Below are 139471 nucleotides of genomic sequence, written 5' to 3' on the forward strand. Positions count from 1 at the left end.
ACTTGTAGTAAAGTTGAAATTGTACAGAAATAAAGATAAACCGCGTATTCCAGAGAATCGCGAACGTTCCGACAGGTTGAACCCGGTCGACGCTCGATTGTCTTCAAACGATACCTGAAATCCGTCTTTCCCTCACGGCCCGCCGTTTCTCAAGGTGTCGGCGGTTGCCAAGAAAGAATTTCTTAACTCGGCGCGGGTTCCGCGAGCATTTCACCGCGAGCTGGCCCGGCCCAAGTTTCATTTCCCTAAAAGTACCCGCAGCAATCGCCGAGTTCCGGCCGAGCCGGGCTACGCGGCGCGGCGGTTCTCCTCGGAATCTGAAATTAAAGAATCCACGATATTCGCGGGGCTGGTGCGCTTCAAACGAACCGGCTAGGTTGAGACTACAGTCTCGATTAGAATACCGGATACATCGAAAGCGCGGGTCGGCTCTCCATAAATACGAAAGAAAGCTGCTCCCGCCTCGTTTGAAGGGGAAAAGCGTAGAGGAACGGGGAGAGAAATGCGAGCAACATCGGGCAACTCTTGATCCTGGTCCATTTCGCGCGCGTTAGCGACCGTTGCGCCGCATCACCGCGTTAATTACGCTGGAAATGCAGGCGAACTTTTGTTATAATTAGCAAAGGACGGAACGCGACGCACGGTGTGACGGAACCGTCAAACATTGGGTATTTGACAGAAAAATAATTTGCTTCTGTACTGTTACATTACTTGTCTACGTCTGCTATGTTATTGCAAAACGAATATGTATTTGCAAGGTAAAAGCATATTTCGCCTACAGTTTAGTAAATTTTGTTTAAGATTTTCGAAATTCACGTAAAATTTTTAGTTTTAGATTTTTGTTCGCAGAAAGATGTTATCGTTTTAGTTTACGTTAGAACAGTTTTAAATAGCGACTCTATTAATGCAAGGTATACATAGTGATATTTTTTGTATCTTTCTGTCAAATCATCATTTTTTTTTACCATTCTCGCATTTCTTTAAATTAAGAATATTGTTCGTACTTGTCTGAGAATGTAAACTTACCTCATGATTCCGAGCAGATTGAAGATTACAAAATTCGAAATTTCATATCCGTCCGCATGCAATCTTGAAATTTTGACGTGTTTTTGCACAAGGGTACCCCTAAAGACGTCTTATACATTGATAAAACGTAGGAATTTTGGAGGTGAAAACTTCTGTGTATACAACTGTGATCTTCCGTTCTATATTTACATTTCTTCTAAGCCAAAATGTTACAAAATGGCGCAGTTATTCGCTAGCTTCGAAACTCCTTGTCGTAAAACATTCATTGTTGTCGGACTCGATTACAAACAACTGAAACACTCCAAGACAATTTTTGTAGATTTATAAATAGAAATATGTTATCGAAAATATAGCGATGCAATCGAGTCCACCAACAACAGGTGTTATTATAGACTATAGACAAAAATCTAAAGAATATTTTCGGTAACGAAAGTTTCGAGACTTTCAAATAAAGCTCACCGAATTATACGAAAAATATAGTTTCAAAATTTTGATGCATGTTCGTTCTACGATAATAGTAGAAGCAGAAAAGTAGTACAACACTACAGAAACATCTATATTTCCCTGAAACACCAAGTGTTTGACGATTTCGTCAAACTGTCCGACGCCTCGCGCGAAGTCTGGGCACGCGACCAGCTTGATCGCGCGCCGTTTCCTCGACGGAACGCTTCGCGCGCATTGAGTTTCATCGATTGCATCGAGGAACGGATGAAATCCGTATCCCAGGAAGTTCCATCGCGCCGGACTCCGGTGAACCGGTTGCAAAACGATAATAGCCGGTGTTATAGTACTTTAAAAAGCATAGTCCATTATCGTGCAGGGTGAGCCAAGTAGCGTAACGCTTAAAAGCTCGAAGGAAAGTGTGTCAGAGGGAGAGAGAAAGAGGACGCGAGAGGGCGAGGTTTGAACGAGAAAGATCGACTTCTGCGCCATGCACGCGTGTATAATATACAAGAGGGAAAAAACACACGAACGAAATGATATCCTCGGCGGAGAGTAACGTTTCCCGCGGTAAACCGGCAGATTTTAACGCCAATTATTTTCTTGCCAACGTATTCTCTCTCGCGACGGTCCCGCTGACCAATTCGGATAGTCGTACCGTGCGTTGCAGCGAACTTTGCACTCGAGTAGTCATAGGGGCGGATACAGTCGTTCCGAGAAATCCAATTGCGAGTTTGGTAACGGCTCCCCCCACTCTTCACCGCGCGACCCGATTAATGTGCGTGAACGCCTCAGCGAATCATACACCAGAACCGAATATTCGCGTGGGAAAGGCGTGTGCCTTTGAATCTGACCACTCAGACGAGAGTGCCAGGTTCCCTGCAACGGACGGTACATCGCAGATTGCGCGCGAACGATCGAGATCCCTGATTCCGCGATAAGAGGCTTTTCTTCTCGGTTTGATCACGAGACGCCGAAACAATGGCAGGGCGCGACCGATCGATGAGTTAATTGAACACTGCTCGACGCCTCTCCTCGCGGAAGAATTCATATTCGAGCCGCGCGACGATACAATAAAAACGTTCGATTATCACCGCGAAGAGTGTTTATCATTCGGCGCGCGAATTCCGCGGAGAGGACACAAATCTCGCTCGGCCACGCATAATTTTCGCGGAGGACTTCCGCGTTGGTATGCGGAATATATCGGCAAACAGAAAAAGGATCGGCCTGTAATCCGACGCCGCGACCCGCCGCGCGTGAAAATACTGAATATTTCGCGAGGCCGCTCGCTTCCGCGGGCGACAGTGCCGTTCCCCTTGCGCCGAGTGAACTTCTTTTTTCCCAGAACTCGGAAGCGTAAATTCACGTCATTCCAAGCTCGTGCGAACCCAATGCGCCCTTAACTCCGCGCGTAACGCGAGACGACTGGAAACAGGATCCTACTGTTCACGAAATACGAAATCGATATGAAACTTACCTGATCCTGAAAGTTGCGGAGCTAAAATTTGTACAGGTATTATTACTGGAAAAAGAGCGATCGAATCGGAAGATCAGCTCACTGAGAGATAAATTCGATTACGGTGGAATCAATTTTGACTGCCGAATTGAGGATATCTCAAGCGATGTTATATTTGACACAAAGGCAATGCTACTGGTTAGTTAAGACTAAACGACGATAATTAACTGTGCGAGAAGAAAGTTTGACACACCTCAAGATGTACTTCTACGGTTAAAGGTTAACTATTTGTATCGCTTTGTGTAACGTTTTCTGAACGAATAAATAAATGGAAAAAGGATCGAGCGAATTAATACGCGAGCAAAGGGAACGAACGAAAATCAGTCAAGCTCCGATCGATTGGTCTACTTTGTTCATTACTATTCCGGTCTGCTGCGAAGCCACGGTAGTGCGAACGACTCCTCGGGACGTGCTCCTTCCACTGTATTTTCGTTCCAGTTTTCCGGAGCAGCGTGCGCGCACACCGCCAGAAAGTAACGACGGAAGAATGAAGTGCAAAGGTCGGGGAAAACGAGCCACCCCTCGCGAAGGGCGCCTGGGATTCTTCGACGTACTGCGAGATATCTGCGGGACGCGCTTTCCACGGAACGCTTTCCGTTTGCTGATGCATTTACTCCAGTTGAACGCGATTCACGGTTCGCGATGAATGCGAGGGAACGCGATTATCCCTTGAGGAAAGTAGCGTGCGACCAGACTCGTCGTGTTCCAGAAAGGGAATAAGAGCTAAGTACCGGTGAATTATCATCGAAATTAGGGACTGATAAATCGATGTAAAGCCGTGGAAAATGTAAACCTCCCGATATGGATCGAAACGATGAACTCCGACGATTGTCTTGGATCATCCGAGGGTTAACCTATCGTTCCCCGCGACATCCCCGAGTTTCTCCGTGTTCCGTGGCCGGATCGAATAAAAGCGAGCCCGTGGTAACCGAAGCGGGAAATCTCGCGAAAACTATTATCCGAGCTGAAATATTCAAGAAATGCAGCGCACCCGGCGCGAGGCGAGCCGGCGAAGCACGCAGGGAGGACGTGCCCTTCGATCGAACAACGAACGGTCCAGCGGAACGACCCTGTAGGCAGTAAGCTATCGTAATTTACGACGAAACCCTGAAGGAACCGTCTTCCGCCGGCTGCAGTGTAATCGGATCACGTCGCAGCACGCTTCTAAAATTCAGGACCTTCGAAATGTCTTTCTCCTGTCTCCTTCCAATTACCGTCCCGGGAGATTTTCAGTTTTTTCGGTCGGTCCTCTTTGCATTCCGCGCGGCTCCGAACTGTCTCCCGAGCCCCGTTTCGACGGTAGCAGCCGCGCAGCTGCACAATTTCGCCGCGATCGGGTCCGCGAGACCTTCGAGATCCATAATTGCAAGATCAGCGATCAGGAGGACGCTTCTAGGGATGAGCAACAGTTTCCTTCCTCGAACGCGTCGGGATAAAATAAACGAGGAACCGATGCTTGAATAAATAACGACACGGGAAACGGGTGAGTAATAATGTATCATAAGGAATGTGAACGATTCCGCGATGCTTATGGTTCCAACAATGTGGCGTGAAACGGAGAATCGATCGTCGGTGCTCGAAGAAGTATCTACATGTATTCAACGTATCGAAAACGCTTTCTCGATTGAACTGCTGACAGTCGTAGTTCGAAGCTTAACGCTGAAACTACCAGACGGGTCAACATGATCGATTCCTGGGATCTTCTTTATGTAATTATTGAAAAGGTAAGAGATGTTGCTCGGAGAAATGATTAACAGTAAAACTACCGAGTAATTAGAGTGACCTATTTTCAATTCTTTATAAAAATTAGGATACGTATCATGAGATTCAAATGGCCTATCTTGTATCTGTAACAAAATTAGTTTAAAATCTGTCACAAAAACGCCTTCATAATTGAAATACTTACAAAATAAAAATTCTGAAGCGGGTCAATTTGACTCGTCTGGCAGTGTTAGTGATGAAGAAACGCAAACTGAATTATAAATCAATTCAAGTCTCGATAGAAGCACTCCTGGAGTTTTTATAGAGGAACATGAAAAAGTCAATTTAACTACTCGCTGGGTTTAGTGTTAAATGATTAAGTCCTTTTGCGCAGTTAAAACCCCGATGAGTGGGTAGACAAGGTTCCACGGAAGGAGAACGCACAGTTATCCGCTGGATTTTTCAGAAAAATTGAAATTACACGACAGGACGAGCATTCGGGTGAAAGAAAAATTCAGACCCGTTTCGAAAAAAAGAGAAAGTCTCGAAGCTTGCGTGCCAGCTATCCCCTTTCTCTCGCAGCCGCGTTGTGCTGCCGTTCCCGCCATTGTTCGCCGTGTCCCCTTTATTTTATTTATCGCCAACCCTCCCGATAACGTTCTCGTTAATCTCGCGAAATAATAAAGCTCGGCGACGGAGAGGGAGAAAGAGCGAGATATTCCGCGCGAGGCGAGCCGTCAATTAAATTTGCTTGTCGGAAACTTCTAAACGGAATAACGAAACTCGGACTGGGACCCGACTTATCCCGGGATCCGTTTCGAAGGAAGCAGAAGAAGGAGGAGGAGAAAGATGCGAATCGCAAAGTCAACGAAGAAACTAAAGTAAAATACGAGTCGAAGACCTCTCGGCTCGAGTTTACCGATGCTCTTTGCATCGGGGACGCCAAGAGCTATACCATTTTCGCGTGTACGCGTCGCGCTAGCTCGCGCAAGCCCCAACTCGCTTCATCGAAATTGATTCCCCGCAAAAGGTACACCCCGCGGCAAAATGAAAGGGCAACCCCGGATTTTTCGTATTTCCCGGAGCCGTTGATAGGTACCCACAAAGGTATCGCGCATAGACCTGTATAGAGCGGTCCTTTGTTAGCGATACGAAGAAAGGACCGTAATATTTAGTCCGGTGAAAAGTTTCGAGGGACGACATTAATTCCGGAGAAATGAAGATAACGATAGGTTAGAATGAACTCCATAATTCAATAATACGACGTAAAATGTAAAATATCGCGTATCCATTGTGTATCAAATGGCACTAGTTAAACAAGACTCATCCGTAATCACAATTTCCAAGCAAACATAGATGTCACGAGTGAGATATCGCATATTATTATAGACCGGAGTTTGTCTGGCTGAATGATAGCGCAAGGGATTAACACGTTCACCGCCACGGTCACTGATGACTAAAGTTCCTAAATTGCTTGAAATAATTACCAGAAAGAGAAACTAGTGTCAAATCGATTTAGTTACACGACGAACTAAACAATAGTGCAACTTAACAGTCACGATAGGGAACCATTAATAATGAATTCTAATATCGTTTGCCTTATGGAAGAGTAAGTTGTGAATATTCTCGTGGAAATTGACGCGTTAATAAAACAACAGAAACTTTAGAAACGATCCAACATATCTGTTTCAGTGGGAAATTCGTGTGTCTTATCATTTTGTCGCGGGGTGTAGGTAGCTTCGAATGTCCGAGGAACGAGAGGAAGGTCGGTCGGCCGCTCGCGTTTCCTTGCAAATTTCTGTGAATCCCGAGGAGGCGGAATGAGGAAATGAGGACGGTAAAGGGATACGAATGAAATGGATCGGGGCGCTCGTTATTCGTAGCCAATCGCCGTGATCTACCGAGGATGTCGCCTTTGCCGGGGAAACGCTCGGAATAGCGTTAAGAACAGGGCTCCACCCTCACCCCGACCCTTCAAAGGGGAAGCACATTCTTTGCGCGTGGCGCGTTCGGTAAAAGCGTTAAGAAATAGAGGATCGCGGCGATGAAACGCGAAACTCAAACGCGCCGCAACGAAGTCTGAACGGCGGAGGGCGCGGGGCTGAGAGAACACCCTACCAGCGAGTGTCCTCCGATGAGATTTTAATTCAACTTCGGTCGTTAATCGTGGCACGCTGGAAACGGAATTAATTAAAGCTGCTTAACGGCCCCAGCCCCATGGCAATTATTGGATTTACAACGCTATCGCTGGCGCGGGGTTTAAGCTGACGCGCCGATGAATCGCGCGCGCCGCTTTTCCAAGCAGCCTCCGAACCTTCTGATAACGCGAGCTTTCGTGTCGGTCGACCTTCATGCAGATTTCCCTTCGACACCTTTTCTTCTCTGTTATACGTGATATTAATTATTATTTTACATAACAGGTAAATGGCATTAGACATAATTGTATTACGAATGATTTTATATCACAATACCAGCGTTTCAATATTATCTAGTTACGTTGTTAAGTATTTTTACTCCGCGTTGATCTTTTTATCGCAATTGATCACGAGCGATTCGGAAGCTCCGATCTTCGGTAAACGTTATGTCAACTAAGATGCACTGGGAGAAAGAGAAATTTGAAGGAGTGCCGGTTTTTCTAGGAAATTCGATGATACACGAAATAATTTATGTAGATGCGCGATAAGCCAGCTCCGTATCCCCGTTGAGCCCTGCGATTGGTAAAGGCAGAGCAGAGTCGGATTAACGTAGAGGAGATTTTGAAACAAGTCAGCCGGGAAAATCGGGTCGATTGCACTGCGCGAGGGGAACGCGAGCCAGACTGCGGATGATTATGCTAATACGGGACGGTTTGGCGACTAATTCGAAGGAACTAAAATGAAACGGAAAATGATCGGTTCGACAGAGGATTTTATTAAGTATCGAATAAAATACGAGTTCCGTCGAGCCCGCAGTCGCCCGGCAAAGCGGCTCGGTGCGGCAGGCCAAAGTGCTGTCGCGCAGAGCACGGTAGTTCGGGACGATAATCAACAGCCCCGCGTTTCCGTAATCGGGCTGAAAAAACGCGCGGAAATTATCAAAGGATTCGTTAGCGGACGCTCGGAAATTCCGTAAAAATCGTTCGATCATTCCGGCTCTCGAGAACAGTCGAGGATTTTTCAGCGGCACGTAATTTACGGTTACAAAGGTTTGCGAAGCGCAAACATCGCGCTGGGACGCGAGGTCCAGCGTTCATTATCGCGTCGCCATTAACTCGTGGACACGTGCACCTAGGTAACACCGGCCGACCGGCGCCGGTTCGTTGACCAGTGGCCTCCGAAAACGAGAATCGAACGTTCCTGCGAGACCCGGGGTTAAATACCGCGATTCCCGGAGCGTCCGTGTGCACGCCATGGCTCCATCGTCGCATCTATTGGCTCCGATAGTTTTGCTGTCGCTGATCAGCGTTGGCCAAAGTATCCTGCTGTACGCGCCAAGATCGCTGGTTCAGGTAAGAAGTTCGCGAGACCCGAGTTCCTCTCCTTCGTCGATCGTCCTCCTTCGATCTCCTCGGCGTCCGTCCAAGATAAACGACGATTCGGGACAAACCGAGTTGTAACCTCGGCCCTTATCTCCGTAGACAGCCCGCGAAACTTATTAAGCCCGTTCGCTGGATAACGAGCACTCCTTTGCCGGTCCCCCTCTAATTAGATTGCGCCTCTGTTTGCATTGAATTCATAATGTTCTCCGCCTAAGACGGCCGAACACGGCCAAAGTTGGCGACGAAGGCGATGCAGGAGACGACAGGGATGGGAGATAGAAGCCTGGCCGCTCGTCGATCCATGGCTGTAACGGCAGACCGTGGTACCCGGTGATTTCTTCTTAATAAGGGGTTTTCAGGGAACGTTTGAATAAGCAATCTCGAGAACGAAGGTTAAAGAGGTATTCGCAGCTAGCTCCACGGAACCCGAGCCGGGAACGGCTGCTTTTAAATAAACCAGCCGAAACTCCGTCGAGTAGGCACCCGGGCTAGATGAAAGATTACCTTTTAGCAGTCCCCGGGAAGCGGTTACTCAGTACTTGACAAGACACTATCGGTTACTAAGTATTCGACGAGATGGCCCCGCCTCTCGGCCCCGCCCACGTCCTCCTTTTCATCCTTTTAATTGGATTCTTTCGTGTCGCGGCTCACCCTCGACGCGGCCGTTCCGGCAACCGGCGATCTATCTGGTCGCCGCGCGTCTGCTTTAATCGCAGCTCGCTCTCGCACTGTTTCGACGAACTCGTAGAAAGAAAGATGTCTTCTTATTTTCCGCGGGACGAAATCCGATCTCTTCGAAAACGTAGTCAAGACCAAGTTTTTTTCGTCGTCACTATTTCGTCTCGGATCCAAATAAATATCTCCGGAAGGGCGTGACATTTCCATGGAAAGTACACTTGAAACGCGCTGTAGGGTCTCCGCGGAAAAATCGGAGAAACATTCACCTACTTCGAGAACCGAGCGCAGTTTCTATCACGCAAACACACCGATCCCTTCCACAGCCAAGTTTAACGATCTTGACTTAGTGTACAGTACGGTAGTTTCTGCTTAACATTCTTTCGAGGTACGATTATAGTTTCCTTCTTATTTTCTATCGCGTTCCTATGGAAGGTCTCTCGTTTCCGATGCAGTCACGAAACGTTCGAACCGAACGGAGACAGTTGGCGTCTCTCGGGACGCCTGTCTCTCTCGATAATATTCGCTGCTTGTTCCCGAGGCCGTCCGTTAAGAGAGAATTGATTCGTAGGAGATCACGGCGAAATGAAAAGTCCATGGTTAAAACGCAAGATATTCGCCGGCTGCGCTTTTAAATACTTCCCTCTCGGACGGGAAGCGGGAAGTTCAGGGCTTAGGTATATCGACGAAGCCGCGGCTCTTCGTAAAACTCTGGCTGTACATATCCTCGCGTCAAACTTTCGCAACGACTTCGGTTCCAACGTCGAAGCCAGCCAGCCAACGAACCGACCAACCATCCAACAGACCACCAGCCAGCCTCGTTCCCCGACAAATTCTTTCGCGCAGCTTGAAAACTTGTTTTGCGAAAACGGATCGTTTCCTTCTGATCCGCGTCTGCTCGTTCCATTTTCCAGTTCACGATAGGCGTCTCGGTTCCGGTATCCATGAACAAAAGGGGCGGCGTGGTGTTCTCCACCGCATTCCAACTAAATTATAAACTTCCAACGAACTTGTCGGAGCTCGAGCCTACAATAATACCGGCCCGCCAGATGAGGGACTTGCGTCTCCAGGACACTTACGAGACCATCGAAAATATGTTCGACCGGTGAGTTTCCGTCGTCCAACGGCCAGTCTTCCTTCCGCTGTTGAATCAGTCGAATTTTCGGCCTCGGCTGCCGGCGAACAATGGCCGATTTGCGAGCAGGAACGGGAAGAATAAGCGGCCGCGTCGAAAATTGCCCGATGAAGCGCGGTAAACACAGCCAGAAACGAACGAATAAACTCGCAATTAACTCGGGAACGGAATTGGTCGTGACCAGGACCGGTAACGCTTAATGAAACCCCATTTTCTAGCTGAGAATCATCCGCGACCGGCTCTCGCCGCATTCGCGTTCAGCGTCGACAGACCGTACAATGAGTCGCTGATTACGCGAAACAAACGGCAGACGAGGCTTTATCGCGCACCCGTAGCTCGCGACTCGCACTCGAAAACACGTTTTACGAATCGATGGTGGGGGGCTGATGCTTTCCGATACTAGCAAGCCTATACGGGGTGTTCGAAGTAGTGCAACAAATATTTTAAGGGTCGATTTTATGAATCGGACTAAAATGGTGTCGAGGTGATCCAGTGTCTGTGCTCTTCTTTTAAACGAGAGGCGACGCTCTAAACATCTGTACTCGCGTCGAACCATTTTCTACAGATCGTCATAGATCAAAGACATCATTTGCAGGTAATACCTTGAAAACGAATCGGAAATCGTTGTTCCGCGACCCTTGAGTCTCGTCTGATTTCGTAAGACTAAATCACCCTTTAAAATATCCAGCTCGCGCGATCAAACACGCGATACACACACCGGAAATTGCGCGGGATACGTAACAAGAATCCGTGATCTCTTTGAAAAGCGTCTCGTTAGCAGGCAGCGTTTCCGAATCTTCCCGAATTCTTAAAACGCGAAAGAGCAATGCCGTATCCTCCACTCGCAAAGCGGAAACAATTCTTGGGTCCCGTGAGCGCTGAGCGCTATGGGGCATTTACCTTCCAAATGCATCGAAACGTCCCTTTTCATATATACCCCATAAAATAAAGTATACACATAATTAAATGAACATTTCGTCCAGAATGTGTCACAATTTGTTTTCATACTTGTTAACACTAGAACTACCAAGCAGTCAAGTTGACTTTTCAAAATTGTTCTATAGAAACCCCAAGAGTGCATCTACCGCGATTTCCATCACTCCAAACTTTTGCATATTGCTAAAACAATTTCTTTCGAAATTTCTTAGAATAGGATCTATTGTTTTTTCAATAATTACAAAAGAAGAATTTAGAAGGTCATTTTGACCGATCTGGTAGTTCTAGTGTTCATTAGTAACGCGGCTATAAAGAAGGCAACCTCGAAAAGATGAAAAACTAAAATGATCAATTGCAACCTTAGTGGTTGTACAATTGAAATAATCTCAAGTAGGATCAAGTGTACTTGCTATTATCTGCAACTGTAATTGGTGCAGCGACTTTTATTTATACCAAATAGAATTTCCAATAATTGCCATTATTGTGGATAGTAGAAGTCAATCTTTATTCTATATTAACCCTTAACGGAGTAATTCCGCCATATAAGCGGCATGGCACTTTTACTTACTAGCTCCAATAAAAAAAATCATTTTATTAGTTTTATCACTGTTATTGTAATATTTACAATTAACAAGTATCGTGTTATATCAGTTCTGTGAATTTGCTTCTGCTTGTTATGTATATCACAGTACTTTTCTGCAATAAATAAACTTGAAATACTTCTAGTCCGTCAATGGTTAAAGAATAGGCTTATCTCTTTCCAGTGATACCGAAAACAACACAGAATTCTACTAAGTCGTAAAATGGAAGATTCCATAGCGAAGCGAAGATTGCGTAACGCAAGCAGTGTCACATAAAATTCCTGCAGCTACTACAATTATGAACAGTATCACTCGATTTTTCTTCCATATTAAAGAATAAGCTCCGCTCCTCCGAATGGTACCAAAAACGACACGAAATTCTCCTAAACCAGCCTCATACCCACGATTTCGTCTGGAAAATGTTTTTCACCGCGTTCGGGAGGCAAACGCCCCATAGTGCGGCGCTCGGCCGAATCGCTACGAGATGCCCCAAAATGCAATTGCTCCGCGAGCCAACAAAAGGCGCTCTCCGGGCCGAGATTGAGCGAGCATCACGAACCCGGAGATCAAAGAGCGAGGCGCGGACGAGAACTCGAACGTAAATTAATTGGGGCGTAAGGAAATTACTCCGAGCGTCGCGGGCGCCGGGGATACGGGAAGACGCAAAGTGTAGGTAACAAGGGAACGAGTGCTCCGTGAAAGTTGGGAAAGTGTCAGGGCTGATTCGGGACAGGCGACACGGACGGGCGAAAAATGGATCGTTAGCCGGGTTCGGCGGCGACAAGCGAGCCGCGTACCGAGTTTCGCGGTGATTTTTCCACGGCACCGGAGCGCGAGGTCGGACGATGAATTTCTTAACGAGAGCGGGGCGACTTAGCACCTTTAACGACTCTCTTTCAACGGTTTTTTTCGAAAACCGGTATCCTTTCAAGCCGCAACGCGAACAGTTTACCGATATGCTCGTCTAATGAAATTTGGCTCTATTTTAATACAGTTGTAACACACTAATGGATTATGCAAAGCTTAGCGTATAAAAGACGTTATAATTTCGCTATATATTATAGTATCTAGTGGCAAATGAAAGCCAGTCAAAGCGCGAGTGGTTAACACGTTGCCGCACGATTTTAAGGCGCAGAATATGCGAAATGAGAACAATACAATATTAAATTATCTAATTGAATTGCGTTGTTACTCTTGCAGGTTTGTTCCGCTGAATGTCACCGCATTAGCGTTATTTACGATATAGGAATGTTTTCAAATGACCATCGTTCACTTGAGGAAATAATTGAATTTGGGGGGTCACCGGTGATCCCCATGGTATTCAGCGCGTTAATGTATTGTACAAGCAAAGCTCCTCCTCGAAAGGGGACTTGCGTATAATTAACGAATGACATCCGCGACGTCAAAGCTACGATAACGGTGTATCAGTGCAGCGTAACTGAAGTTATACCCTTGCGTTCGAGATACGAATGAACGGGAAAGAGGGAAGCGTCCTAGTGGGAAATGAAAATTGAAAGGTTCGGTGTGCGCAGGCATGGCTGGCGGGACGGCAAGAACTGTCTTTTAAGGACCATTTGCGAGCTCGCGGAGACACCGTTTGGCAGGACACGAGGGCAGGACGTTCTCGAGGAGGTGATCCACTTAATTTTAACGTAAGTTCGTTGCGAGAAATCGCGGTGCCAGTACAACGTGGTGGGCCGGGTCGGGCCGCGGCGGGACGCGCGCGCGCGCGCACGCTCTTTCCGAAACGAAATTCATTTCTCGAGGAGCTCCCGGTTAATGAATTCCGTTGGAAGTCCTTAATGGCTGTCCTGCTCCCCCGCGATAAAGTGGGACACCGTTGTCGTGCCGCCCGTCGAGGCGCGAGCACCGACTAGACTCGGGGAATTTAGTAAATCGACGCAGCGCGCGGCGCCAGCGCGGGAAGAGCCCCGTCCGAGAGCACGCCCGAGAGGAGAGGACCGGAGATCGTCGTTAGGGACACCTGCGTGGGCGTCCAGCTCGCGCGAACGTAACAACGTTATTTTCCGCGCACGGTTAATTTGTTCCCGTGACTCCCGTTCCGGGAGCTGGCTACCGATACGCTTCGATTCGTCGCTTTTACTTCACGTGAAATGTTTCGGACCTGATTAAAGCGTAATGCTCCCGCTGTCGCTTAGCCGTGTTCCATGGCGAGCGGCGTTCCGCTGGGTGAAATTTGTAGGAAAAGATAAATCAAATTTCGCCTCGCTCTGGCGCGTTTGTCGCGTTGCCTCGACCCGATTCGATCAATTCCTCGTTTTTTCTGCGCCTGTTTCGTTTGTTTGACTTCGAGTTAATGGTGCATTCGTTTAAGAATATTATTGAACGGTTATAACTAATTTACGGGTTTCTATGTCGAAAATTCGGTCGAAAAGTGCCACGCGATTGCGATTCTTTAGATTGAATTTAGAAACTGAATGACAACTTTCAAGCTGGTAATGACAGAAATGAATATAAATAATTAGAAGGGAAATAGGTAAATAAATTTGGTTTGATTCTACGAACCGATAGGCTGACACTTTTAAGCATTGTCACGGTTAGACAAGACTTCAAATATATAAAGGAATTAACAAACATGGGCAGGATTAAATTTTCATATAAAAGACTACTGACATTTTAAGATTAAAGTATTCTTGTCAATTGAATTTCCTATCCTCGTAACGTAGAGGTACATCTCCGGTGCATCGCGCAAGTACATACTTCAACACTATTTCTACCAGTGTCAAGAGACACCTTTTGAAATTTTAACTTTAAATTATTTTCCATGTTTAATCGCATATTCTGAATTCACCTTCCGACGTTTGCTGATTCTAAAACTAACTATACGAAATGTCCAAAATTCAATCGAGGAAAAATGATGAAACTGAAAGAACAACTATGCGCTAAGTTCAATATTCAAAATCTTTTGACACGTTCGGTAGAAATAGTGTTAACGCGAGGAGCGAACAACGCGGCAGAGACGTCAGTTCGCTTCTAGGGGTTAGAGCATCAAGAATTAGACGCGACGGGAACGAAGAATCTAATTAGGGGACGATCGGTGGGAACCGGTTGCAGACGCGGAGCCTTTCGTCGGACGATCGGGACCCTGGCGATGAGAAAATCCGAGCACGTATTTGCTATGCGAAACGCGGCCGCGTGTACTCGAAAGGAAATTGCAACCGAGCCAGCGCAGCGGCGGCGGTGGCGGCGTTCTAATTGCGATGAAGTTAGGCGCTTGCATTAAGCGTCTAATGGAAGGTGTTTCGCGTAGGTTTTCGCTTTGCCGTGTCCCGTACTGTGTACACGCGTCACCGTGGAATTTCTACCGACGTAATCACGGCGAAACATCCGCGGAACAATCGGCGTCTGGCTTATATCCACCGAACGTCAATAGTACCGCTAACATTCACTGTTCGCAGTTCGCGGCTTGTCGATTCTTTTCCGCATGACCTCTCGCTCGAGTCTCGACGTTCGACGGGCGATTAACGATTGATCCGAAATCGTTTGGATTGCTCCTTTAATTGAGTCAATTTGTTTAGAACCTGGCACCAGTTTCAATCGAAATTAGCTTAACGATCGCTATCAAAGCGAACAATCTAATATTCTCGCTCATGGGAAACGATTAACGTTCCGCATCCGTTGAACAGATAGTCCGAGGGACCTCCCTCTGGAATCACCGTTACCCATTTCCTTTATCTATAGTTTGCTGACGAATTATTCGAAACGATTCGATCCGATTCAACGCCGCACCGCTCACAGGGTCACCGATAACGCACTCCCGATTTAATGAACCGTTCGCGGGAACGTGCTCAGACAGAAACTGATCTCGCTTTCTTTTTCTCAATTAGACCCACCGAGGACTTGCCAGGGACAGCTAATTCCACTCACCGCAGCGTCGACGAATTGTATCGGGAAGCGGAACGATTGGGAGGATCTGGCGGTGACTGCGTCCTGGCCTATCCAGATTGCATCGAGTCACCTTTGGAATCATTCACGAAGATCGCATTCCCTTAGGGGATCCGGGATTTAAACGTCTGCCCTCCCGATCACGGGTCGACTTCTCTCCTCGGGGGAAAGGTGGAGACGGGTGTCGTTTATTTGTCCGACGCCTGCGAAATCTACTTGAATCGCGCCATTCAATTTCCACGCGAACCTGTACCGCGACAATTCGAAATAAAACAGCGTCCCCCTGAAAACCTCGTTAATTATTCAACACCCCTGATCGCGGCGAGCGATAATCGCGATGAAATGTTTATACGCGTTCAAAGTTTCTCGCGCTTTCGGACAGAGTTCTCAAACAGCGGCAGTGATCGGAACGGTGCTACAATCGGCACAACCGAAGAACGGTCGATAACATTTCGCTCGATATCCAATTCGATTGATCCATAAGAGTCGCTGGCTTTTGTGATTCCTTTCTGATACGGCGTGACCATAAGTCCCGTTCGATTCTAACCAGGTAAACGAGCCACAGCGTCCACAAAAGCGCAGCGAGACACGGGAGAAGTCCTAAGTAAATTTCGTTGTCGGGGCGCGCCGTAAAATGGCCGGAAATGCGACATAAGCTGGCCGTTCTTTTTTCCGGGCAGCCAGCCTCGCGCACTCCTCCCTCGCTCTCTCGATGAACACGTTCTCCCCGTTCACGCGGCCGTTTGTCACGATTTTCAATCGGGTTTGCCGTCTCCGCTTCTCTCGCTTCCGCTTCGATCCGTTCCTCTTTCTCTCCCGCCGCTACCCGGACTCTTGGATATATAATATGCATGTCGCTTCGCGATCGAGAATCCTCGAAACTTCGGTGCGCGTTTCGGCCGAGACTTTCACGGCTAACAAGACGCGACAACTTCTGGAATTCCGTGATCCTACCTGAACAAGTCTGCCGCGTTGCCGATGAAAAATCTTCGATTCTACTCTGCTTAGCTGTTTGCCGATCCTCGGCCCGCGGGACGCTTTAAATGGGATTCTTTTTAAGAGAAGCGAAAACCGACGTCGTAACTTCTATCCCCGTAATCGTCCACTTTGCGAGCGCGTGCATCTTCCGACTTCTGCTCCACCCGACTCTGTTTGTACGCGCGATTCACTCCCTTTGTCACTGCGACAGCGAAGGCCGGCAAGTTTCTAGCCGCGATCCTCGCGTTCTCCCGGCAGTTGGCCCCTGCGCCGTTACTTATTTCGAAGTTCCCGCGTTCTCGGTCGCCGGGGATAGTTGGTCGGTCGCTCGACAACTTGCGTTCCCTTGACTACGCGACTGCCTTTGACGAACGTTCGTTGTTGGGCCTTAAAGTTAAATGTTCACGGAGGTGTACATGGGGAAAGCCAGGCGAAAATTGCAATGAATTTTAGTGTATATAGGAAATAAAGCGAAAAAGAAGATATAACATTTATAACAAAGAAATGTAACGTAAGGAAATAGTTGGTACGACAGTAATTTTAAAAGCTTCCGCTTTACTTTCGTTTTTCGTCATCGAAGCAAACCCGAAGCACGATCAGGCGACGACTTAGTTTTCAACAAATTACTTACGTAGTAATTTCTAGATTCTATATGTACAGAAGGCAGCGAACTTGTAAACCTTGTTAGTTCAGTGTAGATCAATTCGGAGCCGAATCTTTCTTGATCTTAGCTCCGTTCTAGCTAAGCTTCAGTTGTAGCCGCAGCTTAAACCAGAGTCTCTTACAGTCCATGTAACTAACACTGTGAAATTGAATAAACAACTCAGAACCAGCAGCTCTAATATTTTTCAACCTCCCAAGTTGACCGAACAACTACGATCAGTTAAATCGCGAATAGAACACGGTTCCCAACGCTCGTGACGCGGAAAGGTCGACGCTCGACCGATAAAAACGTTGCGTTCTTTCCTCGTTAGCGCCGCGGACCGGTGACCGTTGGTCGCGGAAACCGCAGCTTGCTTTGTAAATTCGAAAGATCAACCTGCAAGGCGAACAGCTCGAAACGGTGTTGCCGGTTGAAGCCGTTCGCGGTGGAAAATTAGCTCGTTTAGCTCCCTACAGTCGGCCGCAGAGGCCTCGGCGTGTAGCTATGCCACGAGTTGACGGATGGCACGTTAATTTCGCCGAGGAACTGCAAGTTTTGGCAGCCGAGTTGCTCGACAGACACCAAGCCCCGAGTTTCCCGGTAGCTGCGGAACCCTTTGTACCCCGAGGAACGAGCGTACCTCTGGTATCTTGATTTCGACCGAGTCGTCTTTCAGCTGAAAAGGTAAGCAGCGCGGCGCTTGCGGTCCTCCTCTCGCGTGACCATAAATGATCAACATCGAACGGACATGTTTGTACAGATGAACGTGGAACGGACAATGATTCTGTTGCTTTGCTTCCAAATGGCCTGGATTCGGGGTAGCAGCAGCGAGCAACCCCGTGAGAAGAGACAACTGTATCCTCCGCCACTTGTTTACCCGTTAGGCGGCACGTTCAAGGTATTTATTCGCGTTTCGCTGGAAATCAGCGATCGGCCTCGTTATTCCAAGCCAATATCACTCACCACTCCTACGGTCAAAGCAATTTTCTTAGGAAAACAGAAGCCGAGAAGCCACGATTTTTCGAATCGATCGCTCGCTTGGAACGTTCCACGAGAATTTTGAGCGTTGTATACGATATTACTTGTCCTTTCATAACGACAAATGTTATTTGAGATCGGTGCCAGCGTAAAATATGCGAGTTCCCTTGTGCTTTCGATTCACTTTTATATTAAGATACGTTTGAAACGCAACGAAGATCGCGTTAGCACTTTCCTGGCCACGATTAGCTGATTAACAGCGAATGGGTTCTTCTTGCACCTCGTAAATCCAATGAAACTCGATTGATACGGGCGACGCGATGGTCTAAGTGTAAAGGACTAATTAATTCGATGTTTTCGAAAATCTCTTGTGAAAACGCTCCTTTCGCCGCTCCGTTCTCACGAGAAAACCCAGTCGAATGAACTGATTAAAAGGCAGCGGTGCAATTTATCCGACCCATTCGCCATTGGCGCAGCGTTCGCCCTTCATTTTTCCTGGAGGAGGTGCAGGCATAAGCCCGAGTACTCCTCGAGTCGCTATTCGACCACGTTCGCCGTTCGAAGTGGATTCGAAGGGAAAAAACCGGGTAAAAACATGGAAGGAACCGTCGGGAGAACGAGCTTCTCTCTCCGTGGTCGGAGTCTGTTTCCCCTTCCGCAATTAACATCTCGAATGTCGGGATCGTCGGGGAGGAATTAATTAGGCGACCGTTAGAACGCGTTACCTAGGGCGGCTCGATCCGCCGGAGTGGACAGAAGGGGATCGGTACCCGGAAACGGAACGCAAACTGAACCGAACTCTCGAGTTCGACGTCGCGACGCGACGACTTAGAACAGGAACGTGTTCTACCTCTGCCAGCGTCTCCGCCTTCCTCCTCCGAGGAAGTAGCGGAAACTTTAAACAGGGAGAAATGTCTTGGTTTCCCATTCTCCGACCGATCCACGGCCGATAATTAACTGGAGTCTTATCTACAGACCCGTCTGAATTTGCTAATTAAATCGAGTAGTTCTTTCTGTAGTTTTCACCCCGGAAAAATGTACCCTGGCGCGGGATTTCTCAATTTTTCTCCGTTTCTCCGGCAACACGAACATCGCGGAATATCACGGTCGATGGGTAATTGAAGCTAACGCGACGAAAAGTTCGCTGAACGAGGAAAGAATGTTTCACGATCGGTTTTGACTGTGTTTAATCCTTCGTCTTATAATATCTTTCTCAACTATGATCGATATAATTACTTTATAATTAATAATTGATTGAAACAGTAAATTCTAGCTGTATTCTATACGTACGTTTACTTCGAAGTATAATAATTTATAACGGAAGAATACTATTCAATTTGAATTCGAAAGAATCGAGTAATATTTATGTTTGTTCGATTCTCTTTGAAATCCTTACCACGAGTCTTACGCGATGTTATAGAAGGAATTGAGTAAAATATATAACGCGAATGTAACGCGAGGAGCTAGATAATAATAAGAATCGCGATGCCGAGTCGTTAATAATTCATTCACATACCGCTCGCCAAAGCTCGAAATTCTCTTGTCAGCAGTGAACGCGTTAATTCGCAAACATTTGCTCACGTTTGACACCTACCGACGAGTTCTCAGTTCCTCCGGCCCCCGCGTCTAAAATCCCCGGATACGGAAACATGATCGAAACAAAAACCGAAGCAAACATGACGGGAATGAAATCGATTCGAGATATTTTCTCGTGAAAATAACCGAATCGTTGTGAAGCATCCCACGGAGAGGCGGGAAAGAAACGGGGATAGCGAGATCGAAGCGAGAATTCGACGCGTCCAGGTCAATGCGCAGGCACGAGGCGAGCGGCACCGAGTCGCGGCAATTTGTCGGGATGCAAAGGGGTAGAAAATCGAGGGAACCTGTCTGATCGGCGTCTTTCGCCACGAACGAGACGTTTGATTGCCGGATTTCGGGCGAGCAAATATTTCGACACCTCGCGTTAAGGGTAAGAGAGGGGGGGGGGGGGGGGGGGGAGGCCAGGGCGAAATAAAATTCGCCGTTTCTGGGTCAGTGTGTATCTAAACAGACGGAATCTGCACTGCGTCAAAAAGGCGCGACATCAAAGCGCGACGGGAAAGAAGGAACACCGAGGACAGAAGCGGGAGGGTTGAGAGAGCCGCGAAGAAGCGCAACGACTTTCAATTACTTGCATGTCTTCGCGCAAACGAGCACGCGTGCAGCGACTCGAGCCGTGCTCTCGCCCCGAGGAACAATGAAGAGTTCGAGCGCGTTGATTTCACTCGATGCACGTTCGTCGAAGCCGTTTCGAGTCCCCAGTAAACGACGCGACAGATACTCGCGTGAAAATTCCAATTCCAATGGGATTCAATATTAACCCTAATCGGACCACGATGTAACTTTGAATCACATTTGAACTTGTTACTTAAGTTTTTTGATTATTTCATATCGCATCTCCAAAAGTTTCTTTGGGCTTTTAAAATGTAGACCCTATAAACAAACACAATAACATTTTAATCATTCCTTTTATTCTCATAAGTGACTGAGAGTCGTGGTCTGATTCGTTATAAAAACACGTGGCAGGATTCGGGTTAAAGCTTCCAAGACAAATTTCGAATCGCTTCGAATAGAACACGATAGTCTCAAATTCTTGAGCATTTCGAAAGTCTGCTCATGAAATCGAATCCGTGATTCAACCTCTTTTGCCACGCGAGCCAATTCGAAACGATTCGAAGTCTGAGTAAGCTACCGAAAAGTCGACAGCGGAGCGCGCGAGAATTTAAACCGCTGCCCAGCCGAGAGTAAGAATCTCGCGCGAAATCGGACCGCGGAAATTCGCGGGCGAACGAACGAGCGAACGGGAGGCAAATGAAGAGACCGGCAGAAGGAACGACCACGGCGGAAAGGAGGGCGGGAGGGAAAGGGAACAGCGGGAAGAAAGAAAGTTCACCGACGCCGTAATATCTTGGAAACGAATGGGGGTTAAGCGGTATTTCAAAAGTTGAAATACGAGGACTGCGTTCGCCGAGGCCGGCTAAATTTCCGAGGAACGGCAAAAAAGGGCCGCGGCCCGGCTGTAATTTTCCGTTCCCTCCTTTGCTCTCTGCCTTTGTCGGGCTTTATTTCATTTCTCTCCCTTGTGTTTCCTATCGGCCGCTCGAAACGTGAGCTTCTTCACGTTTCGCATGGTTCGTATATCCGTTCCCTGCTCCAGCCGAATCGAGCCGAGCCGAGCCGGACCGGGACGAGGTGTCAAGATTCCTCGAGGTTCCCTTTGAATTCTTTCGCGTAAATAGAATGAACCGTACGGTTGGAAGACGGCGCGTCGCTTTCGACGAGGCACTCGAATTCGAGCACGCTGGAACGTTTGATAAACGGGAAGCCGTTCGAAATGGAGAAACGAGAACCTTGTTCGTTGCTTGTTCGTCGCGGAGTCTCTTAATCCGAAGAATCTCGCAACCGATATCACCCTAATCAGACACGCGGCGTGGCTGATCGCACGCCGACCAATACTACTTAAATTTGTTGCACGAGTCGCTCGTTGACCGAGTCGGTTAACTCCACTTTCTGGAATTTGTAAGATTTCATCGTTGACGAGCTCGGTTAGCTCTCGAGATCTCATATTTAACACTAGATTCACGAACGTTTATTCTAAACTTTATTCTATTGTTCCTAGAAAACTACGTGTTCGTTTATATAAATCGCGAAAATTTTAACTTCAAAACTAGAACATTCCAATGCGTGTTTGCATAATGAATAAAAATCGACTTGAACTGTCACTGAATAATGTTTACACGTTAAGTGCCACAGTCACCGATAACTGACGCTTCTGAATTACTTGAAAACAATCGTAATATGTAAGATGATCGATTTATTAAAATGTTTAATGACGTAACTAAGTTGATAATAGTTCAATGCAAAGATTGTAACGCCAAACAGTGAATAATTGAGTATTGCAATGCGTATTCGCATAATTGCACGAATGAAAGTCAATTTAAACTATTACTGAATAATGTTTAAAACATTCAATATCCGTCAAATTGACGGGTTTCGTACATCTAGTGTTAGAATAAATTTCCTTATTATTCAATGTTCCACGAAACAACAAGAATTCGTTAATAATACAATACATTCTCTAATATTTACTCGATTATTCATTTGAAGAGAAGTATCACAAATTAATGTAAATCACTGCGTCACTTTTCTCGACTGTTCGTCTAGTGGAGTGATTTGGCTAATGAATGGCTCGTGTTTCACTTTGCTCGTAGTCGTCCCGATTTCCCATTCAAACGAGCGCGTTTCGTCTGTCCCCTCTCCCGAAAAAGCGAGACAAGAAGCTCGAAGATCCTAGACGATCCTAGAGGATTCTAGCCGTTTCGGGATCGTATCTACATCTGTGTTTATCCCGGTACATTTATTCCTCTCGGTCCCCGGGGACGCGCGAAATATCATGCAGATTCCAGAATAAGCACGATTTCTTTTCCCCGACGAGCATGGCCATTTTTGCTGTTCCTTTGATTCCGTTTCCCCAGACTTTTCATTTCATTACATCCGGCGCATTTATCCTCCTTCAGCGACGGTTCAAAGGCGATGCGAATCCGCGGGGAAAAAGGGAGGACTCCTCCTCTTCCCTCTAGCCAGCTCCTTTCGCGACTGTACTTCCCGCTCCACCTCGGCTACTGCCTGCTCGCTGGTTCGACCCCTTCCGCTCGGCGAATTCTTTACACTTGCAAAAGTTCCGCTTAACAATCCCGCGAAGTTCGCGGGCAAGAGAAGTTTTCCTTCTACGCGGATATCCTCTCTGTCTGGCAATTACTTCCCCCACGCCGAAGAAGAAGAACCGCCGCGTCGTCGCCGTGATCCCTTTAATATCAGCGCGCCCTTAATCAATCGTACGAACCCGATTCGCCGTGCTTCAGGCATGCTACACAGTATAAGGACCTATGCACGCGAGAGACACGATCCCGCTGCGATTGTTTTGGTAACAGAGAAACAAAGTTTTTCTATCTCATAAAAAGAGGATAATAGAACGTTACGTCTTTGTTCTAAAATCGCACAGCGGGATGGCTGTATCGCGTCGGTCGTGTGCATAGACACTAATCGCTTAGTTCGATGTACTATTCTTCAGTTGTTTACAATTAGAAGCAGTCAGTCTCGTAGACAAAAGGCTAACGACTCGTTACGGGGAAAAAGAAAGAAACAACGTCGCGGTCCTGTCTCGTATTCGCTTATCTTGTTGCTAACGGTATGTTTATAAGAAAACTGCGACATCATTCGCCATCGTGCAAACTTTTACGAGGACGAATAATCGACGACCGATTCCGAAGAAGAATTGGAACGTTCCGCGTTATTCGAACCGTTAAACAATCACCGAACGCAGCGGTACGCGTTGCTCGAGCGCAAACCCTTCGATCGCGAAGCAGAAGCGCGTGTTTCAACGGTTCGTTTTCATGGCTCTGCGATCGAGTGTCTCAGCTCCGTTATAAACGTACCCCAACGGGTCTCAGACGGAGCAGTAGCGTATCTTCGATTCTTCGTATCTCGTATTCCCGAGCTCGCTTTCGTCGACGGGGCAGTAGAGATGCGGGTCGTTATTGCGTTCGTTCGCGGCATTCTTTTTCATTCATTTTCGCTCTTCTTCGGTATTTTCCGCTCTTTTTCGCTCGGCTTCTTTTGACGCTGCCCGTTGCCCGCGCCCATCCGAGCTCCGGCCAAAGACACCGAGGAAAAACAGGCGAGCGTCATCGTCAAACTTCTCGACGATCCGGTTTCTCCGGGCCAAAGAAAGCCGGATTACGGGACCGGCTTTTATTCTCCGGCTGTTTTACACGCTTACGTACTTTCGGTGATGAATTTTTTCGCCCGGACTCCCTTTCAACCGATGAATGGGCTCCGTCGCGGACAAATTGCTCCATCGCGTATGAAAATGAACGGGCTGAAAGTGGCTGGAACTAGAGCCCGGCTCGTTTGTTTCTTCCGTTCCCATCGATCCTCCTCTGGTTCGCGTCGATCCTCGTCTTTCTCCCTCGATCCTTCTACCTTCGACTCTTTGGAACCAAAGTCACCCTCGTTCGCCGTGGAACAGAAGAGAGAAGGAGAAATTCGGGATCGCGAGATCCACCGAGATCCGTCGTTTCGTAACTGACACGATCGCCCCATATCTTTCTGTCAAGATGCTCATAGGCGTCGCCGTTCCGATACAAATCCCCGGCAGAACGTTGGTCTACGGCCAGAACGTGCAGTTCCAATTCTCCCTGCCAGACAACGCGACCTTCTTCACCAATTTCTTCGAGAACTCGTCGCGTCGACGCAGAAACGTCAACCGGAACGAGAGGACAGCTGTCTACGACATCCTCGAGCGCGAACTAGACAGGTGAGAACTTTCTTCGAGCTGCCGCGGTTCGAACGACAAGTTTCGAAGCGGCGGGAGATCCGTCACGAACAGTATTAAGCGTATTAGCTGTGTTATCCGACCTAACGCTACGTAATAATCACTTAAACGGGCTAACGCTGTGTTTACGGATACTTATCGCGTAGTTTGTTCGGTTGTTTCTGGAAAAATCGATGCTCTTCGTTCGGATCTTGGAAATTAGAGATTCAAAAATAAGCATTTATAATAGTTGTATCGATGAAACCCGATGCGAACGTTTGATTGATCTATTGAAGGGTTCTCGTAAACCTGAGGTCGAATCGAACGATAAGCGTACTGAATAGGCCGCTGTCACGTTCGTAAATTATTTTCAGAAGAAACATTGACGGAAGGAGTTGCCTTAAGAAGAATATTTGCGAGGCAGCCGCGACGCCGGTGAAAGACGACGGACTGCTCGGAGAACTGCTGCATTTGCTGCTCAGGCAAGATCAATTGATAATTCTCGTGGACCGAATAATTAACGACAACATCGGTTCTCCTCGACTGATCACGCGTTCAATTTACAGTCCTGACGAGGGGGGCGTTTCGAGCATGGACCGAGAGTACTTGGACGCGGCGGCAGCCGGGAGAAGATGCGAGAACTGTTCGACGATCTATCCCACGTGTCCCGATGGTCTAGGAATTTTAGATCGAATCTCCACCGTTTATTAATTAAGATATACCTCGGTCCGGTTCTAGATTCTACGCCCTCGTTCTACATTTTATTGCGTTTTTCCTTCATTTTCTCCCCCGACCCATTTGCTCCCTTTATCCCGGCTCACGTCAGTCTTGCTTTGCGCGGGAATAAATCTTTTTCCATCTTACGTTTCGCGTTGTTACGACCCGCGTCAAGTCCCGTCTGAACGGGGAAACTATCCCGACGTTTCCCTCCGTTTATTCTAACTCGGCACATGATTTATCGGGACCCGTTTGATTTCTATTAGGAATATCTTCCGGGATGAAGGGAAATTGGGGATGGTAGGGCTTGGACGGCCGAGCAGCGAGAAGGATGCCGAGGATATACGCGGATATACATGGAACGCGTGATCGTGATTTAACAATTCCGCTTTCCAACGTGATCCACGGAAGACCTCGAATAAGAAACAAAAGCAAGACTCTTCATCAAACTCTCCAGATATAAACTATGTCTATTAGGAATGATTTCTCGACGTTCCGCTAGTATTGCAACTGGTAACGTCGGGAATCTCCGAACTCGCAGATACGTGTATCGGATGATGCCAGCTTTAGTCCCAGCGACACGACGGGAAATCGTTCCTAATGGACACGACTCGCACCCGGAAACTTCTAAGAAGGCTCGTAGCGTCCCTGGTTACGGAAGCCTCGAACAAATGAAAAAAGTACACTCGTTAAATGTCGGTTTTACAGTTGCTCCCGCCAGGGGCTCAGCCCGAGCCGGTTTAACGGTTCGACAAAGTCGCTCTAATCGAAGGTAACTAACTGCAAAGGCTCCAATTGCCGTGTGACAGTCCGGCCAGTCTCCCGCGAATTATTCCGTCGATTTTCCGCCGGCAATTCCGCGGGAACCGTCTCGTCGCGCTAGAACCGTAACTAAACGTATTAGCGAAGTTTAATGAACTAGCTTGTTCGATAAGTACGATCGTAACCGACTACCAGCCGGCCCTTTTGGAATCAGAGCCAGTGCCAGCGGGGATCATGTCTTTTCAGCTGTCGATGGTCAAACCTCGTTACGAGTTCTTCCTTGCACGGTAATCTTGTAACATTCGCCGGACGCGCGGGTCAGTGGCATCACGTTCCGCGGATCGATAGACAAATCACTTCCAGAATTCTGTACCGACTCGTCCGATACTTTGGACGCTGTAACGTCGATCGTAAAACAGCTCGAAGACGAACGCAGGGAACGGGAAGAGGAAAGGGAGAGAAAGGAAGAGAGAGAGAGAGAGAGAGAAAGAGAGAGGGAGAGAGATCGCTTCACGTTGCTGGCAGTTTAGTAGTTTACGGAGAGAGTCTCGGTATTCGAGCGAGAGGCACCGGCACGTTCCATATTTCAGACAAAGGAGCATCTGATGCTTTGGACCAGGGAAATTCAGCGTGTCTCGCGTTTTCGACAGATACTCCAGCTCTACGTCCCGGACAAATTGTAGTCGTTTAGCCAAATTCAGTTTCTCGCGACGACGGCAGAGAGGATAAGCGAGTATGCATTAATAAGTGTGGAAGGAACGGGCGACGGCGAGATACGCGGTAGGGTAACAGGCGAGCGAAAGACTAGGTTAAACTTAAAGCATAGATTAAGAAAACACGTATACACCGGCGTGCGTGGAGGTAAAGTTGCGCGAGACGTTTCCGAAAACTCCTCGCCTCCTCGTACTATTCGATCGTGCTGGAATATCGCAAACGTCTCGCGCAGAAATATATAAAACAGTGATACACGTGTAGATAGAACCGCCGAATTTACGAGTTTGCGGATAACCAAGGCTATTAACTATCTCCACAACGAACAAGCCGACTCGATTAAGCAACTCTTTGCTCTAGAAAGTTCTTCATTAGAAATATTCATGAAGAAATATGTGTAAATTGTGGAATCAAGCTATTTCATTTCAATATTTCACGTATTTCATTATATAAAGCTTAATAGTACACATAAGACTTTATAATGTTGATATATTATAAGGATTTAATTGATCGATATTGATTTATTTCGTCAAAAAATCTCGCCTCCATACAAACACTCATCACCAACTGCTCTCCCACCTTCCTTTCTTTCTTTTTGCCTCGTTCGTCCAAAAACGTCGCAGCATCGCAGAGCAGCCCCCCTCCTCGAATACACAACAACACGCACACATCTTTATAATACGCACGTTGCACATTTTCGTATAATATCGAATCAAGTGCAAAGTGTTGCAGTCCAACTGTACGTAACATTTATACGAAGAGAATTATAATCTGTCGGAGGACCGATAAAATATTATTGTCGTCACTGCGGATTAGTGTTCCACGGTTAATCGAATCGAGAAGATTCGGTGGGAAAGGAGTTCCAGCCTCGATCCATGCTAATTGATACGACCAAGCAAGCGAAATAGAGGAGGAGCCAGAAACAGCCGAAACGGAGGGAAAAAGTGACGATAGTGGGGCTGAGAGATACACCGTTATCGATATCCCAGGGCGACGAAGCTCGAACCGATTCAATCTCGCCGGGCGAAGACATTTCGAGGCTGGCGGTAGCAGTTCGCGCGATCTGTACGCCGCGTGGGTAGCGTCGCGAGAGGACATCTTGGCGCAGGGCCCGTCGTTCGTTGATTATGCGTCTGTTGTTTGGGAGCATCCTCTGCCTCGGCCTCGTTGCCGCGGCTGAATTCGTGGCCGCGGGCAGAGCCACCCGATCCCTGGCATTCCGAAAGGGCAGCACCTTTTTCGTGAGTATCCGAAAGAACAGTTTCTTCCAAGCGTGTTTAATCCAGCCAATAATCGAGTCGCGCGTACGGTAAGCACGTGGAATGCTCACGATCTTCGTCGCAACCCGATTGCGTTCGTGCTACGTACGTTTACAGCGAAACTGTGATGATGGAAGCTACGGGAGCTGTGCGTTGATCCGAGCGACGCGATAAAGTATCTAATGCATTTACAGTAAAGCTGTGACAGTCGAACGGTTTCGATCGTTCGAACCTTTAACAAGACAAATAATTGATACGATCAGCGATTCCGAAGCAGAATTCAAAATGGATCGTGCAGCCTGTACCTGTAATCAATTACTGAACAAAGCTCCGTGCGTCGCGCCGACACGCTTCAATTATAAAACAAACCACGTACTTCGATCGTTTTGCTCTCATCGTCCCTCTGATCGAGCAGCGCTGCTGTAAACGTGCTCTTAGCGCGCGAATTCTTTCTCCACCCGTGAATTTCCTGCGCCAACGATCCACGTATCGTCGCTCTCGTACTCGAATCGTTTTCAAAATCTGCCCCGCGATTTCGTGACTTCATGTACCCTGTTCGGTTGGCCGTTAAAGAAGAGTAGGCCGCAGATTCTCGTTTCCTCCTTCAGTGTCACTCGTGTCTCCCCGAAACCCTTGTCTCGTACGGCTCGAGGAACCGTGATCAGTCGACGGAAGAAATTTCCGGTCGATCCGCGACGAAATTAGCTCGCAACGGGTTTGACATCCGAGCGAGCGGCGTATACCTTCGTTTATGGGGCGCGACACGCGACGCGCGACCGGCTGCGGCATGCATGCTGGAAATTTATGCACCGTACCACACGGGCTAGGCGGCAGACTAATGCAAACCGATCGTTGCCCCGTATTTTCGCTTTAAAAGGCGATCCTCTCTCTGGGGCGAACGCGTTCCGGCCCACTCCGTAACGCAACTCGCCCCGCTGTAACTCCTCGATCGAGGGCCTGACGTATCGGCGCTCTCGCGCGCGTCGCTTCCCAAGTTCTCCGTCTAAATATTACACGCGACGATACGAAGCGACTCGTAAATTTGTAAATTCCGCTTGGTTTCTCTTCGGGTTTCGTCTCCGGCGAAACGTCTGTGACCCGCCGCGGATACACCGTGTACCACGGAGAATCCACCGTTTCGGAAGCGGTCAAACATTGACATTGACCGATTCTTTCGGAGCCGCGCCGCTGACGTTTCCATTCCGCTCCATTGTGCTGATCAAACAATTTCCGCGGAACAAACTGGGACGGACTGAACCGCGTCGCTGAAAGATTCAGGCGAATAAAGTTGCTCCTGCGGCGACCGTGGCGGCGAGGCCGACGGGAAATTTCTGGAGCGAACAGGGCTACGGAGTTTGACGTTCGTAATTGTTTACGATTTTCGGGCGACGGGATGCGCCAGATGGGTCCGTTGCGACGCGAGGCGACACTGAGCGCAACACCTTCATCGGTAGGCCGCATTTCCGCCCTTTCCCTGCTCGGCCCCGGAACCGAAGAATTACGCGACTACCGATGATCCAGTGCACTTACTGGCGAGTACGCGATCGAGCATCGACGATACGACCGCCGCCTGCATCTGCACTACACACGTACACGCGCACACGTGTCCCCGCCTAATGCACGAGACTGCGGCTGAATTTCAGATCACCTGCGAATCGATACGACCTGCACACTGTGCCGCCACGAAATCTTATTTTATTCGGTGTTACGAGAGACACATTTAGATCCCTTTTTACCAACCACTTTTTCATCTTATTCGACGTGACCCAAATAATTGACCAGCTATCTCGGCTACCAGAAACTTCGGAGCTGATCGGTGTCGTGGATTCGACTGTGTGTCGGTTGGCTGCGGTAGAACCTCGATAACCGAGTCATCTGTGATCTGTATCGTTCGGAGTCTTATCCGCTGACTCGATTATTCGAATTCTTCGATAGCATCTCAAAGTATATGTACCGAAATATGCTTTAGATATCAAATAGAATATAATATATCATAGTTTCTTAGGAATTCACATGTCTCGAAAAGGATTCGCTTAAAACTGAAAATTACGGTAGAAACTCGACTCGACTGACAATCACTGTGGCTTTCCGACTGCGACTCTAATAACTGAACGACTGACCTCTTTATCGACGCCAGTAATCCCGTTTATACCATAAACTAGGCGTGTCTCTGAAATCTTAAAGAGTATAGTACATTCTACAGGATGCTACGTATACGATCGAATTTCGCGTGCTTCGAAGAGTTTCTTCTCGAGCCTACATTTCGACTCCTTGTCACCCAATTAAATCGCGCAATCGAAGTTCTATCGTATTGCCTGTGACAGAGGCAGATCCCGACAGTGGGGAGAATGGACGTAGGTCAAACAGAACGATGTGTCGCGCGAAAGGAAACATTCAAGTAGGAGGAGAGAAGGTAAACAATCGGGACGACAACCAGCATCGGGCGAAACTGTGTCGCGTGCACTTTCTATCGAGATATCCCGGCGCGGACAGTTGCCGATGCGGTAACGAGGTTTGCAAAGTGGTCGGGATGCAGCGAATTTTCCCTAAAATCGACCGGTCGTCCGGACAAAGGATCGGCTCGCCCTCTCAGACCCGAAATCTCCCAATTACCTTCTTGATTATTCCGCGCACGAGCGTGAAGGATTATTCAATTTGGCCGCGTATAACTGGGAAAGAGGTTTTGCGTCGACCTCGCATAGTCGCGCGACTGCGAATCCCCCTGGAAGCGCGCGCGCTACCGAAAAATGGGGGAAACGGGAACGTTCGAGGCCAAGAAAAATATGTTAAACGAGCTCGACGCTTGAAATATACACGACACGCGAGAACGTACGTGGAGTCGGCCCGGAATCCTAGCGGCAGGTTTAAAAATTGTCCGGAACCTCGAACCGAAGTGTATCGCGGCGAAACATCTTCGCGATTCATCATCGTTCTTCATTCGACAGCTCCGAATGCATTCATACATTCGCCGTTCGAGATTCCAGGGTTCGCGGAGATCTCGGCTCGATATATTTATTATCCCTCGGCTGCTGAATTGGGAATTCGTCGCGAGATTTTTCCGTAAGATCGATGCTCTTTCGATGACAGATTAACCCGTCGCGGAGGAGGATTTCGTGTAGTGTTAAACTGTGTTCCGCGGATAATTAAATTAAGCACGGAACTTTAAACTATCATAAATTGAGAAAACTGCGTACGGATTCTTCATTATTCGAATAATTAAATTCTTTGCCCGCGACTTTAGATTCCAGATATGTAAACCCGGCGTGGCAGGTAATACGGTACTCGTTCTCGAAGAGTTAGGAGGCGGGTTTGAAGATAAAGAGCAGGCAAATCTCGGGAATCTGCGGGGATCTTTCAGCTACTCGTCCAGCAGCGCGTCCACCGCATTGCTCAAAGAATCACGGGACTCCGGCTCGCATACGAGTCACGGAGAAGGAGCTCAAAGGCTGCGGCCTTATTTTCATTCCTATTTCGGCGAAGACGGGGGAGTCGGAGACGGGACGCTCGTCTGATAAACGACTTGCCAGATCCAGGTGACACCATCCCCGGCCCGCGTCCTTCTGCGCCGCTTAGAGCGATATCTACACGGTATATACAGTTTAACAGGCAATTCTGAACCCGCGATTTACCTTGCCCTGTCTCTGTTCTCTTGATTCTCTTCCTTGGCGACGCCCGAAAGTACTCGCCGTCGAAATTATATTAATTTATCGTCCGTTCTTCGCGGACCCGCTTTCGAAATTGAAATTCCCGACTAAATGAATTTCCTAGAATCGTCTGTCCAAAGACAATTCGCAGCTTTGTCAGCGCTAAATAACAACCTACGAAGTATCCCGTGCTTTCTTCTTCGGATCTAGTAAGAAATAAGTAGGAGGAAGATCTTATCACAGGAAGTCGAACAGAAAGAATCGCAACCTCGTCCGACGATCAATTCATTGGAACAAGGAACCGAGGTCCGCTCAGCGCTTCCTGCTGCGAGGAATTACTCTCTCGGGCGTTTCTCGACTAAATCAATTATCCGATCCCCCGGCGATCGAACTCGCTCGCACGACAATCTGCGCGCGACCAGTAGTGTGCGGGTAGTCACGAGTTTCCCGTCAAAGACGACGAACCTCGTATCAACTGTCGCGCAGTTCCCGTCAATCGTCGAGCGGCCTTTATCCCGGAACAGTTGGCGGAGCAGCTATCGATGAGAAATTCTCCCTTTCAGTTCAGGATAAATTTCAAGATCACTATGTTTCCGAATTCGACTATCTTCGCGCAGGCGGCCGGCTTTAAGGTGGTGTGGGAGCTTCCCGCGGGCACCGCCCGGCCCGGCAGGTCCGTCTCCGACGTACACGAAGCGGCGGAGCTCGCTTACGAAAGGTAATAAATAGTTTAACGCCGACCAGTCGAATCGTCTAAGACGTATCATCTTGCTCATTATGATTTCAATTGAATTACATCTCGTAATGCCCATCGGTGGGTCAATGTACTCCCGATATCGTCAGCTTTTCTGCATATCTAACATATCATTGAAAAGGTAGAAATGCATAATCCAGTCATAATTTTTCTACACTATTCTCAAATTTGAAAACATCCTCGACTAAACGGGATCGCAGATATATTAGAAAAAGTGAGACAAACGAATCGAAGATAAGCGATCGACTTAGAGATTTCCTAGGAGAAGGATCTATATCTTTTCAATAATCGCGAAAGAAGGAATACAAACGGGGTCATTCTGACCCGTCTAGTAGACTCAGTGTTAATATGGCCCGTGAATAATGCAGAGACAGGTTAGCCATCCGTGGCAGTCAGCGCGGCGGCGCGGCCTCGCAAAAAGATCTGGATTTCTGGCCAGGCCGACCGGCGGACAGTTTCCGGCCTCGTCTACGAATCGGCCAATGGCGCAGCGACGACCGCTTCCGCAGTCGACCCTCCCTCCACCCTTCTTTCCGGTTTCCCTGCCTGTTTTTCGCTTCCTCGCGCGGTCCGGCGTTCGTTCCGCTTGGCCAGGTGCGCATCCCGAACAGATTAGGTTCTCTTGGTCCGGGCGAGCGGGACCGTGCCGTGGCGACGTCAATGAATTCTCCGCGTCGTTGGCTCGCGGCGCTTTATCTTGAATAAAATATTACCCCGGCGACTCGCGTGACGGTGTTTCCAGTTCGAACCTTTTCCCATTCCAGCCACGGATTCGACGGAAGGTCCTGTCTGCTGAAGAACGTCTGCCAGGCGATGAGTTACGCTGGCCAGAGGAACGGAGTGTTCGCGAAGATATTAAAACTGCTGCTCGGGTAAGTAGCAAAAGCACCGTACAGCCGTTGCGAGATACAGCGGGCTCGTAAAATCGGTCTAGCGTCGAAGTGAACGTGTCTCGGGCTAGAAGACAAGACTCGAAACTGCGACCGACGCGTTTGATACGGTACGTTCAGAAGTGTCAATCGGTGCCGATGCTGTGGAGCTTAGGTTCTGCCTTGCAGGTTTAATTTACGAGCTCCCTATATCTCAACGACGGCTGTACGTTAATTCGCGAGGAAGACTCTCGCCGATGGCCTCTCTCATTCGCAGATCATACGCAAATATGGACGACTCGTCGAGGGATGAGGAAGCGGAGCCAATTCATTGCGACTACCACGTCAGAAATTGTCCCCTCCAGCTAATCGGAATCGATAGCTTTATCGAGCAGTGAACCGTGGAAGCTTAACGACTCGGAAAGAAGACCGAACACCGGAGGAATTATACGGAGAAATCGAAATAACGTGACCCTAATTGAATCCCCGATTCGCGACGGTCCTCCCGTAAAACTATGCGGGTCTATTTTTCACGGTTGAAACTCTTCGAAGGGGAGAGTCGTTGCTGAAAACACTGTAGGCCAGAGGACAAGGGATAGACCCGTGGTTCCCAATGTTGTATGTACGTCCCACACGAGGGCGATTCAAGAATGATTTGTTAACAGCGAATTTCTTTTAATACCACTATATATTATTATTACTGGTGTAACAATTCCTTAGTGATTTCTTCCTCAGTACTTCAACTATCCCTTCATTCTCTTATTCCTCTGTTTCGTGGAAGTTTGTTTCATCATTTATTGTAAATAATAGAAAATTCGAATCCTATTCTATGTCAACGTATGCTTTAAGGAATGATCTTTGATAACAGAGGAATAATATGTACTTTGCATTCAAACAAATTGAACAATATTTATGCTTAAATTCTATTTGAAATCTTCACCTCCAGTCTGACACGATATTGTAAAGCAAGGGGTTAAACCATGTTGATAGCTTTTTGGCTTACTCCACGCGACTAGCACTTCATTTTTGAAATAATAAAAATATGTCACAGACGGAGTGGGTGGCATGAGGATTTTAGATATGTTTAAGTAGGGCATCGCCAAAAAATCATTGGGAACCAGTGGAATTGAGGGCGAAGTAAGCGTTGCTCGAGCACGTGACCGTTATCCAGATTTTCCAGCGACGGCGACGACACCCCGGTCACATTCCACGACAGAACGGTTATAATTGCATCCACGGGGGCCACGCGTTAACGAAAAGCATTAATTTAGAATGTTCCGCGGTTTTCTTGCCAGACACCGCGCAGGTGGGGATGGCCGAGCGTTCACGCGCAACTCCCATATGCAATTAACAGACGCTCGTTCCACCGCTATGGGCTGCGAAATGAGGAAATAAGTGTCGCCCGGTGAAAAAGAGCCTCGCCCCGGTTCTTCCCGCGTCCCGCCGCCTCTTGCTCTTTCCGTTCCATCTCTATCCCGGTCCGATTTTTCCCAGAAAAGGCAACATTCCGGCCGCGAAGACAGTATGAATTAATATAAGCGCGCATTTAAAAGTACAATGAGCGGACCCGCGGCGCGCGTTACGTTTGTCCGGCACAGTTCCGCCGCGCGCGCGAACCTTCATTTATTTTTCAGTTTCATTCGCGACCCTTATTCCGTGTCACCGCGACTCTTCGAGGAGAGACAGTTTTTTACCCCTTGAGTCCGTAGGACTCGTATACGCGTCCAGCGAAATTCATCGACGTGAATGACAAGTTCATGCGTTTTGCCGTCACGGTTTAGCCGTGATTGTTAGACTGCGGATCCTTAAGCAAATTCAACTTCTTGAGAATGTAATTAGAGCAGTGGAATTACTATAGAAAACTGTTTTTCTTAATAAATGTTACCGAAAGCAATATGTTGTAGACGTTTCCCATATCCTTTAGCGTTCTGTGGAAGATCGCGCTTTCAAGCTTCCCGTAAATGCATGAAGATCGGTGGCCTAGTGATCGTTAATGTTTGCGTTTTATACACTCGATCGATAATAATGGAGAATTCCGGCTGAGAATTCAGCGTCCAACACGGTTGATCACGATTAAACTGTCGAGAACGGACGACGATCGAAGACCGGATGCGTCTCGAATTCAATTGGAACCGGACCAACGCTCAATAAAGAACATTTTCCGCTAGACAGTGTTGTTACTTAGATTCAGTCGTTCCCCCTATCGTCTGGACTTCACCCAGACCACGTGAACTCTATGATTAATTAACGATCACGACGGATACGGTTCGACGTCGACTAATCGAAGCGGCCACGCCGGGCGAAACCGGGACAAAAGGTATAGCCGGCGGCCAGTTTTTCCGTCGCGAAGTTAAATAATTTACAACACAGCCGATCCTTTGTTCTGTAAATTGTTAAAGCGGCCCGCGGAGACGGGACGAGCGAGGCACATGCAAATATACAATACGATCTTGGCTAATCACCAAAGTGGGCGTCCACCTCGACGCTGTCCTGCCGTCGCGGCGGCTCGGACGATTCTGCGGCATTCGGAATCATTTCTACAGAAAAGTTCGCCGATTTCGGGACATTAGGGCTCGTTTCCAAGAAGGAGGCCGCGCCCATGCAAATCATTGGGTACAACCTTTCGATTCCGCTTGCCAGAACGCTTAAACTCCCCGACAATCCTGTTAATTCGTCGAAGGAATCGAGTTCCAACTCGAGTAAATTCGACATTCGTTTCGCCGGCAGCCTTTATAGTAACGGTATTATAACCAATCTAACGAAATCGTTGTTTCCGAGATACTTGTAAAATTAGAAAAAACTTTCTTCTGCGGCAATAAATCATTTTGGAAAGACAGTGGTCAGATACTTAGATACTTAGATACATAATTAACTGTGCTGTAGAATATTTTCTTCAATCAGCCTACATTCTATTATAAATCAACTCTCTCACTCTAAATTTCTATTACCTCGATATACTCTTTTGTACTTATGTGAGAAAGGGATCTTTTCCTGTTAATTGCAAACGAATGAATAAATTTGAGGAAAATTCAAATGTAGCAAAGAAACGTTCGGCTTGACTACACGTGCCATGATTTCCAACGAGTGTGCGTATATTAGGCAGAGTTTCCTTACGCGGAACACTGGTAACAAAGAGGTTAACCCGAGAAAAATAAACCTTGGAGAACGCGTGTCACTGATAAAGCAAACTTTCGTGGCCGAAGCAGCAACACGTCGTAACATCGACTGTTTTGTTTACCTAAAAAATTGTCGGGGCATCGTCTGGGCGTCGATTAGAGCCGCGTAACTACGCTACTGGCTCGTTCCCGTTACCTCAGCTCCCGAAACTACTCCTCGTTCATCGCACGTGACCGGTGCGTTAGTGTGAAACGCATTCTAGCGGTGTTCGAATCACTCTTGATTCACGATCCTCTGTTGTTTCGATTCCATCACGCATCGATCAAGAGTTCCGGCTCGAATAGTTTCTTCTGCGAAGCGTTCCCGATACTATAGGCACCGTTGGAGTCAACGTATGCACGTAGGAAGTCCGTCGACCGCAACGAAGGGATGATAAACGTCCGACGACTGTCCCTCATTCTCGTGTGTTTCGATTTCTTGATGATCTTCGCAAACGAGACATCGATAGACGCATCCAGGACGCTATCCAGGCGAAAGAGGTACTTGATCTTCCCGGAAGGCAGCAACGTTCAGGTAAAAGCTAGATTTCCTCTATGAAAAGCTGCTCGATCTTCTCGAAATACGGTAGAACCTCGATTAACCGAATTACTGTTTCGGAAATGCCCCATTCCCGATTTCTTCTTTAAACAATTATTAAAAATGATAACGGAAGCTTCTGTGAGGAATTACTAGAGAAATTGATTTAACGACAGGCAAACCGAATTGTGAATCAATTCAAACAATTTGAGTTTCTATAGGAGAATGTAAAAAAGTCAATTTGACTGCTCGATAGTTCTAGAGTTGAATTGGAGCTTGATGATTCGATTTCATAGATCGTGCCTTGAACTATATACCTGTACAATCGAAGTTTATGCCTTTGAAAAATTTCATTTCCAGTGTCCATTTATCTAGGCTGTTAGTCAGCCAACAAAATCGGGTAATCAAAGTTCCACTGTATTTAGTTTGTCCGTTTCATGGTTAATTCGGCGATCCGGCGCGACGACGTTCCATCGTTCGCTCGCCGACAGCTCGGAACGGAATCGACTGTACACTTCATTCGAGGCGATTGATCGAAGAGAAATGTATCGAATGTTTTCTGTCCGTACCAGCTGGTGTTTTGCCTGACGGTCGGAACGTACGCCAGAGAGAACGACGTGGTGATGGGCATGACGGCCGCTTTGGCCTGGGAGCTGCCGAGCAAAGTCGACAACAAAATATCGGAATTGCTTCATCGCAAGAGCAGGAGCACGGTGTACCCGAAAATAGAAGCCCTGCTGCAGTCGTAAGTGAATCAGTTCCCCGCAAACGCTGCTGCAATCTTACCGTGTCACTTCCGGAAACAATCCCGTATGCTTTCCCCGGCACGTGACGGTGGTCGAGTTTCGATTATATTTCCTTTCCGCTTGTTACACATTTTACAGTTGGATCCTTCTAACAATCGTATAGCTTCTACTTCGACGCGTCTCGGATATCGTTGACTCGAGCTACTTGAAATCAACGAATCGCTACATTGCTATACCTACCGGACGAATTAAAATCATCCAATCTCAATCTCTTTGTTTTACAATTATTCAAAAGGTAACAGATACTTTTCCGAGAAGTTATCAAAAAAACTGACTACTGCTAGGCAAGCTGAATAATACCTAAATCGATTGAAACCTCGATGAACGCATTCTTGGAGTCTCTATAAAGAAAATTGGTAAAGGTCGGATCGACCGTGGTTCCAGCGTTAAACGGGCAGAGCTGAACTTGAAACGGACCGTATCGCCGGCGACCTTTCTCCTGTGTTTTCCTTATTCGTGGCGCAAATTACCCAGGAAATAGAGTGTCAAACCGCAAAGAAGACGCAAGAATTTCAATTTCTTCTCCTCCATTGTTCCGTTACCGGCGCTTTTTGTTTTCACCCCCCGGCCGGCCGCGAAAGCTCGCTTTCATTCGGTTCCGAGGCGTGGTGTAACATGCAAATGGGCTCCCTCCGCCCCTCCCTTGCCGGCACATGCAAATGCAGGGCAGGCACAGGAATTTTCATGCGAAACGTGCGAGAATAACGAAACGGGAAGACGCCGGGTTCGATTCCGCTGCATTATACCGGGTGGTGCGGCAGGAAGCGTTACACGAACACGACGCCAATGGGATACGATGGATAATTGGAGGTAAAGTACGCCGAAAGTCTGGCTCCCGGTATCGACTCGAGGAACCTTTACCATTTTTCGACAGAATACTCGTACTTCTCCCGCGTCACCTTGTACAACGTTTCCGTTCTTTTCGAGGAATTTTCCCCACGAACCGAACCGTATTAGATGTTACATCTCCGAAAGTGCGGAATATTGAATAACCACGCGGCTATTCGATCGAGTCGCTTGACACATCGCGACGAAAGTCACAGAAGCAATTTGTCATGTGAAGATCGCATTGATTTCTTTCGCGAGACACTTACATTCTGCGAATCTCTCTAGAAACCAGGTCCCTTCGAACCGCTGATACTTCGCGTATCAACTATTCCAAAGTTTAACCATTCAAACTTTCAACCATCCAGTTTTCAAAACTATCTTTCAAATATACCGATCAGATTCGCGTCAATATCTTAGTCGCCTTAAATCTTAACCGTTTGAGTCCGGCGCGCAGCTTTCGCGCTCTCGGGACTTCATGTCGAAAAAAGTCAGCGCATTTGAACGATACGGACAACTGACGGGCGCACTCACAATCTGGCGAAACGCGCACAACTTTTCAGACGCATGTACGTCGCATCGCTACTTCTTTTGTATATAAGTAATCCAAGTCATACATTTTGTATTTCGTTGTTACCTATTATAAATTTATATATATAATAGTATTAACATAGATTAAGACAAGCGCTGTCACGCTGCTTGAATCTTTTCGCATCTCATTCAGAAAGCGCTATTGCGCTGTTCAGCTATTTTCCACCGTGTTTCTTAAAAAACTTCTGGTACTCAAACGGTCAAATCAATCTAATCGTACGCAACTCCGGATCGCAACGAACCCGGATAGCGGTGTCTAAGGTGAACGAAGCGACCGGTCGTGGTCGTTTTGTGGAAAGAGAGGAGAAATTCCGGTGACGAAGGGATCACTCGATTCAACAGAGTGTGGCTGGTTAACGACACTTCGGACAGAGTCGGATTTTTCCGGACATAATCGTCCGCGCAGGAATTTAATTAACAATCCTGGCGCTGCTGGAAAGCCTCGATTGGCATTCTTCGGTACGCTGCTCGCCCCCGGGAACCCCGACACCGACGGAGACACTCTTCGCGCTCTATTTTCACGGAAGACTCGACCACCGCAGAAAGCCGGCGCGGCGCGCAGCGATTTCCAGCGATCTCCAGCGACGCGCACCGCCGCGCCGCGTCGCCGCCCGGGGACCACCAACGAGTCCCTCCGCCTCGCTGGCTTCTTACCGAAAGTTTCCGGGCCGGAAGCAGCCAGCGAACAACAATGTGTTATACGCATCATCCGAGCGGCGTGGTTAAAGTTAAACGCGATTGCGCTCGGGAATGCCGCTCGAGTCGCCGGTAATTGTTTCGGCCGCAGGAAGCTCGCTTAAGCCGCGCCCCGTCATCAAAGTTTACGGGCCGGGGAACCATTTTAAATTAAACTTTATCGACAGCACCGGCCTGGACGGCAGAGCTTGCGTGATGAGGGCGCTATGCGAGACGGCCCAAAGGGACCCATCGCTCCTCGGCAAAGGGACTCTGGTGCAGGAGCTGCTGCACGCGATTTTCACGTGAGTAGATCGATCGACACTTCGATCGGGGGAACGGGGGGTTTGAATCTTGCCGCGCGAATGTCGCAACAGGAGCACTTGTTTTGTGGAAAATGTCTTTTTCTTTGCCTATGCATACGAGCGACGCGATTGATAAAACGACAATGTATTGTGATAAGAATGACAAATATATGTATTTTCTCTGTTTTTAATTGTGTATATTGTATAAGGTGAAATTTGTTCTATATGTGGTACATGTTCGTAAAATCAGCATGGTTCGTGTGCATTGGTCTTTATGTGTTGTTTTAGGATCGTGTCGCATTCACCTTCAACTGTGGATAAGTGTAATCATAGAAATTATGTCAAATCTCGAGTATATCGACTGGCATATCGTTTTCACAAAGAACGTTCTTGTCTCGAACGCCTTCGGTCTCCGGTGTACACTCGTCGCGACGAGCCGGATGATATGGAATGCCTTAACCGTTTCAAACAACTATGCAATTACGGGGCGGCGATCAATCGAGGGAATGAATCAACCGAAACAATTAAATTATTACCGTCTGCCCCGTGTAACCAACTGACTGTCCTCCGGTTAACCGATTCCGTTGTCCCGGTTGAATCATTCAAGTCGCCGTCGTGCCGAACGATCGCACGTTGTTCCAATGAATTGTTAAACGGCTGGAAGTGCTCCGTCGCGGTATTTTCGGGGTGAAAGATATCCACCGCCTTTCCGAACGGTGGGAAATCGGTCGGGCTTTAGATCCGGGAATCCTTGAACTTGGAAACCGAGTCGTACCGTTTAGATTCCGAGTATACAGACTTGTCACTATTTCGTCCTGAACATTTCTTACTACAATCCTTTCACTTCTCCTTTTATAAAGACTAGATTTTTATTTATTTCAGATTCCTTTCGTTTCCTTTAAAAGTTTATATATCGCGGCGGCACCTTTATCTGCCTTAACACGTTCGCTACCAGCGTCACATATTTGTAACTGCCGTAATCTTGTATTTTACATAATGAAAATTAAATTAACCTTATAGATAGTGTTATTAGAAATTGTAAACTACGACATTGTATTTAGGAACTCAATGACTTGTTTTAGTTTCTCTTTTCTAATATTTTGTTTAGCTTTATTAGATTGAAGAAAATATTGTAATTGATGAGACTGTTAGCGAAATAAGCGCTGGCAGCGAACGTATTAAGAGCCTTTATCGCTCAGTCTATTATCTATTTGTTTACATACCTGTCTGTAAACATCCTACACTCGACCCCGTGTCTAAAGGCCACCATACGGCGATGCAGGCATTGATTTGAGCCTTCTTCACTTGTTGTTTTGTGCAATACGTATCATGAAATTTTGGAAGACTCAAACCCATCACTTGTAGCGATCGCCGCAGGTTTCAACGTGTATGAAAACCCTAAGGCACGGATCTGCCAGAAAGCCTTATTAATGAGTTCACTGGTAGAAATCCCTTACGAAACGTTCTCTTCTTCTGTCCTAATCTACTCTAACCTTTTCCTTGTTCCATAATTTTACAAGCCGCTTCAATATTATTACACGATTCGTTTCAAAATCTATTTCCTTTAACACTAGATGTACGGAACCGGTCAATCTGACGGAAATTGAATACTTCAAACAGTACTTCGTAACAATCTAAGTCCATTTTGATTGACGCAACTATGCGAATTCATATTATAATTCTTTGCTCTTGACACACTAATTTCCATCATCTATATAGACGAACAATCTTCTAGGAACAATAGAATAAAGTATAAAATGAACGTCCGTAAATCTAGTGTTAACCCTTTCCACTCGAAAGTTTTTCACTGGAAATATTTAACATTTTCCAACAAGATATAGACGACACTGTTTGAAAATAATTTAAGCAGCAAAGCTATTTCGGTTAAATGTTTCACATAGTAGTACAAAGTTTAATTTAAAATACTAAACATTCTACTTCGTTCTGTTGCATCAAATCAAGCGGTGACAGAGTCACCTCTCGAGCGCAAAGTTTAATCTTTCACCTGATCGGTGAACAAAAGAATGCTGTGTCGTTTGATGATCGGAAACGATTGAGAACCGTTTTCGACGGACAGAGGCGAACCGGTTGTTCGATCTATGTATCCTAAATCCCACTATCTCGTCGCAGGCTGCCCAAGGACGGCGGAAGATTCGAGCGAGAGGAAGACCAGGCGTACGAAGACGCGTACAGGGTCACCGAAAATTGCGAGCGACTATATCCCGGCTGCCGGCACTCCATTTACGAGCTGGAGTTCTGAGGCCCCGCCGAAGGAAGCTCGTGGAGGTTGCTGGAATTCGAGGCATTCGTATGCGTGTGCAACGTCGACCGCGTTTCGGGCAGGACGTGCCACTCGCCCGGGAAAACGGTAGCTCAAGTTTTCCTGGCCGCTCGCCCGAACTTCGGTAATTTTTCAAGTCGGCCGCCCGTCGTGCCGCGACCCCGCGTAACCCCCCTTCGTTGCCAAGTTGCGTGGATCACCGGCGGATACATTCGTTACGACGAATACGCAAAGGATGCGGAATGTATGTTCCCGGCGTGTCTAGCGGATGAAAAATGCAACGTTGATCTTCGTTTCCATGCGAACCGCGTCGAAAGCGGCATCTCCGATTTTTTGTCTTCCGTGGAAGCTAAGGAAAGAGCTCGGTGTTTATGCGAGTTATTATTCCTCCGCACTCGGAACCTTTTCACTGGAAATGTTCAACGTTCTCGGACGAGTCATGGACGATGTTCGTTACAACTAACTTAATCATTCGCACGTGATTCGAGGAACGAAGCGATTTTATTTCGATATTTCACGTAGCACTTATGCGTTACGCGAAGTTTAAAATTATGTATTGGACTTTATGATTGTAGAATATCAAATCGGGTGGTGACTAAAAATAAACTTCGAGTGTGAAGGGTTGAGAATAATGGATCCTATGCGAGTAGACGCATCCCTATATACGAGTCTGGACGATTTCGAACATCTTCACGCGAATATAATATGACGACCGGAAGAGAGGGGCAGAGAAACGAGGAATAAAACAGTTCGATCGATCTTCGACTCATGCGTAATCATCTCGTATATTATTCGAGTCGACGTATTTTCTGGTCGTTTTTGAGCCGAGCCTCGACCGACGCACGTATAATTTCGCGCTCGACGTTTTCGATCTCCGGATTTCGAATTACAGCTCCCGATGGGGAATTTCAAAGATTTCGCGTCCAAGCTTTCGCACCGAATTGATTTCACCGGACGCCGGCGACGGTGACGCTGGCGGCGTGTAATTCATTTTGCATTAACAAAACGGCCAACCGAGTGCCCAGGATTTATAGTTCATTTGGACGGAGTGCAGCGGCAGCGGCGCGGCTACGGTCGAGTGCGGCCGCTCTGAGCCCTTTTGTAAACAGGAACGGGGGTAAAAATGTCTGCGTCGTTATTTAAATGTCCAATATTTAAACGGCGAGTGTGTCGCGCTAAACATTCAAGCAACGTTTTATTAATACATTAACGTACGGTCCGGTAAAGCCGAGTTGGCAGAAAGTTTGAGCGGACCGTTAAAAATCCGTCGGTTTTTTTCGTTAACTGAACCGAGTAATTGAATAACTCTAAATTGTACGTATCAACACTGGAACGGGCCAAGCGCGCGGCCGAAACGACTGCTTTCTAATTTCTGCGCTGACCGTCGGTTTGTTTTAACGTTAATGCCTCGACGCTTTTTTGCCGGCGATATTATTTCCTACGATAACATGGAAACAATAAAGTGATAATGCGCGGGAAATGATTCGGCATTCTCGAATGCATCTCGTAGATTTGATTAACACTAGAATCGTCGAACGGCCCGACGTGAAATTGAAGTTCAAATTGAAAGTTTGAATGTCTAAAAATTTGACATTTTTATCTTGCGATTACCGGAATTAGTAAGACGATTTATTTAGAAATGAAATAATCTTAATACACAGATACCTGTATCGACACTGCATTAAAAAGAAACGCACCCATCTAATTTTGATAAGAAATTATACAAGAGTAGATAGTAAATAAGCCAGCTCTAGCGTTAAACGTGAAAAACACGGGGAACATGTTTTTTGTTGGATGACGAGGGTATAACCTACGGTCCGCGCTGTAATTCCACGTTGTAACGACAACGAAAAATCTTTCCGGTCCAACGAAGGAGGATGATAGGAGGGCAGGAATTTATCACCGCCGCTAAAAAATCCGTCGTTCCGTTTTTACAACGGAGAACGTTCCAATTATATTTTCGCCCGGCCGGGCGGCGCGGCGGTCCACGAGGTTCGTCGTAAAATTTCACGAGTCCCGGGAATAGAATCGATGACGCCATCATTCTAATTACTTGGCTCGCGACGAGGACGATGATTCGTGATCACGGGGACGCGCGTGCATCGTACTTCTTCCCCTTTCTTCTCTGTTCTTCTTGTTTTTCGTATTTCCTTTTTCTTTTTTCGAACGGGCGGACATCGAACAGCGGAAACCATGATCCCGTGTTCAGCGAAATTAATAGCGTTTCAAGCCGTGTTGTTTTATTGAAGCCTCGGAGCAAGCTTTTAAGTGAAGTTACAGGTTCCTCGAATTTATGAAAGTTCCGACGAGCCGCGGTTTTTTGCGAAATTAGATCTGCGAACGATGCGTCCGATAAAGATTAATCTCTCGTCGAGTGTATCTTCCCCCGCCACTGTAACTCTCTTCGCGCTGCGTGATAAATGTCGATGGTCCCCGGAAAAACTGCGGAACGAGCGTTGTCACGCGACGGCCCCCGAGAAGGAGAATGAGATTACAGCCGGAAGATTCCGCACGAGGCGCGAACAGAAACGCGTGCAATTCGCGCTTACTCGTTTAACGACTAATTTAAGGTTGAGTTTAACGATCGAGCCGTAAAACTCGCCGCTAAACGCCGAGAAACACTCTAACCGACGTTACCCGTCGTTATATCATCCACCGGCTCGAGTCACTTTACTCGCTTAGCGTCTGGTTCCGCGTGAACTGTTTCAATAAATCCTGTCCGGTTGACTGAAGCAATTCAGTGGCACCGAACGGGATGCCGGCCGCGCGTTCGTCGCTCCTCTTTACGGCGATCGAATTCGTTTGCCTGTTTTGGGTCGTGGGATCCGCGAACGACGTCAACGGAACGGTTTGCCGGTCAAGGAGAGAGTTCGAGGCGAAATACCTGGTGTTCCCCGAAGGAAGCAACGTTCAAGTGAGTGAAACTTTCGAACGCGAATGTCGCCGGGTTCCCTGAAACGCGGACCACCGTAACTGCATCGTAAAAAAACTTGTTCATTACATTAAGTCACGAGGAAAGCATGCGCTCCGGCTCGAGCACGAGCACGAGCCGCTCCCTGGGACGTTTCACGGCACGGAAGTTCGTGAAACTTGCGCTGTAAACGATGGCTTAATAATTTCTAATAGCCCGGCCTGGCCTAAAGCAGCCGGCTCGGGCTCCTGTCCGTCATTGAATACGCTCGCATGCAAAATGTAAGCGTTAAAAGGAGCTCGCGCCGCGCGCCACGATCGACCCCGGTAATTTGGCGGTGATAATTATTTAATGCCTCGGAACGCCGAAGCGCGTGCACACGGTGCCAAATACCCGTGTATCGCAATTAACCGGGGCTCGCGCGACGGAAAATTGAAAACATCCCCGTCGTAAAGCAAATTCGTTAACGAATCATTAGGCTGCGCGGAGATACCTCCTGGTTCTGTCAATTAATTCTCCGTTCGGGCGAATGCATCTTGCAATGGAATCCTTCCCTCGAAATCATTGATAATTGCACGGATATTTCGAACGTTCGAACGTATTTCTATTCTACGAGTAAATGTTTGATTTCCGTGGAAAAGCTTAGCAATATTTTGCACTCGTGGGACGATGTAGGAGAATTATAAAGTTGTATGTGTAATGTTAAACTTTGTAACGTGCATTAATACGTGAAATATTAAAATAAAGCTTTTCAATGATCGTTTTTCCCGGTATTTGACGAATGGTTCAGCTAGTGTATTGCCTGACGCTGACCACATACGCGGAACCCACGGGATTCTCCACCGTCGGGATCACAGCTGGCCAGGCATGGGAGTTGCCCAGCGAGAGCACGCTATCGCAGGAGCCTCCGGACGTGTATCATCGTCGAAGCAGAAGGGAACTCTATCGCAAAATGGAGTCTCTGCTGGGAACGTGAGTAACCGATCAATCCGTGCCAGTAGTGGAGCGGGGATTGAAGCGATTGCGACGTTAACGCCCTAACTCGTCGATTAAAAATCAGGAACCTTCCTTTTTCCATCAATTTCTGTATACCGTATTTTCCTTATACACTACAGAATATTAACAATTCTTGCGAAGAGAATAACTTGAATAATCCCTCGACCGAAAGGAAATACGCGCGTAAAAATATTCAGTGTCTCAGACTCAGCTTAACTCATTTGAGCACGTTAAAATGAACCTTTCATCAGGGAGCTTCGAAAAAAACGAAACATTCGCAAACTTCCTCCCTTCTCTCATCTCCAGCGGAATCTCCTCGCGTTCCCTTGACAAGCTCGTCGATCGGAAAACGCGAGTGTTTCAGTCGCGTTCGGCCGAGTTAGGAGTTTATTGTCTCGCCGGGGAAGAAAGTCGCGGTCGTCGAGCACACTTCGAAGAGGGCTACCGTCATTGTTCCCCCAGCCAAGAATCTCTTGATTTTCGGCGGCGGACGCGTCTAAGGGACGGGCAAGGGGGTAAAGGCAGAACAAACCAGACAATTCGGAATCTTTGGGCTGTGTGTCGATCGAGCCGGCTCCTCAACTAGGCCACTCGTCCGATTCACGCCACGGGTAATCGTCGAAAACGAGAATGTGAAGTCCCGCCAGGGTTAAATGGCGGGCTCTCGAAGCCGATCCGGCCCTCCTCGAGTGCCGAGGGTGTAGAAACGTTGACCTCGCCAAACGGAAGGCGGAAGGAAGCTGAACCCGAAACGGACGCCGATAGCGAACGTTTCCCTAGTCTTTCGAACCGCCCTCTCTCTCTCTCTCTCTCTCTCTCTCTCTCTCTCTCTCTCTCTCTCCCCCCCCCCCCCCCCACACTCTCTTCCTCACCACTGTTCGTCGACTGAGAAACGCTGACGAACTAAACAAAGCCGAGTCTAGCTTTCACGGACGTTTGTCCGCGCCGCGCGCGGCGCGCCCAGCTCCGACCCGGGCACGGCTCCGCGGCGTTGAAAGAGCCGCAGCTTTTCACGGATTGGACGCAATTGTGCGGTCCGAATCAAGTTAACGATAAAGCGGCTCTCCTTTCGGCTGTTCCCGACGCTGCTCGGAAATTCAGCGCGAAGATCCCGGTTCCCTACGACTTCTACGGCGATGATCAGTGTTTCGGAACATGCGCTGTTCTTTGGTTACCGCGTCTTCGTGAATAGTGAGCAGCAAATTGTTCAGCTTCGAGTAAAACAGCTAGTTGTCCTAGCTACCGATCAGCCAATGGTTAAACGTTTCTGGAGAAGAATCTGTTAACATTTTCAGCTTCTGAAATCCATCTCATCGATTGTATCTTGTAACTAGCAACCACGTTGACGACCGAACAAATTAAAAAGAGAAACTGTGGATTAGATTGTTCAATTAGCCTACGATAGACGGCCGACTAAACTCGCCATTGGTTCAAAACCGTACACTCTCGCCGGGCTATTTATCTTCCACATAACCTTAGAGCTAAACGAGCTCCGAGGTTAATTCCTCTATTATTCTAAGATTACTCCGAGATTAATAGGAAACAGTGCCCCGAGTCATTCCGAAGCAGTAAAAGAGAAGCGGTACATTAGACAGCGCGAGAAGCGCACGCCGTGCAGTTGGAGGGTATCGTCGAAGAACGGGGACTACTGTCGATGCCCGTAGGGCTGCATTACTCGAATGCATTACTCGAAAGGAGGCATTATCGATCGATTAAAACAGCCATTCTGGGCGGGCGTACGGGACGGGCGTGCCAGCACGCCGCATACTGCTTGCATAAATATCATCGATTACCCCGATATCGGAGTAACCATTTGTCAAATTGTACCATTGAAATTTGCGCGGGCCCGGCCGCGGCCGCCGATAAACGCCAGTCAAGGCTCACTTTTATATTCACGCGAGCGCTCGCCCGTATTTACTTTCAACGCCGTTTGAAATTAATGTTAATGCGCTTCCCGCGCTTTCTCTCGTTAAAACTGCACTCGTTGCGATCTGCCCCTGAATTATTACCTTTTTCCCTGATATTTCATCGTCTGCCGCGCTCCGTTCGGGGTTTGTTCGCGCGAGGATCGATGTATTTATGGCGCGGAAAAGATTCCCCGGCTCGACGGCTGGTGGATCAAAATCACGAGGTTACGGGCTAGTGCCGAGGGAAAGGGTTCGTTGAAACGCAGTCGCGATGAGCGGACCGTGGGCTGATGTTTCGCGACGATACCGCGCGGTACGTAGTTATTTCTCCGTGTTAATAGCCTCCCATTGTTCCGTCGACGGCTTCTTAACTAAATGCGGCAGCACACTTGCAAGCTACTCCAAGTTTTGACCAGAGATCCGCGAGTCGACGCGTGCAACCAGCAACATCGACTGTTCCAATTTTAATGCTAGACTTTGTGGCCTGTGGTGAGACGAGATATGCTGCCGAGAGTATTTCCGAGGACACTAGATCGGGATCAAGGGAATTTTCGTGGATATCGCGCTAGTATAAAGTACGAGCGTCGGCAGAATGGTTTGCGAAATGGTTTACCGCTACGATAAAAATAATCTGTCGTAATAACAACTTGAAATTAAAATGTTAATCCTGTACACTCGGGAAGTGGCTCTCACTCTCCACTTGATATACCAACATTATAGAGCTGTATCTACAATATTAACCATTCGAGAAATACCGAGATGAAATAGCTTTGTTTCCTCATTTACATATGTTCTCTCGTTAGCTAGATTCTAGTAAATATTTCCAACGAAAAAGTTTGAAGCGCGGAGAGTTAATGTTTCCTCGTCCCTACTACGCTATGTGCTAAAACCGCCTCACTTAACGCTTTGTCTGCTAATAAGGTAACCCGAGTGTTAATCGGAGTATCATCGTGCCTGTTTCTTCGCTAAACACCTCATTTGTAGGATTACTTTTCATCTAGCTCTTTTATATTCAGCGCTGCCAGATACTGGCTGTTTGTGTGGTAGAACTTGGCGAGCGGACTGAATAACGGACAGGTGTCTCTTTCGGGGAAGCTAAGGAAAGGTTATCGACCGCGAGCAGGAGTAAGTAGAATAGGCGCGGGTGATCAGACGGAGAGGCAACAATGGGTTAAACCGTGTAACGCGCGAAAAGGAAGGAAAAACCAGGAAGCAAAAGGACTGCGAGGAGGTAAACGGCGAAGACGGAATCCATTGGCTGAGGAGCCGGCTAGACGAAGGCAGGGGCAAAGTAGAAAAGGAGGCGCGTAGACAAACAAAAGCGGCCAGAGTTTCGGCGGAGAAGAATCGACAGAGAGGAAGATGGAAAAAAACTGCGCACGGTCGGCAGCCGTATTACAATTAGCATATTAATTCCACTGTTATCAACTCTCTGCAGATGAGGATTTTTTAACTTATTCAAAACCTTCAGCGGGGGGAGCGGAATTACACATATATAACGAACTCCTAAATTATTTGAGAAGGGAGTACTATGTACTATTCCAAATATGAAAATTTGATGTTGCAAAAACGACATTGTAATGGAGTGTCTAGCTAAGAACACCTTGTAACACAGGCGTGTCACACAAAGCGTGTGTATAACGATCATAAATGTCTATTGACTAATAGTGAGAAACTAGTTTACTTTACTAGTTAATAGTACAAATGAAAGGTATGTAAAAATTAAAATCTGTATTGTTTTCAAACTAGGAATCCATAAAGAGCAGCCTATAGTCAAAAGACGTGATCGCAAAGAATGAACAGGAACGATGAAAGTAATGATTTCGAGTCTTGGTTCTTAAATATTGTCTCCGAGAAAAACCTCAGTCTTGAATGGGTTAAAGGGCTACCACCGCCTACTTCCGGAAATCTTTTTCTCAGAGAGGTGACAGAGGAAGCGTAGGTGTTGTCTGTAAACCAGTACTCATCTTAGTCCGCTCTTAACAGGATCTCAAGATTGCGTCGCGGATTTCCTGGTCCGCGATGAAACACGGCAACTGCATTATTCCGATGCTAATAGCAAAGCATGGTACTCTATAATTGCCAGTGTTTGCTTCGGGGGTGAGCGCCGGGGGTTGGGCGGGGTTAGCTGGAAAGGGCGGAGAGGATCCCTGTAAACCTTCACCGGTTTACACCGAAGCGCTCCGTACCCACCGGTATCAACGCTCGACGGTATTATCGCGAACTTAATGAATAGACCGCCGCCTCACGGACAGCCTGACGAAGATAACGAGCACGATAGTGATAAACGATCGCAGTCGGTCTCGCCAGGAACACCGGCGCACTGTGACGCGTCGATTTCCCTGAAATCGCGGAGAACTGGGACCCTGATAAATATCGGATAATTAGAAAAGTTTCTGTGGTTCTCCGCGATGAAAATTAAACGGGTACAGGAACTTTTATAAAACGAGAACATTTTATTCGGTAAAATAATCTGCGTCGGGATCTACCAACATTTTTTCGGGGAGAATCAAATTTCAATATTTCGTTTTTATCGAAGTTTGTCTTCCTCGAAACCTGTCAAAGACTGCGCTTTCGTTGGATACCCAATATTTGAAATATTTTCTTCCAGCTGGAAAGAACGAAAGTACTATAGAAAGTTTCTAGGAAACTAACAGGAGCAGAAATGGAGATTAAATATGTACTATTTAGAAATATCTGATCGTTCGTTTGCTTTTCTAGTTAAAGCGAACGGTTAACGCGTGTACGCGAAGAATCTCGTAAGACCCTGACGTCTAGAAAGGATGAAGTAATTTTTAATAGTCCCCCGTAACACTCGTATTCCTCTCACGATCGTATTCTTCTGCGAAGACGGGGCAAAGACGGCAGAGCCTGCGTGCTGAAAGCAATCTGCAAGGCTTCCGAGAGAAATCGGAAGGGGACGGACAAAGGAACCTTCCTCGAGGAGATTATGCGTGTCGTGTTCTCGTAAGTATCTTACAATCGCCCGAATTACTCTTTCCCGTTTGAGAAGTAATCCAAATGTAAGAGGATCGAACAATAAGCAACCGAGACCTCTCGCAAACGTCGCGTCTCTCGATCGGAGTAAGTTCATTCGCGTACGAGCCCACCGATTGCCATTCGAAATTACTTATTGAAATTCCCGATCAAGCCAGCAATGACGGCCAGGATGATCCGTCGGAGGTGAATTGAAGAGAAAACGATGCCGCGAAGACGTTGATTAATCAAACGCGCGCGGGAGAGGGTGAGGCGATCGAACTCGAACAGACGTTGAATGTCTAAACGATTATTAGCGAAGAGATTGATCGGGACCGTCGCGGAAGATCGAAAATTGAATCGGAGACCGGTGATTAATCGAACATCGATTAACGAAGGGAAAAGTGATTTCGCCGGGAAAAAAACGGCGACGTCGCGTCGCTCGAAATAGAGACGTTCCAGCGCGAAAAACATCTGCCCGCGTCTCTGGCAAGTGTCTAAGGAACCGGGGTGAACGCGAGAAAGACGCTTGGAAAAAGCAAGAAGGAAGGATCGTCGACGGATACAGCTGTCATCAAAGTGTCGTCTCGGTCGCGTAACTCCAAGTCATTTCCAAGACACTCCGTCGGCTGGCGGCATTTCGCGTTACACTTTCCCGATAACGCGTTGAATTTATTCATGACATCCGGCGTGACGCTTAACGTCGTCCCCCGGCTCCGGCACGTCCCCGAGAAGTTCGCAGACTGCGTCCGAGCGGCTCGCGGAATTTCCTTCGACAACTTGCCCCCGGCCCCGACCGGTCCGCTTTTAATAACCGTTCCGAAAGTTTCGGATGCGCGAAGAACCGTGACGCGCGAGCGAACTGCCGCGCTGGGCGGCGGATACGGGGGGATGTCTCATTGTTCGAACAGCGAGCAAGTTCGAACACGGGTCGCCCTTCGATAATTAATAACGCCGGTGAAACGCGAGCAACGCGATCGGCCTGCTGAATATTTTTGGTACCTTTTCGCACGGAACGAAAAACTTCGCGGGGACGGGGCGCAAGGATTTACGGGAAATTCAGTTGCGTTTCTCTGTCGTCGCGTTTCAACTGGAGAACTTTCTTCGCGGCGAACTTGGCTGATGCGGTATCTCCGTCTGCGATTAAATCTCTTCTTTCTGATTTACTTTGCGACGCGTCCACCGTTTGAACGCGTTCACTGGAATGGTTCGGTGATTGATGACTGGTCATTCCGAGTTGCTTAGAAGCGATTACAATGAGAAGTTGCAGGTCGAATGGAAATATTTAGTAATTCAAGGATATTTACTGTTTCTAACGCTATTTGTCTTCGCCGCGAAAGAATAGGTAATGTCGAATGAATCGGTGAACATTCTCGCGACAGTTATCGCGTTGATCACCTGCCATTTTTCAAATGTTTCAGACTGCCCGGCGAGTTCGAGGACGCGGACACCGTGACCGGGTACGAGAGAGCTTACTACCGTCAAGAGAATTGCGACGCGGCGGAAGACAGGTGTCCGGACGTCTTCTGAACCGACGGAATCGTTCTTCTTAATTCTCCGAGTGTGCGAGAAGATTCCATGGAAGCGTCCGAGTTCGGTTCAGTCGCGGGAAACGCGTTGAGTTCGACTAGCGACGGCACTTTGTCCACTCGCAGCTTTCATAACACTTTGCACTCTAAGCTTTTTTTCGCTCGTATTACCAACACCTCGAAGTAACTTCGATAGAAACATATTCGCATATAAATGAACGCTACGCGCTCGAAAAGGAAAATCATTTTGTAATTTATAACGACAAATTTTAAATGGCTTCGGTCCGGAGCCTTCGGTAGCAAAGGATTAACAGACGCGAACGAACGAGAATCCCCAAAATGTAACATAATTGAAAAATGTTCAGTCGATTGTCGAACGAACAATTGAACTCGCGCACGGTAACTGTATAGTCAGTGTTTTTTCTGTAAACAACCATTACGATAAGCGATCAAATATTTTTGGACATTGGCGTACAACAGACACGTCGCTTTGCGGAATGTATAAAACGGGAATACGACTGTTATTAATATGGAACGGTTGTAATAAACCACTTTGCCGCGTTACAGCCGAGACAGCGTTTGTCTCCGCGAACGGTATTTCACGATTACGGGGTTTTCACGTTTAACGCGTATATAGCGGCTGTAATTTTTAGAACCGTCGGGGAAATGGAAAGACAATGGCAATGGTGTTACAAAATTAATAAAGTTCCATGCAAAACACTCTGGAAGAGAGCGGCACGTCGGCCACATTGAATATTTTAATGGCCGCTGCTCGCTGCTGTGCAAACGGAACATTTCCGCGAATAATGGCCCGTGACGCAAAGGGCGCGCACGCTAAGGGGTTGACTGCCGCGGTGGTCACCGGTGACCGCCACTTACAAATCAAAGTGACCCGTTTCTGATGTCTTCTCTCACACTTATTAAAAAGGTAACAGGATGATTCTCGGAGAAATTACTAACTACCGTAACAATGATATTTACTAAAAGCCATTTTGACCGATTTATTTCTAGTGTTGAAAAAAGTCAATGTAACTTCTCGGTAGTTGAGACTTTAGCAGAATAAGAAACTAAATAACAATATAACGTACAAATTACGATACCAAATAAATAACAATTGTTTCTATCCATCTTTCCTACAACAAACCGAATGAGGTAATAAAACGCTCATGATTCTCGTGGCGAATGGGTTAAGCGACATCGCCAGGTCGCGAGGTACACGGCACGGTAATTTGGAATCGGCGCAGCCGTCTATATTTGGTAAGCGTCATCAATGGACTCATTAGGCTTACAATAATATCGTGTAGCTGCTGGAATAATACGCAGCCACGTCCTCGAAAGCGCATCCTTCCGGGGATTGGGAGCCGGCGCATGTATGTCGGTTGCTCGAACATGCATCTCACCTTCGACCCGTGAGCTTCGTGTTTGCGCGTGCACATGCTGTGATGCAATTCCCCCTTTGAGAATGTCAGCTGGCGCTCGCGTTTCCATTGCACATCATTAACGCAGCTCTCGGGCTCGATTCCCGGATCGCGGTCCGAAATGCCGTCTTGCCGGGCACAGCTGCGCACCGGCAGCGGCGCGGCCTCGTCGCGCGAAATTCCTTTGATTTATACGATTCGACGGCATTCGATTCGATTCGATTCGATTCGATTCGATTCGATTCAATTCGATTCAATTCGATCCCACTTGACGACAAACGGTTCCCGCATTCCTCCGTTGATCGTGGAGCCAGCAGAAAATTAGAAAATCCCTCTGGCTGCGCTCCGTTCCCGCGCCGCGCCGCATCGACCCGAGCGAACCGTTTCGCGTCTGATTAATGACGGCACTTTATCCACTCGCCGTTTCATTAACAACAACCGCGCGTCTACTCGCTGACTGACATCGGAATGAACGCAAATTTGCTAACCGAAAATTGGAGATACACTTCCAGCGGGCACGGCGAACGCTCGCGTAACGGGGCGAGAGGGAAGACCGCGCGACCCGCAATCGAGTTACTGTATTCGAGCGACGGAAAGGCACGCTGCAATGGTGAAAAAGATCGGTCTAGCTTCCTATTCTCTCTTTTTTATGGAAAAAGGTCGCGGCACGATACTATAACCGGCGCGCATCAAACTTTCGCCCGGGATTATCGTCGTTCCGCGGAACGACCCGTTTGGCCGGGACATCAAGGATTCATTTATTCGGGAAAGTATTGGCCGGGCCGCAATTTCGGGAATTCCCCCGTCCACGTTTAAAATGCAGCGACCCGTTTAATTAAGGGCCATCGGCCAGGTTTGGACAAGCGAAATCAGTTCGTCCCGGACGTTGGATAAATCACTCTCCGCTCCTACGGAGAGAGCGAGAGGAAATATCCGTGGATGTACTCGCTTGTAAGGGGGAAAGAAAAAGGGATGGGACGGGACGGGGGTGGAACGGCGAGACTAGGCAGGCCCACGGTGAAATTACCCCACAGATGGAAGCCACGGAAATGGTCAGGATTCCTGGAGATTGGATAACGCGGAGACATCGCCCCGCGTCGAATATATTTCGAGAGATTTGCGAAATTTAGGGACACTCCCATCCCGCGCGGCACCACCGCTACGATGCGGTTCGTGAATGGAAATCGGTTCTCATCCGGGAATCTCTGCGAGCCGCCCAAAATTCCAGCGAGGAATCGTTCTTCGCCGAATGACGCGAAAGGTCGCGGTATGCGTCCGAGGCTGTTAGTCCCGCGCCGTGATTCGACGTTCGATCGTTGTTGAATCATTTGTCTAGCTAAGGAGATCCCGAGAGAAAAATTCCTTACGGTGAAAGAGTTAATTGGATATCGATACTCGATCGACAACAATATCCCCTCGTCTATTCGTTTTCTACTACAGGTACTACCCGTGGTAAAAACTTCGAAACCAGAGATACGAAAGTTAGTTGCGTTAAGGCCTCATACACGATGAAACATGCGGCGACGTAGACATTGCAACAAGCGATGAATTTGAGCCGTTTTTAATCCTCCTTTGAGTGCAAAATGTGCTATGAACTTTATAAGACTCAAACCCATCGCTTGTAACGATGCCTGCATCGCTGCAAATGTCAACGTGTAACTTGTAAATCTTGTGTCTTTACGTCTGAGTCCAAAGGTTCTGTCATCGAAAATTAAGATACTCCACGAACTATGCTATCCATCTCAAAATAACGATGAATGTCGTCTAACTAGCTTCCTTTTCTTTCAGTTCGAGTTCGTTATACTCTAGAGCAGAGTTCCGCGATCGTCAAGCGTGCAAAGAATCAACGCGAGCCAAGAATAGCCTGTGCAAAGTCGACTCGTCTTTCTAACTGCACATCGAATAACGTCGTTCAAAACAATCTCGGGAGCGTTAGCGCGTGATCGGCAAAGTGAACCGGGTCTTCGCAACCGCGTGACGGAGCCCGATAACTCGATGATCAAACACCGCCGGTTCAGTGACGGCGCTTCACGTGACCGGGCCGGCGCGCAGCAGTTCGCGAACGAAACGTCAGCTGGCGTGGCTCGGTCACTCGTAACCGCGAAAGATGTTCTCGGCTTTCCTGAAAAACTTTTCCGCCCGGCACCTCCCAGGAGAGGTCTGAGGTCTTCCGCTCTGCAAAACGGCTGATTTCAGCCGGTAATTCCGAGAAATGAGAGCCCCGTGGCTCGTCCTGGTTCTCGCCGAGATCCTGTTCCTGGAGCTGGCCCCCGGGGACCCAGTGTATCACCGTAATGACACCGTCTTAAGCGGTCCCGGTCAAAGGTTGCCGGAGACCCTTTCCAGACGCAGGCGGGCTTTGACTTTTCCGAAGGGCAGCGCTTTCGTGGTAAGTGTACACACGATTTCGGAGACCAAGCGAATGCCGGACGATCGGTCATAGGGCGTTTCGCATTTGTGACGGTCAGCGTTTTGTATTTTGCGTGACTATTAAATTACTTTCACGCGTGTTTCTGTCTAAAATCATAACGCATGGTGTAAGGTATAGGAATTTGACGTGACTTTTCTCTTAAATTCTATTTGCATTTTGTAAAAACGATTTGATGCGATTAATAAAACGCAACTACGAAGATTGCCACAAAACCGAACGCCGATCGCGGACATGTTAATCTTTTATCGAAATCGAAAGGCCCGCGGCGATTCTCGGTTGTTCGATGACTCGACAGTGCACTCGTGTGTCTGGGGAGGATAAGAAGTGCAACGATGTCGTTTCGTGGGATGTATCCGCAGCTGTCGTATCAAAATGGGAGAACAGTGAATTGTAACCCGGTGATTCTGCTTCATTCAGATTACGGTGTCGACGCTGCAGTCGGTTCTGTACCCAATGCCAGCAAGCTGGTATCTCGATTTCGAGTTCGATACTATCTGGCCCATTCCGACGCAGGAGAACACGAAAAAAAAGTATTTATTCAAGAGACCGTGGATCATCAAGAGGAGACATCGCCGTGAATTGTACGCTAATTTTGAAACTGCATTGAATAGGTACTCGTGACGTTTTTCATTGAATTCGATGTGCTTTCGGTGAGATGATGCTATAAACGATCTGGTTTTAGCCAAAATTTGCCAGGACGGGAGTGCGTTCTGAGAACTATCTGCGAGGCGAAGACGCTGTTGAGTCCGCCGGGTGTTTCGTTCGTCGAGGACGTCATTCGATTGATTCTAAGGTAAGTCCAACTATTTTCGACTTGGAAAATCGCAGCATGTTCCTTCTTAAGAAAAAAGATTGTCTTCGCTTTTCAGTAACATTGAGGATACGAGGAAAATTGATCACTACGACATTGCGTACAGGACCAGCGCACACTGCGAGGAAGCTTACGCTTGTCCTTTTTCCTTCCTGCAACTGTTATTATTTAATTTGTACTCAGACACTACAATTAGCTGACAATAAACCATTGGACCATGGAAGGCTCGCAGATTTGATATCCAACACTGTTCGACCGAAAGTTAACCTTCGCAATATTTGCTTTCAATCTACCTATCAATTCTTTTTCGATCACCAACCATAACTTTGTATTTAACCAAACTATATTGCAACGCAAATAACGACGCGAAAATGTTTTTTTTTTCTTTTGTGTATACTATACCTATCGTACTTTATTTTCACACTATTTTTCGATTGATACCATTTTCCTTGATTAAATTACAGTATAAAACGTTTAACAAATCAAAATGTACTGAACGCTCGGTGAACTGATAAGCAAATAATGATTTCCAATTCGGGACTTCTTACCCGCCGGACTTTTAACCCCATCCAACCCCAACTGCATTCGTTGCAGCGACCTTCTTGATCGAATTGATCTTCACAAGTTCGAATTTCTGCCTCGAATATTTTTTCGAGAAACGGGTTTCGATAAAAGGTAGAGAACATCCACGAGCAAACCGAGCAACTGGCTATCCCCGAAAATTCTATCGGTCCACCGAATCGCGGACAACAAACCCCGAGCTACCGTTAAAGTACACCTCGAAGATACTCGGATGCTGATAGACTGAGGGAACGGAGTAGTTGGTCTGGTTATCTTGGCTCTCATAAATCCCCGCCTTGTCATCGACGAAGTTCGACGGCCCCGGGGAAAATCCCTGCTGCTCGAAGCCCTCAAGGCGTAAACGTCGCAACAACCCCGGGAGACTGGCGAAACGGATAAGCGGTTAATATACATTCGGAACATACAGCCTAACCCTGCCAGCCTAAACTGGTTAAGCGGTCGCGACGAGACCAGACGAGACGAGACCAGACGAGACGAGACGAGACGGGACGAGACGCGTCGCAACGTCGCGACGTCGCGACGCATCTGTCGCTCTTCGGCTGCCTGTTACGCGCTGTTGCATCGCGAGGTAATCGACACGCATGGCTGCGATTATCACAGCCGCTTATCGTTTCGATCCTGCTCTGTCAAAGCTTTGATCTGACTCCTCAGCTGCCAGCATTTGTACCTAACTACCAGAGACGTTCAAATTTATACAATTATTGTTTATCCGTTTATCTCTATAATTGATTAATAGCTCCTCATTGAAAGGGAAAAGGAAGAATATAGCAGTGAATGAATGAAATGAAATGAAATTTGAATCTCAAAGGAGACTCGTAGAAATTAAAGGCTGGCTAAATTTGCGAGTGACTTTTATTACGCTAAAGGGATGCAAGAGAATCGTACGAAATTATTTCTAAACTACACTAAACCAGGTACATACGCAACCACGTATGAAGACGTCGAACACGGTTTAACTGTTTCGTTTGAATGGAAATAACAGGAAACGCAGCTAGGATCACGTCCGCAGGCTAGCAAGGACTTATCCGACTTGCCTAAGTTCTCCGAGAATCTCCTCAGCTATCGCCCGCGTTCAAAGTATTCACGGAAGTTCGGAGGGATCGCGATCATTGGTCCGATCCCGACTAGATTATGTAAACAATGCCGGAAAAAGCTAATCATTTCACGTTATGGGAACGGACCTACTGCGTGGCAGGCAGCGGAGTCCTAATTTTCGGAAAGTTCCCGTCAGCGGGAACTCGGACGAACGGAGTTTCTCAGGCTATCGAAGTTTTCCAAATAGTTGTCAACATAATTGCGCTCCCTCCGCGGAAGTTCAGCCGACGTTATTATCGTGGATCCACGTACATGGATTGTCTTTCGTCGGCAGCCGAGGACCCATGAAGTTTACAGTCTAAAAGCCTACAGTCACGAAGCTTATCGATTCCCTGGAATTCAACGTGGCAGGTCGCATGGGTACCTTCTCAACGTATCGTCATCGTCGGACGCTAATTTCTCTCGAGTCCAACCCTCCAGACCGTCCCATCCTGCCCCGCAGTGTCCCAGCTCGCCCACGCCTTTAAACTCTTTCATTGTTTTCCACGGAAAGTTCGGAAACGAGTCTCGACGGGCTGCTCCGAACGACACGACCCAATTTTCCAAAGCGCACGGCTCGAGGTGTTCGTATCGACAGATCCACGATACGAAGAACGAAGCCCCTCTTAACTTTTTCGATACAAATTACGAAGTCGGAGCAGCGCCTCGGGTCGGCGAGCGACCGTTCAGGCCAGGCAATCTCCAATCAACCGGTTCTCAATCGGAACGTTCAATATTGTCACGTTATACAGTGTACGGTAATTAACCGGCGCTTGATCTCGTCATTAGTATCGCTCTGTAGAATGAACACGTTGAATGCCGTGGGAATCACCGAGGACAGGCGTCCGATTTTTCTATGGCGCTGTGTGGATCACTGGTGATTGCCAATTGAATCGAATTACTGCAGTTCGTTCGTTTAAATGGATATTCCTCGCGTCAAACAGTATTTTCAATATTACAAATGATGTAACGTAAAGAGGTGATACTCGGCAGGAAAGATGTGTAAAGAACGATGATGCAACTCGGTCGAATGAAATATTACTTCGCGAAAGCACGGCGTCTTGGCCGAGACGTACGAAAATCGTTCAGCATTCAAGCAAACGAGTCGGTCACCGATCGAATTCCTTCCACCAACGATTATCATTTTTCTGCTTACGGGCTGCAGGTGATTCAGCTATTTTCTCGCGAGCAATTCGTTCCCATGGTCGAGGGAAGCTTGCGGAAACGGTGTTCCGCGACGCGAACAATAGCGATGGAGGTGATTAGCGTTCCTGCGCGATAGTTGGCTCGACCATCAACCTGCTGCTAATTGTTCGTCAAATAAAGCGGAGGAACGTGGGAAGCGTTAATGAACTCGACAATGGCCCGTCCCGGAACGGCCTGGCCCGGTCCGGCCCGACTCGGACCAAGCTGAAACTGCAATAATAACGGTCGTTCGACACAGGGTCCGACTGTCATTCGTCGAGAGACCTCGCGCAGGAGCAAACCACATCGGTGAGTAAACTGATTTCCATACGATCCACTGGATTACAAGGGTCTCCGCGCGTCCGCGTCGCTCGAGTAGGTACATATACTGCAAGAAATTACACGAGGTTGTGAAGGGAATTGTTAGGGATGTACGATCAACAACGCGAATCTCTTACTGCATTCGCACAATTTGCTCGGATGAGACGACGTCTTATCCGCTCTAGCGCCGGAGATAAGAGTATTCTTCGACCAGCTTCTTACGAGGGTTGATACTTTGTAAGACCTTATAAGAGGTAGTGTAATCAGCAACATACAGTTCTTACTACATCGCTAGAACAGTATCCTCTGCTCGGATAAGGCAAGGTCTCATCTGTTCGACCGTTACAAGAACGTCTGCCTCGTTTTTTTCAAAGGATCGATCCTTCGCGTATCAAGTCCCCTTAGCGTTGAAGAACACTACACTTTTCCGCACTCTGAAGGTGCTGCGCGGGAACCTATCGTATAAATACAACTCGTCAGGGTTTCTTAAAATCCGTGAATCTGGCTCTCGGACGGCGGTCGACGTTCCACAGCAGCAGAGTTTGAACGCTCGTTAAAATTCCCGGAAGTCGGACGATAGACACCGCGAACGCTAGGCATGGCAATCTATCGGACCCGATCGACGAAGTATTTTCATCGCGAACGCAATCAGCCGGCATCGTTATCAATTTCGCGCTGTTCCCTCCGCGTAAATTGAATCGGACGAATGAGCGACGCGACGGAACGGTCGCAATATCATATTTCTTCGGGCGGCCCTTAACGATCGGGCATCGCGACGAAAAGAGAGAAAAGAAAGAAACGGGGGCCAGGGAAGCCAGCTGATGGTCGCGCGGTAATACGGTTTCTCTGATAAGTGTGATCACGTCGCCGCCATCGTTCGTGCCGAAAGGTGGTGGCAATGGCGGCTGCGGCAACAGCAGCGGCGGCGGCGGCGGCGGTGGCAGCTGCAACGGGAGCAGCCCGCTCTAAGTCCGCCGTGTTTTTCAGTATCGGCGTCACCTATCGATCATTTCCTACGCCCACTCTTCCACGGCGGACTAACAATTTCCTGTTTCCTAAAGAGTTTACCGAGCCGAGTTACAGAATACTTCCACCAGGGGAATCGATCTTCTTGTTCGCCGTGGTTACCTCCATTCCGTTTCTCGAGATGCTTGCGTCGGAGATTTCTTTCATATCTTGAGACAATGAAATTCTTCGCCCTTCCTCCTTCGAGAGGTTCTTCTCCGAAGTCAGTAGTCTTGAACATTTATCGAGAAGTTCGTAAATGCTCCTTGATTATATTACAATTATCTGGAACGACGGGAGCGCGCTCGATCGCTAGCAGCGCTAAAGTGATTCATTCTGCCAAAACTATTCATAACGATAACATGAGTCTGGCGGTCGGACGTGGTCGTATTTATATTCTTACAAATATTGTGATTTGTTATAGCTATTTATCTATAATTTCTTCAGATTTCTTGGAGTGGTGTATCATTCGACGCACCGATAACGTAGAAAAATGTCGGTTATCTTCTCTAACTGTGTTCCCCATTCCGAGAAATATGAAAAATAGAGCATTAATAGTCATAATAAGACGGTAATTTTATGGAGATATAAAAGTGGTACTCTGATAATTTAAATAAAAAGTCAACATTTGTAATGTCCTCGAATTGTTTAAAAATCGATTTTGTAGTTTAAAATTCTGAAAAAATTCCCAGAAATGTACATCCACATCTAGAGAAACTATGATTTTTTTATCGAACATTTTTATCGTAATTTCTTATCGAACAGAATACAAAATGTCAAGCACAAACCGCGTATAGCTTTCCACCCTTAACTACCTTAATAACGGGGGTAGTAACTTAAAACTTGGCGTAAAGGGGTTTCTTCGATGGATCTGTCGAGTGGTATGTGCGAAGATCGATTTGGTTTGGGAGCACGTTTACCCCTCCTTACTCGGCTATGCCCTTTCGCCGCAGTTCCGAGGCTCGGCGCGTGAACGTCAACTTCCGGCGCGAAGCTGGGTTATCGGAGACGTGACTCCGCTGCGAACACACGCTGCCCGTATCGATCGGCCGTTTCACCCGGACGAGACCATATTTCAAGGGCCGAAACAATTTCGGGAATCGTCGCGGCGATCCGTCAAAAAACGCGGGGAAGAGAAACGAGCGGTGCGAAATGTCGCGCGGCCGACGCAATAAACGCACCCCTCGCCGTCCGCTCGGAGAGGAGATAATTTCGCGGTCGACAGGGGCGTTTTGTCATCCGGTCAACGGAACTATGCTAGAATTCTAAGTATTAAATCTCTCGCCTAATCGTTGCATCGATATAATTAATGTAACATCAACCCTTAGAGCGCCAACGTCACTGTGAGCGAAACTAAAAATTTGTCCAAAAAGTGCCAGCGTCATTGTCAGTGACTCTTTAAAATTTTTAATAGTGATACATACAACAGAAAATATGGACAATTCTATTGATAGTTCCATCTATGGCTATCAAAAAAAAGGGTAGCTGAAAGCGATGCTGACACTTTTTCGACAAATTTTCAGCATCGCTCACAGCGACGTTTGCACTCTAAAGGTTAAGCACCGCGATTCGCATACCCGTGATTCCATCTTCCAGCGAGTATCGTATCATGGCGATATCCTGATCCGCGCGAGAGTAAGGGTCGATGGTAATTTGCATCAATAAAATATAATCGGAGCTTCGGTTAGAATACGGCGAGAAACCGCGAGAATCCGTCCCCGTTACGCGGCGGCGGGAAACGGCATGTTAATGTATCGTCAATATTTGTACATTTTAACCCGCCGACCGTGAAATATTTTTCGGCGAATCACGTTTCCGGTGTTCCCGGGCGGTAAAGTTACATCGCGAGCGAACGAACGAACGAACGAACGAACGAACGAACAAACGAACGAACGAACGAACGAACGAACGAGGGTAGAAAGCAGTTGAGAAATTTCAATCGTTTGTGTTGACTCGTCTAATAGATTCCGAGGAGATTCCCTGGGAGAACGGGAGCGTTGTTCTGATTCGATCAGACTGGAATTTCATTCGATTTGACGTTTGCCACGCTCCTCCTCGTCCAAATTTAAATCACAGCACATGCGATTGGATTCCATTGTTTAAGTTATCGAACTCAGCCGATATTACTGTTCCGTTAGTTCCGTTTCTCTCCTCCTCCTCGGCCCTCTTCCGTTTTGCTACAGAAAATCCCGCGCGACAACGTTCGTTTGTCTTTTTACATAATTCCCATATGAATTTGCATAATTCCGCAATCTAAGTCCGCCGCCTTGCCTCTTTGTAATCCTTTTATCGCGCGTCCACCATTTTCCCTACCCTCGTCTTTGCTGTTGCTGTATCTTTGTTTGGACTAACAACTAGCTGTGTCTTTTTCTTCTCTCGGTACTAATTATATTCCAAATCTATTCTCTTTCGTTCGTTGCCCCCTCTCCTTTACCCCTACAATTTCCACCGCTAACGGCAGATTTCCGTCTTAACCATCCGATCGCCCAACGCACCGGCCGCAAAGGGAAAACAGCACAAAACCCTCGAACGCGTAAATTGCGTGCGATCATGATTTCCACGTTCTACTGCGCATCGTTCTCGCTATCCCAATAGCGCGTTCGGTAAACAAATGGGTATCTGCTGCGCAACGACAATGGGATCAATGGAATAAAATACCGGTAGCGCGCAATGGAAGCCGTAACGTTCGTTCCTTTCAATTTCCTAAAAATATATCAACCGCGGTCGTCGTCCATTTTTACGCGCAAAACGATCGCGGCAGGAACAAAACCGACGGGACATCCGTGCGGGACACGAGGAGAAAGTCGCCGAAATTCGCCAATAAAGGTAATCGGATTCTGACGACGCCTCCTGTCACGGTGCTCGACTTGAACCCTGAGCGATTCAAACGATCCTTCCGCGCGAAGTAATCACGGAGCCGTTCGAACGTCGGAAAAATCGACACTCGGCCGACAGAACGGGAGACGTCGACGCGAGTTCCCCGAAGGAATTCGACAATATCCCTTTCGCCGCGACAAAGCTGGAATTCCTTGAGCCATCGGATCGCAGACGGAAAGGGGGACGCCGCTGCGAGGAAGGGAAACGCGGTGCAAGGATAATCAAAGAAGAAAAACGACACCGGAGTTTGGTGCGGAACGGGGAACAGTGGGAAATACAATTTATTATTAACGAACGAACGCGACGGCGGTAAAGTTGACGCGATCCGCCTAAGGATAAGAGAAGGGAAGCGGTAACGAGGTCCCTGACGAAGGAAATTGCGCGACTTCTTATTCACTGTCGGTGTTCGACGCGAGGCAACGCGACGTTTAGCCTGACGGCCGATATAAAGCATTTTCCAACTGAGTTTTACGGTTACGGTCGCGACAAGGGAATCAAACGGCGAGATTTTCACGGGAACGTTGTAAAGCTTCAGCGGGGAACTTTGTTCGTTAAATTCGACGGGTTCAATTATAAGATACAGCCAGTGGAGACGCTCCAGTTGGGACTTCTTTAAGACGCAAATCTTTCGTGCTATCCGGGCTTCTCCTTATTCTTCGGTGTCAAGCGCGGAAGGTAGAGATCGGGCGGGGAGGCGCGGGGGAGTTGAGCTTCTGGTCGGCAAGAAAGAAAGTTCCTCATCAAAATGCGCACTTAAAGGATTAAAAAGGGGAGAAATGAAACCGAAAGAATACCAAACGAAGACGGAAGAGCGCGCGGGGCGGCGATGGGAAATGAAGGGGAGGATTGGACGCGAAAGAATGGCGGCGAAACGAGTGTCGGGCAGCGACAGACGTTAGGCAAGGAGACCGAGAGGACGAATCGACGCGCAATTACACTGGAACGCGCAATTTCCCTATTCGCGCGCTAGACGGGCGTGAAGGCGGCCGAAGAAAAAGCCGATATCGTCGACCGACAAGTTGTCGGCTGATCCGAAGACGGATCGGGACGATTCCGGTGACGAATTAGCGGCGATTCTTGGCAACTCGCGCGTACGTGGCTTGGTTCATCGATGTCGCCCCGAGAAATCGCAGGTCGTTCGCGAACTATGCAATCTAGCGACGCAATTGCGCGGCAGTTTCCGTTCTCATTCGCGGCGCGAATATATCGCGTCGATTTTGAACCTTCCGCTACAGTAAACGGCGGGCTCGCGATGTTTTTAATGCGCGTCGCGCGCTGGAAAATTCTGGATGGGCGTATCGTATCGAGTGTTAAGCTGGTGCCAGTGATTCGCTCGACGGTTTTACGGTTTACGTTACGGTAGCCGTTCGCGACTGTATTCCACGGAATTCTTTCCCTTCCGCGCATCTGGTGGATTGTTTATCCCTTACAGTCGACGATAAAAGTCGCAGTGTTTTAAGACCGGATGCGGAAAACAATTGTAGGATTTTATTCCAGAGGAAATAGAAAGCGATGCCGCGGTAAAAGGGTTAACGGACTCGCGGATCACGTTGTTTTAACAAGTAATAGAGTTTACTAATAAAAAGTCGAATGAAAAAGTATATTAACGGTTCTCGTTATCACGTTGTCGCGTAACAAACGCTTGCACGGTCACGTACGTACGTATATACTTGCACTAATCACCTTAATTTCATGGTCCCGTCGTTCGTTCACTCTTTCACACCTCTTCAGCTACTCTAGTTTTACCACAAGTACGATCAACCATATTTATATCGTAGCCAACATGATTACGTGCCGCGAAGGACAGTTTCGAATCTCCGAGATCGCTACGAAGACTCATTGGAACGACTCCCACGATCGAGGTGTCTATCATTGTAAACAAAGTCCTCGACAACGCAACCTTTCTTTCAGCGAAACGGTCGAACAATTTCCCAGCGAATTATAGCGAGATTTACTCGCGGAAAGTCAAGTAATCCTTTTACAACTCGCGGCCGCATCGACACGGAACGAAGTTTCCGTCGTTCGCCTCGCGGCGAGACAAATAAAACAATTCCAGCCGACTTCGCGAGACGTCCCGTTGACTTTCGAGAAAATTGCTCGTTCCCCCGCTCATAGCGTCGCTTCGGGTCGGGATTAATGAGATGTCCGTTCGGGGGAAAGGCCACTTTCCGGTTGGACGCGGGCGGGAACGCGCGCGTTCATTTTGTTGTATCTCGGCGGGGGCCGGTTCATTTGATTCTCGTTAAACGATGACGGCCGGAATAACTTGGCCGCGACTTCTAATTGCTCGATTATTCGTCCCACGGTAATTAGAATGTCGCGGAGACGAGGAGACGTCGCGTCCGCCGAGATTCGTCCGCAGTCGGCACGTCGTCTCGCGTCTCGCGTCGTCCCGAGGCCGCGCGGAACAAAGCGTTTCCGTTATTTATGTAACGGGCAAGAGTTTGTGAAACGCAAACGGATCTCCGATTGATTTGACGGCGACGCTCCCTTGTCTCTCGACTTGTTTGCCCGGGCGGACTTGTTCTTTTCCTAGCTTTTGAATGTTAATAATGTTCCGCTGGGACGGGGATGGGCCGCGCACGCAGTTGCGCGCCCCGTGCCTGTGTATCTGGGTCACCTCCTTCGAGGAGCCTTTTGAATCTCCCTCGAAGGGACGCTAACTTTTCACCTTTTCTTTCCAGAACAACCATGAATCGGTGCGCAGGTTGCCTCCTCTTTTTAATATCGTGCATCCTTGCAAGCGATCGCCGAGCCAGCTCGGATGAGAAATTCCTGTCGCGGAAGAGGCGTTACGTTGTTTTTCCAGAAGGCTCGACGTTCTCCGTAAGTAAAACGAATCCGGCGTGACAACGTGACGTCACGTCTCGTCGCGTTGCGAAGCGATTCGTTCGTACTTCCTTCTTTATCTGTTTTTATTCTTCTGTTTTCGCTGTTGTTGTTGTTTGAACGCGATACTCGATCGCGTATCAGTTTATCGGATCTTTAATATTTCACGCGCGAAACGCGATTCAATATGAAACGTTGAATCGGACATGAATTGTTTCGATCTAACATTCATGAGTTTCCGTTCTATATGATACTTCGCGCGATGTACAAATTGTAAATTATTACCGTTGGATACACAGACCCGCGATTCACCGGGCGTGGCGGAATCGTTAAGCGGCCGCGATTTCGGAATAAGTCGATACACGTCCGCGTGTAGACAGGAAAATAATTTACGGAGTGAATTATTTTCCCGTCGTGCACCGCGATGAAACCGTCTCATGCTAATAAGGTAATCGACTCGGCGGACAGGACGCGGTTAAAATACAAGCGGCCGCTCGTTATTCGCAGATCGCACTTTGCATGACCATGCACACTTTGACGCCGGACGACATTTTTACGGAAGGCGTAAACTGGGGTATCTCGTACGATTTACCGAACGAGAGCAAGCCGATCCTCGAGCCGTTTCTTCAGCTCAGGAACGATCGAATCAAACCTGCTAATAAGTACGACGGTTACGGAACCAACGACAAAAACGCTGTCGCCTATCCTGGATGGAACAGCTTCCAGAAGTACTCGAGTTTCAAGCCTGGCAAACGAAAATATTATAAACCGGATTACTATTATCTGCAGAGGAGGCATCGCAGGGACCTTTACAGTAAACTAGAAACCATCATGAACGCGTAAGTACTCTTATAAATATATTCGTCTAATATATTACGCGATTGCTGAAAAAGTCACTCGAGATTCTTAATACTAGAATTATCAAAAGATCACTGTTTTGTACCTTGTTACAGAAATTATATGTAAACCTTCATCGAAATTTCAATTCGCTCGTATTTTAATTTAAACGAATATCTAAGAAAGAAAGTTTCGAAATTCATTACGACTCATCCGATCATTCCAGTAGAAATATTAATCGAAGAAATATTAAGAGCGAAAAGACTAGTTCCTCCTCCTTAAAACAATCTTCGTCGAATCGTGAATTCCTCGTTAAAAAATACCGAAAATGCCCGTATACCGATCCAACAAGATAAAAATGTTAACGCGTAAGATCCTCTATTAAAGCTGAATTAAAGCGTGCCTCTCCCCATCAAAGATCTCGAGCGGCAAACGGGGAAAGTGGTGAAGTTGAATAACACCGAAACACGTGGAATCGCATGACAAGGCGTAACAAGTTAAGAGATAGCGTGCGGAGTTCGTTTCCCGGCGAACATTTTCGAGCGGAGAGTCCATTTACGTTCAGCCCGGCGAGTCCATTAACCCGTATTTCAAAATCGTAGCGACGAATAAATTCTCGCGAAGTGCGGCCGGAACGAGAGGCGCGCGCCGTATAATAAAATGTAACGGGCGGCTTTAGTAGTCGCAATCGTGATCGAACGATCGCAGCCGTCTACGTTTATGGAGAGGCGTCGAACCTCCTCAGTTTTTCCGCGTCATCCGCGATGATGTATTTCGGTCGCGTCCCACTAAAACGTCGTTGTCGTTGGATCGTCGCGATGATGGTATCCAAGTCGACGGCCACCCGAGTACTTAGGACACCTCTCAAGGCGGAAAGGAAATATCGACTCTCCCGTGGATGCAACACGCCTACACAGCCTGTCCCGGCATGAGTGATGCGACCCGATATAACGTAATTCCACGAAGAGAACGGAAGAAAAAAGAAAAATAGAGCGAGGAAAAAATAAGAAAGGTCTTTCATTCGAGGCGTCGTATTCTTGAAAAATGAGACTGAAAATTCATCCGACGCTATCGCGCGTCGTATCCGATCATTTGACGTTCCTACTTTTTGCTACACATCATTCCTACTACTGCGCGCGTCAAAATTGGAAGGATTATCGGTGAAAATACGAAGCAACCAACGGAACAGTTTCATTTATTCTATTTCCTCGAGCACCCGGTGTATACTCCGTTCCAAGAACTCGGCTCGCATAGTTTATTTCGCTCAAAAATGTTTCTCGTGTCATTTACATGCATCCAATTTTATTTCGGACAATAGCAAGTGGCCGACGAAAAATAATCAAGCCCCTCGACGGTGGATATAAATCTGATTATGGATGAGGCACGCTTGTTCTCTCTCTCTCTCTCTCCCCCGCTCTATTGCGCGTGTTACAGAAGCAGATAGAGAGAGAGGGAAGAGGAACCATTTCCCCCATGGTTGCTACCCCCAGAAACAGATAAATGGTCTGCCAGGCTCGTTCAGAAACAACCCCATCCCCCCGGCAGGGTTACGTCGGTGCTACGGCAACGTTCCGCGCTGGTTGAGGCGCCACCTTCTGATTCATGCCGCCCTTAAGCAGCTCCAACACCGCCGTGAACCACCCCTTGGCAAACCACCGTAACGCTATACGCCGCTACCAACGTCTAGAATCAATTTCTGGCCGGCGCTGGGTGCCGTGCCATTTGTTCCAGTGCCCTCCGCGTGTTTATGTATTCACGGAAACCATATCTTCGTTAAGGAAGCCGGCATTGCATTGAAAAATAATAATAATAATAATAATAATGATACTAATAATAATAACGACGTCTTGTCTTAATCGCGCTCAAGCGCTCCATAAACTGTATGAGAAAAATCACGGCGGTGATATTTGCGGTTTAACCACTTGCCACAGAATTTCTAAACCTGCTCATTAGATATATCTTACTGTTAACAATTTGCAAGAATACAAAGAAGATTTCTTATCGTTGAAAGTATACATTTAGTTCAAAAATAAAATGTTCATTCCGACACGTCTGCGGTACCACTGATTTCTATTAATCTGATCCAGAACACTTTACCACTCGTCGTTATATGGCAAAAGGTTAAAGCTCTGTTATCTTCAATAATTAACCAGAATAAAAGAAAACTCTATGTCCGTTGTAAGTCTGCTACAAAGATTAAAGGTTTCGCAAAAGGAGAGAACGAAACCGCATTCGTTGTGAAGATTAAATATTCGCAAGGGAAACATAATATTTAATTTCGACCCGAAAGAAAGAAGCGATGCTTGTTAACTTCGGTTTCGAAACTTGGCCGCGAGTCCCTGGACGCGCTGCGTTGCAAGGCAAGAAGTTAAACAGCATCATCGTTGAATCGAATCTCGAACGTTCGGTTGAATATTTATTCTTATCGCAACTCTAAATTGATTTACTGTGATTCACGGGACAGCGGATGAAGTGGAGGCCAGTTTGCGATAGAAGTAGATTCCGGTATGCGAGGAGATTGGCCGCGCGAGCTTAGCGTAGCATTAATTCCATCCAGTTTCTTCGGACCCACTCCCGCGAATCTCCGTTCTCCCTTTCGAAGAGTCTCCCTGAATTAATGGCAGACATTTGCCCGGATTGGCGATCGTAGAACGCGACCTTATTGCATGGGATCGTGCGTTTCAATCTATCTACTTCTTCAGCGTCCCTTCCACGGGAGGTAAATATTATGTATTTCAATAAAGGTTGACGCTAATGTCGGGCAATATCTCACGGGGAGAACGCGGCCTGGTTCCTCCAGCGGGTTCGCGTCCGGATTCCAGCGTCAGCCCGTGAAACGAGCAACGAGATTTCTGACTAAGGCTCGCGGTCAACTTCTAGATCAACATTTATGTTTATATTTATTTCTCTAATAGGAAAATATAACGGTTTGCCCACGAAATCCCGGCTGCGCTGGTAAATAGCATTTCGAGATATTACTTCTAGAGATGGCGCACCATGAAACATTATGAAGTATAAACAATAAGCAATCTGAAAGCTAGAATTACCGATTGATATGTAATCCTTATCAAAATTGTATAAAACTAGATTATCCTCAGTTTCCTTTTGAATATTCATTATAGTATTCAAGTAAAAGTTTGTATTCTTTGAGTCAATTCGAATGTTTAATGCTTTCAGGATATCGGTCATTGTGAAACGTGAAAACTGCGAGAATACAGCGGTTCTAGTGAGAAATTTGATTGAACGAAATATGTCTATAATATAGGAGCTGTCGCAACCGAACGTGGAAATCGTTGCCGAGCGTAAAGGGTTGAAAATGACAGGCTCGCTACCGACGCATCGGATCACGGAAAATCCGTCCGTTGTTCGTAGCCAGTGCTTCAACGTCGATCCTGTGACGCGCGCCGTTTCGACGTTCGACGGACAAGACTTTAAAGAATCGATCGCGGTCTGGCGGGCTTCTGTGCCGGCCACTCAAATCAAGGGTGAAATTATTGGAGAGGCGGAACGAATTTTTGAAACGTTCCCTCAAAGAAGACTTTAATCTTCCTGGAAGAAAGGTCGGCCAGATAAGAATACATCGTACCGCCCCTTTCACGTCTAACGAGACGCCTGTTCGACGGCAAAAGGATACATTAATACGCTTTCCCGGGTTATTTCGCGTGAAACTTGTTCCGTGTCGCTGCGCCGACGAGACGTATAACACTCGCAACACGTATTATTGTTATTAACTTATTACTCAGTAGAGCCCTGTAGAAATGTGCAAAGAAAAATGAAAAGGAGCTGCGCGAAAGAAAGGAAACGCGTTGCGAGTCAGTAGCGGTATCGAATAACGTATAAGTTAGATAAAACACAACGAACACCGAAACGCGCGGTCGGATTCGCCAAATATATCCACGGATGAATGAATATTATTCACGGTGTTGAACATTCGATTGAAACGATTGAATAATTCATTCACGGAATCCGAAGAGGTCATTTTAATTTCGATATGCGTGAAGCGACGGTGCAGCGTTCGACCGTCGAATGCTTTGTCGACGAACAAAATATCAAATTTTATTCTTCTCTCCTCCATTATTGGAAAAACCAAAATTGGAGAGCGCAAGTAGAACAACAAATGTTTGTCGCGAGCAAAGGAAATTGGACAACGGACGAGACGAATCTTTTCCGGCGACCGGGCAAATAACAATCGAACAACAATTCTCCTTCCGCTTAATCGCGTCCCTCTGATATCCAATTTTCCGAGAGAACCGTTCTCCTAATTCCGTGCGTTCTTTCAGGATGAACTTCGACGGAAGAACATGCGTGCTTCGAGCGCTCTGCGAGGCCTCCCAGCGACTGATGCCGAAAGGGAACACTCTCGTGGAGGAGATGATGAGGATATCGTTCTCGTAAGATTCGAAAGAAACGAAATAAAAGAGAGAAAGTCGCGACGAAGGGTCCCTGGCACTCGTCCCTGCCCTTCCAGTTGGATTTCAGGCTTTGGTCGAGAACCAATAGGATCCAAGGGTAATCTCATTTTTACGGGGAAAATAACCGGCCGGGACGGCGGGGGCGAATTTTATTAACCTATTTGAGACCAATTACACATCAGGCTTTGTGACGCGGTATCTGGATAGGAGGACCAATCGCGCATCATGTGTCGAATTATCGTGAATTCCATTGTCGACTAGTACTGAGAAACTAGCGGTAGAGACAAGATCGTTTTCAAATTAAAATCTAGATCTTTGATTTCAAGCTACCCCAAACTTCTCGTATTCCAAACATATTCTCTTCCCTAAATTTTCAATATCAACACTGAACCTACCAGAAAGTCAAAATGACCCATTCCTAACTTCTTCTTTTCGTAATGATTAAAAAGATAACAGATATTTCTCTGATAAATTATTAAAGAAATTGCTTCAGCACGCAAACTGAATTATAAATTAATTAAAGTCTCGATGCACCGTTGAAGGTGCCGTAGAGGAATTTCAAAAAGTCAGTACAACTACTCGGTAGGTTTAGTGTTAACCAAACAAAGATTTGGCTATTGAGGAGTGTCTTTTAAGAAACCCTAGTCTCGAGTAGGTTAAGCAGGCAAGGGTAAAAAGATAATAGACTCTGCTATCCGTTCGTATCTCGATCGGCGGAGCAGACCAACGATAATTGTCGGGGAACAGTGGAATGTTGGTTGTTCTTGGAAGCCCTTCGCCGCGACTAACTGCGAGCATCGTCGACAGTGAATCGGCGACACACGAAACGTTTCGGTGCCCATTCCCATTGGTCCTAACAGGTTCCCTTTGAAGCGGCTGTTCTCATCCGAGCCGGAGGAGCACCGTACGTACGGCTCGGCTCATAAAGCGGGCCACGAGGGCCAAGATTGCGCCAGCATGTTCGCCGGATGCAGTTTCTCCCTCATCGACATGGCCCTCGGGAAATACGACGCGGCACGGACACGGGATCTACGATTTCCGTCCGGATACGCCACAGTCAACGACATGGTGCGCTCTTCCGGGGAGTGGACGAGATACAACATGAAGTAAAGTCATCTTGGACGACGCATCTGATGGCGCGAAAGCTTGTCCGCTCTTCGCTCTGACTTAGTTCAAGTCCAGGCGTGAATGTTGAACGATGTTCCTTGATTTTCTAAAGGAACGTTTTGCTCACAGAATATGTCGCTCGATTCTACAAACAAATACCGAAGTAATATTGAATGCCTCTACAACGATTGACTCTCGATCAGCAGATTCCCTATTACTTGTACTCCGGGAGCTGTCCAAGTTTCAGTTAACCGATCCTGTCACTATGAACAGCTCTAGCAATGACCGACACAGACAGCAGGGTATAGAGATAGAATAGATGTACTTATAGCAACTAATTCTTTCGCGAACGAATTCGTCCAGAGTGCAGGCCAAACGAGAATCTGCTTGGTTGTAGCAAACGCATCATGCTTGGAAGATGACTCGAGGGGACGTATATATCAAGAAATCTAGTCGATCGACTATCGAGGAACGTTTCGACGGTTGATTTCGACTCGTCGAATGAGACCTCGACGAACGAAGCGTTTCTCGGCTCGCGAAAATGAAGATTTCGAGAGTACCGAACGAACTATGCAATTCTCGGGGCGAGGATCGCACGAGAACAAAAACGTATCGCGTTGTTGCAACCCGAAAGTGTTATTCAACCCCTGCCGCTCTCGAGAACGCGAATACGGCCGCACACTGCTTCGTTTTCGGTAATTGGATGAGCTTGCTTATCGGAGATGGCAGAACATGAAATAAACGGACCCGGGGAACTGGATAAAAGCTACCGGAGATAGGAGCTGGCGACAGTTTTTTTTCCGTGAAACTATCAGCGGTACGAATGCTGGTCCCGTCGGTCGCGCACTTTCAAAATTCAGCGTTCCTGTGAATAACGGAATACATACGTATGTAAATAAATAAATATCGTCACGCTGAACGGCAGTATGTCCGCGTAAATAGATCGAGGAGTGTATCGCGGCGGACGTCACCTTAAATCAGGAAAACTGTTTTGCCCGGGCAGCTGTAGACGTTCACGGGTAAATCTATTTTACCCGTGACAGGTGCTGTTCCAATCTACAAGCCTGTGAATAGATATATGATAGTATATCTAGCTTAGGTAGAAAGCGAGGAAGGGTGGCGAGAATGGTTGTTATTAGCAACGGATCAACGTGAATGTATTAAACTGTTCCAAAAGTTTCTTTCGCTCGTTAATACACGATTGGTGCAGAATGTTTCATGCCTTCTGTCCTGTTATTGAATACATATATACATATATACATCATCTATTGACTTCCTCCATCTTCCTGGAACCTCAAAACACAGTCTTCCCAACATTTCTGCTAGACTAAACATTGCTGGACAGACTACGAAAGAATCTTACAGAACAACGCAATGCGACTCGAGTCAAATTTGTTGAATAATCGCAGATTGCTCGTTTTTAATCCGCCTGTATAGAGTCTCTAACGCGTCAACGTCCTCGATATCCGTTACCGCGTCGTCACGGGGCGTCACTGTCGACGATAAGGGATGAAAAATCGTTGTATGCCCCTCAGACAGCTAGGTGTTGGCCAGGTCGCGAGCGCATCGAGACTATTTCAACGGACAGCGAGACGAACGAACGAACGGTTCGAGCTCGTTGCCGTAGAAATTGATTTTGGATTTATTCGGTGACGTCACCGCGCCGAGGGTCCCTCGAGGACGAATGATACTTCTGCCGCGTGACGGATGATACACGCTGGATACACAGACCGAGGAGAGGGAATCCGATACGTCTACGTACTACCGTCCAGCTTCCGTTTCCACATGACGTTCGCAACTCCATTATTTTCGCGAAGCGAGAGAGGGTGGCCAGGCCTTGTCGATTAAAAAACGACGTCGTCGTTTCATCGCGAAAAACGGTTCGTCCGATACGGCCCTCAGCTTCCGCCAACAATGTTTCCTTCTACCCCTCCGGTCGCAATCCTGGATAAGAGAATACCTTGCCAGCGTGTCCCCATCCTGGCCATCACTAGGTGATCTCTCGACGAATGTTCGAGTTTTCGAACACGATGAAAGACGATTTCGCCTTATTCTCGTTTAAACAGACATCAACACCATTAGTGAAATTCATTACGAATAACACAAATAAATTTCTTAATATCGTGTAATTCGTAAAATACCATTGCTGAAATAAGATACTCCACGCATAGTAGGGTATTCGTCCGATCAGGCCAGTCAAAAGTCCGTTTTGAAAATTTTACCTAAACCGAAAAACTTTTCCTGTTTGAGATAGCTGAATATGTGAGGAAGAATGTCCTACAACTTTTTTATGTTTAAAACACTCGAAGAGTATTGAGCTGTAGTTAGGTATTTTTCGACTTGGCTTGTTACTTTTCAAATTTCTCGGAACACTTTACATATATTTTGGAAAAGTACGAATTTTTCTTCAGCATCAAAGTTTTCAAGTAAGTATACGCTTTATCTTTAATGGTTCATTACCCTTTTACCATGAATCTTTATGTAAATATCGACATTCTAACATAACATTCTAATATTCTAATATCCGCCTACGCCCGCCTTTTTATTCTAGAGCGGTTTGTTTACCGTGGCGCGCCGCAAATCTGGCGACGAGCGTCACGTGAGGACGTATTTTGAAGTCATTATGTTCAATACTTCGAAACAAATTATTTCTTATAAATTCATATCACAATTCATATCAATTTCTTTAATTCTGCTCACTAGTATAGAAAATTTTCACGAAATCGATAATAGTCACGTGCGTAATCACAGGGCACTAACGCCAGATTTATACGGAATAAACGTACTGAAGTAAATGAATGTACACGTGTGGCTGTTAATGACGACGATTTGCGGAGGCTTGTTCCGCAGTAAACACAAATATGACGTAGTCCACTGTAACAGAATCAAGTACAGGGATCCTGGTAAATGGACGAGAGGAAGAAAAAATGAATGGCGAGTAAAATCGGGTAAGATAGAGAATAGGTCGACTCGTCTTGTCCTGCGAGCAGGTTAAAGCGGAACGCACGGAATCGAGGAAATGGCGTCACATCGTAGCCGGGCGGAATTTATGCGTCGCATCGGCGTTGTCGGTAAGTTGCATGGCACTCATGGCTGGTCAACGATCTAGAATAAGGACGTCGAGTGTAACACGGGCGTTGTAGTAGCGTCATACGTGATCGGGCACATCGCGCCTGACCGCAGTGGAGCAAGCGTCTATAAGCGGCTAGCGAAGCAGGACGAGTCGAACATGTTATACCAGCATCAGTATGTAATAAATTCGACAGCGGGGGTGGCTCGGTCCTCGGCCATTTACGAAACAGCTCGCGAAACTGCGAACAATTCGTTGAGTGGAATAAGACGTCGCAAATGTGACGTTAAGCCTGATGTCAGGCTTGATATCCTGTCAAGATCGGATCTCAGCGAATTCCATAGCTTACCAATGTATATACTTCCTATATAAATGTAAACGATCGAGTCCGAACAGAGAAATCAATGTTACACCAAATCTCATCTGTCTTCTTATTATCCCTGCTCATCGCGATTTAAAGTTACACATATCTTTTGTCTGGAGAACTCGCGCTTCTGGAGTAGTTGAAATTAAAATCTACAATGGAAGACATTCAGGGTGACTAAGATCGATTAATTTTCTCCGTCGACTGACATTACCCATCCCGTCACGCGAGACGGAGCATACGGCGAGCCGAAGATCGCGAAACGATCGACTCTAATAAACGAGCGCTCTAGCCTGTCCAGAACGATGACGCGATTATTGAAAAGCGGCAAACGAGTAGAGGCTCGCGTTTAGGCGTTATCCTTCTCCCCAGGCGAATAAAATTCAGTAAGAGCGAAGAAATATCGATTCCACGACGGCGACACCGCCCCAGTTCGCGGGCCAAGCCGGGCGTGGTGTAGGCCGCTTATAACAACCCTCTTTTCCACGACACTACCGATTCCGTACGGTTAACCACAATTCCCTCGGGTGAAAGAAGCAAGAGCTACTTCTCTGCCCCCTCACCTTTCCGGCCGCGCTTTTCAGCGGTACCGGTGTATCAGCTGGGCCAGTTTCTGTGCAGGAGACGCTCTTCAATGCGTATTCTCGGAATTATGGGATTACTCGTCGCTGCCGAGCCACACAGGATCCGGCAAATCTATCGTTCGCGCGACCCACATATTTAGCCGCGTCCGATCCGATATGTTCGTATCGATCTGACCCGCGATCCCTTCGAGAAGTGTCCTCACCCCGGCTCTCCCCGGTAATTGGCGATTCTCCCGAATGATAAATCGTGGTTACAAGTTCTCATTCAACTCGCTTTGAAACGTTGCCCTGGGGAAGCGACACCGGCGCTTGATCGATGTCCGGAATCAACTTACGCGACGACAAGCTCCCGAGAGGCTAACTCTCCTGGCTAAGAAGAACTGGGCTAGATCAACGGATCATATTGCGAATCCGTGGTGAGCTGTTCTCCGTGACAGCGAAACGTTTCGTTGATGAAACTCCGCGAGTAAGTGTAGCCCTCGCGCCGCGTATGTGGAGATTACCCTCAAGCTGAAAAAGTCGCAACGGTAGAACTCGAACTGCATCCTTTCAGGAGACATAGTACTTGAACCTCTGTATCAGGATTACGTGAACGTTAGAAACCGCCGGAACGAAATTCGATATCAATGTTCATTACGTTTCATTCTGTCATATTCTGTTTCGCTTGTTTTCTTCGTTACGTGGCTCGAAAACTGAGCTGTTGTCGAATAGCTGTTGACACGAGTATCCCAAATGGAAAACTCCCCTCGCCCCTGTGACTGTTTAGTTTGTGGATGGTCGGCACAGACGAGGACCATGAAAGGTTCTCCTTGTTGCGCGTAATTCCCCGAAAAACCGTGCAGCCGCTGGAAGCGCGCAAAAATCTAATGATCGACGTCGGCCGGGCCGCGGAACGTTTAGCTAAATGGAGTGCGGCGGGACGGCCGAGTGCGACGAGAAACGCGGTTACAACGAAAAATAACCGCCCCACCCCTCGCTCGTGAAATTATGGAACTCGGTTGGCAAGCTGTTTTAATATAAAGAATAGTTCCGTTCGTTTTTCTCGCCACTGATGGGGAAACTTTCCAGCGGTTTTTCATAGGATACTGACTCGAACGAGGCACCGTTAAAAAAGTTGCGGGCATAACTGTTTGCTTCGACGAAAGTTCGAAATGGAAAGTTCAGCCCACATGAAAGTGGTCACTGCATTGGGCTTAGCCGCGCGTGGTGGTCATCTACCCATCGACAGTCTTCGTCGCGATACCACTTACAGTTTGTACACACTCGAGTCAAACTCCGGGCATCCTGCGACGATGTCTCTGCACTCCATGACACGAGTTACACCGCTGCTCGATCCACCGCGAGTATCTGCACGCGCGTCGATGGTACAGGGATATCGCATCGCAAATAATAAGCTCGGAAGCTATCGAGTCCAGGTAAATTTTGGAACGTTCGACTGGTCAACGGGTGTCCTTCGCAGCTGTGGTCCATGCGGTTTGTAATTTTGATATTAAAATACTCTCCAAAGTCGCGAGTTTTCGAAACCCCTGTGCGTTTTATCAATTTGCTGCTTCTGTTATGAAATGATGATTCGGTGAGGATTGGAACTGTTCATTTTTTCAACGAACTTTTTTCACCCTACCAACACGCAACTGCTTGTAAATTAACCAATCCGCGCCCATCCTCTGCAGGAGGTCTATCCTCGGAGCAATCATCCGTTCGACGTATCAGTTCGTAAAATTTCGAACAACATCTCTCGTTGCTATACATTTTGTAAATAAATTCGATTAAAGCGCAAGTGGTTTCCTGTTGAAAGAGGCTCGGACGATTGAAGCTTCCGACGAGCCAGGTCGAGAGTCGCGTAAAGTTGGTTGTTCGGCACGCAATAGCGAACAATCCTGACAATTAGGGGAAATTATTAATCGTTCGTAAAAATGTTAACGATCATTACACAGATTCACTGACGCGCGTGTATTGCCAGTTGCGCTCGCTAATATTCGGATCAGCCCGGTTACGAGCGACAGACAACGTGACCGTCATACCGGAACGGAGGAACCGCTCGGGACATTGAAACGCGGGTAACGATCGCGTTGCGCGTACCGACAGAATGCAAACAGAACCGGTTACAACACCAGGCCAGCTTGTTCCCAGTGTTTCAGCGGCGCCGTTCCGAAATTTCGTTTAATCAGGGTATCGAGCTGGTGGGTCTGGTCGTTGACCAAAATGTTTCCGTTTTGGTAGCGGTGCGCACCTGTCGTCCAGCGCATGTTCGATATTCTATAAGTAAATCCTGGTCCTTTAGCGAGCTTCTCCCGATGATAATGAGATCAAATACGGTATTAATGCTCGCAAACCAAAGTTCTGTAGTATTTTCGGTTGAAGCGAAAGTTGAAAAGGATATGATAAGTCAGAGTGAGCATAGATAGATGCCTGGGAAACTTTATGCGCGAAAGAATATTTAACCTTTCCTTCTTCGTAGAGTCATTAATCTGCTGCGCTCAACAATTATTTCGCTAGGAATATTTAACATCTTCAAATGAGATGTGTACGACATTCTTTCTAATGAACTTAACACGATACGTCGATTAAAGAGCAGAGCTATTTTCTTTCAATATTTCACATATCGATGCTATATACGAAGCTTAATATTAAATGTAAAACTTAATAATTTTGCCATGACAAATCAAGTGGCGTGTAAGAGACACCATCAAGTGCAACGGGTTAATAAGATAATCCCTAGAGTTCCGACTGCAGCAATAAAAACAATCGTAATCCCACGGGAACCGATCTCTCTAAGCTGAAAGACGTTCGAACGATCGATATAAAAATTGTCGAATCTCCCCGGGGGTGACTGTAATTGAACCGATGAGGAACAAATAGATGTCCCGATTCGGGCCAAGGGCTAACATTAGTGGAGCGCAGCGGCTGTTTGATTATCAGCTCGCGCGGGGAACAATGGCCGCCGGGATAGAGGAAGTTCAATCGCTTCTGACTGCTCCGCAAAGTGGCGTCGATAATCGATACTTTGCCAGGATTTAAAAGGATTCGCGCGAAAGTATTTACGACTAATCGGCTGAAACTCGGATCCGAAACAAAGGGTTCGGCGAAGCTTCGAGCTAGCTCGGTCTTTGTGCATGTCCTCAGGTATCATCTACAGCGAGGCTGGGCCACCCGCGAAAATCCGTGGACGGTCCGACTCGCGGAGGCGATACGCGTCCCGCAGAATTAAGTTAATAGAAAAGAAGCAATTTGTCCGGAAAGTACTGCGGCAACGGCGGTGACCGAATCGATACGGCGCGGCGGGGCGGCTCGTCGCAACGGCCGAGCGAGCGTGTACGAAAAGACGAATTCAAGGCGAGTTAAAAACGGATTCGACGGCTTTGCCGTCGCTCGAACCGTGAATGAATAATCAAACCGGCTTGGATGATAACGTGCCAACCCTTTTGTCCTCGGCCGAGACAGATTATTAAACCCTTAAGCGACCGAAGCGATGGATACCGGGCGCACGTTCGGCCGCCGCGCCTCGTCTGCTGGGATTGTTTGCAGAAAACAACGAGGGAAGCCAGGAACGGCCGAGTAAATTGTTTATCGGATAACCGACTTCTCTTCTCCGCCGGTTTACCCGGGAAATTCGTTTCAAAGGCGAATTTTGTGCCGCTGATCCTTTCAATTCCGAGAAAAAAAAGAGGTGAGTTAACCCTTTGCAATCGAGAGACGACCCTCGGTCGGCAATTAATTTGATACAGCAAAATTACAAAGTTATATATATTGAATATTAAGCTTTGTGTAATACAATGGGCGAAATATTGGAATAAAATAGCTTTGTTTCTTAATTGAAATACGGTTTCTCATTACTTAGTTCCAAAGAATATTATCTTGTCTAATCGGAAAATATTGAATGTCTCTATTGAAAAACTTTCGAATGTTCTATTGAACTATATCTATTGAAAATGGTTAACTTATTTCGAACGACTACAGTTTCGATCCTTGACTCTTTGCGACTGTCATAATACCAAATTAGCGATATGATGAAACGCTACCCTTTCCTCTGAATCGTTCGCGCGGTCTTCATATTCGCCGCTCTTTCACGTGCGCTTTTTAATTGCCACTTTCTCGCGAGATTCTCGTTCTCGTCATATTAGGCCCGAACAATTCCATTTCGTCTCATTTGGACGATAAGCAGGGTAAAAACGGAGAAGCATGGACGCCGGTAGTTTAATCACTCACAAAACGAAGGGGGGCTAGAGACGGCGGAACGCGTTTCGACGCGCCTAAGAAAAAACACACTGTTCGATGTTCTGTTACGTAGTCGCGAGATGTTTAAGATGGAATTTCGGTTCTTATCGGGGAAACCTCGCCTGAATCGGGAGAGTCGTTCCAATACGAAAACCATATACTGATGGAGATTTACTATTGCATATGTTGACGAATCCTAGGAACAGAGGAAGACTTCTGCTTTGAGCCTAGAGCGAACAAGAAACTATAAATTCTCCAAGGAAAGGAAAATTTCATGTCGTCGTATCTAGATAATGAAAATAGCGAACATCGAAATGAAAACGGAATAAGAATTCGCCTCCGAACTCTCTGTCAACTACGTTCATTGCGGACAACCGCTTCGTGCCAAGTTCCTAACCGAATTTGTCGTGTCCATTTGTCGAAGGCATTCCCCGTAATTCCCGGGACATAATTTAATTGTTAAGTTACCGTTCGCTGTATCCGCGTTACAACCGTTCGCCTTGTCCGTTGTCTTCCAGCCGTGGGATCGCGACGGCAGACAAAAGGATCGTATCCGTTTCCGCGGATCTTAACCCGCGACATCCTCACAGGGATATGCGTTCCGTGTGTACGCTGGTACGCCTTACGAGTACCACGTAATTCCGTTGTTTGCCACTCAACCGAAACTCATCCCTTTATTTAATCGAAAACGCCGGAAACGCTTTCAACGACGACGTAAACGATAGAAAGCGCGTATAAGCAACGCTTGATCGTGGTAATTAGTAATAACGACCGCGTGTTACTTGCGCTCATAATTTCTTGCAGCTCGCCGCATCTGTACGAAGCATCTCGACAGCCAGGAAACGGTCGATTTGCGTGGAGAAAACTAACGGCTACTACGAATTTACTTCGTGTACACCTTCATTTTCGATCGAGGATAAACAGTCGTTGAGAACAACTGAATAGGACGATGGTGAACGTATCATTTCATTTACCGTACTAAAATTCCTCTGAAAAAGAAGCTTTGTATTTATTCGTTAAGGAACATCCCATTTCCAATTACGCCTCGATTACTGCAATACCCTGCATACACCACCACCAAAGAAACTACTTTCGCAACCAGAAAGCAATGCCAGAAGAACTCAAATACGCTCGAGCAGCCATTCAATTTATCTACTCACCGCATGGAAACAATCGGGCAGAAGAAGGATCGTTGCTCCGTTCGAGAGGGGTGGAATAATACTGTGCGGCGTTACGCTGGAAAACTTTAATCGAAACGCCCGTCCCCCGCCCCCTGACCCCCAGCCGCACACGATACGGGATTTAACGTAGTCGTGGGGTGGTTAATCTTCGAGAATTTTGACCGGGACGGTCGGCGACGCCGACGAAAAGGTCCCCGTTCAAATTGGATGGGCGGGGCTGAAGGTCCTAGATACCAACCATCAGCCGCCATCTGCGAACCGTTGGTCGAACAATCCTGGAAACTGCAACCCGTGCACAGCGGAAAGCCTGCAATCGTTCCGCGTTCCAACATCCTGAAACGAAATTCTGCGGATTCTCGTTTCTCCCCTGCGGGATTCCAGCGTGTATTCTTTCTCCGTGTCTCCGGTGTGTGTCACCCTTACTCCACCCCCGCGTCCCGTGCCGTCGACTCTTCCGTTAACGCCCATAACCACGCTGCTCAAGCAACGAGCTAAAAAACAGAAAAAAAAAGATTCATTCAGTCCGTTCGATCAAATCCGGCCCCGGGATCCGAGGATAGTAGCGAAACGTCTCGCATCGATCGACTGATGAATCTTCGCTAATTGTCGCGCTAATTATCGCGCTAATGTAGTCTACAACGACCGCGGAACAGGAGTTTAACACGTTAACTGCCACGAGAATAGTGTTTTATATATCGCGTACGCCTTTGTAGCAAAGATAAATGGTATTGGAAATAATTATTAACGATTCGGTACCATGGTTCTTACGTTACACTGTTATCCAGCTACCCAAGTTACCAAATATTTTTATTCGACATCGATTTTCGTAGCTGTTTCCAAGCAATTCGGATGCTCCGGCCATAACTACTATGACAGTGAACGTATTAATCCGTGTGCAGGTGAGTCGAAGGTGGCTAGGTCGCGGAGAGAGTTCCGCAGACGGTAAATTCATCCCGGCGCTAATCAATGATGTATTTCCAGCAGTGTGTGCGGCTCTCCGCGAGCAACTTCGTCCTAGATATCTAAGCCCCGCGGCTACCGGCGAAACAGAGGGTTTCACGCTATTATTCGACCGGCGGGGGTTAGCGGCGAGACGAGCTCGCAAAGTGCCCGAGAATAATTACAAGTTTCGCCATTGAATCCGGAATGCGCTAAACAACGTGGAAACAGCCGCATTGCGATTCGATGATTAATGCAATTCCAGCCTAATGCATATTGAGCTGTACATGGCCGCACGTTTGAACTGTTTTAAATGACCCGCGGCTGATGAACGCACCCCTCGTGCTAAGTAGGTCCTGCTGCGGCGAGGGAAGGAGATTGTCAATTTAGCGAAATCGGTTCCGCGTGGAGACTGAAGTCGCGTTGTACAGTAGATGCGCTAGATGAAGGACCGAGTTCTTGTGTACTGCGCGTTTAGGCGCGAACGGTGGGTCGATCATTATGGCTCGTTAACGCGTGCAAACTGTTAACGCACCGCGAAATTCCACGGTTTTCATTTTTGCGTCGCGGGCAGTTTATAAATCGTTGAAACACTCCTCGAATGTTGCACGCGCGGGCGTTTAAGAATATGAAGCCAATCGTTCCGTCGATTGCGTAAGATGGTGCGCTACGTTTCGGTAAACATATTTTTTACATCGTATAATATATAGTTCGGCTCTTGGCAGTTGCTCTAATAAATCTCGCTTAAGTGAACGTAAAATAATACACCGACTTAACGGTGATTAATAGATCATGGACGTTTATAGAAACCGAGAGCTCGTTAACGCTTCTTTGGTAAATAAGCTCATTAAAGGTGCACCACGTTTGCGTGAATGGTTTGAATATTAGGTAATCGTTGAACAATGCAAATGCATAAAATACCGCTACCGTTCGTAATGAACCGGCGAAACAATAGGAATTAGAAAAATCAATCTTCCGCCTGTCCAGACGTAAAGCAATTTTACGGCGTTCTTATGGCAAACCGAGCACACGAGCTCGTAAAGTAAGAAATACTGATACACCAATCGTAAAATCTCCGACGGAGCTCGTGCGAATCGGGAAGGTTAACAGGGCGCGTAAAACTTTTAATTTTCGAATATTTCTCTGATAAAAACTGTCGGCCGAGCGGTAGTTTATAAAAGGGGTATGAAAATTACAAGGGAACTTTGCTAGTAGATGGAGTCGAAAGAAAATCTGGTGCTCTATTATTTTGCGGCTGGCAATGAAAGCTTCATCGCTGGAATATTCTGCTCATCGGTCGATCGACCGGCAATTTTGCAAGAAGAAGAGCACAGCGATTGCATAATTAAATAAAACCGCATAAATTCGCGGAAGAAGAGCGAAGTTAATAAGCTTGACGGGTTAAATGAAGGAAAGATGGAAATTCTATCGCGACGATTCATTCTGTATTCATTTCAGATGTTCAGCCAGGCGATAGTGTGTTATTTTACGTGGCTATCGAGCGTGTCAGGGGTAAAAAACATCACGCGCGGTGTGGCGAGACACCTGAGATCGATTGGATTCCCCGAGGGCAGCGGCATGGGGGTAAACCACCAAATAAATCATTAATTTTTCATCGATGAACGGCTAGCTGCAACCATTAACTCAATATTAGCGTCCCAGTTCGCAATTCCAGCAGTCGGAAAATAGCTTCGTTAAAAATGTTCTCGTAACTCCGCGCGATTTCTTTTGAAGAGCGTTGCACGGGAACCGTTTCATCGGTATCGAAGGGAATCGTGATCATTTCGGCCATGACTTATTCTCACGTTTTCAGATATTCTTCGCTCTCGGACTGCCCGTCGATATTCCAAACAAATCGGTGCTATTTTCTATGTACTTCGAGGCGAATTACGCTCTACCCGGAGAATGGAACTCCAGTTATTATTTGGACGAGCCGTATCTCAAGAAACGCAGCGTAGATCGGCGACTGGCGTACCACGTTCTCGTGAACAAATTAGAAAGGTAAGTGAAATTGTTACTTGATGAAAGATGCTGGTCGAGGAAAGAAAGATTGAACGATATAATACTTGGAAATACTTGGGACAGTGTTGGATATTCTGGGGAAGGTTGCCTGCTAAAAATGATCTGCGAAACAGCGCACGAACCTCTGACCAGCAACGGCGTGATTGGCGATATTCTGCAAATTTTATTTACGTTAGTACACGTACATGATTGACATGAATCGACTAACAATTCATATACCGTACGACCATCGTATGATTCTTGATAGCAGGCCATCCTCTTCGCAGGATGAAGATCTTCCAAGTGAGGTCATCGAAGCAGAATTCACGAAAAACTGCGATAATTATCATACAAAATGTCCCCGAAGTCCTCTGGCATTGATCACTCGCTACGATCTCAACGAGAATAGATGAACAAGTTACGATGCTAATACTAGAACCACATAACAATGACAGCAAGTGGTTTACCATTTTTTTATACAACTTACAAGCCTATACGTTACCGGAGATCACCGGTCTCATAGGAACATACGCGTGTTGGCCACCGGTAATTTTAGTGTTACAAACTACAGAATACTGAATATAATTCATGCGTTCCCCAACCATGAAGACATACACGACTATTGTATGAGTAGTAATGTGAGTAAAACAGTAAAAAGACATTCAACATAAAATGCATCTCCGCTTTTTATTGCTCCCCTTTCACATTTATTACGTTAGCCTCTCTATCGTCGTATTCATTAATATTACATCGTAGTAATGAAATGATTCAATGAATAAATAGTGCAATACTGAGTTGATTTTCTAATGCGTGCAACTCGAAAATGGAATGATCAGCGTTCAATATTAGGTTTCCGATAAGTTTGGTATTAGTGAAATTATAAAATACTTCTAAAGAATTCGATCGTTCTATTGACACTTAATTTAAAACTGACACCGCAGGATTAGTGCGGTGCATAGCACTACAGAAGACTGGATAGACGCAACGGTTGCAATAAAGTTTTCTAACCATCGATTCAACTAATTGAAACTATACTATACTATTGCGATTTAATTAACATTTTCATTCAATGGTGGCGTATGTATTCATTTGGTAAATCGCAGCCGTCACGATTACGTTTTAAAGTGAAAGTCGAGTCCCCGAAATTGATCCACAGAAAAAAGTACTAATATCTATACATTAAACGCAACATCGGATTTCCTTGATAACGTTTCACGCGCATACTTTGAATGTCAAGTTTGTTTAATCAAAAGCGGCTGGTGCCTTCTATCTTCTTCGATAGTGTGCGTTTTTCTCAGTTCCTGTAGATACCGATGCACATTTTCATAAGTAATAAACGTGATCACGGTTGCTGGAGTCACCCTGGTTAGGTTCGCACTCAGACCCTTGTAAAAGCCACGCCAACCTTCAAATCTGAAATTAACCATCAATAATACACTTTCGTTATTTCGTCTTATCTTTCTCGCGTGTAGAGTGTGTAGATATTCTCATTGCCATCAAATCTGAACCGGCGTACGATTCTTGTCGTCTTAGAGATGATCAAACTCGGTGTTAAACGAAAGCAACCGTACATCACAATTGCGCAAACATAAATGATTACTTCTCGGTGAATGGAGATCTATTTCATGCTTAGAATGACTTTTAACGTGTCGATAGGAGATCGTCGAAAGAAAGAACTGGATGAAGGAGTTTAAAATTCACAGAGTCTTCAATTCTGCATAGTTTATTTCTCATCCAAGTGGTTTGCATCCATGCGATATTTCATGGGTACAAATACAATGCGTAATCGTACGTGATAACGTCCAAAAATCGTACTGCTGGTAGTTCCACAAATGATTCATCTCGTCGCGGTCACATCCACTTGTTTGCTCCCGGTGGAACGAATCTAGCGACTTTCTCGAGTCCCAGGTGAAGACTTTTCTAGATGTGAACAATTTATGCTACGTAACACGAACCTACGGTAAAGCTAAGCGGATGGGTACGCAGCCAAACGTATCCCCGCCGTGCGAGCTAGTACTTGAATTGGATGCGCTGCTCTAAAATTGTAGGCTTTTACAATTGTTTCTACAAGCGTCACTACATCTGTTCCACCGAAATGATATGCAATCATACACTTACACATGAAAGCGTCTCATCTCCACTTACACATTCCGACACGCTAGCGTCTGTGGACCCGCCACAGTAATTAATTTACTTGTTAAAGCGTTCGAGAAATAGAACGTAAGTGGCGCGAAACTGTGTCGAGAGTCGCCATCAAAATTCAAAGGAAAATATGCGAAGAATCGTGACTAGTGCATTCAGTGCTCGCTCGTGTAAATGTTTTTTTTTGTCTACTTCTATAGGTATTGCTTTGGGTACAGCGAAACGTAATCCTCTCGGGGAACGTCGGTGCAGTGAGAAAAGAAAAGGCAGAGACCGAATGCACCAGTAACTAAATCAAATCGTGAAACAGTTATCAGAGCGTTGCTGTGTTTATTGGAATTGTCCGTGAATTATTCAATCGGAAAATCTCCGTATAAATAAATTGAGTCTACTTAATCCAATTTACAATGACATTGAATTTTATTGCTACACTCCTGTTGGTCCGAGTACCAGACTCTACAACGAAACTTGCAACGTCCATCTAACGCAGGTGCTTCAAAATGAGGTATGAGGTCATTGTATACAAGAAACATAATGATAGCACGGTTAACAATGCGCTTGTGGACGATCATTATATTTCTAAACAAAATTCGTATCCACTGTGCCCAATGCGAGATTGAGGCTCGATATCGTGACTCACTGATCACGAGGACGCCAAAATATTCATGTTATCCTTGCTTACATACTCATAAGTATACGCGTCATTCGTCTTTTGTGTAGTAGTGTTAACGTTTACTGTAAATTTAACTATTGCGCGTTTTATCGGTCCGCATTTCCATCTCAGATTAAATTGCACCTTTCTGCTAGTTACGCGTTCACAATTGAACGAGAATTTGAAAATAAAATTGTTTGATGTTAATGGAAAATAATAAGTAATTTACCTTAATCAGAGCTATTGATTGTGTTATCGTGAAAGTAAATAATTATGATACATGTTAGATCAATGAATGCCGCAAGATTGAATAATCATAAGTAATCGTAATAGGAAAAATAATTTAACATAATTTAAGATACATAAGTTCTCTGTTTGCGCTTTACAAGAGCAAGTGAAATTATTCTGCACACACAAATTGTTGAATAAATAAAACATAATGCTTAAACGATCGATATAAATTATTACTATTTCAAAAATCACATTGTATAATGCGAGAAAATTTGAAATAGCATTCCTTCAGTACATGTATATTTTTTATCATAGTTACAAAGTATTCAATCGTTAATATGAAACAGTCGTCTAATACGAATAACGAGAACGTAAAGTTATTATATAAATATATGTTATTATTAGAGACTGTCTGAAATTTTCCCTAGAAAAAAAATGTATTGCGGTGTCTATATCTTTCGAAAATAACCGTACACAGAAGTATTAAAATTATTTATCTATCTCTAGAGTCTCGAGACACTTGTAATTCGATAACTTCCATGAAATATTATTACTGAGTACAATCAAAATATGCTCAGCAATACAGATTCACATGTTCCATAAGTCATCTTTGCAAACGAATCTCCAGAAATATTGTCTAAATTAACTGAGTAGCCGTAATGTTTAAAACCATCGAGTATCACATTGTACATATTTGCGAAGAGAGATATTAGTGTTAAGTAACAACCATAGCACTTCAATTGACTTATGCCAATTTGAAATAAGGAACAGTACAGCAGAAGTATATACTTCGATGCAACACAAGTACTCTTTCGATATTTGTACGGAGACGTGTGTACGAGAGCAACATTTTTTTTCTAATAATACTGTTTCGAGTGTGCCTTCGACTAACAAAGGACATCAGAAATTCGAAATACAAGTTACACTTAAATCAAAATGATTTGCTGATTACTTTCTTTAAATTAGCCGACGGCTCTGAGCTCGGCAAATCCAGTATCGAAGCATAACTCGATCCAGGTAAATTATAAAATATTTCAATGAGACTAATATGGTTTCCCCTTCTTCTTTTACATTTAAGAAAATTAGATTAATATTATCTAAAGGAGCCAATGAATCTTTCATAAACGATAATAATGCAACAAATATTTGGTATAACATGACAAAAATATGGCGTTGCGCCTTTATAAAAACCCTTAATGCCTTCTAACCTCCAGATCATTCTCACGCATTCAGTAGTGCCACTGTAGTTATGATGATGATCTTGAAGACGTGCCCGAACTACTTGATAGGGATAAGTACCACCTGCAGCTACCAATTTCGAAACTGCGGCGAAAAACATATACTCCCATGTATCCTGCAACAGAAATCGTTACTCGTAGATTTACAATTAGATTACTTTTATGATAGGTGTCGAGCCTTTCAACCACGGTATTATTGAACTTACCAAATTGGTGTCAATAGGAACATCCCTGTACGTGTTGTACCTGTTTTTCAACTCCTCGTACACCATAAATTGAATAGCACCGTGAGAAACACCGAACAATCCCGGAACTAAACCCTATAAAAACGCCAATAAAACTCACATTAATACCGTTCCTGTATACTCTTATCGCTGAATTGCATATGTAATCCACTTACCCGGTACAAACCACGGATTCCGTCAGTTCTGTAAATTTTCCTAATCGCGTCTATTGTGCCTTTGTACCGAAACTTTTCCGGTAGATTCTTATCTTCCTTGTATTGCAAACACAAACGTGTCTTTACTACCCAAAATGGGTTGGTCATAAGCAAGGTAATAACCCCGGCGTGTGCTGCGCACGCCATGTGCACTGAAGGTCCCAAAGGCTTCTTACTATTTCCACCCTGAATCCAACCCTTAATGGTGTTGTAACTAAACAAAGATAATTATCCTTATCCATTACTGAGAAGCGAACACCGCGTTAACCTTCTCACAGTGTTTAGTTTTATGGGTTCACGAAAGCCTGCATGCTGAAATTTTCAGTCTCTTAGCAACAGACAGTGGATTTTATGCATTTCTAACAAATACGACTGCATAGAATATAAGGTGCACATAAACAATTGTTCGTAAGGATTTAATTATTTTCAACTTATCCTGATTTTTAAAAGAAGAAATATCCTTTCCATCATTTTGGAAAATGTTTCTATTGCACATTGATCCGCTGCCTACTGGATAATAAACCGATAACATTATGGGACTAAGCAACAGTCTTTCCTTGGGCTTATCATCAATGAACATCTAGTTACACAGAAAGTTCAGTGACTAAAATGTCTTCCACACAAACGAACGATTTAGATAAAAATAATGAAGTAACAGATCAACGTTTTTCGTCGACCAAATATACTATGAGAAGATTAAAAAGCACGAATGATTTTGATCGAGAGGAATGGGAATGGTCCTTACACTAAGAAGTAGCAACCCCAAGAGCCGCCAGACCCTAACACGTTCGGCGTGACACCTTTGTAAAGTCCTCGCATACCTTCAGTCTTAAGGATTTGTCGACCCGCGTTCAGCAGTCCTCTGTATTGCGGAGTGGATTGCGAACGGCCATCGTTCACTGCGAATCAAAGATAAATGAAATAAGAATAAATTCTTGTATTAATCAACTCCACGACGACGGTACGTAGATCTATCTTGACACAGATTTTCAAAGATTCCATTTAACTTCTCGTCTTTTCACACCTAACTTAAATTATTACCCAACTGTATTCGATTTGATAAGATCAACGCATCTATTAGAAGTAATGTTTGAAAAAATATCTACAAAAATCGATTATTAAAATTAATAGGGATTCGTATAATCCCAGGCCATGTATGTTTTTTCATTGGTTATTCATTAGTTTTAAAGGCTGTCATATATATCTCATCAGAAAAGGTTAAATATTTCTAAGGAAAAATTTCCAAGTGCAAAGGGTTAATCTCCTAACGGTCACGCGCATCGTCTGTCGGTGCGTGCTGTCTACCGCTTCGCATCTCGTTGCGCTACCAATACGAAGAAGCCCCACGCGATAAGCAGAATCTGATTATTTCCTTTTTCCCTGTCTCTGGTTCGCAACAGTACCGGTTGATCGTCCACGGCTGTTGCTATTGCCGCCGGCCACGCGACGACTCCTCGCGCTAAACCGGTTCCTCGTTTCGATTTTACCTCTTGCCCTATGATTCCTTCCACAACCGCTATGTACGTTCTATGCCCGCGTTTACTCCAGGGATTAACGAATAATGATAGGAAATAGAGGATCTACAAACGGAAATCGAAAAATTGTTAACCTTTGAGCTTCCGTAACTTTGGAATAAAAAGTGGTATCTCATTCCGCGTGGGCTCATTATGAATCGCAAGGCTTGTAGCTTCGCCTCCCACGAACTTTTTCCTACAATATTGTTTGCAACGAGTGAGAAAGTAAACATACTTTTACGTTTGTACGAGTTTAGATGTCCCTAAAATTCAGACGTGTCTGCGGATACTAGCAAATCTTTTTTCGAATTGAGTCAATCGTAGATTTGAAAACTAGAGTATCATCATTTCGTATTGATGTCTTCGATCGCCTACTTAAGATCATATTAACGCCTTATCTCCAGGAATAATCATTCCGTTAAAATTCTAGTTTTCCTTAAACTGTCTAGTATTGGCCCGATTTCTTATTGTTTTATTATCCCGGCCATCACGTGGTCACCGTTGACCTGCATCGCTGGTTACCGTTCTCGGTGACTTAGTCAGATAAACCGGCAAATACGACTGTCAGGCAACGAAAATTATCTGGAGTATCGTAAAAAGTATTAAAGAACGTGCACAAGCAAACGATGTACGATTTTTAAGGTGAATGTAAATTTTTAATTTTGCACTTATTAAAATTTGAATGAAAAGTATGCTCGAGATACTAAAATTAATCTATAATAACATTTACATTTGCTAACTTTTATTCGAAATTTTGATCACTTGTCTATCACGCCATTATAAAGTCAGAGGTTAAATCTAAACAAGTTTATTCGTTCAGAATAACAAAGAAATCGGGTCTGTGAGCACGCGAAACAATTCTCGGAACTCACGGGATCTGTTTAGCAGATGCGATAAATTAATCTCTGCGCCGTGTATAGTAGCAAATACTTTCCTCCAGAGAATCCCTATTAAAACATGACGCATATTTAATTATGCAAAGGCGATGCATCATTTCATACACCAGCAGATATTTTAAAAATTATGATTTTTAACTGTTGGAACCAACTAAGAACGGCCAAAATAGCTCATTGTTAACTTCGTACCAAAATTCCCTCGCATTTGCAATAAAACTGGGCATGTATACGTAAATGAACACTATTATAATCGAGCTTTTAAACAAATGTTGAAATTTGAAGATATTTAGAAGCTCGATATAGACGAGCGTGCGCAATCTACTTATAATTGTGCATTCTCAGGGTACCTAAGGGATTCCCGGTGCATCGTGCACACGAATTAATTAATTTATTGATCGATACGTATTTTCCCAAGCGTTTATTGCGTTTTTCATCTAATTCTGCCAACAAAAGGTATAAATTCACCGCGTGTAACGTCAAACCCGAAGAGTAATGTCAATAGAGTTTCGCAAACCCTAGATGAAAGTGTATTTTTAAACGAAACGGTGCTGGGACACGATTCTTATAGATTCGAGGATTTTAATATACACGTTCCGGTTGGGAACTCCGAAGAGTCCGAAGGAGGCGAGGAAACGGATTCGCAATTCCGACGTTGTTTGATCTCTCACGTGTTTCTGACGCAATCCACGGAATTTCTTGCCGTTTGGTGTACGGCCAACGGATTTTACGACGAAAATACGTCCGCAAATGAACCCTCTTTGCGACATCGTCATCGACCTCGTGATGATAACAAAACGATTAAAAGCTACGGCCGATAAACTCGTCGCCGCTCGCATTATGTAGTTTCATTTCGCAGCCTTGTTATCTAGTCGAAACCTTTATCTGTCGCGACGAGACAATTTCACAAGAAATTTTCCGCAGACTCGTTCGATCAGGAACGGATGATGAACGTCTTTAACCAGTGAACTGTGTTCGACGGATATACCATCCGATCACAATAATATTAACAAGGTCACCTTTACTGCTCACAACGGAAGAAAATATTTCTTAAGGAATGCGTCACGATCGTAAAATAATTATAAATTGAATAATTTGAAAATTAAAATAACTTCTTCATCGAATTGTTGGCATATTTAGTAATTTGCATCGTTCCTCTAATTACACCGCAGTTATAAATCCGGTGTTCACTGGCTACGTAACGTTCCAAGAAATATATAATCGGCTATATTGTCATTGGCAAATGGAAATGCATTACTATGAATTGAACGAAACGTAATGCGGCGATAGTTGGATTACATATTCATCGAGTTCAAACAAAGTAGAGAAAACAATGGACGACGGTAGCATTGTTGGTGTCGATAATCCATCAGCACGTCACAAGTCTCAGCGTTCCATTACTCTGTTGCCCGATCCAACTGGAATTTATACTTTCCACTCCGAAACATGGTCGAAAGCAACTTTCCATTTTATCCGAAATCCCGCAGCCTCCGCTCGTCCGACTCGCTTTTCGAAAGATATCGAGGTTGCGCAATCGTTTGCATATCAACCGATGATACTTAACTGATACTCTGACAATAAAAAATACATTTTTCAGCTTTGAATTACAAATTTTGGAAAACGAAGTAATAAATATTTAACATTGGAACTAACAATACGTAGTAAGCAACAATTGAAGTAACTCCTCTAGAAATTTCTTATATTATTTTTGTATCATTCAGTTAAAACAATCTTTTATGTTTTATGTTAAGTTTAAACAATTTGTTATGTGAATAACATTTAGAGATTTCGTACACATAGAAAATTCGAGCGATATTTAATTTTAATAATAATTTTAATATTTGAAGATGGCGATAGCGTACTTCTTTTTAAATTTCGCGCCACTTTTATCACAGAGTACGCATGGTCAAACAGAATTCTTTAATAATTTTCCAAACAATGTTTGCGTAAGTAGATAAAAAATCTGAAGTCCGAATTTTATTGTCATTAATCAGCTAGCAATTATGTGGTAAGTTCCACCACGATTTAAATTAATTAGGAAAGAACTGAAAATGGCTGATGTAATCCGGCCGGCAGAAAATACTTCTCGATTCTTCTCGAAGCCGCCACGTGCTTTTTCGGTCAGACCTTACTATACAATTTAAGACGATTATCGACCCGTAACGTCATCCAGCCGTACCTCAATCATTCACGCGATAACTAAACGTTAGTTCATTGAAGCCATATTGTTCTTAAATAGCGCCAGATAGCGTATGTTTGCTCATAATATGTATCCGGGGTCGAGATAAAATAGTTTTAACTATGAAAACACCGTCTTTCAGCTGAAATACGGTCAGACAAAGGCTAATACACGACCGGTTTGGCATAAATCAATCTTCCGTATCGCCATTTTAGTACCCCACCCGTCTACAATTTTTCCTGGAAATTTCATAAAGTAACATGAAATACATAAATATAACATTCACCGTCTGTTTTACTTCCTGTTTCACAATAGTACAAAATTAGTCCAACTATCTTCCGGGTGAATACGTCAGGTCCGTTAGCCGAACGAATAAGAAAAAGAAACGTGTATTCTAAAATATCAATAATCCGCTTCCTGCGGGTATCTAGACGAGAGGAGGTCAAGGAGGGGGTACATTCAATTGGTACTGCAGACCGGAAATAAAATTTCAAGAATAAATGATACAAATATCATCGAAAACATTAAACGTTATACCATTCAGATAAAATAATCTCAACGAAAGAAATGTTACAGCATAACTAACCATATCCGACGAAAAACATTTGTTTTTAGTTTATCTAAGTCCACCAGTACAAAACAAAGTGCATCGTCCAAAATTTTTGCTGTTCGTAGACTTCTCAGTAAACATAAAACCAATTCAACTAAACTGAAATAGAACTATCTGAAGCCTCATTATTTTTAATACTTTTCAAATAAAATACAATTTCACATACTAACTCCGACAATGAAGAAACCACATTTTGGAAGTTACACGCAACGATATTAAATCAAAGAAACCGTGTATCATTTGCAATAATATTTCATCCAGTATTATGGAAAAATACCTAGGGCCCGAGAACACCATGACGCGACCCTGTGCGCAAGTAGGAAAGACAGCGCACGTGCATCGCAGGTAGCCGAGGGCTAGATACCTACCTACCCGCCATTTGCATCGGACCGTTATGTCGTTAGCGGTGATATAGCCGACTTACCTGCAAATCTGGTCTTGATCAAATCCAACGGATGCAATATCAACGACGAGATTACACCGCCGGACGTACCGGCGATGAAATGCTCGTATTTCAAATGACTCAACATTGGAGCCGCTGTGGTGGTCTCCGGCGGATTGTCAGCCGTCTTTATCGATGTTTGTTCCGTCCCAGATTGCTCCTGCTGGCTTTGGCCCTTCGTTACCGATCCTCCAACGGGACCTCCACTCGCATCCTTTGTCACGTCAGCAATATTCGACTCCACTCTTCGGCATATCTCTTGATCCACGAGAGGCAGTGTGCCTGGTTCGACGGCACCGCGAGGCACGGACGACAGAATTTTTCCGACCACGATTTTTCCTTCTATCCTGTCTCGCTCGCTCTTTTAAACGATTACGCAACGCGACGGAACGTTACAGACACCAAGCACCCACTATATTAAGCGTCTGACTGAATGACTATCGTAGACGCAGTCTCCGCTTCTCGAACGCGCCCGCCATCTGTCGGCAAAACGCGCAAGCGCTCCACTGCGCGGGAAATATATTTTCGAACCCTGGTTCTCGCGACTACGATTCAACACATCGAATGTATCTACTTTTAGGAATTTAAAAAATCATTCTTGTCGTCATTTCACTGCGTTCAACTGTTGCAACGGACATGTCGAATAAATTGTGTATTCACAGATTTCCTATAGACCTGTAAAATTAATTATTCCAGGGGAATAAACTGAGAAATAAACTGACAGTTTTATTCACTTTCGCAACGGTCTAATGTGATTGTTAGCTTTACGGGCACCTAAAAAGTATTGAAAATTTTCTAAGAATATTGGTCAGCAATTTGGACGAGGTACGTACTACGAAAAATCTGTCCGATAAGCCAGGAAATCGCTTATCTTCTCGGTTGTCGATATATGGATAAAGAACTTTTTATCCGTTAGCATGATAGAATATCGCAGTCAGCGGTTCCGCTCGCTGGCATATTAGCAGTTAGTTGGAGAATTAATTCATGTATTTGTAACATTTTTTAAAGTGTATCGCTCAAAAAATCGGAATTCTGTTGAGTGTAAAACTGATTGTGATTCTGTTGATTTGAGTTCAATGAAATCAAGATTCGAAACAATATCTATATTAATTAGGATCTTGTTACCCCGACAAAAGAAAATAATACGGTTTAAAAATTGGACTTGGGGGAAGAAGGCATTTTTTTCTACGGATTTCGATATACGATCAGAATGGTGAGTGGATTTAATTATAAAATTCGTTATTTGCCTGCGAATGTGTGTGTACACACGATATTGTAAAAGTGGAAATTGCATAAACATTCGCAGCTTGTTACTATTCGTTTATTCGCGACTGATTTCCTGCTTCAAGCAATTGGCATGCCAGAAATGTAGTGGAATATTGTATACATTAATTTGTTAAGCGATGGAGGTTTGATCTAAAACGATACTAGAATATTGACTACCACTACAAGTTCACGTTTATCTCAGATCAATGGGTTCACTTCGTTTCGTCCAATTTTATGCGACTCTTTACTGTCGTCCAAATTAACATGTTAATTGTTTTTAGCTGAAAAAGTACATCAGGACATGATCTCCTTTTCCCAATGCACAAGTTAATCTGCACAAAATGACCTAGCCAATTACAGAAATTTATTACACGTCGATGTAAAGGTCGCATGCAAAATAAATTTCGGTAGAAAGAAACTGACATAATTTATGTTATAAATTTTTACCTAACTACGACTGCCGTTGCTCAGGTAGCATCATGATTACTTTGACCGTGACAAAACCACAATGTACCAACAGTTTACACTCAATAGAAATGTCTTCCACGGACGAAACAGTTTCGATGAATCTCTGTGTACACGCATATAGATTGCGCTGCCAATTAGCACCACCTCCGGCTGTAACGAGTTCAAGTTCAGTTTTAGTTTGCGCATCGTGCAGCTGTTCTTTCGTTATTGTAGCTAATAGGAATTCTAATGAAACAGCCACACGGGAAAAGACAAAAAATGCAATGTGGAACTGCTTGAACGAAAGAATTTTTTCGTACTACAACGTCGAATATCCTAGGTACCTATATCTTTTGGTGAGTCAGTTGAATTTCATTCATTCGCGTTATCTCCTCAACGCAAGGCCGTATTCCTAAGATATTGCAACAACGTAAATTACGTTAAGCTTTACCAAACGAATTACTTGTGACTCATAATCAGTCAAGCTTCATAGCGGTAGACATCACATCGTTATACTCTGTCGAGTAAATCATCTTGCTGCCAGTCGAGGGAGCAGCGGATGGCGCCCGTCCGCCATAAGTCACGTCTTCTAAACGAAGCCCTAAGGCTAACGCTATCCTGTCTCTCACGTAATTATAGGGGCCTTGATTCTTGTGCTCCTCTTGCAACCACACGACCTGATTGAATCGCGATACTGAACGATATCATTCAAATAGCACAAAAAGTACAAAGAAATCAATTTTCCTTACCTTTGCGTTCGGATACTTGGACACTTCTTGCTTGAGTCGGTGATACGGAAACGGGCAGAGCTGTTCGATACGAATGATCGCGATTTTATCTTCTAATTGTTTTCCCTGGCGCTCTGTAACCAGGTCATAAAACACCTTTCCGCTGCAGATCAAGACCTTCTGTATGTTACCCGGTTTAACGAATGGGTCAGGGAGAACTGGTTGGAACGTAGTACCAGGTTCTATTTCCTCGAAAGATGACAAAGCCATTGGATGACGAAGCAGAGATTTCGGTGACATGATGACCTAATCGAACCGATCAACGGATAAAAGTATTGTACATTGATGAATTCCATTGCGCGAAGGACACCAGAGATTCATCTAACCAGTGGCTTCCGGAAGGGCATCAGGATCTGACGACGAAGAACGTGGCAGAGGTTCGCGGGAGTGGTCAAGTTGCAAACTATCCAATTGATTTCAAAGAGTTGTCTGGTCATAATCTGCTCTGCAGTCTCACCCTGCGGAGCACCCGGCTCCGTACCCGGTAGATACGAGCAGTCATCATCACAAAGCTGAAGAAACCGTTCAGGCCTCGCAGACGAATGTTCCGGACCCTGACCTTCCATTCCATGCGGAAGAAGAAGAACCAATCCCACTTGTCTACCCCATTTCGACTGTCCAGAACAGAGCAAGGTGTCTAGAGTGACCTGAAGGTCAAGCAACCGAAGAAACACCTGTTAGATCTCCGTGATACTATTTCACGCGTTTTAGGCTCATTTAAGACGATAGCATCGGTTTCGCGATAGATTACCTCATGTCCAAATGATAACGGAGACAAACAATTCAGATACAAATCAATGCTATGTTTGAGTATCGACTACAATATTGAAATTCCGTACGTTCCAATCTAATTATAATCAATTTGCGAAACTTGCGACATTTCTACGTAAAGGTATCTATGCGACAATCATCTAATCTTTTAACTTCTGTCGTGATTTCTCAATAATTAGGTTTACCTGGCACGTGTTCGCAAAATCGCCGAATTGACCTTCCCAAAGCGTCAGCGTGTTGTGATTGTAGGCTGAGTAGCCCAACTCGAATCCTGTATTCGTGATTCGCATTGATATATCTTGTTCATTTTTGGTACGATTTCATTTATACTCACCGCAAACACCGTATTCCGATAACGAAGAATTCGAGACGGTGTATAGAGCTTGTCCGGGAAACACATTGTTCAAAAGGTTTTTGTAAAGCTTGTCCTTGCTTTGGTCGTGTAATATGTGCACGCGATGGGAGAAGGTACCTCGCTCGACATCCTCGCCTGACAATCGCACGTGATGACCCTCTTTCAGCAAACTGAGGAACGCTAGGCATTCGCCCATCGCCCAATCCGCTTTACGAGACTCCATTAGCTGTCCTCTCTTATCCATTACTCTCAGCACCTGTACGAGAATTGATGAGGCCACCTTTTTATTACAACCATCTCGTTTCAAGCATTTCTTAACCCTTTGCATTCGAAGGTTTCTCACTAGAAATATTTCGACAAGATACAGACGATATTCTTTTAAAAAAATTGTGTTCCACGTGACTCTATGCCTATCTAAATTGTTCGATAGTCGCAATTGAAAACCAGCCTCTGCGCATAAAGTAATTAAACTACTATAAGTGTTACCGCATTATCTGGTCATCAATACGTCAGATATACCGATAACGTACTTGAGCGTGGACTTCAATATCTTTCGGGGGAGTTGATATGTGCTTGCAGATCGCCTTTATTGTCTCCGCATCGATGCCAGTGGACGGGATGCCGTTCTTGGGACTTTGATTCGAGAAAAAATCTGTCCACGGCACATCGTGCCAGTCGCTCAAATTCATTGAGTCTATCGTCTGCGCCTTTGCGAACTCTGATTCGCAGTGATCCCAGTACTTCTGTATCTCCTATGAAACAGTAAACGAACCTGCTATTTCCGATTGTAGACGTAGCTAAAGACAATTGCACCTACTCCTGGTTCCGTATACTAACTTCTTGGGCGAACGCCTCGGTGATCACTCCCTCTTTGAACAATTTATCGGTATAAACAGTGAGCACGTTCGGATGTTCCTTGATGCGTTTATACATCAACGGCTGAGTCAGCATCGGTTCATCCAGTTCATTGTGACCGAACCTTCGGTATCCTACCACGTCAATGACGACGTCGTTGTGAAACTCTGCTCTGTTTTGTTTGTACGAAAGAAACGATCTTGTTACACACATATTCCGACCAAGTCGCAGAAAAGTTCGATCTTTAATGTTAATTGCAACACAAATACCTGTATTCCCCAGCCACTTTGCTACAGTAAGTCACTAAGTCGGGATCGTCTCCGTGTATGTGGAATATGGGTGCATTGATGACACGCGCGACATCGGTGCAGTGCACGCTGGATCGAGAATACCTTGGATCGGTAGTAAAACCAACCTATAACTCATCGAAACAATCTGGATTTATTCCACGGGTCAGTTATACGCTGTCACGGAGTGGCACAAATATTACCTGATTGTTAATCACGACATGAATGACGCCGCCAGTCGTGTACTCGGGTAAATCGGTCAGATGCATGGTTTCGTAAACGATACCTTGGCCCGAGAAAGCGGCATCGCCATGCACCAAAATAGCCATCGACTTTTTACCACCTGCAAACAATCAGGCATTAACCGCGAACCATTATTTCAAGAGTAGTGCATCGCGTGCGTACGCTTCGCGTCGTTTTTCTCCACTTGTTCCGCCCGAATGCGACCAACCACTACGGGATCGATCGCCTCCAAATGCGACGGATTCGCCATAACGGCGATCATCACCTTCTTGTTCGTTCTACTGAAACCCAGTATTAATGTTTACCGCGAACTCTTAGCGTGTTCGGAAAATCCTAACCTTTCCAACACTTTCTCTGTGTGCATTCCCAAATGGTACTTCACGTCGCCAGACCCGAAGCCTTCCAGAGGAATCGGGTTGAACTGAGTGAGCAATTGATGCAGAGGTTTCGAGCAAACGTTAATGATGGTATTTAAGCGACCCCGATGCGCCATGCCTATCACGACAGATTCTACCCCTGCGAAAATGTTCCATTCGATTGGTAGATGATATATTTTTTAAAAAATGCGTTGAGAGATATACCCTTATCCGCGGATGTTTCTATGCACTCTACCATGGAGGGAACAAAGGATTCGCAGCCTTCGAGGCCGAATCTCTTCTCGGTAGGGTATTTCCTCGCCAAGAAGCCCTCGAACGTCACTGCTCTCATGATATTCAACCAAATGAACTTCCTGTGTTCCACTGGAAGTTCCCAAGCGCCTGGTGGCTCGAATCTTTCTCTGAGCCAGTCCAGCTGATGAATGATCAACGAAATCGAAGATAAAGTTCAATTCAAATCGAAACATTGAACCAAACTTACCACCACGAGATCATGGATGTAAGTGTACTCGAGGCCCAAGTGTCCACAGTAAATTTGGTTCAACCTGGTCAGTATCTCGTGCAACGGGAGACTTCGTTTGGGTCCGCCGATCACGGTGAATGGCGCGAGGGGAAACTCTCTGTTCATGTCGGCTTCGGTCATACCTTTCAAATGGTGTCTGACGACGATCTTCGGTGGCAAATTTGCTGTGCCTTGAAGCTTGTAGGACTCCGGGTTTTGTATGCGAAGCGGATCGATGTCGGCGATCAGATGGCCACGTGCCTTCGATTAAAGGACCGGTCATCAATTCACCCAACCAAGACAAAGGGATGGAACGCTCTATCTTACACTTAATTCACGATCGGTACCTGATAAGCTCTAATCGTGGCGTTGATGTCCAAGGCACCATTTATGAAGCTATCGCCCTGCAGCTCGCTGTCGGTCTTCGTTCTTGCGCTTTGCTGGGGGAAATTAGGCGCTGTGAACAAAAGCGGAGAACGACTGAGTTCATATTAATATAATAATAATATAGTAACTTTATTTACGGAAATATTTTGGTACAAAGTATTAACAATAAAGCCTAAAACAACGTAGAAAAAGTAGATATAACGAAAGTAATAAATAAAGGCAAAGGAAGGAAAAGAATGTTAGTTTATATGTTATTGTGAATACGGAAAACATGATCCACCTGTCGGCGGAGCTACTAAATTCGACGGTACCACAGCAGGCGCCGATGCGAAGCGCAATGACGATGATTTGCTCATCGACGGGTTCGTTGGGTTATTTCCGTGTACAAACTGAAAAAAGGGACCCCACGAAGGACTCACAGACGATGGGTCCTTCAGCCATAGCTGGTATATGTGGTCCAAGTACTGACTGTTGGTCATGTTAAGTAGGTATTCGAACTTGCGAGTGTCATCGTATCTGAATCGCGCGAACCATTTTTGCGTATCGTATGTCGCGGGAAATTTGATACGAGAGATTTGCGGATGTGTACGCCGGCAACAGCGACACAGATACTGGACGAGAAATCCTGACCATAAGTTTGTGTACATATCCCCATTTGTTTCTAAGCACGATCGAAATATCGTATCGAGGAAATACTACAGAAACGCACGAATGATTTTGAATTCTGTTTCCGCATTTACTCGAATTTCATTTGCTACGAGGAGTCACATTCGCGTGACACTTGACGGTTCCGATGGTCGTTTCTGCGGCGAGCTTCGCACGATTGCACCGTCATGGCCGACGACATTAAGCCACAAATGCAACGATTATGATTGCGGGACATGAAAACAAACGAATCGGTACGCGCCGGTGCAACTTTCCTCGCTGTTTACAGTGGAGCAGTGAAACAGCGACGAATTTCTGATGAAAGGTTTTGCAGAACAATGCGTAACGCAGGCATCGACGGGTGAAGTGTAAAAGACAAAGATTTCTTTAATGGAGACATCGGACAAACAAGATGAACCGGATATCAATCATGTTACTCAAGGCTTAGACGATCTCATTAATCTTCCGTACATAATATTTCAAAAAAATATCAAGGCGTTCCGGGCGAGACTAATGCGGTTCATTCGGAAAACAATACTGAAGTCCGATCAATGGATTCGCATACCGATCTTAATACGGACTGAGCATATTTACACCTATGTGATACTTTTTTGGGAAGCAAGTTTGTAATAAAACTTTTCAAGCCTCTAGAATTTCAGCGTAACCAGAGATTCGAAACTTTCGTACAACTCGGTGTTGCGCAGTTCGTACTGTTCAGGCTTCCAAGTGTAAGTTGTATCGCAATACTCTGCAGGATCAAGTTTCACACTCGACTTGCTAATGATGTTAGCTGATGAAACGTTGAATGATTTGTTTCAAAAAGCACTACACATACATGGAAGTCTGAAGAATAACACATTCGTCTTAGAAATAATACTATTATAATTTAGAAATACAAGTAGCGTCGGAATGGTTCAACTGAAATTTCGTTACGTAGATTTGATGAGAATATTTGGTAATTAGACACGTTTACAGGGTACCTCGACTTCAAGATACACTGATCAAAGGAATATAATCATTAGCCCGAGTAACGAACCGTCGCGAACGATATTCCCAAAGAATCGTATCGTGTCGAAGAAGGTAAGCATCGATCTCGATTGTTAAAGAGCACGTCGGTTAAAACGTTTAATGGGAAATGATCACTTTTACAGTACACTATTTGGAACTTCGTGCCGAAGAACCTCTTCGAGCAGTTCAGGCGGATTGCGAACTTGTATTTTCTTATTACGGCGATCGTGTCAACGTTAACGAAATCCCCGATCTCATGTTGGACCACGATTCTACCGTTGAGCTTCGTGGTGGCCGTGACGGCATGCAAACAGGCATACGAGGATTACCAGAGATATAAAGAAGACAAGCACGTGAATCGACGATACGTAAACGTTATCCGCAACAAGTGCGCCCAGGCAAGTGTGTTTGCATACTTGAACATGTTTTTATAGATATATGCACATACTCGCTGCATACGGCTTTATTTACTGACGCTGGAAACTGACAACAAAATTTACGATGCTAATCTCAAGATATATAGCGAACCCGTCGTCGTGTTTGATATACTATCAGTATACTAGAAGTTAACTTGTAATACTTAAACGCCAGGACTGACAAAATAATTGATACATTGTTACACCTACAGACAATTCACTGCGAAGATATAGTGGTTGGTGACCTGGTCAAGATATCTCGAGACGAAGATATACCTTGCGATCTCCTGTTGCTGTACACCACGGAGGAAAACGAACGTTGCTACGTTACCACTGCTAATCTGGACGGAGAAACTAATTTAAAGGTAATTTATTTAAATAGGGAACTAATTTGAAAGGGGAACATATTCTGTCAAAACATTTCGAAAAATTCTTTTGTACCATATCTGTGATCCATTGTTGCATGTTTAGACGCTGACACTGCCGAAGGTGCTCTCGGACATGACTGCAGAGGAAATCGCATCAATGGAGGCTACCGTCATTTGTCAACATCCCACTTCCGACCTGTATCGTTTTCACGGCAAGCTGGAAATTGCAAATGGCGGCTGCGAAATCAGCGGTCATTTGACTCACGAAAATCTGTTGCTTCGTGGATGCAGATTGAAAGATACGGAACACATAGTCGGATGCGCGGTATATACCGGTCAGGATACAAAGTTATCCTTGAATTCAAAAATCAGAGGCAACAAATTCTCTACTACCGAAAAGTAAGAGCTTCTCAACGAGATTCAATGAAAGAATAGTACGCGTTCGTTGCTACCGTCGCGAATAACCTTGTCGATTATTTCACAAGGAGTAATAAGATACCTGATTGCAGATCCATTAACAAGTACATCGTCGCGTTCGTAATATTTCTGTTCGTCGAAGTGATAGGGTGCTGCATGGTGAAAATTATACTGGATATGACGACAAAATGGAAAAAGTACATCGGTGATCCTGAAACCCTCAGCTTTCCCTTGTTGGTCGATGATTTCTTCGGCTTCCTGGTTTTGTACAATTACATAGTTCCTATATCGTTGTACGTAACTATAGGTGAGAGCTATTTGTCTTTCAAAATACTATGTTAACTTTAGGTTTACAGAACGCGTCGGTTTCACGCATGCTGAATTTTATAAACGTTATTTGGTAAATGATTAAGTCGATTTTTGATGTTGACGTAATCACACGAGTATATACCTTAATTGTCTATCTTTCAATCTCCGATTGTCAAGATCTAAATCAACGAACGCCGATTTTTCTGCGAACAATATAATAAACTGCACGATACATGTCTGTAAACCTGGTACTAAGACTGTCGTATCACATCCAGGTGCTCGCCTCAGAATTAAATCTCAAACTGCTTGAAACGATTGCGATTCGCAATGATTTGTTGAACAACAAAGGAATACCTGACAAGTTTCGATCAACCGTTCTCGTTACAGAAGTACAAAAATTCCTCGGTTCGTTTTTCTTCAGCTGGGACTTGGACCTGTACGACGAGAAGAGGGATCAGCCAGCGTTGACCAACACGTCGGACCTGAACGAAGAACTAGGTCAGGTCGAGTTCCTGTTCACAGATAAGACGGGCACGCTGACCGAGAACCTAATGGTGTTCAGGCGTTGTTCTATCAACGGGAAAACGTATATGGAAAAAGACTGCGACGGATTCCTGTATTCGTTGCCACCTAGCGGAAACGAAGCGGAAGCCGTGAAGCTGATGGACTGGGAGGTGATTGAAATTTCGAATTCACACGTCTTTTTAGTTCATCGAATTAAAACGTCCATTTCGATAATTGTGGTCGCAGTCTGACATCTGGCACTTCATGCTAAGCATTTCTCTGTGCCACACTGTCCAACTCTCGCCACCGAGCATGAGGCCGAACGTTATCGCGCGACGCATCGAGTATCGCGAAAGCTTCAGGCAAAAGAAGATCACTCGAGTAAACAGCTCGTTAATGATGCATCCGGATTTACCGGAATACCAGGTAACAATATGTTGGTTTTACGTCAGCGGCGTCACTACGATTATCTTCGCCGCGTATTTTTATCTTTGATCAACTGTAGCTGGAAACAGTTCACGCCACGCTTGCTTTTCGACGCGTGTTAACGTGACACGTGACAGGATAAATCATCTAAATGAGAATGTCAATATTACTCTCTCGGAATGAGTCTAATTTAAGAGCTTCACGGAAGACCAACGCCATGTCTTATTAACCCTCGGAAAGTGGACGTTTGCGATGACATCATAGCAGATCCGTCTGGATTTTTATTTATAATTTATTGAGCCAACAGAAATTAAGGAGTTGAATGTAGCATTCAGGAAGGTCGGATGAAGATATACGATTAATGAGAATATCGCTGTTTCGTAGGCAGCATCAGCAGATGAGAAGGCTTTGGTAGAAGCCAGCGCAAGATGCGGAATTATTTTCCAGAACAGCACCAACGACGTGATCGAGATAAAAGTCAAAGATAATACAATGATCTTTCAGAAGATGGAGATCTTGGAGTTCACATCCGGTTCGTATTGTACAAAACAGATCGTAACCTGTAGAGAAAAGATTAACAACATCTACTTCATTGAAACAGAACGAAAGAGGATGTCGGTGATAGTGAAAGACGACAACGACGATTACTTGTTGTACTGCAAAGGAGCGGATTCGGCTATCTTGCCGTTAATAGTCTCAGGAAAGATCAATGAAACGATCGCTCACGTAGCTGATTTCTCTATGGTTCGATTTTCAACTTTAATCCATTCTGTCTGCTTCCAATCCAGCTTCGTCACAAATTCAAATCCAATTAAAAAGAATCCATCTTTCAGAGAGGTCTGCGGATACTGGTAATCGCGTACAAGAAAATGAATCGAACGGAATACGAGAAGTTGATAGAGAAGGTGGAAATCGCCAGGCAAGTAATCGGCATCGAGCGAGAAACGTACACGGAGAAGGCTTATAATCAGTTGGAAAGCGGTCTCACTTTGCTTGGTGTGACCGCGGTTGAGGATCGCCTTCAGGAAGAAGTGCAGGAAACGCTGGAGTGTTTGCGTGTCGCTGGTATTAAAGTGAGCCTCTCAGAGATAATTATAATTAAACTGTAATACAGTTGCACTCCCGATTTAATCCGTCCCCCGATCACATCAATTTTTCGCATAGATATGGGTGTTGACCGGGGACAAAGCCGAAACCGCGGAGAATATAGCTTTCTTGTGCGGTCAGTTCAAAGATGGTACTGAAGTGTTGAGGATGTTGGACATAACGACAGAGGAAATGTGCATCGAACGTATCGGGTACTTCGAGTGAGTGTAATCTACTACTCTTCCGCTGTGTTACCGGTGACTTCACCAGTGCAGAACATCATGGAAGTTCACTTCTGTTTGTTTTAGCCGACGAATGAAACTCGAACCTCATAAACACTACGGACTGATAGTTGACGGACATAGCATAGGGATAGCGTTGAGCAACTGCCCGGACGAATTCCAGTCACTAGGAATGACCTGTGAAGCAGTGGTTTGTTGCAGACTGACTCCATTGCAAAAGAGCGAGGCAAGTTCCATGTTAGATATTAATAGTTTGAGAACAGTTACGATAAGAAGATTGATATCAAATGAAAATATTTCGCAACACAGACAACTGTAGGAAATAATCATTGGGTTAGAATAAACTAAATGGTTTTATTTACGTCGCTGCTCACAATATCTCTCACTATACTCTCCGTTCGTCAACCTCTCACTATGACTCGCTACAACTCTCTGACCTGCGGCTGGAAAAACCTATTGCCTATGGCCACCCTCTCTCGTGCACCCCGTACCCCGCTACACCCGTCTCGATACTTTTCGTTGCGACACTCGAACCTTAGCCTAAACAGTCACCCATCATTCACACTATTCACTCGTCCCACTCATGCGACCACTCCGTTCACGCACACACCCCACACAACTGTTAGATAACAGTGTAACATGTGAACCGTTGCAATAAATCAGTAATAATTATTTTTAACGTCATTAATTTTTACTACTAAAGATAATTAAATAGTCAAGATTCTCATTGCCTGATGTTTCGCAATTTAATACTATGCAGATAGTGAGCTTGATTAAATGCGCTAGCTCTCGACCGCACACCGCCGCTATCGGTGACGGTGGCAACGACATCGCGATGATACAAGAAGCGCACGTCGGGATCGGGATAATGGGCAAAGAGGGCCGACAAGCGTCGATGAGCTCCGATTTCGCGATAGCAAAGTTTCGATTTTTGAAAAAAGCCTTGCTAGTCCACGGCCACTGGTATTACATGCGGATAAGTACGCTAACGTTGTACTTTTTTTACAAGAACCTCTTGTTTATAACGCCGCAGCTGTTTTTCGGTTTGGACAGCGGTTTCTCGATCCAGGTAATGTAACGACTACCGGAATATCAAATGATGATTGCGGAATATTGATTCAGTTGTTCGTTTACAGGTGTTTTACGACAGTATGTTCTTAATGTTCTACAATACGATATTCACGTGTCTACCAATAGTGCTATACGGAATACTGGAGCAAGACTACAGCGCCAATGTACTGCTGCGTTTCCCTTATCTATATAAAATGTACAGACATAATTATTTATTAAATACTAAGCAGATACTTTTGTGGAGCTTTCTAGGTAAACGATAACGCTGTTTGTTAACGAGAAAACTACCCGATGCAGAATTGGATTTAATTACTGAATGTCATACGAATGTTTGTTTAGGTATTTGGCATGCCATTGCCATATATTTTATGACGCAAGTTACCATACGTATTAATCCCATCTTTTTGTATAATAATACACCGGTGGATCAATGGACATTCAGCACATTTATTTTTCATATAGTTACGTTCGTGGCTAATATACAGGTACGTATGTGTATTAAAATCTTCAGTACCGAGAAAATACGGGGATAAGTAAACGAGTCTATATACGTGTGCTTTGTAATTTTCAGGTATTACTGCACAGCTCGTATTGGACATTACCGTTGGTCTTGTCAGTGGTACTTTCAGAGGTAGTGTTCCTTCTGTTCTCTATCTGCTATTCTCTTGTACACGTGTAAGTATGCTTAGAACATTCATCGATCAAGATTAAAAACTTATTAAAATAATATTAAATAACAACACTAACCTTATTAATCGGAAAGAGAATCTTGAAGGTTTAACCCTTTTTAAAAATGCGATCTCCGTGAGCAAGACGCGTCGCTTGCGAATCGACACAGACAATTAAAGCACGTTGTTAATAAATGTTGCCGGGTACATAAAATAATAGTGTATATAGAGTGGACCGATATGAATCGGATCACATGTTGAATCGAATCGAAACGAAAATCCAGTCCACGTTCGTCACATCTGTTGGGATCCGGATGAATGACGCGAAGTCCGATTCGTTAATAATAATTATATTTCGGCGTTTGTACGTATTCTCCAGATATAACACATCGAACGACGCGGAAACAGACAATTTCGGACAGACCGTTAACCAACAGGGTTGAAAGAATAACTCTTTATCCTAGAGATTCTAATTCTTATATACTAAGCTTTTCGCTAAGGAGGGGATGTCGGTGACCCTTGGTACCTGATGACTCGTTATAGATGAGACTAGTCCTGGATGAGACATTTGTGTATCTAGGATTTTGGACTTGTGAAAAACATGCTGAGTAAGATATTTTGGACGCGGCGGGTCTAGGACGCTTATCTATGGTGCGTCATTAGGTTGGTCATCCAACACATCGTAAATTATATTTCCCATTTTTTGTTCCTTACTCGTAAAAGGAAAATTTAAACATTCTTGTACACTTCTTATTATAATGTTTCAGCACTTTTATTCATTTATTATCAGAGCGAAAGAGTTAAAGCTGCGATATCGCGACAGAGGAACGCGTGATTCGTACCTCACGGTGTCTTCTTAAAATCGCAGACATTTCCATCGTTGAAACTGCAGAAACTATAACTAATACTATACATCTATTTTAGGCGGTACGACGGCGACATGCTGATGGTCTTCCCAAAAATACTCTCGTCGATATCGTTTTGGTTGCTGACTCTAGTCATCCTTATCGTCTGCCTGACACCTGATTATTTAATCTTGACGTATAACAGATACATGCCAGTACGTGTCGCGAGGCGTAACGAGGAACATCCGCGAAACAGTATCATTCATGCGAACGACCACGGAGAGAGCCAGTCGTCAGAGACAAGGGTAATCATGCGCACGCTACGCATCCGAACAAACTATTATTCAGTCACTGGAAATTCGTATTCTTGGGTTACAGTTCCGACGGTTTTCTCGTTTGACGTTAAGAAAAGATGGCCTCGCGCAAAGCAAGATCCTATAACCATGGTAAAGCCGTACTTTGAACACTGTCGACCGACCGCCAAGATAGTGATTTATAGCTAGTCTCGCGACAAATGTAAGTTATTGCTATGCACTGACTTTTGCATGTCTATCGTATCGTAATGGATATAACGAATACACACTCTAGGTGTATTTTATTAACCAGCGTAACGGAATTCATCGAGTAATCATCCGAGCTTCGTTAAGTAGATATTTTAAATGATTGTAATGTATATAATATCATTATATTATAATAATATAATTCGATCGATGTATTAGTGAAAAATATGTTACGTAAACGGCGAATTCATCTTCCTGAACTTTTAGTTGCCGTTGAAACGCACACGACTAACCGGTGTTGGATTCCGGATTGAGGAATTTAAACGCAACTTGTTAGAGAGGCTCGAAGGTTTTTATTCGTAAGCGGTAAGTTCCGCACGCAAGTACGAACTACAGAGAACTGACTCGCTGGTTAAAAATGGTAATATATATACTACTGGAAATGGTCGGCATAAGGGTAGAGTGCAAAAGGGGCAAGATGAGTAATCGGGTACGGGAAGCTAGCTGGTTAGGAATTTGGAATCTATGAGTCAGGATGTTTTTCGCAGGATGATTTGTCGTGTTTGTCGCGGGGCGATACAATATCTAAGGTATCGGTAGGTTAGTCATGCAACACCTCCCCCCTTGTAGTCCAAAAATTATAATTTTTGGAGGAGGATCTTAATGATCTAGAATTATTAATTTAACTAATAATGCGATTTAAGAAAAGATATTGTAACTTACAATTAAATATTGGAGCCTACTCTAATTATGCAGAATCTTATATATATAAGCTTAAATTACATATTATAAAGATGAATGCGTTAACATGATATTACATATATATGTACTGAGGTAGTTTGATGATGAGGGATAAATGTGTTAATATAATATGATATTACATATATAAGTGTACAAATTTGATAACGAAAAGTTGACATGGACTGTCGTTACTAGCAATTGATGGTTACGAATAATTGTACGGGTTCTGTGATTACAAAGGGGTTGAACTTTTCCGCGTTCGTGGTCCAACCTTGGGTCGTAGATTGTATGAGTTGGTTCTGGATTGAGGCTGGTCAGTGGTCCTCTCCTCGCTGATGTTAGTAGGCGTTGTTTGTTCTTCGGAACATTGTACCCCTCCACGCCTTTCAAACAGGACCATGTCATTGGAATGGTCCCTGTGTTCGCTATGATTGCTTGCATCGAAGTTACAGTGAACAAAATTTTTAATTATTGGTGGCACAATTTCCCCTGTTCTGGGGCTCCTGGTGAAGCAGCAGAGGCGCTTGAGCAAGTTCCAACAGCCAAGCCAGCGACAGCAATTTCCAACGAGGATGAGGATTAGAATGGCAGCTACTACTCCTAGTGTTATCGTGTACCAACTAGTGTGGGTAACGATAAATGGCTCCTTCAGACGATGAGTTAGTAGTCCGTCGAGTTCACTGAGTTTTTTGCTGTTGAACTTTAATTCGTTTAAATCGATATTTGTAAGTTTTATAGGTTTCAAGGGTGCTGCCGCTTTATGGTGTAAATAATCTGTTGCTAGAATACAGCAGTCGTCTTCAGTTAAGTTGATTCGAGGAACGTAATGACTGATGTTTTTATTTACATAGCTTGTGGGTTCCAACGAATATATCATGGTATACCCCTTACAACCACTGTGTAACTGTATCAAACCAGTTTGTTTTAGAACAATGTCTTCCATGTGATCAGTGTTGCTCTCACCACAGATGATTGTCAGTGTGGTCGGCTTGTGTAGGGTATACAGCCACTGGTTGCTTCCGATGTAGTTCCATATCTCCATTTCGGCACTTATTGTTTTCGTCGTGCAGTCCTGTGGAATTTGCCTTACGTGCGGTGACAGCAGCAGGACCTCGCAGATGGACTCTTCTGTGGTTCTGGCTGAGTCTACGTTGCTACACACGTACTTCCCTTCCAGATATTCAACGCAGTCTCTCAAATCCGACAGGACGGCGAAGTTGGATTTTTGTTGGGAGAGGAGTAGGTACGGGTTTTGAGGTGTAATGAACGAGAAGACAGAGGTGTTATGATGTTGGATGGGTAGTGGAATCAGGTTGTACAGATCAAAATTTGTTCTTTTTACGAGTGGTAGTTTTATAACAAATACTACGAGTTCGTTTATCGTAATGCTGTGAAGTTTCATTAATTTGTATATCTTGGGTAAATTCTTGTAGGTCGGTGTGATTATTAACTCAAATTCACCTTTGTAATTAATCAGCTCTTCGCAAAGATCCTTTGGAGTTATTAAGAATGGAGAGATTATATTGTGATTTCCCAAGTTAATAGATTCTATGTTTTTATCAAAGTGATCTGAAACTTGAACGCATAGGGAAAGTAAGGTGGCCACTTGTTCCATAATAGTTGCTTCTAACGAGAGGTTTAATATGTAGTTATCTGTTTCTGACATATACTTATTAATTAGTTGCATATTGTTGTTCAAGGTGTCTTCTGTAAGTTTTAAAGATTGAATCGAATTATTAAGATTTTTTATAGTGCTCGAAACTATCTGTATCTGAGATTTTAATAGAGTTTGGGTTTGTCTATTATCGTTTAGTAAGGCTTTTATGCTATCGGAATAATATTTGGCGTCGTCAGCGTCTGGGGTGCCGATTAGCCAATTTAAAATGTAAGAAGCTCCATTGATTAATCCACGTCGTTTACGCTGCTTTACATCACGTCCTATTAATCCGTTAAGTATTTTTTTCTTGTCATCGATATTTTGTAATTCATTTTGAACAGACTGTAGGGTTTGCTCGCAAAGAGACTTTTGTTGTTTCGATACTACGACTTCTTTTAATAGTAGCTTACAAATTTCTTGTGATTTAGAAAAATGGAAATCTAAAAGAGCTTTCGCTTGAGATAGATAAGTCATATTGACGTATGTTATGAGGTGTAGTTCGGTGTTCGAGATTTTCGCTTCTCCTAACTTTCTATAAAAAATTCCACTCGTGTCAGTGAGGGGTGTATTGATGTACGGAGCTTCGGAGATGGTATTAGGAATTAGAGGAAGGAGTAGCAGTAGGATTGTCGAAATCATCTGGAACATAACGTTTAAGAAGGTTGGAGTGATAAGTAGTTCTTCTTTTTCCTATTTGAAGTTCTACTGTGTTGTTAGGATGTATTTGTGTGACCTTGAATGGACCCTTGAAATTGGGCGATAATTTTTTACTAAGTCCTACCTTGTTTCGTTTCTCGTATATACATACGAGATCATTGACTTTAAATTTTGTCGGGTTAATTTTTTTATCGTACTGTTCTTTACTCTTATTTTTGGAGTTAATTAGATTTTCCCTTGCTGTTTTGAAAGAAGTGTTTAATTTATTTTGTAATGAACGGATGTAGTCGTCATAGGTATAGTGGAATTCTGGTTCCTTCAGTATGGAAGAGGGTAGATATGCTTTTCGTCCAAAAAGAAGTTCGTATGGTGTTAGGTTAGTGGATCTGTGAATTGAAGTATTATAACTAAAGGTTGCGAATGAAATGTATTCGTCCCAGTCTGTTTGATTGGCTTTTATGTAGTGTTTTAAATAATCTTTTAGTGTTAAATGGTATCTTTCTAGACCTCCATTGGTTTGGGGGTGATATGGGCTGGTGCAGATATGTTTTGTTTTTAATAAATTTCCTAGGTCCCTTATTAATTCGGACATAAAATCTGGGCCTTGGTCTGTCAAGAAAGTTTGTGGTATTCCAAATTGGGTAAATATATTCATCAATGATTTTGCAATAGTTAAAGACTCATGATTTGGAATGGCTTTGGCAAAACAAAATTTTGTCAGATCGTCTTGTGCAGTAAGGATGAATCTATTCCCGTTCTCGGTGAGTGGTAATGGCCCTACAATATCTATGGCTAATTTCTCAAAAGGCTTTTCAGCTGTTGTAGTTATTTCCATAGGTTGCTTAATAGGCTTAAAATTTGTTTTGTTCATTTGACATGAGTGACACGACTGAATATACTTCCTTATGTCTGATTTTATAGATGGCCAAAAATATTGCTCCTTAATTCTTGCATAAGTTTTATTGAAGCCGTAGTGTCCCGCTAGTTTACTATCATGATTTTCTTTTAGGATCTTTTGTATTTCCTCTGGTGTTCGCGGATTAATTCTTTCAGATGGGAACAATCGGATTTCATTGTTAGGAAATATGAATTTTAGCATTTCACATAGTTGATCTAATTTGATATTACTATATTTCTTATGATTGGGAGGAATGAGAATGAATTTCTGAGTTTTTATTAACGATTTCAATTTCAAGAGGCACTCAAATATATTTTTATACTCTAGTCTATCAAAAGGTGAGTTCAGAGGATATAGAAAATAGAAAGTTTGCTTTTTATTTTGAACTTTAGACAATCCATTTAGTTCTGGTTTGAGATTTTCTATGCTAAATTTCGACTGTACGTAGTTTAAGTATTGATTGTTCTCATGAAGATCTTGGGACCAAAATACTGCTATAGGATCAGTAAGTGATGCTAGGGTTCCTCCTTCGAATTCATAAGATATAGGATTTTGATTCGTGTAATGATATTTGATAAAGTCGTTGTAGGATGGAACTTGTTGTGTACTTATATTTATCGAATTTTGAGTGACGAGTCGAGATAGAGCGTCTGCGTTTGAGTTGGAGGTGCCTGGTTTGTGTTTTATCGTATACTGGTATTCTTCTAATCTAAGCCGCCATCTGACTAATTTTGACGATGGATTTTTACAATTGAAAAGCCACTGGAGTGGACGATGATCGGTATAGATGATGAATTCTCTGCCGAATAAATAAGGTCGAAAGTGTTCTACGGAGTTGACAATTGCTAGTAGTTCCTTTTCTGTAGTCGAATAATTACGTTCCGAATTATTTAAAGTTCGTGAATAATAAGCGATTGGAAGATCTTGACCGTTGTTAATTTGAGAAAGTACCGCGCCTATACCGACGTTGGATGCATCTGTGGCAAGGATGAATTGTTTTGAAAAATCGGGGTATTGCAAGATCGGTTTACTGATTAGTTTTTCTTTTAAAGTTTCGACCGATTTTTCCTGTTCTTCACTCCAGACAAATGGCACGTCCTTTTTGAGTAACTGAGTTAGGGGTTTTGCTAACGTAGCGAAATTTGAAATAAATTTTCTATAGTACCCTATCATACCCAAGAACATTTTAACTTCTTTTTGGTTGCGCAGTTTTGAGATCTTTTGCAGGCTGTCTACTTTCTTTGGGTTCGGCTGTACACCCTTGTCGGAAATTAAGTGACCTAAATATTCGCATGACTTTTTTAAAAAATCGCATTTACTTGGTTGTAATTTTAAGTTATTTTCTCGAAGTCTAAGAAATACGTTTTTCAACTTGCGATTGTGATCATCTAAGTTAGATCCATAGATGACAAAATCATCTATATATACGAAGCATTGTGTACTATTTAAACCCGTTAGAACGTTGTTCATGACCCTTTGAAAGTGGGCCGGGGCATTCTTAAGACCAAAGGGCATTCGAGTAAACTCATAATGCCCATTTGGCGTTGAAAACGCTGTTTTTTGACTATCTCTAGGATCTATTGGAATCTGATGAAATCCATTTGATAGATCTAGAATGCTAAAATACTGTGCGTGTCCTAGTTGATCAAGAATGTCCTCGATGTTTGGTAGTGGGTAGGCGTCGCCTATCGTTTTTTCATTGAGCTTTCGATAATCTATTACTATTCGCCACCTTTTTCCTCCGGCTGAATCTGGTTTTTTGGGGACAACCCAGAGTGGGCTGGACCAAGGACTGGTAGATGGTTTAATGATGCCATGATCTAACATTTTCTCAATCTGCTTGTCTACCTCGTTCTTATGGATTTGAGGGTACCGGTAAAGTTTTGCATGTATAGGTATTTCATTGGTTGTGGGAATCGTGTGAGGGTCTACTGTCGCTCGACTTAATAGGTCCGTCGGTAAATGGAATATGTCATGAAATTTAGTGCAGATTTCCTTGATGGATTGGGCCTCTTCCGCATTTAGGTGATCCAGTCGTAAATTCTCATTTAATGCTCGTAATCTGGTTTCAGTGAAATTTGATTCTTGATTTGCGGCTAAACTATAAATAAAGGAATGACTGGGAATTGGCTCGATAAAAAATTTAGGCATATCGATCACTTGTGATTTACAAGAAGTGTTAATTATTGTTGTCAAGGCAGTACCATCATCGCGTACCCGAACAATCGAATGAGGTATTAGGAGAGAGTCGTCGTTATTTAATTTGCGCGCAGTTATCGTCCCCGTTTGTAGTTGCTGGGGGTTTAATATCCTTATTGGAATTACCGTTTCGGTTCGAGCATTAATTCTAATTATATCAATGGATTTCTGAAGAGTGTTTTGACATAAGGGTATAGGAAGTGGTATATTTCTTAGCGACATGGTCATTTTTAAGTAATCAATTGCTGCTTTGTGAGTTTTTAGGAAGTCGTGACCTACCAAGCCATCGAAAGGGATGTTATTGGGGGAATCAATTACTTGGAATTTTCCACAAATTTTCCTGCCCTTAATGTTTAAAGAAAGTTCGGTTTCTCCCAGAGTTTGAATAGAAACGTTTGGCGCGATCCCGTTTAATATAGTAGAATTATCGTTATTAACATCATATCTAGATATACTGTGTGCTTTGATTAGAGAAATGGCAGCACCCGTGTCAACAAGAAATTTTAGGAGTTTATCGGGGCTGTTAGAATTGTCTGATTCGAAGAGTATGGCTAATTGGTCGTTATTAGGTAGGAACGAACTCGAAGAATTTATCGTGTACTCATGAGATTGAATTCTGTTGTCGCTTCTTCCACCAAATTCGGGGGTTTCGGTGGATAATATGCCTGACGAAAATTTCCAGTTTGAGAGTTTCCTGACACGGTATTATGTAACTCGGTCGTATTCGGTATATCTATATTGGAAGTGAGTGGGTTTTGTTGTTGATACCTAACATCTCGCGAGTGATTATTAAGAGAATTTGGATTCTGTTGGTAAGTACGAAAATTGCTAGAATTTGGTTGGTTTCGATATGTGTAGGAATTATTAGGATTTGGTCGATGAAGATATGAGTTATTAGAATTTGGATATTGTCGGTTTGTTTGAAAATTGTTAGGATTTGACTGGCGAGGAGATCCATTATTTTGTCTTGAATTGTTATATTCCCGCTTTCTACATTCTTCTATACTGTGGCCGAAATTTTTGCAATACCTACACTGTTTCATACTACTGGACGCGTTGTTCCGGTTCGATCGAGTGAAGTTGATCGTTTTACTAGGGTGTGGTTTTTGTCTCCCTAAATAGCAGTCGTTAGTATTGTGATTTGATTTATTACAAATTCTACAACGTTGAAAGTTATCGTATCTCATGCGTAACGCTTTCTCTTCTGCCAAAGCTGCCGTAAAAGCACTATTAATATTGGGGAAGTCGCGGTATCTCAACATTTGAGATATTTGTGGGTGAGAATGATACACGAAACGATTGAGAGTCATTTCATTTACCATCGCTACTCGTCCTGCTAATGTGTTAACCTCACAGTCTGTTGAATGAATAGTTCCTAAAATTCTCGATTGAAGTTCCTCTAACTTTTGGTAAAATTGGGAAACGTTTTCGTTACGGCTTTGTTGAATTGAGTTCAACTCCTCCATAAGTTGTTCTAGAGATTTCTTATCTTGGTATAGATTTAACAATAGTTCAGAAATTTCTTCCCACGTAGTGAGATTACAGTGTATGTCAATCTGATCTCGGGCTTTACCCTCGATCTTATTTTTTACAAATAATAAAAGGACTGGCTTTTGCGAAGGGCTAGCTAATTCAAACACGGCGTCGACTTGTTTAATAAACGAACGTAGCTTTGTTCTGTCGCCATCGAATTCTTTTGGCAACAGCCTTATTAAATGATCCAAAGATATTGCTACTGAGGAAGTGATATTTGTGTTAACGTCATTATTTAGGGACATTTTTGTATAAGAGGATGGGATTATAAGTCGGAAATTGAAAAATAATACGTTGAGAATATCTGAAGTTCAGTACTTACGATGCGACGGTACGGTTTCTTCCTTCCGAAGAGAGACTGCAACTCACAATGGTGCTGGGCCACAAGGAATCCAGAAGATACGACCAGTTGTGTATGTTGAGCTTCGGGACGAGTCTCTTCTTTTCTTGTTGTTCCGATGTAACCGATGAAAATCAGCACCCTTTCGTCAGTGAGACAGTGACTGTCCAAATGCAACTGAGTGAAAGGCCGTCAGAACAATCCCACTTCTGACACCAAATTTGTGTTGGATTCCGGATTGAGGAATTTAAACGCAACTTGTTAGAGAGGCTCGAAGGTTTTTATTCGTAAGCGGTAAGTTCCGCACGCAAGTACGAACTACAGAGAACTGACTCGCTGGTTAAAAATGGTAATATATATACTACTGGAAATGGTCGGCATAAGGGTAGAGTGCAAAAGGGGCAAGATGAGTAATCGGGTACGGGAAGCTAGCTGGTTAGGAATTTGGAATCTATGAGTCAGGATGTTTTTCGCAGGATGATTTGTCGTGTTTGTCGCGGGGCGATACAATATCTAAGGTATCGGTAGGTTAGTCATGCAACACCGGCATCGGTGACTATATTTGTACGAATTTATTATAACTTATTATGTTCTCTCTCATTTTTAATGATATATTTATTGTGACTAGATCTTCGAGCGACATGTTTTCTTTATTTACTAAATCTATTCCTAAAGTAATTTATCGTTAGTGTAAACGGTAAAGTTTATTTATTTATTTTATCTTAATCGAACTATTCGAAGCTAGATCAATTTTAGTGCACAGTATAAAAGGAATATCTGTGGAATATTTGAAAATATTCCTGAGAATATTTTCAAACAAAGCCAGTTATCGATCGCGGTTGCTCCACTACACGCGTTTCTATGCGGTTTGAGCGAGCGACACGCGTCTAAGCCGAATTCACAATTTTTTCGTATATAAACAGTCTGCGTTTAGCGTACGTATATTCTTCTTGTTTTCTACACTCTGTTTGCAGCTTCATTTTTATAAAACATATTTACCATTGATAGAAGTCCTTAACGTAATTAGAAATATGTGAAGAAAATTTGTAGAGAATTAAGACTTTTACATAGCACATCCTATAATTTTTGTCCACATTTAATTTCTTCGTCGAGGCGTATTATTATCTTGTTATAAATATTAATTAATATCATTTAATCATAAGTAGTGCTTTTTTATTGTACTTGAAACTATTAGGAAATCATAGTCTTCTATGTTTTCAGTAGAGTTTAAACGTCAAATATAAACGGGATATTTATTAAATAGAAAATGTCGATAGTTTTCTTCGAAATATTTCTTTTTAGCACTATGATCCCCTAATTATTTATAAATTATTTCAAGTTCCGTGGAGTAAAAAGTGTATCAACATGGAAGTACGTGTTTTTATATTTTGTGACTGATTTATGCGTATTTTATATTATTTAAGTAACAACATTTTATATTAAAATCGTTGAAAACATAAAACTGTTTAATATTTGATGATTAATTCTAGATTATTCATTCCATTCTTATCGAACCGTTACCAGTCGAACTGTTGAGTCAGTCCAGAGCATGGTGCACATATGGTTGAACATTTATAAAGCAAAACACAGTGTTATTTAATATACAATATTCAGAAATATCCATAGTGAAATAATTTCCGGTTATGAACATTGATCAGAACTGAGGACGCTTTTTATTTACATACAATTCTTCGGCTATCAATATACACCGCTCCCCTGATTTACACAGGTGATCGGTTCCTCAGAAAACCGTGTAAATCGAAATCGTGTTGATACGAAGAACCGTAAAAACTAAAATGTAAAATAAAAGAAATATATGTATGTATTTTATAAACCGGAAATCAGAGGAGAGGTGTATAAGAATTTAAAGCACAAATTATTAATTTAAATTCTTTTCTGCGTTCATATTGATTTACTTCGATGATACTGAGGGTATCGTATTTCATAAAATAAAATAAATTTGTGTGAATATTAATAGAACAGGGACACGCAGCATAGGTATGTATTTAAGTAAATGTATATATACAATTAGCTGTTTGTGGGGTTGGCAGTAAGCGAACGGATATACGGCATTATCCGTTTCATGTAGTTCAATTCTGGGGACTTCTACGTACGTACCTACAAATAGAATATTTTGACAGAGAAATCCGAACTATTGTTCTTAAATGTTCACCTATTTAATTTACTTATCGTGGTTTTATCGGAGCTCATTAATTGCTGCGTGACATTCATGGCATTTCAGGTATTGATTAATAAACCTTTGAACTAGTTATTGAGTCAAGTGGTATTGTTTCTTCAATTTCTAGACTGTTTCTTACATGAATGTATGATTAATAAGTATTATTATTAAATCTTTTTCCTTTCAGGACTAGAAAGATAAAAGACAAAACTGAAAGTTTTTTTTACAGGTATGATAAACTGAATAACAATGATGATTCTGTCATGCTATTTCCGACGTATCTTGATAACAGCATTATTTGTTACTTTCATATTCTGTGTTATTCAAGTTTTCCGACTGAAATTGTATTTTGCTGATAATGATTTATCAAATTTGGATAAATTGTAAGCAAGTTTTTAATCCCTTACTCTATGAAATTTTATCATGACTGTTATAATCATTTAAATTGTTTTAGAATACACATATCTCAATTAATTGAAGAATCGGAGCAAACTAATGTTGGGTATGTAATTTCCAATTTGTTCAACAAATACTGAAACGTAAAATTGTCTATATTTTAAATATAAATGATACTGAGGCAGCGCATGCTTCTAGAGAAGGAGTTGTGGCTTGCAAATTACCTCAATTGGATGTATATAACCCAGAAATTACAAAATTTATACACAGTGTTCCTCCTTTAATATGTACACCTGAAGATTGGGTCATAGTTAGCGGTTCGAAACTTATTATCAGTGATAAAGCAAAGAAAAAACATGGCTTGATAAAATGTTCTTTTAGTGGTAAATCAAATAATCTTTACAATAATATTATTGTAATGAATACCACTATGTATTTTAATTATAATTATGTTCCTGTACAGAAATTCTTAGAGACGATGATTATAATGTAATATTTATGACTGCCGTTGAATCTAATGATTACTATGAACTTAGAAACAGTGATTTTGTAGATGTCAAATGTGTATCAAAAAATGGCAATAAGTAAGTAAAGTTATTCAATTAATATATTCTGTAATACTCTTGTTAATTGAACATTTTTTAGATGGCACAGTATTATGGCTGGAGTAAAATTTGATCCTCAGGAGAAAGAAAAAAGTAAATGGGAAAATGTTGCAAACAATGCCCTTAAACTAAATGTACTCATGTTGGGTTTTGATTCCCTATCTCGGAATACATTCATACGCAAATTGCCAAAAACATATCAGTACTTAAAAGAAGACTTAGGTGCTTTAGTTCTAGAAGGATATAACATAGTAGGTGATGGGACACCTCAAGCACTCATTCCTATCCTTACTGGAAAAATTGAGCTTGAATTACCAGACACAAGAAAACGGATGGGACAAAAAGCAAAGTTTGTTAATGTGTATCCAATGATATGGAATCAGTACAAAAAGCAAGGGTATATAACAGGATTCATGGAAGACGTACATCATATTGGAACTTTCACATATCGCCTGAAAGGTTTTAAGGAACAACCAACAGATCACTATATGAGAACATACTATTTAGCTGCTACTCCATATTTCAGATATTTCAACAAATTCTGTATTGGAAGCATTCCATTACATATGGTATATTGACATTTTTTAAATAATAATTGCAGATAAATACAAGGAATAAGTTAATCAGTAATCAGTATTCTTATAGGTAATGTTGAATTATATGAAAGAAATTTTCAATGTTTACAAACATCAACCAAAATTCTTATTTGGATTTCATGGAGAACTTTCACATGATTCCTACAATGATATAGGAGTAGTAGATGGAGACTTACGTAGATGGATAAAAGATTTAAATGAACTTGGTCACTTGAATAATACATTATTAATATTAATGAGTGATCATGGACACAGGTTTGTGTTAATTAATTTAGCATAATTAACTTTTTCATAACAACAAGAGGGTGTTGCTATCTAAATTAAAAAACATATATTTTTAAGATTTGCAGAAATTCGCAACACTTTACAGGGTAAACAAGAAGAGAGACTTCCGTTTTTCTCCTTTGTTTTTCCTCCATGGTTCAAAAAAGTTTACCCAAAAGCATACGCGAATTTTTTGCATAACACTCATTATTTAACAACGCCATTTGATGTACACAAAACATTAGAAAATATATTGAATTTTGAAACTCCGAAGGATGGTGATCGTCACCAAAGAGCAATTAGTTTATTTGATAAGGTAAGTGCTATATCAGTTCTTAATTTATAAAATCTAGCTATATAATCAACAATCTCAATTTACTATTCTTATTACATAATAATATAGATACCATTAGAAAGAACATGTAAAGATGCATTTATAGAACCGCATTGGTGTGCTTGTCTTAGTTGGCAAGAAATTTCAACTCAAGATACCAATGTAATTGCTGCAGCCAAATATTTTGTACAGTTTCTTAATGCTTATACGGAAGAATATCGTAATATATGCGAAAAGTTACAACTGAAGGAAATATTATGGGCCGCTAAATTTGTACCTAATACAGGTATATACAAGATTCTAATTTTTAATTATGTGTTAAATTCAACTCTATATTCACTCAAAAATAACGAAGAATTAAATTATAGGCTTATTAAAATTTCAAAAATCTGGAGATTTAGATGGTTTCATTGGAGACTTTAGTGCAAGAACAAAACTGACCAGTGAAACTTATCAAGTGAAAGTAAAAACAGATCCAGGAGATGGATTGTTTGAAGTAAGCATTACATATGATATGAAGAAAAATACTTTTTCAACAAGGGTATGTTTAATATTATTACATTTCATAAACAAGAAAAAATAATAAATATATAAGACTATATAATAACTATTATTGACTTTTAGATTTCAGATATCAGTAGAATTAATATGTATGGATCTCAAGCAAGATGTGTTGAAAATTCATTATACCATTTAAGAAAATATTGTTACTGTAAGGAGTGAATAGGCAATAATTTATAAATTTTGAAGTATATCTGAGATCATCATTAAAAAGAATGTACTTTTCCAACATATTTCTATAAAATGCCAAAGTATTGTTATAAACTTAATAAGGAATATATTTTTTTTATTGTTTCACAGTCTGTATATAATTAGTATTTAGTTTTCAGTAATTATATATTTATTATAACACTTATCAAGTCTATGGAATATAGCATTATACGCACTTATTAACCATAAGAGAAACAAATCGCAATAAGACATATAGCATAATTACTACAGTTTAATGTAATCAAATGTAAACCAAATTATTAACTGCTAATTAAGTATTTTCGATAAAATATTAAATGTAAAATACATTTGTAAATATATACATATAGGATGGAGTGAAACTTGTGGTACAACCGAGGTAAGAATGTTCATAACAAAAACTTCTTTTTTAAAAATACCATTAATCTTACATTAGTGTGTATAATATACATAATGCACAAATTATTACTTATTATAGGAGAATTATAATTCAAGTATTTTAATGTTTATACAATATATGCATTTTATTGAATAACCAGTTGTCTAGTATATAATTCTTCTGACAACTTTATATTTCCTTGGATAAACAATATTCTCCAAATTGATGTAAAAATGTTGTAATTTCACGAGTCCTGTTATCAACTAATAGGAATCCAATATTTTGTATGTGAGATGGATTACATGGAAAATATGCTTGACCATTTCCATCTTTGGCTACTACTTCTAGAACTAATGTGCTGACTGTTAAATCTGTGTCACTTTGTTTTTGTACTCTAAAATAATTAAACAATAAATTCATTGTTTTGCTACACATAAATGGAAAAGATTATAAATAAATTACAGAACCTTATTAAATCTTTGTAAATAGCTTTGGTAGCATCTAAATATGGATCTAATGTTTCTTCGTATTGACACAATATACCTCCAAAAACAAGCATTTGAAAAATACGAAATATAAATTCCTCTCTTTCATCTTTTGTATATAAATTATATTCTGGACACTCTTCATCTAATAGCATCTATAAATGTTATGAAATAAAAGAATTTTTAAGAATGAAATATTTGTAAAATGAATGAAAATATATACTCCTCTGAGATGATCAGAAATTAGAAAATTATGAATTTCCATGTCATATTTTTTACGAATAGCTCCTGACTTATATACTATCCCATTTTCTGGATTTTTTAATTTATTAAAGAAAGACATACTCAAAACAGAACAAGGCACAGGTTTAATTTCTACAGTGGCTGGTGTTATGCCTAATAATTATAAAAAAGATTAACAATAAATATTACTTTATTACAAGTGATATTTTTGTTATTACCTTGTTTTACCCAATGATTTCCTTGCATTGTTAATAAGTTTTTTCGAACAATATTATCTTTAAAGAATGCCTATAAGTAATTATAGTAAATGTATAAAAATAATATATAAATAAATAACAAATTGTATTAATTAATAATTAATTAACTAACATCTGCTAAATGATATTTGTGATACTGTTGAAAAGGTTCATTGAATGAAAAATGTTGGATAATAAAATTTCCATTTATTCCCCTATAAAATAAGAAAATAAATTATGTTTCAGAATACTTGATGCAACCTAAAAAGTGATTTCCATATGAAACTTATGAGGTATGAGATAATTACCATTTAGAAAGCAAACTTTGCGTTGTTTTATTAGTCATTTCTACATAATTCTTTTGAGCAAGAGGCACAAATGTATAATTCGGTTCCACTTCCATTTTTCAACAATTACATCATTACTATGGAAACGAAAGACGTTCATTTCAGTGAAATTACTAAACATGATTACATCTGATTTGGAATTTTGTCATTCCATTGACAAATATTACGATACAATTTTAAATATTAAATAATTATAATTTATTTTTTCATAATTGAAATAAAGATATACTTTTAATTCAACATCTTATATAGTTTATAAAATTTTCTATCACGGAATTATGAATTGTGAGACTTAAAAAAGTTTCGGGAAGTAACTTCTATCTAATCGTTACGTTTCGTTATTAAATATTTCAGAGAATGTCCTTTGTTGGAAAATGGCGCTATAATCAATCTTGGATTTCTAGATCGATAACGTAATCAACTTGAATCGCGAAAATGTATGTTTTTCAATTTAGATCAACCATGCCCATTCTAGTAGCACAAGCTTCCAATTTTATATATATTGAACCATTAACTAAAGGATAGTAGCAATATATTTTTTATACAGTCAGTTAATAAAATCAAATCTTGGTTAAATGGTACAATTAAATTACTGAAGTCTCTTGCACCGAGATCATTCAACATTAATTGTAACTGTTTTTATTCCTCAAATAAAATTTAATATCTTAAGAAAACGAATGGTAAAAAGCGGCTTAAACGATTTATCGTAAGACAATTATTGAAACATACCACTGATTCAAAATAATTTTACGGATAACGCAATATTGTTGAAGACAATTTTTATAATTATATATCATTATACATATCATTTAATTTTATAAATATCATTAAATATATTACACAAAATAGAGCTCTACTTACGGTTTGAATCTTTTGGGTGTACTAAAGAAAATGGACACGTATCTACATTTAATCGTCGTCATTGTCCTGTGCATTTAGTACATACTTATCCATGTATAGTGCAACACCCGCACATACCACACTTCAAAAGTATTGAAAGATCATGGCGCCGAACCAACGTCAACGTCAGCTTTTTATTTCAAAGAAAGAATTGAAAAAGCTCAATGGCAGAAGATTCTCAAAGTAGAAATAATATTTTGGACACTCTACTGATACGAATGAATTAGATATATTTGTTTTTATATTGTTTCAATCAAACTTGAACATATTGTTTGCCGGTTAACCTTTCGTATTTGTTTAACATTACACGTATTTGATAATAAATTACAGATACTTCGAACAAGTTATGGAATCATTTTTGTGAACTTAACATATTCTTTTTCATTTGTATATACAACTAATTTGGAATAGTTTTATTTACCTACAGCAATTGAAAATAAACATAAAAGTTCAATATGGGTATTGAATAAGGTGTTAAACAATAAATCACAAAAAAAACTAAAGACATATGTTTCAGACCAGAAGAATCATCTGATGTTGGTCTTATTTATCCTAGTGTGGATACAGCGTTTAAATTGCTTTTGTCAGTCAGATTTTTTTCTGCTATATGGAGTCATATAACAGATTGCGATGAAACATATAATTATTGGGAACCAGTAAGGAGTAATTTATACCCTTATGTGTTATATTATTTCAAATAATGCATTTAGTATTAGTCAAAATCAATATGTTTTTTATGTTAAAAGTACAAATTTATATATTTGTATCACATTATTTTGTTTTAATAAACATATTTATTTTATAATGGTATTTGATTTCATCCATTGCATTTCTCATTTTATTGTAGAGCCACTATTTGCTTTATGGAACTGGTCAACAGACGTGGGAATACAGTCCCCAATATGCATTAAGATCTTATGTGTATTTGTTAATTCATATGGTACCAGCAAAGGTTTATCATTATTTGTTGGAACCAAATCCTGTTCTAGTCTTCTATTTTGTAAGGTGCCTGTTGTGCGTGGGTTGTGCACTGTCTGAAGTGTACTTTTATAAGTACGTTTTCTTCCACAGAGTCATTAATAACAAAATCAATAGAAATATCAGTTGAATTTTGTTTTTTCAGAAATGTGTGCAGAGAATTTGGAATTCATATAGGAAGATTAACTTTAGTCTTCCTTATTGTGAGTTCTGGAATGTACATTGCTAGTGCTGCATTCTTACCATCTTCTTTTTCAATGTATGTAATGAAAAAATATGTAAACAAACAATGAAATACTGATTGTTTAAATGATTTTCCATATTTTTATGTAGGTACTTAAGCACTGTTGCTACAGCAGCTTGGTATGGTCGTCAGTATGAATTGGCTATCTTCGCCACTGCTATATCTGCCTTATTAGGGTGGCCCTTTGCTGCATTACTTGGGTATTATTTATATGTATATATATAATTAATGTTCCTAATCTACAAGAAAGTTAAGCATATGAAAACATCTATCTATTTTTCCATATAGATTTCCAATTGCAATAGAAATGTTAATTCGTAAACAGGATTGGATTAAATTTATAAAGTGGGTTATCATATCTGGTGTTGTTATATTGGTACCAATGGTATGGATTGATTCAATGTATTATGGCAAATTAGTAATAGCACCGTTAAACATTGTAATGTACAATGTTTTTACTAATCATGGTCCAAATCTTTATGGAACAGAACCTCTCAGTTATTATATCTATAATGGATTTTTAAATTTTAATTTCATTTTCATTGGTGCACTTTGGGCTCCATTTGGATTGGTAATATTTATAAAATTTATAATAACTGAAGATTTACATTCACTAATATTTTAACAAGTCTTATAGTTTTTAGTATGGTTGCTCATACCAGCACATCCAAGGGACAGACAGTGTTTATCATATTGGTATTCTCTGGCACCTTTATATTGCTGGTTTTTGGTCTTTTTCTTTCAGCCACATAAGGTGATTTAAAGTTTGTATTTGTATATTTTTGTATAGTTTGTATAGTATACTGTACAGTGAAATTATACTTTCAGGAGGAACGATTTTTATTTCCTGTATATCCTATGATTTGTTTAGCTGGGGCAGTAGCTGTGGATGTCATTCAAAAATTATACTTTTTCATTAGAACAAAACTCAGTCCCTTACATATTGCTTATCATTATTCGCAATACACTGTTCATATTACTCTCCTTACTGTTTTAATATGTGGTTTTCTTGGTACCTCAAGATCACTGGCAATATATAAAGGGTACTATGCCCCAATGGAAATAATGATCGAAACTAATAAGTTTGGATCAGAGGGCGATATTTTAAAGGACACTAATATTAATTTTTGTCTTGGCAAAGAGTGGCATCGATTTCCAAGTAGCTTTTTCTTCCCATCAAATAAGTAAGCAATAACATGGATGCATCTTAATGGCCATAGTTATCATAAATTAATTTCTAAATTAGTTTAAATTTTAATAATATTATTTACAGTTGGAAACTTCAATTTTTGAAATCAGAATTTAAAGGGCAATTACCACAACATTTCCTAAATCAGGAAAATGCAACTAGTGTAATTCAACCTAATTTTAATGACATGAACAGGGAAGAACCGTCGCGATACGTAAATATCTAAATAACAGCATATTAGAAAAACATAATAATATTCAGTCTAATTAATGTTCATTCTTTGGTAATTTTAGTTTAATTTAGAAAAGTGTCACTTTGTATTAGATTTGGATGTTGGAACTGAGACTGCTCTGGAACCAAATTATTCTCGATTAAGTGACAATTTCACAGTAATAAGGTCTTCTAAATTTTTAGATTCTACTAGGTAAGTGGGTTATACTGTACATTTTTTTCATTAGCGCGGTTCAGTAGATTAAATTAAATCACTGTTTTACATAATCATTACTTTTTTTTCAGGTCACATAGATTTTTCAGAGCATTCTATATACCTTTTGTATCTCGTAAATTTTGTACATACGGTTCATATAATTTGTTGCAAAATACTAAATTTAAGTTAACTTCCCATGTGTCAAAGGAAAAAACTACAAAGTCCTCTTGAACAGAATATGTCTATAATTTTAATGTACAGGGTTTATATCAGGGAAATTATATTACAAAGAATTAAGTAATTTAAAGTAATTAGAAATGGATAATTAATCAATTATATCGTGTGCGTTTAAATTTTGTTGAAATTTCTAATACAAAGTGAATTCCAAATTAAGCATTAAATATGCATTAAGTACGTCATGAAAACTTTTTGTATAAAAATTTCTATTACATCAAGGCTCACTGTTCTGTAATGAACAATAATTAATCTAATCATAAATGTTACTGATACGAATAACACATGGATACATATTAAATATTGTATGTGACAAAATATGTGTATATTGGCTTGAACACGTACTAATATATATGAATCATTTATGAATATCTGAGAAATTATACAGAGATTACATATTTCTTGTCTCCTAAAGTACTTCACATAATAAAAACAATAAAGTAACTGGAATATTACATTTTTACTAAGAATTTTTAATTAAATACACAGGTACGTTCGCATATGATTGAGAATTTATTTTGTAATCAACAATGTTTTGTACATATGTAAGTGAAAATTAAGGTAGTATATTTTTAAAGATGTATATATTATTGATTTCAATTGTAAATATACCATAAATTATTCTAGTATCTCTTAAAAATATTATTTAAATTTAAATGTTGTTTTTCTAAGACGAAGTTACATAATTCTAAAAATAGTATACACTTTTTAATATAGTATAAAAGTCTATTGAGAAATGCTGAATTAATGTCTGCATTGAATTGTAGTAGTATACATATAATAATTCGATGTAATACATGTTTTATACTCTTATACAATAAATCATCATCATGATAGTATACACTTTTGTTATGAAAATTTTCAATAAGTTTTACCTATTTGCTTTTTCTTAAGCATCATTAAATCTTTTCTATAGTTGTAGTTCGTAATCTTTAGTTCTTTCGCGCCGCATCAAATGGCGCTTCTGTCTATGCGACATTAAATAGCCATTTTTAAATCAACGTTGTAAGTATTGGGTAAACAAGTGTTTAAATTCGTGTACTTACATGTTCATGTGTGCTCCAGAAAGAAGACACTTTTTGACGTATGTACGTGATAGCAATAACAGGGTGTTTGATTAATGATAAAACTGCTGTTCGTCGTCATGTATTTAGTTCTTACACAGCCAGCTAGGACGTGAAGCATCGAACGCAATTAGTGGTAGAGTGTCGAAAGGGAATCGATGTAAGATGGAAACGGCAGAAATCGAGGAGGAGCGAGGTCACTCTAATTCTATAAAATTACCAGCCACGGTTGAAGTATTTGCAAATTTGAAAAATGCTCAAAAATTCGCTATTGACATCGGTATGTATTGAACCATACATAGCAATTTGAATTCTTTGATAGATCTAGCAAATTATTATTTAAAATCAAATGTATATCATATTGCCTATCCCAATTTTAAGTATTCCTTTGTTTATCATTTAATTATAGGCTTATCATTAACAAAAATAGCTTATTATTCAACGGTCAGCTATCGTAAAGCGCTTTACGAAGATAGTGGTCTAGGAAATAGTGGAGAGCGAGCATACAAAGTATATGAAGGAAATAGACTTCATTTTGTTAAGTTTGAAACACAATACATTGAGAATTGTTTAGACTTTGTAAAAGAAAATTTAGTAAATGTTGAAAGGTTTCATGGTAAAAGCGTTAAAATAACTGGTGGAGGAGCATATAAATATACTCCATTATTACAAGAAAAATTAGGCTTGATGTGAGTAATTTTATTATACGTTAAATCAGCTTATGATTAATAAATAAAAAGTATCAATATGATATTTTAGAGTTGATAAGGAAGATGAAATAGCATGTCTGATAAAAGGCTGTAATTTTTTACTTAAAAATATACCATGTGAAGCATTTGAGTATGAGAGACATGGAAATCCTGAATATAAATTTCAAAAGGCTGGTCCTAATATATTTCCATACATGTTAGTCAATATTGGTAGTGGTGTCAGTATTATGAAAGTAAGAATAAATATGTCATTTAAATATTTATGAAGAAGTGTTTCTCATAATTCAAATATTTATATAACATTTTGTTAGGTGGAGTCTGATAAGGTATTTGAAAGAGTTGGTGGCACAGCTACTGGAGGAGGGACTTTTTGGGGTCTAGGTTCACTACTCACAAAGAGAAAGGTATTCACATCAGAAGGTTTTAACATTATCAAAATTTATTGATTATTAATGTCTCATTGTGATCAAAATTAAATATTTATTAACTATACCACTTTGGCAACCTACAATTCGATATACATTGATGTCTTTATTATACAATGTATGTAGTACTGATCATTTTGTTTTTATGTGACAAATATATTAAATTTTGTACTTTCATAACGCCACTGAGACAAAGATACACATTTAAAAAGTGATTTTAAAAATACCCTGCTAGGGCTTTGATGAATTGCTGCAACTTGCAGAACAAGGAGATCATCGTAATGTTGATATATTAGTGAAAGATATTTATGGAGGTGATTATTCTTCTCAAGGCTTATCTGGAGAGCTTATTGCATCTTCCTTTGGCAAGGCAGTATCTTGTAATAGTAACAATGGTAAGAGATTGAGCAATTATAGGCAATTAGGTAAAAAGACTAATAAAATCAGGTGTAATTTATTTTAATTACCTTTTAGGGCGACTAAACTTTTCTGAGGCAGACCTTGCAAGAAGTCTTTTATTCACAATAAGTAATGATATTGGACAAATAGCTAGCTTATATGCAACTGTGCATAAAATGACTAAGGTTTATTTTGGTGGCTATTTTCTTCGAAATCACCCTTTATCAATGCATACTATTTCATATTCCATCAAATACTGGTCACATGTAATTGAAATATGCTTTAAATTTTCTTGTGACTCATAGAAGAATAAATACACGTTTCATTATCTTATATTTTTATTTTAAATATAGGGTAAAGTAAAACCACTTTTTTTGCGCCATGAAGGCTATTTGGGTGCAATTGGAGCATTTTTATATGGTGCTGAACAATCAGATGAACATAACTGGTTAGAAAATTATGCAGGTTCCTCAGGATTCAAGGATTCAGTATTCACTAATTTTGGAATTACAGCTGATCAGTTGGAAATTGATCAAGCTGAAATTGCTGTTTCATTTTGTCCCCTTTTAAAAGATCCTACAACCTATAATCCTGATACAACAGATCTTGCAGAGGACAAAGAAGCTAGGTGAATTATAAAATTTTATTTTTTTTAATAAAGGCACTATTGGTGGAGTAATGTATTGAATTTTATAATACTTAATGATTGCAGAGATTACTGGCTTCAGTGTTTTGAAGAATCAGTGGACAAATTTGTAGCAAGGGCTATTCATAGCCAACCTCAGAGTCCAACTGCGAAAGATAGAGCAACAAAACTTAAGGAGAAATATGTTAATAGACTACATTATCTGCACTTGCAACCATTGTAAGCTCTGATCAATAATAAAAATGTAATATTTTATAATATATTATAATATAATATTCTGCAATATAAGACTAACATCAATTATATTATAGTGCATATGGAACTCTTACTGTAAGAGTACTGTTGGATACAATCGAACACTGTATGAAGGAATTTGACTTTCCTGATCCCTATTTGCATGTAAGTTATTTAAAAACTTGAAACTCATTATAAATTTCATCTATTAAAAATGTCTTAAATGTACAGCAAAAGAAGAAGGAGAATGAAGAAGCTTTAAAGCATTTGAAAGACCGATTGGCCACACTGGATAAGTTGGAGGGAGCAAAGAAGATAGAAACTTTAATATTAGGCGTTCTAAGCGGGAATATGTTTGATTGGGGTGCACAAGCTGTTGCTACTTTGATGGAAACAACGGACTTTGGTTTCGCTGAAGCTGAAGCAAAAATTCCAGGTACTTACAGTTATTTTAATGAAAGTGATACTCATATTATGATTAATGATAAATTTTTTTAAACATAGGGAGACCTTGGTTGCATGATGATTTGGATGATTGGATAGAAAGATTGGAAACTGGACCACCTCATAAGTGTGCAGCCATTTTTGTTGACAATAGCGGAGTTGACATAGTATTGGGAATTTTACCATTTGCGCGAGATTTATTACAACGAGGCACAAAAGTTAGTAACAAAATTGACAATTACTGATCTGATAGTGTCATAAATTTAAATATGTAATTATGATTGTGCCAGGTTATATTATGCGCTAATTCTATGCCAGCGTTGAACGATGTAACATACCCGGAACTGGTTGTGACGTTACGAGATGCAGCAAAAATATGTAAAGTTATTAGGCATGCTCTGAAAGAGAATCGATTGATCGCTATGGAAACAGCTCAGGCAGGACCTTGTCTGGACTTGAGGTAAGTATTAAAAAAGGATTGTACATGTTTAAGAAGTAGCGATATTAATGACTTGGAATTATTTAACACTTCAATAGCCGACTGAATCTAGACTTATGTCTTGCGATGGTAAAATATAATGTTGACCTTATTGTCCTCGAGGGAATGGGCAGAACACTTCATACTAATCTTTACGCAAAGCTGACTTGTGAATGTTTAAAGTTAGCAGTTGTTAAAAACCGGTGGCTTGCACTTCGTTTGGGTGGCGATATGTACGCCGTAATATGCAAATATGAACGATCACCATCAAAAACAACTATTTACGATGTAAACATGGCAGAAAAATGTCCACCGGAATGTATAGAGGCAACAACACCAGTTTGCACGTGCGAGGACAATGATCAAATCACGAAGATGTAATTACATTTTGACAATACACATTGGAACATTGATCTATTCAAAATTTCATTTCATTTATAGGGACTGAAAACTACTATGTTAAAGTATTGCTCTACATTTAAGTATGTATATAAAGTACTTATGAATACTTTTTATAACATTTATTGTTATTTGTTTTTAATAATGCAAATATTACAAAGCTTACAAACAATGTCGAAAGAAACTTGGTTGATTGCATTATATATTTTGTTCTAGGATATATTAATAAAAAGTATTGTAAAGTTTTTCACATTTACAGAACATTAGGCTTCTTGATACGATGAAGTTAACCAAGTTTCATCAATTATTTTGTTATTCAATCACAAGGATCTTAGCGTTGACAGAGAATACTGATAAATAACAATTAATGTCTAGTCAACGATAACAAAATTATTTTTTGTGTAATTTGAAAAGGTTACCGTAGACTAATTATAAAGTAATAACGACCAATATTAAAAATTATAGACATGTATGCGAGGTACCCGTGTTATACACCCAGACACTTCGCACATCTACATGTAGTACATAATATTATACAGTACGTTTTCTGTGATAATACAACATTCAAAGAAGAAATTATACATTCGTGTGAATTAAAATTCTAGGCAATATAATGAAATAAAACGTACAAAATGAAAATACTTTAAGACAGGAATGTTCCCAGTATGAAAAGATTTTTATGAAACTATATTTCCGTTGAACTGAATGTCATGGAAAGTAAATTTATTTCTGCATATATAATTATATATAGATATATAATTAAGCAGAATGTTAACAAGTGGTCTCGGACGTCTTTGTTCATTTTACAAAATTAGAGTATTATCAGAAAGATAAGTGATTGTAATATGTATTCAATTTGCCATGAAGATCGAGCGTTCCGATAAGATATAATTTTTGATTACATTAACGCTGTCTGTGCAAACAAGTGTATCACAGTTACATCAGAACGATTCACGAAAAAGAGGAAACGTATAAACAAGTATTAAACCAACAAACGATAAATCAACTGGTCTTAACGAGAGTGTCTTAACGAAGAGAAAAAGATTGTTAAACGTTGAAAGGAATAGAGTCTAAAATAGAAAGAAGATAACAGTTTGTTAATACTCGATTGAAATGTACGTGTATGTGATATTTAACTTGGTTTGTAACGTGTAAATAAAACACCATCTTTTTCTAATCATAATTGTAGGCTGTTTAATGATTAAACGATACGACTTCCATTAAAATTCCAATCAAATCTGCCAATGAATCTCTTTTAGTGGCAATTGATTCTTTTCGATTGCACGTCTCATTCCTACTCGTCGGTTGGACAAAAATATAATATTTAAAAATAATAAGTACATCAAGTTTCGCTACCCTTTAGGTGTCCTATTTGGATGATAAATCCTAGTTTATCGATGTAAATGAAAACGCGAATAAAGATCTCCGGGTAATTACATCAAAATCAATTGGCAAACTTAAAAGGACAGGGTATTACGTAATAGTACAAAACGAAAGCTACATATGTTATAACTGAATAAAAACGAATCGAAGGAGTAACGGGAGGAATTTGCTCAGGCGAAAGATTCACTATTTCTGACCCATTCACAATCTTATCAACGAATCGCCGAGACGCATGCATCCTTTCCCCCCAACGAAACAATGTATTTAAAATGTTGACTTTATACGACTGTACATTACCCTTTGTATTTTTCTATTAATAAACATCGTACAAATTGCCTTTGCTCCCTTTAATATTTACAATCCTTTCGTCGACTATTGGTGTTACATAGTTCAGTGACGTTGCCAGTTGTTCAGTCCTGAGTCTGCGAGTCTATTCACCATACCCCCGGATCATCATCAAGTGGCGTAGCAGTCTATGGGACGATCATCCGAATTGAGATTCACCATCAGTTTAGGTACTTGTCGTAGGGGTGTCTATAAACTCTGGAACACCCTTTCCTGAAATCGTCAAGATTCAAGGTTCCAGATAAAATGGAAATCCAGGCCAGCTGGGTTCAATCTATGCCATTTCGTCGATGTATCCGGTAGAGGAGCAAGAGAGAGAAGCAATTTTTGGAGGTGGAAAGGATTGAGTAAACGGGGATCGTCGTGGGGAATAGAAGAGAAAAAGAAGCGTCGGTTAGTGAACCGGTTGCCAGGTCGAGAAAAAACGAGAAGGAAACGAAGAAACGAAGGAAAGAAGAGAGGTGGAGCTCCTATGCATGCTGGACACGTTCCACGTCCATTTCTTTCAGCCACGTCCCACGCAATGTCGGCTTTATTAAATTCCCGTTCTCTGATATTGTCCAGTCGCCTAACTTTGAGCCGGTTCATGACTCGCTTCAAACTCGTTTCAGAGCATTATCCAATCGTGCTCCACTCCGTCTTGATCGATAAATAAACGAACAATGTTTTGTCATCTTTCATCTCAATTTGCCGTTGCTACAACTCTTCCGCGTTGTCGATGATGCTATAGAACATGGTCGTCAAGGGAAATTTCGTGGAAATATTATTTTGGTAATAATAATTATTTGACGTTTCGATAAACTAAAGAGACTGTACTCGCTAATGAAATAACAATAGTGATCGCTAGACTGCGAGTCTTCACGCAAATTCAAAATTCTAAGAAGTCAATTAATTTCTAACAAATGTCACAAAAATTACTACGCTTCAGACGTTTCAAATATCTGTTCGTATTGTGTGCGTTCTATGCAATGTTGTCTTTTTTCTCCATTAATGCATACTGATCCGCATTCTAGTGATTATTTCGTCGTTAAACATCTCCGAAATTAAAGCTTCTCATAAGTTCCATCGAAATCTGTGCGTAACGCATCGTATAATCCTTTTACGCGAACGGCAGAACCTTTGCCACCGACTCCTCTCCATAGTCTTGTCGTGGCACGAGCACGGCCTTAACGTTGGCGCTCTAATTACACGTCATTCCGTAATTTCATGCAGATTATGCGGCAGGGTGCGCGTGTGCGGTTATTTGTGAGTCCGTAGACACGATCACGGCGTTGTGTGGGTAGGTATTTTGAGAGGTGTACGCGTCAGCTTTAATTCCTTCCCGGGATTCCTCCGTGGCTGCAGGTCGCAGTTGCGCTCGCGTATTCGAGTCTTAAATCGCTCTCTGAAAATCACGCGAGCAGTAGCGCCGAGCATCGTTGAAATCGATGAAGCTTAGGGTTAAATGATGGGACAGGGTCGGAGAGCAGATACATCTCTTCTTCGGAAGACCAGAATTTTCCAACAGACCGATCTGATAATTCCGTTACACCATCTGCAGTGTGGTTTGCATTGCAACATTTTTTCCAACGAACATCAAATCTTTTAAAATTCTTTATTGCGTATATCTACTATCTATATGTAATCTACACATCTGACTACGAAACCATTTGGCAACAGAGTCCTCCGATTTGCATTTACGGGACTCGGAGGGCCAAAGAGGGAACGAAAATCGACGGTGGCGCAAAAAGAACGAAAAAACATCGCGAAACGTGTTCGGCACTCAACTCCCGCGTCCATCGAACCTCCCAATCTGTATCCTTGGCGTGTCAAAGCCGAATAAGGGAAGGATGCGCGTTCGATTCTAAGCTAGCCCTCGCACCTAAGCTTCATCGTGTTTCGACGATGGTGGTGGAGCTCCGAATCGCGCGTGGAATTTCAGCTCCGCGGTTCCCGAGCTCCGTAGCATAGATGCAATTGCGATCCACGATCGCGACGAATTCCTCGGTAAACGATTACAGCTGACGGGGAAGAGGTCTCTGGGTGTCTGACAGCGAAAACGAGACACGATCCGCGGCGTGATTACAACGTGAATGCCAATTGTTAACGAGACTCGTCGGCAAAACCGGGGGAATCCACGCGACAATGCGTTTCTTTCCGCCCCGGTTCTGCGCGAATGCATGATACCGCCGGTATCTCCGCGTGCGTTCGCATTTCCATGAAACTTTGCATGTGAACGCGCGTTGAATGCATCTCGCGGCGGCCTTCCGCTCCAGTCGACGAGGATTATCGCGAATCTCGGAGCTGCGTTCGCAACCTTATGCGGGGCTTGATATAATAGCCGCGAGAGTATTGAAAAGGAGCCCGTTATCGTTCGACTCCTTTCGCGAGAGATTCTCATCGATCCCCGGGGAGAATGGAAATCGGGGAAACTTCGGGAATTCGGAAATTGAAAGGTGAACGGAATTCGAATCCGCGTATAAATGTTAGTCCTTCGCATTTAACAATATTCCACGTTGTTAATGTTCATTATTTTTCGGTGAAATGTTCACAATACTATTTGCAACTAACAGAATCTTGTATGAATTGTGGGATAGAACTATTTTATTTCTATGTTTCATACGTTGATCTCGTACTTAAAGTATAATATTGATCTTTTAATCGCACGATTACACTGCGTTAAATCGAGGGGCGACTGAGAGTCGCCTTTCGAATGAGAAGGGCTCCTGATAGAGAAATAACGGCGGAAGGATGATTCGAAGGTTCGTTCGCCACAAAAACGTCCATTTTTTTATTTCCACGGTGTTCCAAGCTTTTCGTACGAGACATGTTTCAAGCGTTCAACGATCGTTTGTCATTCGCGCTTGCGAAATGAAGTTATTAAGATGGATGCGGCGATACCGGGGCTCTGATAGATGGATGAGCGCAAGTACCCTACCGATAAATTTCCCGAATGACGAATCGTCCTTCCGTTTTACCATTGGCCTCTCCAATTACGTTAATTTCGTAATTAGAGCACGTGCTTTCTCGTCCGTGCGAGCTTATCTATGCGAGCGATGTGGAAGGTTCTTTAATGGTTGACCACGTTCGAACGAAATTCGCGACACGTCACGCGACAAGACAGCGTCACGATATCGACGCGCACCGGTGCACCGGCAATTTTGTCGAATGAATGTCGAAACGTGCGCCACT

At 43.3% G+C, this 139471-nt stretch overlaps 15 protein-coding genes across 30 annotated transcripts; 12 read left to right on the top strand and 3 right to left on the bottom strand.

Annotated features, from left to right (window-relative positions):
• Positions 1-9820: 9820 nt before the first annotated feature.
• On the top strand, positions 9821-15542 carry LOC116431973 (uncharacterized). The gene is made up of 3 exons (XM_031988176.2): positions 9821-9981; positions 13061-13180; positions 15377-15542. The coding sequence occupies exons 1-3, from the start codon at positions 9821-9823 to the stop codon at positions 15540-15542; spliced, it is 447 nt and encodes a 148-aa protein (XP_031844036.2).
• A 2261-nt stretch (positions 15543-17803) lies between these two features.
• LOC116431965 (uncharacterized) lies at positions 17804-25096 on the top strand. The gene is made up of 4 exons (XM_031988164.1): positions 17804-17953; positions 24189-24388; positions 24760-24867; positions 24952-25096. Exons 1-4 carry the CDS (start codon positions 17804-17806, stop codon positions 25094-25096), a joined length of 603 nt encoding a protein of 200 aa, XP_031844024.1.
• A 2606-nt stretch (positions 25097-27702) lies between these two features.
• LOC116432869 (uncharacterized) lies at positions 27703-33499 on the top strand. The gene is made up of 4 exons (XM_031990319.1): positions 27703-27816; positions 32042-32196; positions 32997-33104; positions 33379-33499. The coding sequence occupies exons 1-4, from the start codon at positions 27703-27705 to the stop codon at positions 33497-33499; spliced, it is 498 nt and encodes a 165-aa protein (XP_031846179.1).
• A 3148-nt stretch (positions 33500-36647) lies between these two features.
• Positions 36648-42256, top strand: LOC116431959 (uncharacterized). The gene is made up of 4 exons (XM_031988151.1): positions 36648-36791; positions 37367-37539; positions 39880-39996; positions 42127-42256. Exons 1-4 carry the CDS (start codon positions 36648-36650, stop codon positions 42254-42256), a joined length of 564 nt encoding a protein of 187 aa, XP_031844011.1.
• A 2689-nt stretch (positions 42257-44945) lies between these two features.
• On the top strand, positions 44946-53601 carry LOC116431956 (uncharacterized). Its single transcript, XM_031988137.2, has 4 exons — positions 44946-45191; positions 45979-46160; positions 50942-51058; positions 52489-53601. Exons 1-4 carry the CDS (start codon positions 45033-45035, stop codon positions 52595-52597), a joined length of 567 nt encoding a protein of 188 aa, XP_031843997.1. The 5' UTR covers positions 44946-45032; the 3' UTR covers positions 52598-53601.
• Positions 53602-56093: 2492 nt separating this feature from the next.
• Positions 56094-57456, top strand: LOC116431949 (uncharacterized). Its single transcript, XM_031988122.2, has 4 exons — positions 56094-56403; positions 56863-57056; positions 57128-57238; positions 57315-57456. Exons 1-4 carry the CDS (start codon positions 56227-56229, stop codon positions 57454-57456), a joined length of 624 nt encoding a protein of 207 aa, XP_031843982.1. The 5' UTR covers positions 56094-56226.
• Positions 57457-66682: 9226 nt separating this feature from the next.
• LOC116432545 (uncharacterized) lies at positions 66683-74590 on the top strand. Of its 2 annotated transcripts, XM_031989621.2 has the most exons (5): positions 66683-66729; positions 66985-67126; positions 67637-67968; positions 72247-72357; positions 73239-74590. In XM_031989621.2, the coding sequence occupies exons 2-5, from the start codon at positions 66992-66994 to the stop codon at positions 73486-73488; spliced, it is 828 nt and encodes a 275-aa protein (XP_031845481.1). In that variant the 5' UTR covers positions 66683-66729; positions 66985-66991; the 3' UTR covers positions 73489-74590. The 2 variants fall into 2 exon arrangements, with proteins under 2 accessions (XP_031845481.1, XP_076221703.1); XM_076365588.1 differs by lacking the exon at positions 66683-66729 and having other exon boundaries at positions 66773-67126.
• Positions 74591-84482: 9892 nt separating this feature from the next.
• LOC116433002 (uncharacterized) lies at positions 84483-86451 on the top strand. The gene is made up of 5 exons (XM_076366139.1): positions 84483-84515; positions 85297-85422; positions 85652-85839; positions 85924-86031; positions 86111-86451. The coding sequence occupies exons 1-5, from the start codon at positions 84498-84500 to the stop codon at positions 86250-86252; spliced, it is 582 nt and encodes a 193-aa protein (XP_076222254.1). The 5' UTR covers positions 84483-84497; the 3' UTR covers positions 86253-86451.
• A 56-nt stretch (positions 86452-86507) lies between these two features.
• Positions 86508-96608, bottom strand: LOC116432985 (solute carrier family 25 member 32). Its single transcript, XM_031990541.2, has 6 exons — positions 96162-96608; positions 91287-91440; positions 90503-90755; positions 90309-90422; positions 90073-90218; positions 86508-87252 (listed from the first exon to the last, which is right to left on the bottom strand). Exons 1-6 carry the CDS (start codon positions 96265-96267, stop codon positions 87072-87074), a joined length of 954 nt encoding a protein of 317 aa, XP_031846401.1. The 5' UTR covers positions 96268-96608; the 3' UTR covers positions 86508-87071.
• A 109-nt stretch (positions 96609-96717) lies between these two features.
• LOC116432995 (2-oxoglutarate dehydrogenase complex component E1) lies at positions 96718-108271 on the bottom strand. 8 transcript variants are annotated; one of them, XM_076366132.1, is made up of 17 exons: positions 104440-104499; positions 102418-102527; positions 102050-102331; positions 101773-101983; positions 101530-101707; positions 101354-101469; positions 101152-101291; positions 100931-101076; positions 100644-100833; positions 100337-100558; positions 99786-100062; positions 99637-99722; positions 99007-99327; positions 98642-98926; positions 98237-98569; positions 97893-98063; positions 96735-96854 (listed from the first exon to the last, which is right to left on the bottom strand). In XM_076366132.1, exons 3-15 carry the CDS (start codon positions 102209-102211, stop codon positions 98369-98371), a joined length of 2535 nt encoding a protein of 844 aa, XP_076222247.1. In that variant the 5' UTR covers positions 102212-102331; positions 102418-102527; positions 104440-104499; the 3' UTR covers positions 96735-96854; positions 97893-98063; positions 98237-98368. The 8 variants fall into 8 exon arrangements, with proteins under 8 accessions (XP_076222249.1, XP_076222247.1, XP_076222251.1 ...); XM_076366134.1 differs by having other exon boundaries at positions 96718-96752; positions 97893-98569; XM_076366136.1 differs by lacking the exon at positions 104440-104499 and adding an exon at positions 108253-108271 and having other exon boundaries at positions 97893-98569.
• LOC116432927 (phospholipid-transporting ATPase IF) lies at positions 97244-121545 on the top strand. 3 transcript variants are annotated; one of them, XM_076366127.1, is made up of 20 exons: positions 97244-97392; positions 104078-104182; positions 104254-104508; positions 104739-104891; positions 104998-105293; positions 105404-105618; positions 106008-106294; positions 106371-106550; positions 106935-107082; positions 107152-107294; positions 107384-107623; positions 107715-107857; positions 107945-108108; positions 108643-108947; positions 109015-109201; positions 109289-109434; positions 109521-109624; positions 110542-110767; positions 110841-110978; positions 121396-121545. In XM_076366127.1, the coding sequence occupies exons 1-19, from the start codon at positions 97390-97392 to the stop codon at positions 110901-110903; spliced, it is 3363 nt and encodes a 1120-aa protein (XP_076222242.1). In that variant the 5' UTR covers positions 97244-97389; the 3' UTR covers positions 110904-110978; positions 121396-121545. The 3 variants fall into 3 exon arrangements, with proteins under 3 accessions (XP_076222242.1, XP_076222243.1, XP_076222244.1); XM_076366128.1 differs by lacking the exon at positions 121396-121545 and adding an exon at positions 111230-111331; XM_076366129.1 differs by lacking the exons at positions 110841-110978; positions 121396-121545 and having other exon boundaries at positions 109997-110676.
• On the top strand, positions 121399-124216 carry LOC116432971 (uncharacterized). Its single transcript, XM_031990517.2, has 10 exons — positions 121399-121549; positions 121621-121668; positions 121761-121945; positions 122026-122146; positions 122208-122736; positions 122813-123018; positions 123106-123343; positions 123431-123647; positions 123730-123902; positions 123986-124216. Exons 1-10 carry the CDS (start codon positions 121416-121418, stop codon positions 124082-124084), a joined length of 1950 nt encoding a protein of 649 aa, XP_031846377.2. The 5' UTR covers positions 121399-121415; the 3' UTR covers positions 124085-124216.
• Positions 124217-124227: 11 nt separating this feature from the next.
• On the bottom strand, positions 124228-126793 carry LOC116432991 (cilia- and flagella-associated protein 300). 2 transcript variants are annotated; one of them, XM_031990554.2, is made up of 7 exons: positions 126663-126793; positions 125763-125878; positions 125588-125669; positions 125437-125506; positions 125199-125371; positions 124958-125130; positions 124228-124884 (listed from the first exon to the last, which is right to left on the bottom strand). In XM_031990554.2, the coding sequence occupies exons 2-7, from the start codon at positions 125855-125857 to the stop codon at positions 124680-124682; spliced, it is 798 nt and encodes a 265-aa protein (XP_031846414.1). In that variant the 5' UTR covers positions 125858-125878; positions 126663-126793; the 3' UTR covers positions 124228-124679. The 2 variants fall into 2 exon arrangements, with proteins under 2 accessions (XP_031846414.1, XP_076222253.1); XM_076366138.1 differs by lacking the exon at positions 125763-125878 and having other exon boundaries at positions 126663-126745.
• On the top strand, positions 126734-130516 carry Alg9 (alpha-1,2-mannosyltransferase Alg9). The gene is made up of 11 exons (XM_031990527.2): positions 126734-126884; positions 127219-127357; positions 127549-127754; positions 127825-127938; positions 128013-128123; positions 128212-128494; positions 128561-128677; positions 128752-129107; positions 129197-129326; positions 129406-129536; positions 129629-130516. The coding sequence occupies exons 1-11, from the start codon at positions 126805-126807 to the stop codon at positions 129768-129770; spliced, it is 1809 nt and encodes a 602-aa protein (XP_031846387.1). The 5' UTR covers positions 126734-126804; the 3' UTR covers positions 129771-130516.
• Positions 130517-130716: 200 nt separating this feature from the next.
• LOC116432942 (4'-phosphopantetheine phosphatase) lies at positions 130717-136292 on the top strand. Of its 5 annotated transcripts, none has more exons than XM_031990495.2 (14): positions 130717-130861; positions 130939-131117; positions 131247-131526; positions 131597-131780; positions 131859-131951; positions 132208-132367; positions 132447-132637; positions 132725-132999; positions 133084-133236; positions 133329-133416; positions 133483-133687; positions 133756-133913; positions 133986-134155; positions 134233-136292. In XM_031990495.2, exons 2-14 carry the CDS (start codon positions 131003-131005, stop codon positions 134552-134554), a joined length of 2394 nt encoding a protein of 797 aa, XP_031846355.1. In that variant the 5' UTR covers positions 130717-130861; positions 130939-131002; the 3' UTR covers positions 134555-136292. The 5 variants fall into 5 exon arrangements, with proteins under 5 accessions (XP_031846355.1, XP_031846364.1, XP_031846334.1 ...); XM_031990504.2 differs by having other exon boundaries at positions 130737-130857; positions 130928-131117; XM_031990474.2 differs by having other exon boundaries at positions 130742-130861; positions 130928-131117.
• The last annotated feature ends 3179 nt before the right edge of the window (positions 136293-139471 follow it).

This window comes from Nomia melanderi, chromosome 3 (genome assembly GCF_051020985.1).
Source record: "Nomia melanderi isolate GNS246 chromosome 3, iyNomMela1, whole genome shotgun sequence".
Lineage (NCBI taxonomy): Eukaryota > Metazoa > Arthropoda > Insecta > Hymenoptera > Halictidae > Nomia > Nomia melanderi.

Excerpts from the sequence above, each read along its gene's own strand:
- LOC116431949 (XM_031988122.2), top strand. The coding sequence starts at position 56,227 with ATGAGAGCCCCGTGGCTCGTCCTGGTTCTCGCCGAGATCCTGTTCCTG. Across the intron at positions 56,404-56,862 it reads CGAAGGGCAGCGCTTTCGTG|ATTACGGTGTCGACGCTGCA; the intron begins GTAAGTGTACAC and ends TGCTTCATTCAG. Across the intron at positions 57,239-57,314 it reads GTCATTCGATTGATTCTAAG|TAACATTGAGGATACGAGGA; the intron begins GTAAGTCCAACT and ends TTCGCTTTTCAG.
- LOC116432869 (XM_031990319.1), top strand. The coding sequence starts at position 27,703 with ATGCGTCTGTTGTTTGGGAGCATCCTCTGCCTCGGCCTCGTTGCCGCG. Across the intron at positions 27,817-32,041 it reads GAAAGGGCAGCACCTTTTTC|TTCAGGATAAATTTCAAGAT; the intron begins GTGAGTATCCGA and ends TCTCCCTTTCAG. Across the intron at positions 33,105-33,378 it reads ATATTAAAACTGCTGCTCGG|ATCATACGCAAATATGGACG; the intron begins GTAAGTAGCAAA and ends TCTCATTCGCAG.
- LOC116431973 (XM_031988176.2), top strand. The coding sequence starts at position 9,821 with ATGAACAAAAGGGGCGGCGTGGTGTTCTCCACCGCATTCCAACTAAAT. Across the intron at positions 9,982-13,060 it reads ATCGAAAATATGTTCGACCG|GCATGGCTGGCGGGACGGCA; the intron begins GTGAGTTTCCGT and ends CGGTGTGCGCAG. Across the intron at positions 13,181-15,376 it reads GTGATCCACTTAATTTTAAC|ACCCACCGAGGACTTGCCAG; the intron begins GTAAGTTCGTTG and ends TTTCTCAATTAG.
- LOC116432971 (XM_031990517.2), top strand. The coding sequence starts at position 121,416 with ATGATGATTCTGTCATGCTATTTCCGACGTATCTTGATAACAGCATTA. Across the intron at positions 123,344-123,430 it reads CAATTAGTTTATTTGATAAG|ATACCATTAGAAAGAACATG; the intron begins GTAAGTGCTATA and ends ATAATAATATAG. Across the intron at positions 123,903-123,985 it reads AAAATACTTTTTCAACAAGG|ATTTCAGATATCAGTAGAAT; the intron begins GTATGTTTAATA and ends ATTGACTTTTAG.
- LOC116432545 (XM_076365588.1), top strand. The coding sequence starts at position 66,872 with ATGGGCCGCGCACGCAGTTGCGCGCCCCGTGCCTGTGTATCTGGGTCA. Across the intron at positions 67,127-67,636 it reads CAGAAGGCTCGACGTTCTCC|ATCGCACTTTGCATGACCAT; the intron begins GTAAGTAAAACG and ends CGTTATTCGCAG. Across the intron at positions 67,969-72,246 it reads CTAGAAACCATCATGAACGC|GATGAACTTCGACGGAAGAA; the intron begins GTAAGTACTCTT and ends GCGTTCTTTCAG.
- LOC116431956 (XM_031988137.2), top strand. The coding sequence starts at position 45,033 with ATGCCGGCCGCGCGTTCGTCGCTCCTCTTTACGGCGATCGAATTCGTT. Across the intron at positions 45,192-45,978 it reads CCGAAGGAAGCAACGTTCAA|CTAGTGTATTGCCTGACGCT; the intron begins GTGAGTGAAACT and ends CGAATGGTTCAG. Across the intron at positions 51,059-52,488 it reads ATTATGCGTGTCGTGTTCTC|ACTGCCCGGCGAGTTCGAGG; the intron begins GTAAGTATCTTA and ends CAAATGTTTCAG.
- LOC116432942 (XM_031990474.2), top strand. The coding sequence starts at position 130,820 with ATGTTCATGTGTGCTCCAGAAAGAAGACACTTTTTGACGTAT. Across the intron at positions 133,237-133,328 it reads TATCTGCACTTGCAACCATT|TGCATATGGAACTCTTACTG; the intron begins GTAAGCTCTGAT and ends ATTATATTATAG. Across the intron at positions 133,688-133,755 it reads AGCTGAAGCAAAAATTCCAG|GGAGACCTTGGTTGCATGAT; the intron begins GTACTTACAGTT and ends TTTTAAACATAG.
- Alg9 (XM_031990527.2), top strand. The coding sequence starts at position 126,805 with ATGGCGCCGAACCAACGTCAACGTCAGCTTTTTATTTCAAAGAAAGAA. Across the intron at positions 127,755-127,824 it reads TCTGAAGTGTACTTTTATAA|AAATGTGTGCAGAGAATTTG; the intron begins GTACGTTTTCTT and ends TTGTTTTTTCAG. Across the intron at positions 128,495-128,560 it reads TTTGGGCTCCATTTGGATTG|TTTTTAGTATGGTTGCTCAT; the intron begins GTAATATTTATA and ends CAAGTCTTATAG.
- LOC116432995 (XM_076366134.1), bottom strand. The coding sequence starts at position 102,211 with ATGACCGAAGCCGACATGAACAGAGAGTTTCCCCTCGCGCCATTCACC. Across the intron at positions 101,984-102,049 it reads ACATCCATGATCTCGTGGTG|CTGGACTGGCTCAGAGAAAG; the intron begins GTAAGTTTGGTT and ends ATCATTCATCAG. Across the intron at positions 101,077-101,151 it reads ATGTCGTGATTAACAATCAG|GTTGGTTTTACTACCGATCC; the intron begins GTAATATTTGTG and ends GATGAGTTATAG.
- LOC116432991 (XM_031990554.2), bottom strand. The coding sequence starts at position 125,857 with ATGGAAGTGGAACCGAATTATACATTTGTGCCTCTTGCTCAAAAGAAT. Across the intron at positions 125,507-125,587 it reads ACAAATATCATTTAGCAGAT|GCATTCTTTAAAGATAATAT; the intron begins GTTAGTTAATTA and ends AATTACTTATAG. Across the intron at positions 124,885-124,957 it reads ATTTACAAAGATTTAATAAG|AGTACAAAAACAAAGTGACA; the intron begins GTTCTGTAATTT and ends TAATTATTTTAG.
- LOC116431965 (XM_031988164.1), top strand. The coding sequence starts at position 17,804 with ATGTTTGTACAGATGAACGTGGAACGGACAATGATTCTGTTGCTTTGC. Across the intron at positions 24,389-24,759 it reads CTCGAGCGCGAACTAGACAG|AAGAAACATTGACGGAAGGA; the intron begins GTGAGAACTTTC and ends AATTATTTTCAG. Across the intron at positions 24,868-24,951 it reads CTGCTGCATTTGCTGCTCAG|TCCTGACGAGGGGGGCGTTT; the intron begins GCAAGATCAATT and ends TTCAATTTACAG.
- LOC116432985 (XM_031990541.2), bottom strand. The coding sequence starts at position 96,267 with ATGTTGAGTCATTTGAAATACGAGCATTTCATCGCCGGTACGTCCGGC. Across the intron at positions 90,756-91,286 it reads TGGGGTTGCTACTTCTTAGT|TTACAACACCATTAAGGGTT; the intron begins GTAAGGACCATT and ends ATCTTTGTTTAG. Across the intron at positions 90,423-90,502 it reads GAATCCGTGGTTTGTACCGG|GGTTTAGTTCCGGGATTGTT; the intron begins GTAAGTGGATTA and ends GCGTTTTTATAG.
- LOC116432927 (XM_076366127.1), top strand. Across the intron at positions 107,624-107,714 it reads TGCGTGTCGCTGGTATTAAA|ATATGGGTGTTGACCGGGGA; the intron begins GTGAGCCTCTCA and ends TTTTTCGCATAG. Across the intron at positions 107,858-107,944 it reads GAACGTATCGGGTACTTCGA|CCGACGAATGAAACTCGAAC; the intron begins GTGAGTGTAATC and ends TGTTTGTTTTAG.
- LOC116433002 (XM_076366139.1), top strand. Across the intron at positions 85,423-85,651 it reads CCGAGGGCAGCGGCATGGGG|ATATTCTTCGCTCTCGGACT; the intron begins GTAAACCACCAA and ends TCACGTTTTCAG. Across the intron at positions 86,032-86,110 it reads ATTCTGCAAATTTTATTTAC|GCCATCCTCTTCGCAGGATG; the intron begins GTTAGTACACGT and ends TCTTGATAGCAG.
- LOC116431959 (XM_031988151.1), top strand. The coding sequence starts at position 36,648 with ATGATAAACGTCCGACGACTGTCCCTCATTCTCGTGTGTTTCGATTTC. Across the intron at positions 37,540-39,879 it reads ATAGAAGCCCTGCTGCAGTC|CACCGGCCTGGACGGCAGAG; the intron begins GTAAGTGAATCA and ends CTTTATCGACAG. Across the intron at positions 39,997-42,126 it reads CTGCTGCACGCGATTTTCAC|GCTGCCCAAGGACGGCGGAA; the intron begins GTGAGTAGATCG and ends ATCTCGTCGCAG.